This window comes from Neovison vison, chromosome 6 (genome assembly GCF_020171115.1).
Source record: "Neovison vison isolate M4711 chromosome 6, ASM_NN_V1, whole genome shotgun sequence".
Taxonomy (NCBI): Eukaryota; Metazoa; Chordata; class Mammalia; order Carnivora; family Mustelidae; genus Neogale; species Neogale vison.
The window spans coordinates 1,797,281-1,933,777 of NC_058096.1; the positions used below are offsets into that span (position 1 = coordinate 1,797,281).

Consider the following 136,497-nt stretch of genomic DNA (forward strand, 5'->3'; position numbering starts at 1 on the left):
GCAGGGTGCTAGCCTGTGGGCGGTACTGGGGGCATCACTGGAAAAATCAGGACCTTGTGTGGATGGGCCTTCTGGGCGTCGGCTGTGCGGTCTGGATCTCCGAATCAAGGCACGATGGAATCCGCGTTCAAGGCCCACTTGAGGTCACGGGACGCCCTCCAGGGGCAAACCACCCTCTGTTGTAATTCCTTCTAAGCATCTGCTTCCTGAGGCTTGGAACCTGCACATACCTTCAGTTCACAGGCAATCTATCCCTACTTGCGCTCCCCCCCACATACCTGAAGCAATTTAAAAATAAGTACTCTTACAAAAGACATCAAAAAATAAAACTAGAAAGACGGCTCGCGTTACGTAAGTGCAGGTAACGTGCACCCTGAACGACAAGGGGCACGGCTGGGGGAGTGTGAGTTCGCTCTGAGGTTCCGGGGGGCCGAGGTGAAGACGGGCGGAGGCGGGGAGGCGGGCAGGGAGCTAGGCAGAGACTTCCCGTTGCTGGAGGAAAGGCAGCGTCCCGCTGACCGGCCCGGACACGCCGAACAGCTGTCCTCCTGTCCTGGAGAAGAAGCAGCTTTCAGAGTCCGTGAGTAGAGGGACGAGGCAGGCTCCAGACCCAGGGCGACAGGCCTCCCCCCAGACCAGGTGCAGACAGTGGCGGCATTCGGGGCAGGGACACACCGCCCCCCGCCCCCGCCCCCCACCCCCCGGAGATCCACTCTGGACCCTTCTCAGGCCTCTATCCGCGGTTTTCTTGGTTGGGAGCCCCCTCTCCCCGGGCTGGAACCTTGGCACACGTGTTCCTCTTGGCAACACTCTGAGAATAAACAAAGTTGTTCAAAGGTTAGTTTGAACTACACTTCGCACTTACCTCTCTAGAAAAACCTGGTCTCTGCTACTTTGCTCTGGAAAGAGTTCTGCGGTCACCCGCGTTCCGGAAGTACTACCCGGGGGACAAGCTGAGTCCGTTCTGCCTTCTGCAGAGGAGTCTACACCCCGCCGTCTGCGGGCTGACCTCACGCGCGTGGACCGGAGCCTTGCTTCTCGGAGTGCAACTCACACCCTCCAGGCGCCACACGGATGAGGCCGGCAGAGCGCAAGGGACATGGAATGTCATTGACAGACGGCCTGGTTTTAAGTCCCTACGGGGTCACTGCCTGACTGTGGCTGTGGGCAACGCCACTTCTCCGAGCTCTGGCTTCCTGGCCCATGCAAGGGCCCGATGGTCACGTTCTGGACTTGATGTGGGGCGTAGTGACTTCAGTGCAACGCAGGGGAGGGCTCTGTGGGGTGGGGGGCTGTGAGGACCCACCGCTTGGGGCCCAAAAAGCGCGGGTCAGCCGTCACCTGCTACGGAAGTGACGCAGGACAGGTGGGTGCTGCTCTGCTTTGTCCAGCGGGCACTAGGGCACAGGGCCGGTGGGGTCCTTGGAGACGGGGGCGCTGGGCAGGGACTTCAGGTACTCCAGGTGCCGCCTGGCGTCCTCCTGGTTCTGGCGCACGTAGTACACGACGTAGGTGATCACCATGGCGAACCAGCCGAACATGGTGACCAGCATGGCCACGTCCGTCGTCTTGTGGTGGGTGCCGCAGAAGCTGACCCCGGAGTCCAGAGCCTGGATCAGCGGCTTCCCCACGAACTCCTCCTGTGCGGCCGTGTGGCAGGCGATCTCGTCCACGGACTCGGGGTCCAGCTTGAGCTCCCACAGGGCCTCCTGCAGCGCACACTCACAGTGCAGGGGGTTGTGGGAAAGGCGGACCTTGGCGCTGAGCTTGCCCAGGGCGTCCTTGGGAATCCTGCGGATGCGGTTACGGGACAGGTCCAGCAGACGCAGGCCCCCGGCCAGGCCCGAGAAGGCAGCGGGGCCGATGGTCTCGATGATGTTCTGGGACAAGTCCAGCTCCTTCAGCTGGTGCAGGTGCTGGAAGGCCCCGTTAGGGATGTGGCTGAGCTGGTTGGCATCAAGCTTCAGAAGCACAGCGTTGGCGGGGATGTCCTTGGGGATCTCCTGCAGGCCCCTCGAGCTGCAGTGGACCGCCACAGCCCCTGCGTGCTCAGGGCACTGGCAGCTCTGAGGGCAGGACGCGCCCAGGCGCAGGCAGAAGAAGAGGATGAGGCAGGACCCTCCCGCGGGGACTGGCAGAGATGAGGGGCTCTGTTTGCCCACGGGGCCCATGCTGACCACACCTGGGGACAGAGGGCAGTCTCCTCCCTCGGGGGCCGCAGACCTGCGTTCTCCCTCACGCCCGCAGCCGCGGCTGTGCAGGTGACCGTGGCGCAGGCATCAACACTTCCTCCGTCGGCACAAGGGACAGCCGTGTTCTCCGGCTCTAAAAGAGAGCGGCCATCAGCGTCGCGGGCCACGGTCCACAGGGAGCCCCAGGGCACACTCTGACTTTGGGGGGTGATGTCACGGGCACCCTGAGGCGTCTGACCAGCGGGTTGGGGTGTCTCTAACTTATTTCCAGAGACTCCCAAGGCCACCCAGAAGAGCAAGTGTCGTTCGCGCTGACCGCTGGCCGGGTCCAGGAACTCCGGACACACCCAGGACACGCCTAGGCGATCAGGGGCCGGCTCGGCCGGGCCAGGGGCCGCCGCTCGAACCCCCGCGGCTGGAAACGGAAGAGAGGCCGCAGGGTTCTCCGGGGTGCGGGCAGCGGGACCCGCAAACCCTCGGGGCGCGCTCGGGGCCGGGCGGGCGGCGGTGGCCGGGGCGGCGGCTGTCGGGGACCGGCGCTTGCCCCGCCCCGGCACCCCGCGCGGGGCCGCCCGCACCCGGAGCCCTTCTTTGTCACCCGCGGGGGCGAGCACGCGGCCGGGGGCGGCGCCCAGCCTCTCGGTTGTGCCGGAGCAGGAAGGGAAGGGAGAAAAGCCAAGCCGTGGCGCGCGGCCGCGCTGGGGAGTGGAGTGGCGGGGCCACGCGCGGGGCCTCCAGGGCGGGGCCGAGACCCCAGACCCGCGACCCCGCGACCCCGCGACCCCGCAACCCCGGGCGGCGGGAGCTTTACCTGCGCGGTCGCGTCTGGAGGCCGCTCCCGGCGCGGGGAGTGCGCGGGGCTCCCGGCACTCGAAGCCCGACCCGGAGCCACACCCCGGCGCGGAGGCGACCCCGGGCCTGAGCCCACCGCTGCGGCCGCTAGCACACACGCGGCCCCGCCTGCGGCTCCGCGGGGCGGGGGCGGGGGCGGGGCCCGGGCCCGGGGGCGGGGCTGCGAGGGCGGGGTGGGGCTTGAGGCGGAGCTTTGAGGCGGGACTGGACGGGGCCTGGAGGCGGGGTCTGAGGCAGCAGAGAGGTTGGGCGGGGCTTGAAGCGGAATCTGGGACTGGGCGGGGCTTGAGGCGGAGCTGTGAGGCAAGATGGGGCGGGGCCTGAGGCGGGGGAGGGGGGATTGGGCGGGTCTGGGACGGGCGTGGCCAGAACGGTGCAGGAAGACCAGGGGCCGGGCCTGGGACGGGGCCTGGGTGAAGTGTGGGGTCTGTGGGACGGAGCCGGGTGGGACGGGGTGGAGATCACAGGGGCTGGGGGAGGGGCTGGGGGCGGGCCGTGCGACCGCAGACCCCGCCCCTGCCCGTGCTGCTCCGGCTGGGGCTGGGGGCAGAGTCTCACCGCGGTCCGCTGCCCCCCTGCCCAGCCCCGGCTGGTGGGTGCGGTTGGGCCTTCGCAGAGCTGCGTCCGGCCGCGGACCTGGGCTACGGGGCGGGAGTGAGCGGGCGTCTCGCGTTTCAGCGGGGCCGGAGCCGTCTTCGGGGTTTCAGGGAGCCACGTGGTGTGGTGACCCCAAAGCCCGGCTGACGGTGGCCGCGTCCGACATCCGCGCGCCCGCCCGAAGGCCGGCACCGCAGTCAGCCGCCGGCCGGGGCCCCTTCCCCGCCGCCCCGCACCAGGCGAGCTCGGCCTGCGGGTCACTGCGGGTCACTGTGGGTCACTGTGCCACGGCTAGCAGGTGCGGAGTCCGGTCGCCGCCCGCTTCGCGCTCCTTCCCCTTGCCCGGCTGTCCGCACCTGCCCCCAGGGGCGCGACGCGGCGGTGACGCGCTGTGCGAACGTCCGTGCCTGCGCGTCTGGGCTGACCACGCATCTGGGGTCGGTCTGGGCTGACCACGCATCTGGGGTCGGTTTGGGATCCGACGTGAGATCCCGCTAACCGCGACTCGTTTCTACCTCCGGTTACCCTGTTTCCGGCTGTTTCTTCCAGCACTGACCCCTCCCTGCTGGGCGGCCTTTGTGCCTCTGTTAAAATGCCGGGTCCTGCATGTGCGCATGCAGTCTGTTTCATCGGTCTGTTTGCTTGTCGTGTAAAGGATTTTATTCATTTATTTAGAGAGTGGGGGGAGGGAGAGGGAGGGAAAGAATCCTATGCAGACCGCCACTGAGCGCGGAGCTGGACCAGGGCCTCCGTCTCCCCAGCCTGAGACCATGACCTGAGCAGAAATCAACAGTCAGGCGCTCAGTCGACTGAGCCACCCGGGCGCCCTCTTATCCGCTCCTTTTTATGCCAATTTTCCAAGCGGTCTTCCTTGCTGTAGCTTTGTGGTTCTTGAGTCAGGTAGTATAGGACGCTCCACTTTTTGTTCCTTCATAAAGTTCTTTTTCATTATCCTAGATGCTGTGCACTTCCTCGTGAGCATTAGAACAGCTTGTCAGCTTCCAGCAAAAAAGCCTGGTGCATTTTGTTTGGGATCCCACTGAATCCCTACATCAGTTTGAAAAAGTTGATACCTTGACAATCCGGAGTCCTTCAGTCCATGAACATGGTATACCTTCCCATTCACTTAGAACTGCTTTCGTTTCTTTCAGCCCTGTCTTGTGTTCTTGGGTCTCCCGTCATATTTATTTCTCATAATTTCATGTTATGTTAATGGTATTTTTATTTCAGTTTCCGCTTCCTAAATGCTAATGTATAGAGATAAAATTGATTTTTGTATACTGATCTTAACTTTGCTAAAATCGCTTATCTGTTCTAGTAAATTTTTTATAGATACCTGAGGATTTTCTGCGTATACAATCATGCTATCTGTAAATAAAAAGAGTATTCTTTTTTTCCCAGACTGGATGACTTTTACTTCAATCTCTATCTAATTTCTTTGGCTAGGGCCTCTAGTTCAATACTGAATGGGAAGACTGAGAGCATATCTCCTTGTTCATCCCAATCTTGGAGAGCTCCAGTCTTTTAAAAATAATGTTAGTGGTAGATTTTTTTTTTTTTTTTGTAGCTGTTCTTATCAGTAAGAGGACATTTCCTTGTGAAAATAGAGGAAACCTCTTGAAAATGGAGTCAGGAAGCCCCAAAGAAGCACTGTCACGCACGTCCCACTCCTGGCCGTCTGCGTCACCACCAGGGAGGAGAAGATAAGAGTTATCTCGAAGAAGGAGGACATTTTTCCCATAGGCATTTAATCTCCTGCTCTTAAAAAAAAGGAAGGAAGACCCCTCCCTGCCCTAGCAATGACACACTAACTAACCACCACTTACCGCCAATGAGGAAATGCCACAAACGTGAACTCTTATTTCTCCAATAAACTCTTCAAAACAGCCCTTCTCAACTTTCTCCTGAAACCAAGTAAGACTGACTTTCCCTTTGTCTCTTTGGAACTTCCTGTGGCTCACCTTAATTTGCCTCACTCCAGACTGCAATTCCTCTGCTATTCCTGAATAAACTCAGTTTGCTAGTAAAATAGCTGGTCGTTTTATTTTTAAGGTTGATATCTTCTATTTCTAGTTTGCTAAGAGTTTTTTTAAATCAGGAAGTGTTTTGTATTTTGTCAAATGTTTTTTCACCCATTGAGAACTTTTTAAAAATCAGTATATCCTTATGGAAGATTATATTAACTGATTGGCAAGTTTTAAATTAACCTTGTGTCCTTGGAATAAATCCCACTTGGTTATGCTCTGTCATCATTTTTATATGTTGTTACACTGTTTAAAGAGATAGAGCTACTGAGGTTATATTTTTTCCTTGACTGAATGTTGATAGTTCATCTCTCTCAAGGAATTGTCTGTTTCTACGTAGATCAATGGAACAGAATAGAGAACCCAGAAATGGACCCTCCATTCTATGATCAACTAATCTTAGACAAAATAGGAAAGAATAGCCAATGGGAAAAAAGACAGTCTCTGAACAAATGATGTTGGAAAGTTGGACAGTCACATACAGAAGAATGAAATAACATTTTCTTACACCACACACAAAAATAAGCTCAAAATGGATGAAAGACCTAAATGTGAGACAGGAATCCATCAAAATCCTAGAGGAGAACACAGGCAGCAACCTCTGTGACCTCAGCCGCAGCAACTTCTTGCTGGACATGCCTTCAAAGGCAAGGGAAGCAAAGGCAAAAATGAACTATTGGGGCTTCATCAAGATCAAAAGCTTCTGCACAGCAAAGGAAACAGTTGACAAAGCCAAAGACAACCAACAGAGTGGGAGAAGATATTTGCAAACGACATATCAGATAAAGGGCTAGTATCCAAGATCTATAAAGAAGTTATCAAACTCAAGACCAGTAATCCAGTGAAGAAATCAGCAGAATACATGAATAGAATTTTCTCCAAAGAAGACATACAAATGGCCAACAGACACATGAAAAAGTGCTCCACATCACTTGGCATTAGGGAAATACAAATCAAAACCACAGTGAGATACCACCTCACACCACTCAGAATGGCTACAATTAACAAGTCTGGAAATAACCGGTGTTGGTGAGGATGTGGAGAAAGGGGAGACCTTGTGCACTGTTGGTGGGAGTGCCAGCTGGTGTGGCCACTCTGGAAATCAGTGTGGAGGGTCCTCAAAAAGTTACAAATAGAGCTGTGCTGCGACCCAGCAATCACACTACTGGGTTTTTACCCTAAAGATACAAATGTAGTGATCTGAAGGGGCACGTGCACCCGAATGTTTATAGCAGCAAAGTCCACAATAGCCAGACTGTGTACGTACACACACACACACACACACACACACACACACACTGGAATGTTTCTCAACCATCAGAAAGGATGAAATCTTGACATTTGCAACAATGCAGATGGAACTGGAGGGCATTATGCCGAGTGAAATAAGTCAATCAGAGAAAGAAAATTATCATGTTATCATTCGTACACGGCATTAAAAAAAACAAAGCAGAGGAGCATAGGGGAAGGGAGGGAAACATAAAACAGGATGAAATCAGAGAGCGGGACAAACCATAAGAGACTCTTAATCATATGAAATGAACTGAGGGTTGCTGGAGGGAAGGGGGGTGGGAGATGGAACTGGGGGACGGGCATTCAGGAGGGCACGTGGCGGGACTAACACTGAGTGTCGCGTGCAGCTGGTGAATCCCTGACCTCCCCCTCTGAGACTAACAGTACACGGTGTGTTAGTGAACTGAATTTAAATAAATCAAAAAATAAATTGTCCATCTCATTTAAATTGTTGAATTTATCAGTATAAAGTTGTCCATAATGTCTGCCAGTTATGTTTTCAATATGGAATGGGGAGTGATGTCGGCTCACTCCCGATGTGGGTAAACTGCACGTCCTTTCTTCTGCTACTGATGAGTCACGATCGAAGTCTACCAGTTTTACTCACATTATCAAACAGCCAGTTTTTAGTTCCATTGATTTCTTTATTGCCTTTCTTTTTTTATGACCCAACTGATCTTTCGCTTACTTTGGGTTTAATTTTCTCCTCATTGTTTTGTTTTCTTAAGGTGAAAGCTGAGCTCACTGGTTTGACACTTTCCTTCTCTCGTACAGGCATTTTTGTGCTATAACTTTCCCTCCAGGTCCTGCTTTAACTGCATCCCAGACATGCTTGATGAAATTCATCAAGTTTGCAATGCTTTCTTATTTACCTTCTGATTTCTTTTTCGAATCATGGGTTTAGTAGTGTTTTGTGTTGTTTCCAGATATTGGGGATTTTCCAGAGCTCTTCCTGGTTTTGATGATTGATTTAAATTCCTTGTCAGAGAACATACTCTGTATGCTTTGGGTCCTTTTAAACTTACGAACTCATTTCATGGCCCACAAAGTGACCTGTGTGAATAATTGTTGTATGTGTACTTAAATGTGTTGTACGGTTGCTCCGTGGACTGTTCTAGAAGCGCTGATGAGATCCAGACCGCTGATAGTCTGAGTTTAGAATTTTACATTATTGCTGATCTTCTTGCTGCTGTATTGATTACTGAGAGAGGGTGTCGACGTCTCTGACTGCGATTGTAGACTTGTCTGCTGCTCCTGGCAATTCTACCAGCTTTTGCTTCCTGTATTTTGAAGTCCTTTATTCAGATTAATATGTCTTCTTTATAAATTGGCCCTTTACGTTACGAGATAATCCTCTTTACCCCCAGAGAATTTGCTTTGATCTCAGTTTTGTCTGATGCTAGCTTGGCCGCGGCAGCCTCCTTGCGATTACGTCAGCGTGGGTGTGCCATTCCTTCCTCACACGTGTGTCTTTATCAGGCATCCGTAGCACCAGAGTATCTTCCTCCATATATTTATTAGCCACAAAGGGAAAAATAATAATTCTTTAGTGGAGGGACGCCTGGGGGATTCAGTCAGTGAAACATCTGTCTTCAGCTCAGGTTGTGATCTCAGGCTCCTGGGATCGAGTCCCGCATCGGGCTCCCTGCTCCGTGGAGAGTCTGCTTCTCCCTCTGCCTGCTGCTCCCCCTGCTTGTGCCCTCTCTCTGTCTCTCTGACAAATAAATAAATAAAATATATAAGAAAAATAATAATTTTGCAGTGGAGGAGCAAGCAGAAGCCACCCTCCCTACGGGACAAAGGCAAATATCATCCGTAATAAGCAGTGAGTGTCCTTACCCCCGATGCCACGGGCCGAGACACACCCAGCAGCATTTCTGTGCCGTTCTTGCTGGAAATGCATAATCTCACCCCAGTGGTGAGAGCTCTTCAGACCTACCCAAGCTGAGAGACGTGTTACAAGGGACTGATGGGGGCAGTTCAGAGAAGGCTGGGTCGGTGCTGCAGGCTGGAGCCGACCGGGGGGAGAGCAGAGTTCACTGCGGGGGGGGTCCCAGACAGACAAAGCCCGGGCACGGGGGCGGGCGGGGGGTGGTTGCGGGATGAGACCCAGGCCATATCGTTTGCTGGTGGTGCGGTCCTGGCTGTGAGAACCCCCACTCCGGTCTTGGGCTGCAGTCCGCCTTCCTCTGCTCTGGCCCCCTCCCCCTGTCCCTGCCTTCTTTTGGAGCAAGCGGTTTTTTGTGTGATTGCACCTTCTGTCCTGAGTGGCCCCCCAGCGGTGACTCTTTACCGTGTGATTTTGGCGTCTGTCCCGCTGTGGCTGCTGACTGCAGTGGTCCTTGAGGCACCCGGTGCCGGGGTGTACATCCTCGGGTGTAGGGATCGCACCCCCCGACTGCTTTCGACAGCCAGCTCTCTCTTTACAGATTAAAGTAATGCGCGCCTCGAAGCTGCGGGCACATCAGCCTGTGACAAATCAAACAGAGGCCCAGAGGGAGCCCCTGGACCGAGGAATAATTCAGTGTTCAAAGTGACCAGACCCGGTGGGGTTGCTACCCCGAAGCACAGCGCCCGTGCAGGGCAACCACGGACAGCACCGAGCGGGAGGGGCGGACGCGCCAAGCTCCTGCCGAGCGGTTCTGCGTCTGGAAAGCTCCGCAAGGCAGTGACGGGCTGGGGCGGGGGCGCTGCGGGCGGCGGGCTGCGGAGCTGGTCTGAGCGCCGGCGGCTCGCAGGTCCCATGTGCCTGGGTGACCGAGTGTGCTCTGCCTCGACAACAGGAAATTGGAATGTGCCGCAAGGTTTGCCATTCTCGGGCGATTCCACGTTGGTGGCTGGACAGACAGATCGATTCCCAGCGCTCGCGGAAAGCTGTGTGGTGAGCCGCCTCCCCGGTCACATGGCCAGTCTCACGGGGCCGCTGGCCGCCGGCCAGGCCCAGGCCCAGGCCACAGAGCCCTGCGAGAGTCTGGCTGTCCGTCCGCTCCAGATGATGGGACCTGTGCACACAGAAACACCAGAAACCTTCCATGGCCCTTCTGGCCACATGGTCTGCCCGCTGTAGCTGCCCTTCCGACTGTAATTGGGCTCTGGGCAGATTACCTCACCCGTTTATCTGCCAGAACCCAGGCTCGGGGGCCCCAGGGGTGCAAGACGAGGGCTCAGGCCGGCTAATTGCTTCCCCACCAGGAAGGTGGTTTTGCGAGGCGAGGTCCGAGCGCATCTCTCTGGGGACCAGCACAGAGGAGCCGAGCCTGAGGCATCCACAGGGGCAGGATGAAACGAGGCCTGTGAATAAAACAGCTCGGTGAAGCCGGCATGCTGCCCTCCCCCCGGAAGACCGCCCCTCCTCGGGGTGTCTGGGCGGCCATCGACGCTCTGCCGTCCCGCCCCGCCTTCCTGGTGCGCGGTCCGCCCTCTCTGCTCTGGCCTCCACACCGGCCCCAGGGGCCCCCAGCTCCCGCCCAACCATGGGGACCCCCAGACGGAGCCCCACGCCCGCCCAGGAGGGGCTGGAGCAGCACAGAGGGAGAGGACGGAGGCCGCTAATGGGAGCCGGAGGGGCAGGGCCGGGGACCCCACGGAAGAGGAGCCGCGGCAGAGGACGGATTGCCGCGTGCCGACTGCTTTGTTGTCTTTTCCAAGAACCAACTGTTTAATGCAATCATCGTGGTGACTCTATTTTCCCTCCTCCGTACATCCTGACTCCCCCGCCCTGCATTTATGCCGTAGCTGCTCTCCAGCTTCTTCAGTTAGAGGCTCGGATAATTCACTTTCGGTCTTTGATCTCCGAATAAGGGCATCTAAGGTCGAAAGGCTTCTGGAGACTCTGCAGCCGCTCCCACAGGCCGTGATGTCACCCCCCGCCCCCGCCCGCTGTCTTGCGTTGGTTCGCTCCCCACTTAAGGGGCAGGTCGCAGGCAGGGAGGTGGCCGACACGGTGGCCCCCTGGGCTTTCCCTGGACAATGCCCAGCTCACAGTCCTTGCTTGTCCTTCCTCAAGCAGCTCGGGTGGCCCCGGGACCGAGCGCTGACCAGAGCCTGAAGGACAGCGTCTCCTCTCGCGACAGGGACACTGCCTTCCTCGCTGTGCTCTTGCCGGGAAACGGGACAGAAGCCCCTCCAGGGAGGACAGAGGGCAAAGGGCAGCGTCCCCCAGCAGTGCCCTGCTCTCGATGTCACCTCCTGTCCCTCCGAGCTGGTCAGGGGACCGGTCACTCACCGTCCCAAGCGCAGGCCCCGGGAACCACTGAATATAGCTTTTGTCCCTTCTGCTGTATGTTCTTATTCTAATGTTACTGTTTTGTTTTAAAATTGTATTTATTTATTTAGAGAGAGATCATGAATGGGAGGAGGGGGCAGAGGGAGAGGGAGAAGCAGGCTTCCGGCTGAGCAGGGAGCCCAGTGTGGGACTCGATCCCAGGACCCCGAGATCACGGCCTGAGCCAAAGGCAGATGCTTCACCGACGGAGCCCCCTGGCGCCCCCTCGCGTCACTGTCCCCATGCTATGGCTGGGGGTGTGGCTCGGTCCTGGGGTGGCCTTTGCAGAGCTGCTGAGATGTCCTCAATGCGGTGACACACGCTTGGTGTTTATGCCTGTCCCGTGTGTCTCCTCGGGGCCTCCGGTTCCCACTGCGGGGCAGGTGCAGAATCAGACACACACGTGCATGAACAGTGCGTGTTTATGCGTGTGCTGTGTCTGTATGCATATGCCCCACGGAATCAATACACACTATAGATACATATTTCATTTTCTGTGCACAGATACGTGGCACCTCACGTCTATAATTCACATGTAATGTCTGCATATGTTGTGTATGTGTGTGAACGTCACGTGATGTGTGCACGTGTATTTCTACATAAACACACGCGTGTGTGAGGGCGCACACACAGAAGGACCTCGGTCTTACCGATTGTGTTATTCAAATTCTGCCCTGTTTTCCTTTTGCTCTTGATTCCCTGATTTCTGAGAAAATCTCTCAAATATTACTGTGGATTTGCCAATTTCTCCTTGAATTTCTATCAAGTTTGCTTTACATATTTAAAAAGCTGCGGGGTTGGGTGGGGGACAGTTCCCGAACGGGACGCCTTCTGAATGCATGAAGCCGTTTGCTGCGCGAACGCTGCTCCCGGCTGCTCACGGGAGGCCCCGAAGGGAGCAGGCGCCCGTGCGTCCAGCAGGACTCGCCCCACGCCTTTCTGCGGGAGAGCCTTTGGCCAGGGCGACCTGAGTCATTAGCTCTCAGACGTCTGTCTTAGGTGATACAGAAAAACACACAGAAAACAAGACAAAGGAGTTGCATTTTTTTAATCTGATATGAAAATCACGATCTAAACGTGTCGCAGTTGCTGCCGTTTCGAGTGTTTCCTACCCCGTTTCACAGTAAACGTTCTCTGTGGGTCCTGGTGCTTCTCTGGACCTTGTCGTTCGGCCACGAGCCTCACAGCCGTCCTGTGGCCCCACGTCTGTGAGCCCTGCCGGCCGCGTGGCAGGACCGTGGGTGGCATTTCCTGCCTCCTCACGCGGGAGAGGAGACCCGGGCACTGGGACCGCCGCCTGTCTCCTCCGCCGGCTCCGGGGAGGCCAGCTAAGCCACACGATTTAACCGTGTCTTTTCTCAGCACAGACCTTGGTCTGTGCGCCCGCGCAGGTGTGTGTGCGTGTGTGTTACGGACCGAACGTTTGTCCCCCACCAAGGCCCCGTGTCGGAGGCCTAACTCCCAGTGTGGCTGTATCTGGAGCCTGTAAGGGAGTCATGAAGTCGGACGGGGCGAAGGCGTGCAGTCCTGAGGTGACAGGGACAGGGACCTCGTAAGACGGGACGCGGGAGCCCGAGGCCCTCTCTGTGCAAACGCCGAGCCCGGCAGGCGAGCCGGGCGTGCAAGCCAGGAGGAGAGCCCGCGCCGCAGCCAGCCCCACCCGCCCCTTCGGTCTGGGTCCTCGGCCTCCCGGACCGACTGGACGCGAACGCCCGCGGCTCAGCCAGGCTAAGTCAGGGCCTGCTCTTAGAGAGTCTTAGAGTCTTTCGGAAAGGGCGCGTGGGTAACGCGTTTTTTGAGCCTTTACAATTCTAAAGTGTCTTTATTTGGTGCCACCAAGGTCCCCACACCTGAGCACCTGCGTGGGGGGAGCCACAGAAAGGGCGCCGGGCAGCGGTGGGTCTGAGAGGGACGCCAGTTCGGGCCTCAGGGGCCTGCAGGATGTCCCGGGGACGAGCCGGAAGGAGATGCCGCCGGAGATGCCCTCGGGCCCCGGGGGGGCTTGGCTATGGCTTGGAAGAGGTGTCAGTGGCCCAAACTCAGCCCCCTGACCGCTGTCTGTCGAACCCGGTGTGCGGGACGCACAGGAGACGCTGGCCCAGCCGGTTTGGGCAGCACGTTTAATGTTGGTTTTACAGTATTCCAGCCCTGGCCACTCTGGGCGGTTCACGCACACCACTGACACGGAGCAGGGGCATCCCCGCCACCGAGGCCCACCGCTTGCCCTCCCTGGGCTCATGGGACGGGGGTACTGTGCCTGGAGACCCCCTGCCTGAGTCCCTGGCCTTGGATCTCCAGAGAAGCGTGTGCTCGTGTGGGCCCCGTCCCCTCACGCACGGGCCCAGCCCCGACTGCTCGGGCAGTGAACTGCGGCTGCGGGTGCCCCCGACCCCAGAGCGGGCGAGGGTCCACGTAAGGTCATGGTGGACACCATCTCCGGGGTGTGGACCCAAGGAGAAGACCACGGGGAGCACCGGCCGTCCAGGAAACGCAGACCTTGGGCCCACACACGTCGGTCGTGGACGAGCTGCCCACGACGTGGACAGGAGGGATCTTGCTGGCCGAGGGCCGAGGCCGCAGGGGCAGGGATGGCTGTGGGGTCCCAGGGGCCATGTCAACCCTGGGGAATGGCCCTCTGACCCGAGCCAGCTGTCCCTTGCCTGGGCTCTCCTCTGGGGCACGCTGACGCCCTCCACGTCACAGGCTCATCTGCCCGGCAGCTCAAGGTGGCCGTGAGAGGCGGCGGAGCCCACGCCACACCACACGGTGCCTGGAAGCAGCCCCCCGCCCGCCCAGGGCCCGGGAGCGACTGGCTCCGGCAGCTGGTAGTAGCCTGTGTCCGGGGCAGCGCACGTCTCCACGGGGACCGCAGGAGGACAAGCCTCGCCCTCCCCTGGCGGCGGGGCCTGGCCGGACTGCACGGGTCAGTAGAAAGCCCCGAACCGAGCGGCCACCTTCTGGAGCACGGTCTTGTGGTTGGCGTACAGCGGGATGCGCTTGTCCACGACCTGCCACTGGACGGACATCCCGGGCTCGCAGGTGTGCAGGTGCTGCAAGGGCGAACAGAGATCCTGACCCCTGCTGAGCCGGCCCAGACACCCCAAACTCCAGCTGCAGGAGGACTGCGGGGGCGCCGTGGCCCTGGGCCTGGCCCCGCTCTGGCCTGGCCATCGGCTGGCTCACGGTGTTCTCGCAGCAAAGCGGAGTGACAACAGAGCATGTGGCCTTGTTCCCGGGGGTTCCGTCCTGCAGATGCAGCCAGGGCCTGCTCCCTGGGCCTCCGGTTCCAGCCCGGACTGACCTAGATACGGGGGACCCCATCCCCCTGAAGGCCGAGAATCCCGCCCCCTCTCAGGAGGTCCGGCTCTGACTCCGTCCTGCCCTCTCCTCTTGGAGCCCCTGCTCTCTGCAGCTCCCCCTCTCTGGTCTTAGCCAGCTCTGGGCACCTGGGAACCGGCGGGACCCCCAGAGCATGCTCACCCCCCCCCTCCGCCCCACTTCTTGGGAGCCCGTGCCCGAGCCTCCTACAGAGTTCAGCCTCTTCAGATCCATGTCGCTCTGGTCCGGGAAGTGGATGCTGACGGCCACTGTCTCTATCCAGGCGTTGTCTGTGTTCCTTGGGTCGTCCACGTACCCCTTGTACACCTGGGGGGCAGCACGGGGGTGAGCCGGCCCACCCAAAGGAGCCCTGAGCCCCACCCCAGCTTTTTCCCAGAGGGACCCGCGTGGGCCCTGGGCTCCGTCCAGGCCCTGGGACACCCTGGGCACCGCTCTCCGCTGCCCCAGCCACCCCCCTCCCCCTGCCAGCTCTCTCCCTGCTCCCCAGCAAGGCCCCAGCGTGCCCGGCCCACGGTGCGGCGTCTCCCTCCCGGTGTCTGGCCTGACATCCGGACCGTCCTCTACTGTCCTTGGAGGGACTGAAACGAGACGGCCGACCTCAAAATCATGACGCTAAGTGAGAGAAGCCAGGCGCGGAAGGCCGAAGGCCGCACACTGGGTGATTCCACCAACCGCCAGGGCCCTGCGCGGGCCGACGGGCGCCAGGAGTGGGGGAGGGGCAGGCGGTGAGCGCGGGGGTGGGGCGGGCACTTGGGCCGATGGGAATGTTCTGGAACAGGCGGAGGTGGTGGTCACACACACACAGGGCACTCAAGGCCACTGACCTGCTCCCTTTGAAACGGTCCATTTTATGTTACGTGGATTTCAGCTCAATCAATAAGCGAGTTGATCCTTCTTACAAAGTACAGAAAAGAGGTGGCGGGGTGGCCCGGGACGGCCCTCGTGACAGGACTGGCTCCAGAGTCAAAGCTCTAAACCCCAGCTCTTGCCTGTTTTGCCCTGAATGGGCCAGAAACAGGGCCGGGGACAGCTGGGAGGCCCACTGAGGACGCTTGAGGAACCGCAGCGTAAAGCCTCCGGGGCCATGGGAAAGGGGGGGTGAGTTTTAAATCAGGGCCTAAAAACAGGACCGTCGTGCATTAAGCAAAAATGTTACGGGGAAATGTGTGCGGTGTGGCTGCCTTTCTGTCACGCACGTGTGGGGTTCACGCAGAGACCGTGGGCCCGGAGCCCACGCGGGCGGCCACAGAGGCCAACAGAGAGAGGGCCTGGCACGGGGCTCTCCGGCCCCATGGCAGGAGTGAACGTGGGAGCGCGGACTGCTCTCGGAGTGACGGAAAGGTTCAGTGAGGAATGCGGGCCTGAGCAAGTTGCCTCCCGGGCCACGGTCTGGGGAGCCTGCGGGGGTGTCCCAGCACCCCCCTGCCCAGGGAGGCACAGACCCTGCGGTGTCTCAGGGCAACAGTGAGTGTGGGAGGGAGGGGCCGCCCCTGATTCAGAGAGAACAGGGACAGAGAAGGAAAGCAGGTGCCCAAGGCCCAGAGCCACGGCCAGCCCCGCCTGCTGCTCCCGGCCTTCCTCCAGGAGCTGCGGGGAGTGGGTCGGAGCAGGGTCCCCGGTGGGTCCTGCTCTCCCTGCCGGTCTCACCACCAGCACACCGTGGGAGCCCAGGACACATGACGGGGTCGAAGCAGAGAGGCCGCCTACCTCGGTGCCCTGAATCAGCAAGTTCTGGAAGGACGACCAGAACTCCCTTCGGAGGACCTGCTTCAGCTTCCGGGGCAGCATCTCCCCCGGCTCCCGGGAGCCCTGCGCAGAGGAGGCACAGGCAGGTCTGCGAGGCTGTCCAGAGACCCATAACCACGGGCCACCTGCCCGGCGTGGGCCGCCAGCCAGCCCCCCAGGGCCACCGGCAGGGGAGTGTCTGTCAGCTCAGCTGTCTCGGGGCTGACGTGACATTGCCCAGAGCCCACTGCCTGCGCCAGCCTGTGACGGAGCAGGGGTGGGTCAGGCCAAAGCCACAGCCTCTGAGGGCACTGGGGCCTCTCTCTGGCCCCCATAAGGTAACCAGCACCCTGTCCTCCGCCACAGGGGGCTGCAGGCACACGGCCTGGGGGACTGCAGGCGGGCCATGGAGGGCTACGGCAAGCTGCTCGGAAGATGCTAGTTGGTAGGAACCACATTGGGGCTGGGCCAGTGTCTTGCCCAGAGAGACCAAAATGCCCAGGAGGGAGCCTGAATCATGCTAGAGAAGCCCCAGGGTGAGAGGGCCGGCCGTAAGCCACCCCCGATTCGGCACGGTGCTCCCTCTGTCGGGGGCACGGGGCTTCTTGCTGCAGAGCCCAGAGCTGCCCAGACTCCTCATCGCAGCCCAAGGACCGGCCATCCCCAGCAGAGGAGCAACGGCCACGGACAGGTAGATCATGGATGCTCCGGGAACAGGCTCAGAGGAGAGGCCCCTGAACGGGGCCGCACCCCAGATGCTGTGCACCAGCTCAGAGCCCGGCCTGGTCCTCCTGCTAGGACCCCAGAACAGGGCCGGGGGCCGGGGAGGGCAGCCTGATTTGGGAGTAAAACCCAAGCTGTTCAGCCCATGGTCTTCTGCACCCCAATTAGTTTTGTCCCCACAAGGTCTTGGGGTGCCCTCCAGCCTTCACCCCTACGACCTGCCACTCCCCGCCTCCCCACAGCCCTGCAACTGGCCTGTCCCTAGGGCTCAGCTCAGCGCTGCACAGGACGCAGGGGCCCGTGGAGACACCTACGGGAGGAGCCGCGTCTGCCCCCGCGGCTGTGAGCGCCGCGAGCCGGCCCGGCCCCGGCGTGGACGCAGCCCCAGCCTGGAGCTCCTGCTCAGACCCAACGGGCTCCAGAACCTCTGAACCCATTTTCCCAACTACAGAAGGAGCCGACAGGAAGGGGACCTCCTCCCAGTGCCCAGTCCCAGACTGTCCTTCAGGACCAGGGACAGAGTCTAGAACAGTGGGGCGGTGACCGCGGGGGGAGGGGCGGTGACCGCGGGGGGAGGGGCGGGTCTGCGGGTGGAAAGGGCCCACCGGACGCCGGCTCACCCCTGGCAGGGCCCAGGACTCCGAGCGCGGGGGCCTCACGACCAGCACTTCCAGCATTTTCTTGATGCCCTTCCTGCAGATGGCTCCGTCCTGGTTCCGCCTCCACCTGCAGACCGGCCGCTCGTGGGGATCCTCTGACGTCAGCACACCCCCCGCACCGGGGAGGGAGGCCACGGGGTCCCGGCCCTGCCCCCTGCCTCCCCGGGGGCCGACCCTGTCTCCTTCCCCAGCAGCTGCTCCAGGCGAAGAACCCGGCTGGGGACCGCTGGGGAGTGTCTCCCGCTTCACTGATCCCGGGAGGACTAGAACGGCCCCGGCTCTCAGGAAAATAGTTTTTTATCAAAAGCCTCCAAGAAACACGCGCCCTGGGCTCTGCTGTTCCGCTGCTCGCCTGGAAATGCTGGGTGGGGTCATACGTGTTTCCAGCCTGTCTGTGGGCCTGGGCCTTGGTGTTGCCCCTCCTCCCAGAGGCACGCCAAGGGGCAGGGACCTGAAGGGAGACAGCCTCCGGGAGTGGGGACAGGCCTGGGTTTTCCCCAGGGACAGGGACATTCCCACCCCATGTCTCGGGTGTGCACGAGGGTCAGTGGCTGGGGCGGACATGATGGGGCCCACGGGGGGACAGGGAGGCCTCGTCGGTGGCACTCACCGCGTGATCACGGGCTGCAGCGTGTGGTTGGGTCCAAAGCGACAAAGGCTCCCTCGCCCGCGCAGTCCTGTGCGGCCCATGGGGTTCCTGGGGTGGACGGGGGTCGGTTAGATGGCCGCTCGCCTCTGGGAGGACCAGGACGGGGCAGTGGGCAGAGGCCACTCGGTGGGGCATGCGGCTCCTCCAGGATCCTCCCCAGTCCAGGATTTTCAGAGCCTCAGCAGCTCACCTCGGCGGGAGGCAGGGAAGGAGCCCATGTGTGGAGGCACTGATGGGACCCCAGATCTGCCAGCCCCTCCCCCAGCCTCCCTACCTAGGGCTGTCCACCTGGGGACAGATGTCCCTGAGGGACCCCGAGGGATGAAGCAGGAGCTTCAGGTCACCTTGGAGTTGGCTGGAAGAGGAGCATCCAGCCCGGCCGTGGACAGTGGTGTCCAAGCGGCCGTCCCACCCGCCATGCCCAGCCCACCACGCCACGCCACACGCGTCTGCACCCGGAGGCCTCACATACGTCGGTCCCGCTGTGACACACCAGCCTGCTCTCTTCCCGCGCCACAGCCCCGTGTGGCCTCCTGTCACCGCGGGGGGGGGGCGTCTCCCACCACCTCCCGACACGCGGCCCGCTCCTGTTCCAGGACGTTCCTGAAAGCCCCGCCCGGCCACCTCTCTCCAGCCACCCGGGCCCTGTCTGCTCCACGGGACTCACGCATCCCAGCCACTGCTGCCCTCCACTAATTCTGACGGCTCCTTCCTCAACCCCGGGCCCTGGAGCGTCTCCTCCCCAGAGACCCTGCCCACTGGAGGCTCCTTCATCTCCAGGAGCCCAGGCTGACACAGGAGGTGACCCCCAAGGACTGCCGGGCAGGAGGTCACCGGTCACTCGACGGCTGGACGTGGGGCATACTTTGCACAGTGGGACACTGTGCCCGTCCCCACAGACACGGGCAAACACAGCCACCCCGGACGCGAACCCACTGCCCTCAACGGCTTGTCTGTGACCAGAACCCTCTCAGGGGAGCATGCTCTGCCCCAGAAATCCATGGAGATGGCAGGACGGTCACCCCGCTTTACAGGGAAGAACGGAAGTCCCCAAGGTTACTCAGGGATGAAGGCAAAGTACCCAAGGCCAGCGGGGTAAGTCCCACGAGGGGCGGGGGGGGGGCTCGTCGAGGTCAGTGTGACCTTTCTTCTGCATTCTGTTCATTTTTATCAGGAAAATGGCTAGTGTGCCAAGACACGGCAGCCGAGAAGCAAGCCCCCAAAGGCCCCCACAAGGGTCGGCGTGATGTGGGATGGTGGCGGCTGCACTCACAGAGGGAGCCCGTCCTGCACCACGTAGAGCCCGTGGAAGCTCCGCCGGTCTGTGGGCCCGTCCACGGCGTTGTAGCTGATGCCGGCCAAGGCTTCCGGGGCGCTGGGAGCAAGCGGAGAAGTCACGGCCCCGGGGAGACAGGGTGGCACCAGACGGGGCCATCAGAGAGCCCACGGCCCCAGGTGCCCCCAGCCACGCGCCTCCCTGCGTGTCCCAGCCCTTGAGGAGATCAGGGCACCCCGTCCAGGCCAGAAGCAGACCCTGCCCTGAGCCAGCTCTGGCGGCCACCTGGGAGCCCCAGGGGGTCCCTCACCGGCCCTCCTGCCCTGGGACGAGGACTTGCACACTTACTTTCCCACGGGGTCCACCAAGCCCTTGTCCTTCCTGTCGTCCGTGTAAAAGGGTGGGTCGTAGATGAGAAACTCCGTCTGCACAGACATGGGGGTGCCCCCCTCAGACTGTCACCCAGACCACGGCTAGGGCCCAGGCACCCGGATGACCAAGGGCCATCAGAGTGCTCGTAGCCAAGGCCGCCGAGACTGTCCCCAAAGTGCACATGGTAGCTCCGAGCTCAGGCAGGCTGGGGGGGGGGCGCGGCACCCCCCAGTGGGGACGAGGCCGAGGGGGCAGCAAAAGCACTGCTGGTCTAGGGGAGCCCCCAGGATGGGGAGGGGTTCAGGCTGGGCCCCAGGAATGAGGAGGACTCCAGCTGGCAGGGACTCGGGAGGAGGAATGGAAGCCACTGTCTGGAATGTTCTGGAAAGACCAGAGGGAAACCTGTGGGCCAGGGAGGGCACGCAGAGGCTGCCTCCCCTTCCTCTCCCTTCGGTGCTTTTGCTCAGCTGTGGCACTCACAAAAGGGGCAGTGACCGCTCCCGGGAATGCTGGGGTCCAGGACGAGCGAGGTGGCTGGAGGCGGGGGCAAGGGGCTCCCTGTGTGGGTTAGGTCCCGGCTCCAGCACCTCTAGCCGCCTGCACCTACGGGACTCAGTCTCCTCCGTCCAGCACGTCCCAGGGGCTGGAGTGGGCGAGGGCAGCCAGTGCCCGGCTGTGTCGGGGGGCTCGGGGCAGAACTGCTGCCCAGAACCCCGGGCGTCTCCTGCCAGGGCTCACTTACCTCCCAGGGCACCTTCTCGTTGGGCACGGGGAAACGTGTGACGTGGGAGTGAGGGTAAAGGAGGTGCCGGGCGTTCACGTGGTGGCTGTCGCCCACATCCTCTGCCTTCTGCCTGCCGTCCAGCTCATGGTCCTGCCCCTCTGAGGCCTTCTGGGGTGCTGGGAACAGCCACAGGGAGCCGTGGGCAAAGCCGGACCCCGGCTCAGGCACCTGGCCCACAGGACAGGGGCGTCCTCTATGACCCTTTCCCCAAAACTGGGCCTCCTCCACCTCTCCGAGCCCAGAGTGACCACCACCAGCCCAGGGGCCCAGGACCGTGGCTCTGGGAGGACTGAGATCTGGGGTCAGGCACTGTCCCCGCAAACCCCCAACCAGCACCTGCCTCCTTGTGTGGCTGCCCCAGAGCCCGTCCAGGGAAGGAGGACCAGCCATGCCCCAGGAGAGCTAGTCATGCCCATTTCTAGAAACACAGACTTTGCTTTCTGTACCCCAGCACCTCCTGGAGCTGCCCCTCCTCTGTGTTATGAGGCACACAGGAGGAGGTCAGGGACACGGGCCAGGCCTTCCCTCCGAGTCCCCCATCTGGTCATGTCAGAAGCTCATCTGTGCTGGGCCCCTGCTTGCCCGGGGCAGGCTATGCTCCTGCTACGTCCTTAGGTCTCGGGGATGGCTCCGTCAGCTGACCCCCAAGGCCCATGAGAGCCCTGCCTGCTGCCTCTCCTCCCCACAGACCCCCAGACTCAAAAGAACATAGCCCAGTAGAGACCAGCTGCTGGCGTGGTGCCCCACTCACCCAGTGTGGGGAGGGCCTCCTCTGAGCCAAAGCCACTGTCCCTCAGTGCCTTCATGACCCAGTGCAATGCTCTGGACGTCTGGGCCACCTGGAAGGCAAACCCCAAGCGAGATGTGGTCAGCGCCTGCCCCGTCAGCATACCTGCCCCTACCCTCCCCCGAAACCTCGAAGGCACTGCTGGAATTGCCCCTCCTGTTGCAGTGACCTCACCAGCACCCAAGCCCACCCCGCTTCCCTTGGTCCCCAGCAGTGCCCAGCAGGGAGACACAGAGGCCACTGGACCTGGACACACCAGAGGCCACCGAACCATGCTGAAGCCCCAGGAAGAGCTCTGAGCTGTCTTCTCAGGGGGAAGGTGGGGCACGATGACCCACGGAAGCTTCCCAGGGCTCCTGTTCCTCCCAGAGAAAAGAAACTTCTGGAAGCCAAACATACTCAACTACAGGCAAAGTAGGAGCCACGTGATGAACAGGGGCCGGGAGAATAACAGCGCGGCGGGCGGCAGCCGCACGCACGTTAGAGGGCGGCAGCAAGGCGAGGCCCCACAGGGGAGAAGGCAGTTTGCACAGACCCCTGCAGGCCGTGGTCCCCGGGTGGGGGCTGGCTGACGGCGGACACCCTGCCAGCACACGGGCCCAGGGGCTTGCCCCCCGCCCCGACACAGCGGAGCTGAGAATGCGTGAGACTCCGGTGACAGCACAGGGGCGCGGGTCCTGCCTGCTGGGAGGCTGCTGTGGGCCGCAGGGGCTCTCGTAAGAAAGCACAGGTCCTCTGTGCCACCAGCAAGAGGTGCACAGAAAGGCAGGGACCCAACCCCCACCAGCCCACCCCTCCTTATCCTGGAGGCTGGAGGCCTCCCCTGCCACCAGCCCCCAGGCCTCCCTTCGTTGCTGTGCTTATGAAACTCCACCGTGACAGTGGACATTATGTCTGTGCCCCCAAGACTGGAAACCTCTAAGCAGGAGACAATGCCTGTTCACCTGACATTCCTCGGGCCAGCCCTGGATGTGGCACAGAGGAGGAACACGGAAACATGAAATGATGGACGGATGGATGAAAGGAAGGAAGGATGGATGAATGAATAAACGAATGAAGAGACGGATGCATGGGTGAGTGAACGTTCAGGGACCTGAGCCCAGCTTGCCTGCAAGGCTGCTCAGGGCTTCCTGTCTCAGGCCCAGGGCTGGGAGCCCAGCTGTGTGGCCCATCCTGTGGGGGGACATCAGTGCTCACTGATGGGGGATCAGAGGGGCTGCTCACCTGGAGCTAACTGCCTATTGACAATGTCCTTCAAGCTGCCTCTTACAAAGGAACGCGCTCCTGTGTGTAGAAGTGTCAAAACCTTGGCCCCTCATTGCCACCATCTGGGGCGTTCTGAGACGTCCACACGCTGCTTTCTGATGTCGTTCCTCATTCAAACGCACCCTGCACCTCCCTCCCAGCATCCCCTGGTGGCCTGGGAGTCTGGACGTGGAGTCCTGCGCAGCGGTCATCTCAGAGGACAGCTCTGAGGGGCCAGAGAAGGGGACCAGAGCAGCTCCCTCTGACCAGCCTGCGGTGTGGACACCCCCAGTGCAGTGGGGCCAAGCTCGGCGGGGAAGTGTTTGACAGCATTTTCTGGAGGACAGAGAAGGTGCTGCTTCCAGCTGGGAACGGATGCCCAAACATTCCCCAAGTCCGTCTCAGGGTCATTGCCCCAGAGTGTTCCCTCTCAGAGAGCGGGGGCCAGGCCTGCCGGAGGCCTGGTCCAGACGTGGGGCCCTGGCCCGGAACTCACCTGCGCCTCCAGGGAGGCGAGCCTCTGCTCCAGGGAGCTGGACCGCTTGCGACCCTCCATTTCCAGCAGGTCCACTGCGGTGTTGACCCTGGAAGAGCCCAGAGCTGAGCCCAGCCGGGCTGAATGTGGGGAAATAGAGTCCCGGGCTGCAGGGGGAGGTCCCTGCCAGACCCAGTGGCCCAGCCCCTCCCGCCCTTCACTCCAGGCCTCCTCTCCTCTGCCTGAAAGTATCTACAACATGCGTTTCTGTGCAGCATGAACACGGCCTCCCGCCCCAGAGAGGGAGGTCTCGTAGCGAGCTGCTGCCCCCGGTGCCCACGGCCACTCGACACCTGTAGGGCCTCCCTGGGGGCGAGATGCAGGTATGCGCGACGCTCCTCGCCGTGACTGGCCCACAGGACGCCAGAAGGCGAAGCACCAAGTTCAGAGCCGCTTCTGGGCCGCAAGGGTTGGGGAGGGGCAGTGCGCGGTTCAGAGCATCTGTCTGGTTTGTGCAGCTTGGCTACAGCACGGCAGCGTCCCCAGCCTTGGTCTGGCCCGTTTATAGTAATTAATTCCACGGCCAGACGTGGCCCAGGCTCTGCCTCCGGCTGTGCCCGCTGCCACCTGCCGGGGACGCTCTTCCACAATAAACTCAGCCCCCACTTCGGTGACCGCTTCGAGTGGTTCTCTAGGGAAAGGGGAGGAAGGTATCCCGAGGGTCCGGGTGTCACTCCTCCCCTCAACTCCGTGCTCCCTAATCCCACAGGAGCCATGAAACCCGTGGACCGCCGTGTGGGCACTGACGCAGCGTCTTCAGACCCCATGGCTCGTGTCACCAGGAGAAGCTCGCCAGAGACCCCGCCTCATCGACACCCCCCACCCCCGCTTTGTGGCTGGAGAGGGGTGGGCTCAGCTCAGCCACAGGACTGTGGGGCCAGGGTGCGCCTCGCGGCCTCCCCGGACCTCGGATCCCTCCCCTGAGCCAGGGAGGGAAGGTGGCCAGCGCAGAGCTGGCCCGTGTCCCCAGCCAGAATGTACTCCTGCCATACACGTGCACTCCCTCCCGTGTGTTCTGGAAACCGCGCCAAGCGATGGCTGCCATCCTGGCTCCGTTCACGGAGGAGCCAAGAGAGGCCCAGCCGGGCAGGTGCACGGCTCTAAGGACAGGTGCGCTCGGCCTGGCTGCAAGGCGCCCACCCCCAGATGGCCCCCCAAGGCCCCACAGCGCCCCTCTCCATGCACAGCTCAGGAATGGCCCCAGGGGTGGGAGCCGGCATCGCTGCGGGGCCCGTGTCCCCTGCCTCCTCCTGGCCCACGACAAGGCACATGCTGACCGCACACCCATCAGGGCCGAGGGGTGACGCGGACAGCCGGGAGCAGCACCAATTTCACGCCAGAATGAAGAAGGGAGGGAGGACCTCGGGGCAGGAGGACGACACCCAGCGAGCCTGAGCTCCAGGCGGGCCGCCCAGTCCCACAGAAGTGGCAGCAAGGCCGTGTGCCCACAAGGTCACTGAGCTCACCCCCCAGGCCAAGGGGGCCTTCCCTGGCCCACACCCCTCCTTCAGCTCTGTCCACAGGGGTCAGCCCTGCCCGCAGCGCGGGTGACCTTCTCCCTCCTCCCCACCGCGCGGGGTCCAGTCTTCCCAAGGACCCAGAGAAGAGGCCGTGGGACAGCCGGAGGACACAGGTTTCCCCGCCCCAGGGACCAGGCCCAGGTGGGCTGTGGCCCACAAGCACGACTTGGAGCTGTAGGGGTTTCCCGCCCCGTGGCCACAGGGGCTACCCTACTTCTCGCCGATGTCTTGAATCTGCTGCTCTGGCCTCTGCTTCTGCTGGTACCGCTGGTTCTGCAGGTAATTCTCCTTCAGGTAGACCTCCCAGGACAGGAGCGCGGCCTCCTCATTCTTCTCCAGCTTGCTCTCTGCAGGGCCAGGGGCACATGGAGGGACCCGGCCGCCCCATGGGGGGCATTGGGAGGGGCCCCGGCCGGGAGGAAGGCAGGGGGAGCCCACCCCAAGTCCACTGAGGGGCTGGGGGAGGTCAGAGGCCCGCGGAGTCTCCCAGGTTCTAGAAGGAGCCACCACACCCTCTACAGGCCCCCCACTGCGCCCCGAGACCCGAGACAGCGGAGGACGTGCTCGGGACATCAGAGGGAGGGGACTCACTGAGCCGCTTGTGCCTCTTGGCGGGCACCTTCAGGACGACCCTCTTGATGAACAGGTGCAGGTGGCTGAGGAGGATGAAGGGGGGCGGCGCGGGGGGCCTGCCGTGGTACTCCTCTATCAGGTCGTGGCGCTGGAACTTCCAGATCTGGTCCGTGTGCTCCTGGACCTGCTGGAACGTGTAGCTGGCAGGAGGCAAGGGGCGTGGGTCACGGGAGAGCCGGGGGGACCCTCAGATTTGCCCACAGCATTGCCTGGGGGGTTCTGGGGGACCCAGGGGGGCGGCCCATGAAAAGCAAACACACGGCACCCCGGAGGGCAATTCCTGAAGCAAAGATACGCCAGCTGGGTCCCACGCCCCCAGGAGGCTCCCTTCCCCGTGGCCCCCAGCGCCCCGCGGGGGGCCCTCACTTGAACATGGCAATGAGGAGGTTCAGCAGCAAGATGTTGGTGAACAGCAGGTAGAGACACAGCAGGGTGACCGTCAGCCACTCGGGGAAGGCAGGCTCGTGCCGGACGGTGTCGCTCTCGGGACACTTGGGCTTGTAGGGGTCCGTGCCGTTGGGGCTGCACTGGTCCAGGCTGAAATTCACACCTGAGGGTCGGGGGCACAGAGTCACGAGTGTCCCTTGGGCAGTGAGCATCCCTGGGGCCTGGACACCCCCACAGCGGGCTGTCCTCAGCTGTCTGCTCTGGCCCAGAGAGAGGTGCCTGTCCACACCCAAGCATCCTCCATGGGCAGGAAGCGTGGCTGCCAAGGAGAGAGGAAGGCCCTGGAGCCAGACCCACACTCCAGCCTGGCGGAGGCCCCTGCCTGGCACACGGCTGACCCCTCTGGGGCACGTCCTGGGCTCCTGGGCAGAAGCCAGCCCCAGGAGGGGTGATGCAGGCTCCAACCACAGAGAGCCCAGGGACATGGGACAGAATTTGGACCGAGAAAATGAACAGTCACCGCAATGAGGAGGGAGGCGGGGGAGGGAACTGTGTGGCACAGGCCACGTGCTGACCTACGCAACGGGGGACCAACCGAAGTGTAGTGCCCCATCCGTAGCCAAGGGAAGGGTATGGGAGACCATAAAACATAAATATGTGTCCAGCTTGTACACCTAAAAACACTCCCGAGAGGGCATCTCTAGCGGCAGTCCTTAAGGGCAGTTACCCCGGGGAAATGCGCTTACAGACAACTTTATTCTTTATATTTACTTTGGATTTAACATTTTTGCAACAATGAGCATGCGCTCGTTTTTAGAGCCTGGAAGTCTGTACCTCCCACCAGCCCGTGTCTGTTTTGCTGATCTCCCCCAGCCCCAGCAAACAGGCGCTGCTAAGGAGAACAAGACCACACCACAACACACCCTTCCCCTTTCAGGAAACTTAAAAACGGAAGGTAAACCAGACCCAAAGCCAGCAGAAAGAAGGAAATAAGAAAGATCAGATGACCAGAAGGCCAACAAATAAAAGACAGAATAAGAAAACAACAAAGAAAATCCATAAAACCAAGATCTGGCTCCTGGAAAAGATTGAGAAGATTACAGCCCTTTACCTAGACGGTCCGCGGGGAGGGGGTTGAATCGCTCAACGTACAAGGAAGAGAGAACAGCACTACCAACCCCACACAAGTCAGAAGAAGTCTAAGGAAACGCCGCAGAGCTGGGTGCTCACAAAGTAGACAGCTTAGAAACGGGCAGACTCCCGGCGCGAGACGGAGCACCGGGAGCGACTGAAGAGGAGACGAGAGGTACAAGCGGACCTGAAACAGGTAAAAAGACGGACGTTATAACTCAAACCTTCGCGCAAAGCATCATTCCGGCCCAGAGGGCTTCACTCGTGAATTCTACTGAATGTCTGAAGAATTAAAACCAGCCCTTCACAAACTTTTCCCAAATAGGACGGACAAGGGAACACAGATAACGCGTTCTGAGGGCAGTATCCCCGTGATACCGCAACCACACAAAACAAAACTGAACATAGATGCAAAAACCCTCCCCAAAATGCCGGCAAACTGAATCCAGCAACACATAAAAAGAATTATACTCCATGACCGAGTGAGATAGATCCCAGGAGGGCAGAGTTGGCGTTACGTCTGGAAATCAATGACTACAACACACCACACGAATAGCGCAAAGAACTAAATCATGTGAACATTTCAACGGATGCAGAAAAAGTGTTTGACAAAATTGTATACGCGTTTATAATAAAAGCACTCCAGAAACTAGGGACAGAAGGTCTTCCTCACTCTGATGAAGGACATTTACAAAAAACCCCACAGTGAACATCGTACTTAGCAGTGAAAGATTGAAAGCTTTTCCCTCTAAGATCAGGAACAACATAAAGATGTTTGTTCTGGACGCTTCTATTCAATGTTGTATCAGGAGATCTAATCAGGATAATTAAGTAAGAAAAAGAAATAAAGGTTGGATGGAAAAGGAACAAGTAAAAAGCATCACTATTTGCAGAGGGCAAGATCTCGTATGTAGTAAATCCCGAGGAATCCACTTAAAAACTATGAGAGCTATAAAGAAGTTCGGCACGGCTTCAGATCAACATGCAAATATAGTGTATTTCTGTACACTACCAACAAAAAATCCAAAAATGAAATTAATAAAATAATTCTATTTACAAAAACATGAAAAAGAATCAAAATCTTAAGAATAAACTTCAAATGAGTGTAACTCTCACACTGAAAATTATAAAATATTGTTAAAATAAATTAAAGATCTAAATAAGCAGAAAGGTAACCCACGCTCACAGTCAAAATCCTAGACGCCTTTTGGGGAAAGTGAGAAGCTGATCCAAAAATTCATGTGGATCCAAGGGACCCGGCGGCCAAAGCAATCTTGAAACAGAACAAAGTTGAAGGACTCACATGTCCTGATTGTGGAACTTACTATGAAGTTACAGTCGCCAAGACCCAGTGGTGTTGGCACGAGAACACAGTGATCAACAGAGCAGAGCTGAGAGTCTATAGATAAAACTTTCACTAATGGTCAGCTGATTTTTGACAAGGGAGCAAAGACAATTCAATGGGGAGAAATGGTTTTTTCAGTATGTGGTGCTTGAACAACTAGAAATTTCCATACAAAAGAATGGCCCTTACCTCACACTGGATAGAAAACTAGTTTAAACAGCTCAAAGGCCAAAAGTAAGAACAAAAGCTGTTACTTCTGGAATAACAACACAGACATTAACTCTTCAGGACCTTGGACCAGGCATGGGGTTCTGAGATAAACACAAATGATAAAAAGCAATTGATAAGGTGGACAGCATCAAAATCAAAAACGTTTGTGCTTTGAAGGACACCATCAAGAAAGTGGCAAGATGACCCGAGAATATACTGGTAAATCATACACATGAGAAGGGACTGGTGTGCATATGTAAAGAATTCTTGTAACTCAGTAAGAAAGAAAAAGAATCCACTTGAGACATGGGCCAATGAGGGGAGTAGACATTTCTCCAGAGAAGACGCCCCCGAATGGCTCAGGGAGCACGTGAAGAGATGCTCCACATCGTTTAGCATAAGGGAGATGCAAATCAGAGCCACAATGAAATGCACCTCACACCCACGGCTAGAAGAAAACAAAAACAATGACAAACCAGAGGGAATGTGGAAATGGGGGCCCTTGGGTGCATTGCTGGTGAGGACATAAGATACAGGGCAGCTGCCAGAGAAAATAGTTTGGCCAGTTCTCAAAAAGCTAAACACAGACTTAGCATACAACACAGCGGGTATACATTCCAGTCCGAGATATACGCCCGAGAAAGAGGAAAACATACGCCCGCACAAAAACTTATAAGTAACTGTTCACAGCAATGTTATTCATAACAGCTAAAAAGTAGAAACAACACGTGTTCACCGACGTACAAATGCATAAACAAAATGTGGTCTGTGCATACAACGGAATATTACTTAGCAGCAAACGGGAATTAAATACCGATGCAGGCTACAAGTTGGGCGAGTCCTGAAAACGTTACGCTAAGAAAAAGCAAGATACGAAGATAACATATTGCGTTCTCCGGTTCCTATGAAACGTGCAGCAAAGACAGACTGTGCAGACGGAAAGTAGATCAAAGGTCGCTAACAGTCCGAGGGTGGGGAGTGATGCTAACGGGGGTCTTTCGTGGGTGATGCACGTGCTCTGCACTAGAACCGCTAAAGCACACTTTATACAGCGGAGCCTTGCGGCGAATTCTATCTCGGCGAAGCTGCTGAAAAGAAGGAGCTCAGTAGGCAAAAAGGCTTGACCCCGTCCAGAGAAGGAGGAGGGACAGGGTGGCATGTGGTGTGGGGGAGGGGTGTCGGCTGGTGTCCCAGCACCCCAGGCCACACCCTTGGCCCGTCTGGGATCTCAGCACAGCTTCGGGGTTCAGCTCAGACGCCCCCCGCCCCACTGATGCCATCACACGGGGCCCCTGGGGAGCTGCCACCCGCCGCCCCCTGCCCCCCATCCTTCTGTGAGCTTTGCACGGTGCTCTCCGTGCCCCACGCCCTACCGTCGATGTAAGCCGGCATCTGCCCGAAGATGGTGAGGTACGACTGGTAGACCACCCCCCGGAAGATCCAGTCCACTCGGCTCTCGTTGTGGATGAGGATGGCCTGCTTGGCCACCCCAAAAGACACCACCCACACCGCCAACAGGAAGAGGAAGAAGAAGACGTCCTTCATCTGCAGAGACACAGTGGCCCCAGCTGCAGCCACACGCGCCCACGTGTCCCCTCCCTGCACACCTGGGCCGGGGCCCTGCAGCACCGGGAGGCGTCTCTGACACCCACTGCAGGGACACGGGGGCCCCCCATCCTGGGCCAGCCCCCATATCCTCACAGGGTGCCGGGCGCCACACAAGGGGCTGGATGGGACTGTGACCCACGGAGGAGAGTGACCGGGACTGTAACAGGGACAAGGAACGAGCTGTGGCGATCAGGGAAGGCTTCCTGGAAGAGGAGATGGACACGCAAGGACCTGAGACAGGTGTGCTAGGGCTGGGAGCCCGAGGGCGAAGCAGGGACGTGGGAACCTGGCAGCGGTCTCAGCCCGGGAGCCTCTCCCCGGCCGCTGGCGTCAGGACCCACTCGTCCCCTTACCATCCGCTTCACGATGATGATCTTGGGCCCCAGCGTCTTACTGACGGTGAAAATGTGCATCAGCCGGAGGCAGAACATGATGAAGTCCAGGGAGAGGATGATGCGTCCCGGGTACAGCAGCCCAGGGATGAGCCTGCCCAGGGCAGAACCGAGGCCCTCAGCTCGCCACGCCGGAGCCTGCCCACCTGCCCGCTCACCGGCCCAAGCCCACGGTGGCTCTGGAGGCCTCTGGAGCCCAAAGTACCACGCATGGGGTAGAGCTCAGAGGCAGAGCCTCCGGGGGCTCTCCAGAAAAGTCCAGAAACCTAGCCAGGGGCACGGCAGGCGGGCCCTGCTTTGGCCTCTTGCCTCATGGAGAACGGGATGGTGGCAGGGACGCACGGGGCCCTGAGGGACAGCAGAGTGGCCAGAGCCACAGCAGGAGGTGCCAGGGAGGGCCCCTGGGCCCCAGGAGCTCCGGCCCCTTCTCTGCTCCTCCGCCGGCCCCGGGGAGCGTCTGCCCACCAGACAGATGACAAACACGCCCCAGGGGACCGGAGCCCTCGGGGCTGCCGTCGAGGACGGGAGGCCCAGGGGAGACCGAGCCGCTCACCTGCAGGTCAGTCCTGCTACGAAGAGCAAGATGGCGCCGACGTCCAGTTTGTTCCAGAAGTCGCTGAAGTACAGAAGCGCCACCTTCGTCAGCCCAAGCTCGTCGGGGTCGTAGAAGAGCTGAGAGAGGGCGCGGTTAGGGGCCTGATGTCGTCACCATCGGCACCAGGACGGTAAGAACACTTGCTCCTTCCCAGACAGCGAGGCCAGCCAGGGAGGGGACAGATTTCCCCTGTTCCCGTGTCCCCCGGGTGGAGGAGGAGGGGGGAGGAGCTCCAGGCAGAGGTGTTGCCCGGCACCCTGAGCCCGTCCTGCAACCGATCCCAGCCCTGCTCAGCCCACAAATGTCCGTGTTCTTGGGGGCCGTCCGTCCTCTCTGTCGGGAGCCAGCTAGCTCCCAACGGACCCCAGGACCCCGGGAAGGGTGGGACCCTGGCGGCGGGGTGGGCCAGGGAGAGGTCCCGGAGATGGTCAGACTCAGAGCAGAGGGCACGTGAGACCCCCACTCTGGAGCTGCCACCTGTGACACTGGAGCTTTGTCCCTGGGAGGGGATCTGGCTTCAGGAATGGTGCAGCCGGAGGCAAGCTGGGAAGAGCCCAGTGGGACAGTGCTGCTTCCTGCACCTGCCTCCGCCCCTGTCTCTGCACCTGCCTCCCCGCACCTCCCTCCGCACCTGCCTTCCTCACCTCCCTCTGCACCTGCCTCCCAGGAGCTCTGAGGCTGCCCCAGGCCCCGGCAGCAGCGTCTGGGTGCCTGGTGAGCCTACCGTGAGCCCACCCACAAAAGTGACCCAGCTGCGGGTCCCGGGGCCAGGCGCTCCCAGCTGGGGGTGGGGACCAGAGGACAGTCCCTGTGGGTTGGGGATGTGGGGAAGTGGAGAAGGGGCCGGCAGGGCACACCTGTCGCAGCTCCTCACACACCAGAGAGAAGAGCCAGAAGTAGATGAGGCACTCGCACCACGAGGGCGCGGGCTGGAAGTCCACCATGAGCACGTAGGCGAAGAGGCACAGGAAGGCGAAGTAGGACAGGATGTTGAGGTGGAAGATGACCACGGGGGCGCTGAAGAAGGCGCGGACCCGGAGCAGGCCCCTCCCGGCCTGCAGCTTCTTCTCCCTGCAGGGCAGAGGCCGGGGGCAGACGGCAAGGCTGCGGGGGCCTGAGAGCCCCAAGGACCTCTGCCTCCCCCGAGGAGTGGGGCCAGAGTGCTCCTGTGCTCCCGTCACACGGCAGGGACAGCAGCTCGGGGACACAGCCTGCGTCCAGGCAGCCCACTGACCCTGCCTATGCAGCACGTAGACGGCTCCCCCAGACGGCGCCACGGAAGGGAGGGCCCTGAAAGAGCCCTTTGGCTCTGGGGTCGCTAGGATGGAAATGAAACGCTGGGCTCCGGTGGGAGCTCAGCGCAGGGCAGGGCAGGGCGGGCGCTCAGGGCACGTGGGCGCTCCCACAGCGGGGGACCCTCCCTCGGCCTCCCGCCCGCACGCCCGGACCCGGGGGCAGCCATGGGGACAGACGCGACTTGCCCCCTGCCAGCACATCAGGAAGGAAGGTCTGCGGGCCCTGCGGCCGCCCAGCAGCCAGGCTGTACCTGAAGGAGACGAAGCTGGTGCAGAGCAGCGGGAAGGCCAGCATGCACAGGATCACCCGCCAGAGCCCGTTGTCCACACAGAGCTGGCCCCACCACACCTTGGTTAGAAAAGCCTGGGGACAGTGGAGGCAGCTTCAGAAGAGCGGGCGCTGCCTGTGCGCACCCCTGCGGGCCGTGCCGCGTCTGCTCCGTGCGGAGTGCCCGCGTGGTCCCCAGTGCTCTGAGCCCCGCCGCACGTGGTGGGCAGCGCAGGCAGAGCCTGTCTTCCGCGGCTGAGGAAGAGGCTCCAGGCCCGGCCAGCCTTTCCCCGGGGTATGGGCTGGGGCCACCCGGAGGTCTGCGGGCTCCCAGGTGGGAACAGCCCCGTGGGGCTGAGCCTTCACCACCCACCACCCCCTCTCTTAGCATCAGTTTCCTCACGGGCAAAACAGGAGGGGAGCACACGATCAAGGGCCAGGCCTTGTCCCCAGGCCCCCAGGGGGCCACAGCACTGGGACCCGAGCGCCGGGAGGTGAATAGGAGGATGCGTCAGCGCCCACAGCTCCTCCCGGAAGTGAGCCTCAGAGGGTCACCTGGATGCCTCCGTGAGACACGAACTTCATGTCTTTGGCCTCCAGGGCCAGCTGCAGGCAGGTGGTCCTCCCCCAGGCCTCCGACACACGGGTGAGCAGTTTCTGTGCCCTTTCCTCGTCCTTCCGGTGGCACTCGGTGAACACCCCTGGCAGAAGGAAGATCCGTGTCTGAGCCGGGGATGGCGTCGGGGACTGGCTCCTCCAGATGCCACGGTCTGGGCAGGACCGAGAACGAGGACCCCAGGGCAGCGTGTGAAGGGCCGGGCCGCGGTCCCCGGCCGGCCCCATAAGCTCACCGACGGCTCTGTGTTCAAACTCGCTGGCCAGCGCCAGCATCTCCTCCAGGCTGTCCGTGTCCTCCTCCTCCTTGGACAGCTCCTTCAGCATCTTGCTGCAGGCCAAGGCCGCCGCAATGCAGTCCTGGCTCTGGGCACCGGGGAAGCCACCCTGAGAACCCAGACAGTCCAGCCCCGGAGCCCCAGACACACTGCCTGGGGGTGAGGAGGCGATGTGGGCCACTAGGTGATTACGTGCCGGGCCCCGTCCATATAAACCACTTGGGCCCCCCCAAATCAGTAGGTGAGCCTGAGCCGGAGATCCAGTCTCCCGCACTGGCCAGGCGGAAGGGTCTGCTTGCCCACCCAGAGCACGGCCCTGATGGCACAAGTCCCAGCACGGCCTGGGCATCAGGTAAACCCCAGGCCCAGGGCTAAAGGGCAGAAACAGGACCAGGTCCACGCAGGTCTCCTTCAGGCTCTGGGCGCCCAGCCTCAGTGGCTCTGCCGGTCCCAGACAGGGATGCCGAGAACATCTCAAGGGAGGCTCTCCAAGCATAGCCCAGAAGCACTGTCTGGTCTAGGACAAGGGGCTGGTGGCGGATCCTGGAAATCCCCCCGCGCACTGAGACCCACAGAGCACACCCGAGGCCACAGGCAGGATCAGCTCTGCCACTGACACACCAAGGGCCTTGGGAGAGGATAAGCCTCCCAAGACCACCGAGAGGGTAGACACTGGTGACACTGGGGAAGGGCCAGTTCCACAAAAGCAACTTGGAAATGCCAATGCTGAGATGTAGGGATCTCTCGGAGAAAAAACTACACTTGAATTTCCCTGTAAGAAGAGAATCTGCAGAAGTAAAGGAGGGCCATATGTGGGGGCCTTGGGCCTGGCCGTCCCCCATCATGACCATGAAGCTGCCCATGGCCTAGTGATAACAGCCCAGAAGGCTGAGGGCCGATGTCCCAGGCAGCCCACAGAGGGGCTCAGGGCAGGCTCACTCGGGGCTCGCTCCCCATCTGAGTCACAGACTCTGTCGACACCCCTCACGGTCAGTGGAAGGACGCAGGCCCCAGGGATATCACCTTCTGCAGGGTCGCCACGGAGCAGGCTGGCCACGGCACGGGTGACCACCAACCCCCATCCCCCGTGTGGGCCATGGCAGGTGGCTGCTCCGAACTGTGCCCGCACACACAGCCTCCGCCCTGGACAGAAGGACAGGAGGCAGCACACCTCCCTAAATTTCTTTTCCTGCCTGAGCCCGGCTCTCTGTCCTCCAACACTGTGCACCCTGGGTCCCCTCTGTGGTCATGGGCAGCCCCGCCCCGCTCCAAAGCCGCACACTCCTCTACTTGCTGTTGGCCCTGGGCTTTCCGGACACACTGCCTGGCCGGAGCCCTGTTGCCGGTCCACACGCAGCCGTGCTTCTTGAGAAACGGGCCTAGTTACCTGGGCCCAGATGATTTCCGCCAGCTCCCGACGACTCTGGACGATGGCCCAAATGAGAAGATCGCGGACTGGGTCCATGGTGAAGGCCACATGTCCTGAGGAACGCTTGTGGAGGGACCGGAGGCTCACTCCCTGCATCTAGAGAGCAGCGAACATTCAGAACCTCTCCTAGGCCCCCAGTACTGTCGGTCACCCCAGTGGGCCTGCTGAGGGTGCAGCCCTGAGCCCAGGTCGGCACCTTCCCAGAACCACCGTCCCTGGAGGCTGAGCTCAGCAACCTGCAGTTTCAACACCAACTTAGACTGATTTCATGCACACCAGAGATTTAAAACCGTCCCTCCGGAGACACATGGAAACATTCAGAAAGTGGAAAGCCCAGCTAACTCCTGGCCTAGCCTCTTCCTTACACACCAGGCACCTCGAGTTTCCTGAGTCTTTTCTGATGGCATCAAAGCCTTTCTGGGTAGTCAACTTCTAGCACAGAGTCTGTTAGAGATTCATGGCTGTGAGTTCCTCAAGGGAATCTACACAGTGTCTCCTGCAGAGAAGGCCACCAAGAAAAAGCCGAACAGACAAGGGTCACATGTGAGCAGGTGGGCACTTCCCCCCAGACTCAGTTTATGCAGTGACATGGGAATCCAGCTTCCTAGCCCATCCAACCATAAACACCTACTTAGATGGTCCGGAAAACATTTCCAGAAGTGAGAACACATTCCCCATGTGACACACAAAATTCCGCTTTTTTAAAGAAATTTTAGAAATTTCCCGAAGGCTTGTCTTTATGTTAAACTAATAAATTACCGACATGTCTAACTATGAGCTTCCAGCTTGGACCTCATAAAGGGCATCTTAAATACTCTAGAATCTCAAAGAGCGAGTGGTGAGTATATAAAACCCAGGCACAACCCCCTCTCTCCCAGAGTTCAGACAGAGCCCACCTGAACAACAGATGAATCTGAAAACCTGAACGAAGTGGCTAATTTTCTGCTAGATATAAAAACCAAATCTGGCCATAGAACACACAGAAAATCTAAACTGAGAAATTATCAGAAAAGAAACTGGAAATTCTCAGAACTACTACCCAAAAAGGCCCCGAGCCCTGATGGACTCATAGGCGAGCCTGTCGAGCTTGTAAGAACAGTGAATTCCAGCCACATAAACGGCTCCAGAGCAAAGAAATAAGGAAGGTTTCCCAGTGGTTTTCACAAGGATCACATAAAGCTGGTACCAGAACCTAACAAAGATGCCTCCAAAATAAAACAAAGGCTCAGACATTCTGGTGCAAAAAAAACATGAAAATATTGGCAATATAATTCAGCATCATACTAAACACATGTCACACAGCAATCAAGTTAAGATCAAAACAAGAATAAGTTTGTTTTGTCATCAGGAAATCTGTTGAAATAATTCAGCAAATTCATAATTTAACGAAGAAGAACCATTCCAGTTCAAAAAAGGCACCGGATAAAACTCAGCACTTGGGCTTCATTTGTAAAAGCCTAAATAACCGGGGAGGAGGATACTCGGTAATGTGAATGCAAACCCAGCCTCCCACTTAGCACTGAGATGCTGCAGGATTCCCATCAAATATGGACAGAGACTAGAAAACGACTTTTCCTGTGCTGCAGTGCACGTGCTGGGCATCCTTACAGTGCTGTGGTGGAATCATGTTGACCTGACCACATGGTGGCCAGGACGGGGGGTCTGAGGCATGAGGGGGACCACTTCCCCCACATTACCATTTGTACTGTTTGAGATTTCTAGAAAGGGAGAAGCATGGACTGAGACGTGTCCCCAAAATTTGTATGTTGAAGCCCCGCCTCCTAGAGTGACTGTGTTTGGAGACGGGGCATCTCAGGAGGTGACTGTGGCCCTGATTTCATAGGACTGGTGTCCCTGGAAGAAGAGAAGATGGTGTCCTCCATTGCTCTCTATTTCTCCGCCCGCCCACCGAATGAAGACCACACGCAGGCGTGGCAAGAAGGCGGCCGTCCTCAAGCCCGGGAGGGAGGCCCCACCAGGCCCCAAGCCTGCTGACGCCTCGACCGTGGGCTTCAGCCTCTGGACTGTGGGAGACCAGATGCTGTCTAAGCCCCCAGTCTACGGTATTTGGGGATGGCGGCCCTGACAGACCAAGATGAGGAGCACGTTTCCTTTCCAATGGAAATAAGAGATCATTTCTTTAAGCAGAAGCACTAAGGACTAGCGGCAGCCCAGCACCCAGGCCCAGCGGTGGAGGGGGGCAGCAGGAGGGGGTCACCAGCACGCACGTTGAGCTTCATGTTGGGCACGGGGAGCAGGAGCCGGGGCCGATCGCCAGTCCGAGGCCGGGGGTACAGCGGCTGCGTGAAGTCCCCCAGAAGCTCCCGGAGCACCTGGGCCACATGGTGCATCTGCACGTGGGGGACGGTGGGCCCGCCGGCCGGCCGCTCGGGCTCCTCGGCCAGCACCTTCTGCAGCTTGCTGTGGAACAGGCAGGAGGGGTCCAGGTGCTGGTACAGGGAGAGCAGGGTGTCCCACGTGACGAACTCCTTCAGCCGCACGCCGTTCTCCAGGAAGAGCTTCACGAACTCGGGCTTGTTGGAGATGAGGGCCGCCATCATCACGGGGTGCAGCTCTGAAGGCTGGGAGAGAGCACCGTGGGGCACAGCCCGCACACACCCCATCGCGGGGCCGCTGGAACCGGAGCGCTGCGGTCCCTGGCTCGGGAAGGGAGGAAGCGGCCCGGAGCGCTCTCCACCAGGACCGGGGCTGGGGTGGACAGAGGCCCCCTCCAGGGCCTGTCCTCGCTCTTGCCGGCCAATAAGGCCCACCACAGGGCCGCGCAGGGGCCTTACCTTCCACTGCCGCTCACCGGAGAAGATCTCACTCCGGGCGATGTCCACGCGGTTCCACGCCACGGCCAACTTCAGCTGGTGGTCCCAGTTCTCGTGGCCAAAGTAGTCGTGGCTCCGAGAGGCTGCAGGTAAAACGTGGTCATGTCGGGGGGCTTCGGTCTGGGCCTCGAAGCCCCTTCCCCGCCATTTGCCAAAGTCAGACAGGGAGGCACCTGTCGCCAAGCCCCGTCTCTCCGTGACTCTGACTGAGGCGTGCGTCCAGCGGCCAGACCCCTCACGCCCCCGCCACCTTCCTGGAGGCTCACTTCCCGTCAGTGCTGGAGCTGGAGAATCTCTGGGTTTGGGGCATCGCCCTGGCTCACCCCCGCCCCCACCTGGTCAAGCCCGTCGGCCCCCAGAAGAAGGCACCGCGTCAGACAGGCAGGCGTTTCCGCAGGAACGTTTGCGGTGCCCCTGCCCATGCGTCAGCTCCCTTTCCGCCTTGGGTGCAAAACCAGAGCTTGGCCGGGCTCTCGCCGTGGACATTCTGCCAGTGAGTTCCTGCTCCCCTCGCTGGCTTTATACCCTAGAGCCTGGGTGGTGATTTGGGGAAGGAAACAGGAACTTGACCCTTTCTGCACAGCAGACACAGAAGCCAGTGCGAGACGCAGCGTGAGACGGGACAGGAAGGCGGAGCCCACGGAGCTGCCGCGTGGAGCAGCTGCGCGGGTGTGGACAGCATGAGCCAGACGGGACAGAACGGACCGACGGGGCTCCGGTAAGACTCGAGCCTTCCGCTCGCCGAAGACACCGTGAAGGAACTAGGGAAGGGGGCCTGGACCCAACACACCCCAGGGCGAGTATCGACGCAGGATCTGTACCCGAGTACGCCAAGAACTCCCGCGGCTCACGATGAGACGACCCATAACCAAACAAAGCGGACAGAAGACCTGAGACGCCTGTCGCCAGGATGACACGTGCGCGGCCAGCGAGCCCGGACGCCGCCGGCCGTGGGGAGAAGCAAACTCAAACCACGCCGAGCTGTCGCGTGCCCCCAGACCGCGGGCTGCGTCGAGGGGCGGTGAGGACGCCCAGCTGCTGGCCCCGCGGGCACCCGGGCGAGGGGAGAAGTGCGGCGATCTTGTTGGAAAACAGTTTGGTGGTTTCTTATCAAGTTCGACATCCGCTTACCATAAACAACCAGAAATCCCACTCCTGGACGCGGTCCCCAGAGAAACGAGGGCAAACAGCGGCTTTACTAACAACAGCCTCATGCTGGAGGCGGCCTGCGAGCCCCGCGGCCCCCGAACGGGACACCTGGTGGCAAGGACCACTCACGGCAGAAAGGAACCGAGTTCCGAGACAGGCGACAACGCGGAGGGAGCTCCAGAACGTCGCCCTGAGCCGCAGAAGGGAGCCCCGGGGGAGTGGTGTGCATGGTTCCGTTTACGTGAGGCTCTGGCACTGGGAGGGCCGTCTAGAAGGACAGACGCAGAGAAAGGGTTGCCCCAGGCCCACGGAGGCACAGGGAGCTTTCGGGGGGTGGGGGGATGTGCCCCGTGCCGGACTGGGTGGGTGCGCAGGAAGCAGACCTGTCCAAGTGCACATCGCGGTCACCCAGGATGGGGGACAGTGACCGTGTACAAGCCGCACTTCAAGGAAGGAGATTTTTAAAGGGTTGTCACTGGAAAACCGTGTATGTGTGTCCACGTGTTTCTATTTCTCGTACGTGCTCCCGTGACAGAGAGAGTCCCTTCCCCCACCGTCCCGCGGCCTTTCTCCCGAGCAACCAGCCACAGCCTGTTGCTTCCAGAACAAATACCCTCCCAGGACCCGCTCTCCCCGGGATGGGACATGGGAGGCACCGTCCACGGCGGCTGGACCGCACGGCACGGATGCCAACAAGCTCTCCCTGACGCCCACGGAGGCCGGCGCACCTCAGCTTCACAGCCTGAAGTGTGCCGCTCAGTGACTCTGGCTGACGTCTACACCCGCGTGTAACCACCACCAGGATCAAGAAATAGAACTTCCAATGCCCCTGAGGCTCCAGGCCGCCCTTCCCACTTGGCGCGCACCCCAGAAAAACCACGATTCGCAGCGTTGGACGCCCCGGGAGCACCCTCGGGGAGCAGACGTTGGGGTCCACCTCCCCCGTGGGCGGGGGTCCGTCCCTCTCCAGCGCTGCGCACAATGGCCACACTCAGGGCCCCGGGAACCCCTGTCCCCGCCTTCGAGGGGGTTTGACCCGACGCGGGCAGCCCGGTGCCCGTCTTCTTGCTCCTTGGGCCACTTCACAGAAGGCTAGGAGGGGCAGCCGCCCTCGCGGCCCCGTCTGTGAACAGAGGGAAGGGTCGGGCGGCACGAGGTGAGACCGCCAAGCCCATGTGGTCATGCGGACGTTCGCACCGGCTCCCCGGCAGCCCATGTCCTTGCCGGCGGGGCCCGCGGGGCCCACCGCGGCGTCCCAGCTCCTGCTCTGCCGCACGGCCGTCCTCACGGGGCTGACCTACTCCACCAGCTCCTCCCCCTCCCCTGTCTCCCTGGCCGGAGGTCGTCCAACGGGAGCCCCGGTCCTGGTTTTAACCATCTCGCTGGTTCCGTGAGGTTTCAGGTCAGGAGGAGGGTGCGGAGCAAATCCCGGGTCGGAGACAGTCCCCCCAGAGCTTCCGGCCCTGCCACCCGGCTCGCGTCCCTCGAGGGTGACCAGCGGCCCGCGGGCAGAACAGCCGGACGCCTGCAGCCCCATCGGAGCCCGCGGGAGGGACGGGGGCATCTGTGCTCCTCCAGGAGGGGAGGGGGGGACGCTTGGCTGCCGTGGGCGGAGCTTTGTCGGGGTGGGGCGTCCCTCCCGCATGCGAGGACGCGTGGGGGCAGGCGCAGGCCTCCCGACACCCGGAATCGTGTGTGCAGCTGGGACGACCGGGGGGCACCTCAGTGTGGCCGCCCTCGGGTCCCAGTGAAGCAGAGAAGCTGCAGAAAGGGGCCCGGACCCCCAACACCGGAGGCGGGCACCCCTCCCCCCACCAGGCAGGAGAGTGAGGTGGGCCGCAGCGCCGTCCACCACAGCTGCCCTCGGACCAGCACGTCTGACCAGGGCTCGGTTCCTCGGCTCGTGCAAACTCGGGGTCCCGAGCCCCCCCTTCCGCTTCCCCCTCTTGCCCCACTTGCCTGACCCTCACCTTTCAGCAAGGCCTGCAGGATGGCCACGTCCACGTCCTGCTGGCCGTCCTTGCCTTCCCGGAAGATGGTCAGCAGCTGCCGTCTCCGGACGATGTCCTGAATCTGCAACAAACATGGCCCGAGTGGGCTCTGGGGTGACAAGCGGGCCCCCCGCCTCCTCACAAGTCACCTGCAGAATCGAGACCCCAGACAGCGGCCGAGCCCCGGCCCGAGTCTGGCCTGCGGGGACGGCCTGAGCACAGCGCCTCGCCTCCCCGCGGCCCAGACGGTGAAGGTGAAGACACGTACAGGCACCGTTCCCGAGCAGTCACCAGTGGCAACACCCCCAGGGCTCAGGAGTTTCACCCCGACCGGAGACTGTCTGCTGAAGGCCCAATATCACTGACCCTGAGACCGCCCCCCCCTCCTCCTGCCGGGGCCCCGCCCTCCCCACCTGCCTACCTGCCTGCCCACCCGCCCAGCCACCCAGTCAGCCCCCACCCACCTACCGGCCTGTCCACATACCCACCCGTCTGTCCGTCCTACTACCTACCCATCTGTATGTCCAGCCGCCTACTACATCCCTCCGTCCCTCCATCTGTCACCTCTGAGCCTGCCGCCCCGCCCTGTGCACCCGGAGGCCAGGGCCAGCCTTTCACGAGCACATCTAGCCCAGCTGCCCACCTCTCTCCCCGGCCCCCCAGCCGGCCTCGCCCAGCCTCCCCTCCCCCCACCGCTGCCTCTGCCCCCAGCCTGGCCCCACCTCCCACCTTCAGGTTGGCCTCCCTCCTCCCTCCACCTCCTCTAAGACCCCAACCTTCCCCATCCCTCGGGCCACCTTTCTCATCGACTCCAAAATACTTCCCCCTGCCGTCCCCCTCCCCAAGACCCCACCCCCGCCCGCTGAAATAACGTCTCCTGAGTCACCCCAGCCCCGGGTGAGAGTGCGAGTACTCCCAGCTTTGGCGCTCACGTGTGTGGACACAGCACCAACCACTTTGTCCTCTGGGCTTAAGCAATAATTGTGCATTTTTTCAGGACAAGAAAAGCAGCGCTCAGAGGGAGCCAACAATTTCCTGTTGACACACAGCTCTCTGGCGTCGGCGGCAAGCCCCCCGCACGAGCCCCAGCCCCCGCGGCAGATGTCCGCGCCCGCCAGCGGCAGCATCGGGGGGAGCAAGACCCTCGTATTCGCTCCCGCCGCCACCCACAGCATAGACCAACGCTCTGAGGTTTGTTGAATGAATATCGGATCGTGACTCTGTAGCTGGGGGCCCCCGTCCCCCAGAACAAGAATGACAGTGAACGGCGAGGCTTGAGACGGATTCGTACGAGACCGTTTTAGGGCTTTGAGTCGGCAATGGAGAGCGGATGGAAGCAGGCCTGTTGACAGCAGTGGGTTAGGATCAGTTCTAAGAATTGCCTGAATAATCTATAAACTGACTCGGGAGAGGCCCCAGGGCGCACCTGCCCAGGCCCACCGGCGCGTCTGGAGCTGAGCCCTTGCTCACCGCGGGACCTCCGCCCGTCTTTGCAGGCGGAGCTGCGCTCAGGGCAAAGCGTCTCAGGCAACATCGGAATCGGTCGCGGTAGCTCAGAGACCACAGGTCACGCCCACGAGAACGAGGTCACTGTGCCGCCCACAGAAACCCCGAAAAACCATGTCTGCCCCCCTCGAGAGCGAGCCTGCTGCCCCTGCCAGGGCCCAAGGCCTCCCCAGGCTCGCGTGCCCCTCCACTTGGCCGACCACGGCGTCCCTGGGTCCCTGCAGGGCACGCAATGCGCGTGGCTTGCGATCGCACGCCGTGGGACGAGCTAAGCTGGTCTACAGACTTGCCCTGAGAAAGGCCCATCGGGCATGTGACACCTCCGACGTACAGGTGTTTTCACCCGCCGGCTGCCTGTTCACAGAGCTGCTGGTTGGGGACCAAGGGTCTGAGAGCCCCCACCCCCAACCAAGAACCGGCTGTGAAACAGAGGTCGGGGGGCCTCGCAGGTGGGCCCGGAGCCCCAGGTCCAGAGAGCAGCAGGGACGGCGGGGGCAACGGGACCACGGGAGCCAGAGGAGTCCCCTGGGCTGGCCGGGGCTGCGGGCGTCCGCGAGGGCCGATCCGGCCACACCCCTCCGTGCCGACCCCCACCCCACCCCGGCCGCCTGAGAGGACCCCCCCTCTGAGGGGCCCTTGCAGAGTCGCCCCCATCTGGGAACAATTCACCTGCCACCTTGGGCATAAAAGGACAAAGTCCCTGCATTTAAGGACAAAACTGCTGAAATGCAGGAGAGTCATGTCACCGTCACTGCTGTGACCCCCTGGTCCTAGAGACCGGACGGGGTGGCCTGGAAGGCTCCCTGCTCTCTGCACCTGCAGGTTCCCCAGGAGGGGCCCCTCCTGCCGATGCCTCTAGCCGGGGGTGCCCATGAAGCCCCGTCCAGGGGCCGCGCGGTACCCCAGAGCCCCTCACCCGCCTCCCTGCCCTGCGGGCCCTCGAATGCCTCCGTTCATCTGCCCCGGGTTGGGGGAGGCGGGAACTCCCCAGGCTCGCAGGCTGTGCCAGACCCTTGTGCCCGTGGCTGTCAGCTGGCAGCGCCCCTGTGGCCTGGATCTCGACTCCCTACTCCTCTGCCCCCGCCCTGCCTAAAGCAGCGGCCTCCCGCCCCCGAACCCAGCAGGCCTCTCTTCCAGAACAACTGCACTGCCCCCGCCGCTCCCCAGCCCGGCCTGAACCTCCAGGGCCAAGAGGCTCAGGCCAGCCCTCCCCCGGCAGGACTGCTGACCTTTTTGGTCCACTCGACAATCCTGCTCTCACTGAGGGTCTCAAACGTCTCCTGGAAGAACAGGCTGAGCTTCTCCTGAACCCTGGAGATGGTGATCTCGGATATGGGCAGGCCGGCCACCTGGGCGATGACGTCGGCCACGCGGCCCGAGCCCTCCACGACCACACAGGGGGTGCCGTTGGTGATGGCGTTGTAGATGGTCTGCAAGGCAGGCCTCCGTGAGCCCCGTGCAGACGCTCCCTGAACCAGAGACTTCTCTAGTGCTGTGGCTCAAGATCAGGGCTAAGGGGCTCACGAGAAGTGTACCGAAACACGGGGTCTGGGAGCGTTCCTCTGCCCGGAGGGGCAAAGCCGCTCGTCCTGACAGACCAGATAGGCCCGCTGCTCGGGTGGATCGTGACCCCCAAAACAGAACCCCCACGACGTTTCGACCCATCGATCTGTGTTGTGGGAGAGTGTGCCACCTGACCTGTGCCTCGGACAGGCCCAGCATGAGACCAGGACCCCCCTGGCAGACCCCAGACACCCACAGCGAGATCGGCTTCAGGAAGGGCCCCCGACCCCCCACAGGAAAGACATCCCCCAGGCCGACGAGGCAGGTCTAGGTGCTGTCTGTGAAGTCCGCCAGGCAGACACCGTGGTCTGTGTTCTCCCTGGGAGCCTGCCTTACACTTGGCTGTGGTCCCATGGGGCCAGGGCAGAGCCTGAGGGCAGCCCCTTCGAGAAAACTTCCGGGGCTCTTAGAAGCCAGGGGCCATCCCGCTCCCTCCTGGGTGTCCAGCCGGGCCCCTCTTCCTGGCTGGACATCCAAGGCCGGAGCCAGAACGCCCTCCCCGGCAGGGCTCCTCCTCGAAGCCGACCTTCCCACCACGCCAGGAAGGGCCCTGCCACGCGGCCCTCCCTTTCTCCTGGCCTGCCCTTCCTAGGACCCTGCGGGATGCTGGCCGGACCCCGGCCAGCTGTGAGCTTGACCTCCAGAGCCCCACCCGCCAGCCGGTACTCACATGCAGGGTGCCGGGCCCCCCTTCCAGCACCACACAGACGACAGGGATCTTGATGGCCACACCTAGGACAGAGCCAGGAACCCCGATTTAGGGGACATGGGGACTCGGCCCCCCACCTGGGCACCCTCGCCTGCCTCCCGCCGGCCCCAGCCTAATCCCGGCCGGTGCACAGGATGGGAGATGGCGGAAGGCTCTCGGGAGCTTCCAAAGGCTGATGCTCTGCCCTCAGCGCCTGGCCCGGCCCGCGTGCTCCGTGTCAGGAGAGCAGATCCAGGGCCCGAGTCGCCCCTACCCCGCCCCGTCGCCTACCACGTGTCCCTTCTGGGGCCGGAGGGGAGGAGGGCTGTCTGCTGGGGCGGAGGGGAGGAGGGCTGTGTGCCTGGGCAGCCACCACGGCCAGCCTGCTTCTCTCACGGCCCTTTATGGGGCCTCAAATCTAGGCCCGCCGTGGGGACATGGGGGCGCACTGAGCCAGGGGGCAGAAGGCACCGTCCAGGCGGGGGAACGTGGCGTGGGACCTCTGTCCTCTGGCCCACCCTCCGCCCTGCCCTGAACCTTCCCTCCCTTGGGGCCAGCAGAGGACTTTGGAAATCTCTCCTGGGCAGCAGACTGTGCATCCAGGTGCCCTGCGGCGGCTCTGCCCACCCCCACCCCTTGCCCTCCTAGCGCCAGCCTCACCCGAGGACAGAGAAGGGCGAGGTGTCCCAGCCGCCGCACTCAGGGCCCTGCAAGCCAGGCTGCCGAGTCCTCGGGGGGCACCACTGCTCGCTGCTCGAAGGCCCCCACCCCCCCGCCGTGGAGCCAGGAACCTGCCGCTCCGGGTCCCCTCTCCTCCCCCCAAATCCTGCACGAATCCCTGCACCTGGAACTCCCCGTCTCACGGGACCGACGTCAGGGCCGTGTCCTGTGCGTTGTCGCTTCTGAACGGAGCCGTGCAGGGGCGTCGCGTGACTGTAGGTGGTCGACGGCCCACGAGAGAGCGGGAGAGCTGGGGGCCGGCCCCACCTCCCTCCGGCGGTCAAACCGGGTGACAGACACGTCCCCGCTGAGCGGGTGTGGAGAGACGGTGGGACCAAGTCCAGCGGCGGCTCAGGGCGCCCCTGACCCCCACCTGCTGGCCGTCCTGCTCTCGGCCCGCCATGCCCCAGGCCCCTGGACCAGCCGGCGCCCCCGCCCCGGAGAGCCTCGAAGCGACGCGCCACTCGCCTCCTCTTTCCTTTGTCTGCTCCGACACGAACTTCTCCAGCTTCGTCCTCAGGGGGATCTCGACCCCGTAGCGGCCGTGGGTCCCGTCGTCCACAAGGATGAAGTGGGAGTGGTTACTGTCCAGGCAGCTCAGGCACCCCTGGCCTTCCTCGTCCACGATGTACTCCGCAGGGAAGCCGCCCTGGGGACGGCAGAGACGCGTCAGGCACAGACAGATGGGGAGTTCTGCGTCTGCGCATAGGACCGGGGGGGGGGGTCTGCGAGGCTGGATACTGACCCCCAAAGACAGGAAGCCCTCAACCCTGGAAACTACGAATGTTACCTAATTTGGAAAAAGAACCACTGCAGATTGGATGAAATAAAGGATGGTGACACGCAGGGTTATCCTGAAGGATCCGGGCAGGTCCTCAACGCCACCTCCCGGGGTGGCAGAGGGAGACGGACTACCCGGGCGGGCCCGCGGCTGTGAACGCCAGACCAGGCGCGGCTCCCCGACAGCTGCCGACGCCAGCATGGGGTCGAGCCGCAGGGGTTCCGAGCTCCGGCCTCCAGGAGAGGGAGAGACCCCCGTCGTGCGGCCTCCAGCTGGACCCGGGGGTGTCGCTGCCGCAGGCGCGGGAGGGTTCCGGAGCGCGGTGACGGCGGAGGCTGGCAGAACATGGCACGTGGCAGGAGAGCCTGGATCGGACCCGGTGGGAGTGCGGCGGCCGAGGCCCCGGTGCCGGCGGAGGGCGGGGTGAGCGGGCGGAGCGAGCGGCTCCGGTCTTCCAGCCGTGTGGACGGAGGCCGAGGGGCTGCTGGGGCGGCCCAGAGGGCACGAGGACCACGGCATTGGAGACGGGAGGATGACGGTTGCTCCCGGAGCTGCAGGCGGCCACGGTGCGGAGGGCACGAGTGTAAGCGACAGGCGTGGACGTGGACGTGGACGTGGACGGGCAGTGGGCAGGTGCCCCGGCTTCTTCTTGCTGAGGAAGGGGGCACGTTGAGGGAACCGGGACTTGAGGACCTGGGACGCGCTCAGCCTGTGCAGCTTGGGAAGGCGGCCTGCACGCTCCCGGCTCGCCGACAGGAGGCCCGCTCCCGGGCGGGGCTGGACGTTCGCTGCGGATGGCTCGGGAGGCGTGTGGCTCTGGGCTCCACCACCTCGGGGGGCCTGGACAGAGGCGGCATCACTCACGAGGGCGCCGAGGGCCGGCTCCGTGTCTGCGGCACGGGACGCACGCCGGGAAGACAGAGCACCAGCGGAAGCCCGGCTAACCAGGACCGAAGGGACATAGGATGTCAGACTCCCAGACCACGGCAGGCGGGAAACCGGCAGATGACCTTCAAGAAAACGATCATCCCCGAGGCACGGTCACGGATGAGGCGGAAGCTGGGCCTCAAGTCACAGAGACTGCAGAATTCAGCGAGCAGGACCCCTTTATTCTCGGCACGTTCCCCTTTAGGGAAGAGAATGGGCAGCTGCTCTAGGCTGCCCGTCTCATTACTGTGTTCCAGAAGAAGGTAGCTTGTTTCCCGGCGTTGAGGGTCCACGCACGACGGGGGTGCTGTCCCGGGATGGGTCACACGCAAAGCGTCGCTCCTGCCGGACTTGGAGGATCCAGAGGCTGGGGTCGGGGACTTTCTGGCTGAGCAGGTGCTGTAACGGGCTGATATGTGGGGAGCCTGGGGATGGGGTGAATACAGTTTGCACGTGGGACGGACGTGAATCTCTGGGGGTTGAGGGCCGCCTGCAGCGGGCTGAGCCCCTGTCGTCCAAAGACATCAGGACCCCAGTCAGGGCAGGCCCAGGGGGCAGCAGAGTCTGGAGGCAGAAGCAGCCTCCCCAGAACCTCTGGAGGGAGGACGGCCGTCCGCACTTTGACCTCATTCCTGACCTCTCACGTCCGGAAGGGGGAGGAGGCATTTCTGCGGCTTTCAGCAGCCACATCTGCGATCACTGGTTCCAGCGGCCCCAGGACACTGACCCAGGAGGGACGGGGCCAGCGCACGCACTCCTGTCGTCCGCAGAGGATGGCACAGAGGTGTCACGGGGAGAAAGTCAAGAGTGGTCTCCGAGGCGACCCCATCTCTCGGCCTCGGTTTCCCCAGAAGGAGCGCGCAAGGTGGAACCAGTCAGTTCCGCCGCAGAAGGACGAAGACCGGGGGCAGGCTGGCCAAATCACCAGTAACCGTGAGGGAGCAGTCCCCGTTCCAGAAGGTTCTTCCTGGGAAAGAGCACTCGGTGGCCCGGAAGGTGGGAGGCCCCCACTCGTAAGTCCGCGCCCACGGCCCGTCAGGCCAGCGTGTTCCCGGAACGTCCCCGACGGTGCGAATCCAGTGCACGCGCCCTCGTCCGGCCACACCCGCTGCGCCCTTTAAGACTCTCGCTGAGGGACCCGTGGTCTTCTCCAACGCGAGTCTCCAAGTTCACGGACTGGTCTCCCACCACCGCCCCCTCCTGCACACGCCCGGTGGCCGTGACTGCCACACCCCGCTCTGGCTGGGGCCACCGCAGAGGCTCAGAGTTCAGGCTTTGGAGCCTCAGTGCACCCCAATCCGGACACGTCCTGCCGTCTGCGAAATCCGTGTCTCATCGGAACGGCTGTGGGGATGACCCGTGGTAGCCCTGAGGCTCCTGCTTGGAGCCGTCTCGTGGCCATAAGGGCGCCCAGCCCAGTTAGCTGCTGGCCCCGGCCATCAGGGGCTGCAGTGCGGCCGGGCATGAGCCCCGGTCTCTTGGGCCCCTGGCCAGGCCCTTCCTTCCCCACTGCAGTTAGCCCGGGGTCCAGACGGCAGCCTGTTCCCTGCTGTACCTAGTGGGATTCCGCACCTGACCTCCTCTGACCTGCATCCCCGGGCGGTGGGCCGCCGAGCTCCGCAAGGGATGGATCAGGTCCTGACCATGACCCGCACCCCAGGGGGGCTGCTGAGCTCACCGAGGGATGGATCAGGCCCTCTCGGTTGTGCACGGTGCCCCACGTGGCGATTCCAACAGTGACGATGTCTCCCTCATCGCGGCAGCTGCTCAGGGTGAAGTCCCGCACTGCCTCGCCCACCTGCTTCATGACGCCCGCGTGGGACCCGCCGGTGATAATCCAGGCCCCTGGGGAGAGGAGCAGAGGTGGGCACCTGCGACGCGCCGGCCTGACCCGGGGCCCTGTTGCTTCCTCCCGTGCATCTGCGGGGCCTCCACTGGGCTCTCCGACTCCTCGCCAGGAGCGTCTCAGGGCCGGGACCACGGAGGAAGCCGCACTGTGATCCTGCGTTTGCCGTGCAGCTCCAGGGGCTGAGGCTTCCCACTGCCCAGGCCGGGGGCAGGGGACAGGGACGGGGCTGCAGGCCTCTCTCCCCACCTGCCCGCTGCCTCTCTCTGTCCTGCACTCGGGAACACGTCTGCCTGAATTCTTGTACTCCAAGACATGAATGTCCCCTCTTCCCCGTGGTTCCTGGGGCCTGAGTGTGGCGATCTGCGCCCCAGCTCCCGACCTCTTCACCTCACCGCGCTGCCCACTGGCACGCGGCTCGCAGTGGCCCCCACAGGGCACCCCCTTCCCTGACATGGTCCAGCCTGACCCAGGGGACCTGCTCTGGTCATCCCGCACAGGCGAGGGGAAGGGACGCCAGGCCTGGGTGTCGCGAGATTCTGTCACAGCAGCTTCTGCCGCGCCCCTGTCTGTCTTCGGTCTGGAGGGAGACTCCCGGGCCGTGTCTGTCTTCTGCCCGGAGGGAGACCCTCCGGCCGTCTGCTCCCCTGACCTGGAAGCCAGTTCTGTGCGGCGATGCGGTGAGGAACCCGCTCCAACACGTGGCGGGGACGTTGCTACTGAACGCTAACGAGATAACCATCAAGGCGCGTCACCTGAGACACGGTGAGCCCCTAATCACAGTCCCCATCTGGAGCCTGGGTGACGGCCGCGTGTAGCCTGGTCCCGCAAGTGAGGAGGCTCCAGGAGGACTCAGACCGAGCCTCTGTTTCGGGGCCAGGACCTAACAGAGGGCGCGGCCCTCCTGCGTGGCTAAAGCCAGAGCCTAGAAGGAGGGTCGGCCTTCCTGGGGTCGCCCCAGTTGCCCGGACCAGAGTCCTTGCTCTCCTGCCATGAACCCACCCCGCGTAGCCCCCTCGGAGGCCGTGGGCACCGTGGCTACGGCTCCAGCGTCACTCTGACACAGCACCAAGGGCCACACCCCGTGGCCCTGCCCTGGGCTCCCTGGAAGTGTGGCCTTGGGGGACACGGAACCCCGAGGCCGTCCCCTCACACGGCAGCTCCTCCCTCTCAGACGTGGACGGATGGATCAGGCGACAGTGCTTTGGTTAACGGAGACCGTCGCGGACATCCCCATGATGAGGACAAACCCTGCAGCCTCCTCCACCGGCCACCACCCTGGCTCACAGTTGCCTCAGGCCTCCTGATGATGCAGAGCCAGGCGGGGCCGCCAGGAGCCGGCGCTGTGTCCACCCCACGAGCAACTGAGCCGCAGCCCCTGTGAGCCAGCAAGGAAGGGCTGGGCGAGTCTGACCCAGCAGGGCGTGGCCTTGGGGACTCCCCAGGGCTGCTCTGGTCCCCACACCCCAGTGCTGTCTGCTCAGCCCACCCATGGCTCCCAGGCCCAAGGGCTACCTGTGGTCTGGGCCACCTTGACCAGGCCTCTTCGGAACACACTCTTCAGCCTAGGCTTCATGTTGAAGTCCTTGGCCCCACCTGTCACCGAGATGAGGAGGTTGGGGACATCCAGGCCCCAGTACTGGGTCATGAGGTGGTAGATCACACTGGGGGGCGTGTCCTGGGAGAGGCGGACGTACTGCAGGGAAGTCAAAGGACAGCAGAGGACGCGCTGGGTCAGCGGTGGACAGCTGAGCCCCAGAGAGAGCCGCGGCCGTGTCTGAGAGCCCCGCCAGGGGGGTGGGCACCTCCCCCCCGGGTCTACACCGGTGAGTCAAAGTGTCCACGCCCAAGCAGGATGCAGACTGAGAGGAGGAAGAAGGGGCAAAGGCCCAGAAGCAAGGCCCAGCGGGAGGACAGGCCACCCTGGGGAGACCGGCTGCACCTTCCCGGCCCTCCTAGCCCAGCCCTGCGCCCACAGCACCCTCCCCACCCTGCTTCTCCGCTGCACAACACACCCAGCCCAAGGCCCAGCCTGCCCCGTGGTGACCCAGAACTCAGAGAGCCCCGTGGGTCTCCTGGGAGCCTTGTGGAGCCCCCACCAATCCCTCCCCCAGTGCTGGCAGGCTGGATGCTTCGGGTTTCAGCCCGCCTCTCTCCCACACAGGGACGTCCTGGCCACCTCGGATCACAGAAGGTTGACACGAGTCCACAGTGAGAACAACGGAGGGAGGAAGACCAACCTTTCCCACCTTCTGGCCCAGGCCCTTGAAAACAATGTCACCAAAGGCGTCCGTTGGCATCTCCTGGACATGTTTTTTGGGGTCCCAATCCTTGCCCTGCAAAGTGTGGGGCCTGGTGGCCTCCTCCAAGTGTTGCTGGCGTGTGTGTCCGCACTCACACACCACCTTCCTGCGAAGACCGCACAGTCACTGGAGGAAGCAAGCTGCCTCTGTGCTCCCCTCTGGGGCGTCAACAGGGGCCCAATGGAGGTCAGGACTTTCACCCCCCAGCAGTGAGGAGGCACCCCCAGCAACAGTATCAGTGGAGGCCCAGTGGGGAGCTGAGCATCCCTCCCACGCCCACAGGAACAAGAAGCCCCTCCCTGCCATGTATCAGCTCAAGCTGAAAAAGCTTGGACTTTGATTCCCAGAGGGCACAGATATGTCAGAGGGGACCTGCTAAAACACAGGATGCAGAATCTTACATTTGACACCCAAAATATCACAGTTTCAGATGGAAAATCACTAGTCAACCCAGGAACCAGGAAATCTCCACCAGAATGAGAAAATACAGCAGCCCCCAATGTCAAGGTGATACACATGTTAGAATTATCTGACAATGATTTTATGGCAGCTATCACAAAAATGCTTTACCAAGGAATCATGAACACACTTGAAAAAGATGAAAAAAACATAAAGTCTCAGCAAAGAAATAGAAGGTACATCAAATGGAAATTTAGAAGTAAAAAATGCACTAACTAACCAAAATTTTTTTGAAAATCAGTAGGTGAACTCACCAGTGAATGAAGGTGGCAGAGGAAAGAATCCACGAACTTGAAGATAGAACACAGAAATAACCCAACACAAACACCAGAGAGAAAACAGACCCAAATAAACAGGCTCTGGGACCTGCAGAACTATAACAAAACACCAAACGTGCGTGTCATCAGAGTCCCAGAGGGAAGAGAGAAAGGAGGCAGGGCTGGAAAAGCATGTAAAGAAATTATGACCAATCACAACAATCACTGAGTTATGTATGTAAGTGCTGAATCACGGTATCATTCAGCTGAAACCACTGTACATTACACTTGAATTAGCATTGAAAAGTTTATTTAAAAAATTATGACCAAGTGGGAGCTTTCTCAGGAATGCAAGGTTGCATTATCATATTAACAGAATAAGGAAGAAAGGTCTAATGATAATTTGATGGGTGCATAAAGTGTTTTACCAAATTCAACATCTGTTTATAATAGCAACTTTCAATGAAGTAAGAAGAGAGGAACTTCCTCAACCTGGTGAAAAAGCATCTGTGGAAGTCCTACTGCTAACATCATGCTCAAGGATGAAAGGATGAGCACTTTGTCTTGAAGACTGGCGACAAGACAGTGGTGTCCTCCCCTCAGCTCTGCTGGGCAGCATGGCTGGAGATCCTAGCTAAAAGAATGGCGGAAAGGAAAGAAAGGAAAGGAAAGGAAAGAAAAGAAAAGGAAAGGAAAGGGAAGGGAAGGGAAGGGAAGGGAAGGGAAGGAAGAAGGAAGGGAAAGAGGGAAAGAAAAGGCACACATATGGGAAAAGAAGTAAAACTATCTTTATTCACACATGAATAATTTTGAGTGTAGAAAATCCTAAGGAATCTAGAAAAAGCTGTAAGACATGATAAGTCTAACACATTTATGGGGTACAATATCAACAGAAATGAATCAAATTCATGTCTATATAGCAGTAACAAACAATTAGAAACTAAATTAGAAATTAAATACTACCTATTACAGCAAAGAAAAATAACAAATGTCCAAAATCTCCCACATTTGGAAAGAAGATATAAATCTACAGATTCAAGAATCTGAGGGAACACCAAACACTATGAACCCAAAGAGAGGCATACCAGGATATGAAATCAAACTTCTATAAACTGAAGACAAAAGAAAAAATCTTGAACACAGCAAGACCAACATGACAACTTATGTATTGGGGGAAATCATTCAAATAACAAGCAACTTCTCATCAGAAACCAAAAAGAAGTGCAAGGAGGAAGTGGCATACAAAACCAGAACCTGCCAGCCCAGAATTCTCTACTCAGCAAATACATGATTCACACAGGAAACGGAAGTTGGACATCCTCCTGCAGAAAAACTAAGGGAATCAACCGCAGAGCTACTCAAAAAGGAGGGATAAAGGACATTCTCTAAACAGAAGTGGAGTGATAGCAGGTGCAACGGCTGAATATCACAAAGGGAGAAAGAACAATAGGAAGGGTAAGTGGGACTCCAAAGACATGTTCAAGTCCCCCGGAAGCACAGAAAAAGAAAAACAAAAAAACAAACTGAAAACAGAAAAATGCAGCAGCAGACTCAAATCCTAACATATCCATCATTACATTAAATATAATATCCTAAATATGCCAATTTAAAAAAACACAGATCAGCAGAGCGGGCTAAAAAAATAAGACCCAATTATTTCTTTTCTTCAAAAATCTGGTATAGTGTTGGAGACAAACTGGACATGACCGGACCACTTGGCAATGAAGAAGAGCAGACTGGACACAGGCAACAACCCGAACGGATCTCGAAGGCCTTGTGCTGAGCGAAACACTGAAAAGATCGTGAGGGTAGGATTCCTTATGTAACAGTCTCGCGGTGAGAGAGTTAAAGGGATGAAGAACAGGTTCATGGTTGCCAGGGGTTAGGGTGACGGGGGCAGAGAACATGAGTGCAGAACTGGCGGTGGAAACAGGGATGCTATCTGTTGTATCTCGGCAACTTGCAAACATCTACAATTATTCCAAAATAAAAGGTTAAAAAAAACCCTAGACACAGGCCAACAAGGTGCATGATGCCCAGCGTCGCAGCCAGACCTGGGGCCCAGCTGGCCTAATGTGGGTGCTGCTACAGGAGAACCCCACCTCGGGGACTCCCCGCTCTGGTTTCTGCTTTCCCCGCAAGAGTGCGCCCACGCCTCCCATCGGCATGACCTCCTCTCTTATCCCCTTCGTGTTCATGGGTCGAGATTTCTTGTTCCTATACTGCTATGCATTGGGGCTTCAGGAGAAAGAGGAGATGAATGTGCTCTTTATACCTCGTTTAATTGGAAACTATGAATTTTTAGGTTCTGATTTTTTGCTAGCTATCTAGTGACCTGAAAGACAAGATCCAGATGAGACAGAACAACCAGTCCAACGCCAGGTGAGACTAGGGCCAGGTGAGACCAGGGCCAGGTGAGACCAGGGCCAGGTGGCACAGGGGAAGGATGGCTGGGCTGCCTGCCAATTACCTAGTGTAGAGCGTTGCTCTGACTCTCCATTTCTCTGCTGGTCGATGGGGAAAACAGTACACTCCCCGACCCCCACCTAACAAATGCTTTGAGGGTCAAAAAAGGTTCTAGAAATAATTTTTTTAAGATTTTACTTATTTCTTTGAGAGAGAGAGAGATCACGTGCATGTGAGCCAGGAGAGGGGCACAGCGACAAGCACACTCCCCACTGAGCACAGAGCCCAACCCAGGGCTCGATCCCAGGACCCTGCGGTCATGACCTGAGCCCAAGTCAGATACCTAACTGAGCCTCCAGGTGCCCCTAGAAATAACTCATAAAACTAGTGCAAAACAATGGCGCATACAGAGCACCAAGGACGAGTTGGTTAGGAGACCCGCAGCCTCTTACGCCGCTCACAGAAGTAGACTCAACATGGCTGGAAGACCTGAAGATGAGGAGGAGGACACGGGCCGCGACCTCTGTGACCTCAGCCATAGCAACTTCTCCCAAGACTCAGCTCCAAAGGCAAGGGCAGCACTGGCAGAAATGAGCTATTGGGACGTCATCAAGATCGAAATCTTCTGCACAGCAAAGGCAACAGTTGACAAAATCAAACACAACTGACAGAATGAGAGAAAGTATTTGCAAATGTCTTATCAGATAGAGGGCTAGTATCCAAGATCTATAAAGAACTTATGAACTCCAAAGAACAAATAATCCAATTAAGAAAAGGGCAGAGGACATGAACAGACATTTCTTCAAAGAAGACATCCACATGGCCAACAGACACATGAGAAAGGGCTCCACGTCCCTCGGCATCAGGGAAATACACGTCAGAACCGCAGTGAGATCCCACCTCACACGGGTCAGAACGGCTAAAATCAACACGTCAGGAAACGACAGGTGCTGGCGAGGTGCGGAGAAAGGGGGGCCTCCTGCACGGCTGGCGGGAACACAAGCTGGCGCCGCCGCTCTGGAAAACAGCACGGAGCGTCCTCGGAAAGTTGGAAATAGAGCTGCCCTACGACCAGCCATCGCAGTAACGGGTATTTACCCCAAAGATGCAGATGGAGTGACCCGAAGGGGCCCCTGCCCCCAGAGTTCACAGCAGCGACGCCCACGACAGCCGGACTGCGGGAAGAGCCCGGACGTCCGTCGGCAGATGCACGGACAGAGAGGACGGGCTTCGTCGACACAACGGAATGTGACTCGGCCATCAGAAAGGGAGACGTCCTGCCCTTGGCCTCGGCGTGGATGGAACTGGGGGGACTGTGCGGAGCGACGTCAGTCCGTCAGAGAAAGACAATTATACGATCTCACTCGTACGTGGGATTGAAGAAACAAAGCAGATGGACATAGAAGAAGGGAAGGAAAAATAAAACAAGACGAAATCAGGAGGGAGACCAACCGTAAGCGATGCTGGACTCTAGGAAGCAAACAGGGTCGCTGGAGGTGGGCGGGGGTGGGGGAGCGGGGGGACGGGCATCCAGGAGGGCACGTGCTGGGACGAGCCGTGGGTGCTGCATGCAGCGGGACGCCCCGACCTCCACCCCGAGACCAATGATGCACAGTGCGTTAACTACGCTGCATTTAAATGAGAAATAGAGACCCACAGCCTGGCCTGTGCCCCGGGCTCTTACAGGGATGCCCCTCCTGGGGTGTGTCGTGGCCACGGGGCCCTCCCAGTGCTCTGAGCACAAGCGCCCGCCCACGGTGAGCTCAGGGCATGCCCACTGACCTCCTCCATGGACCCCCTAAGGGAGACTAAGTTCTCCTGCAGTGACCCCAGGGTACACGCCGCATGCTGTGTGACCTCCTCGACCTGTGGTCCACGGCAGGGAAGGGAACCGCCGGGGTGAGGACCCAGCTCTTGTACCTTGGCCCAGGGCTGCCCCTGACTTTCTAAGACTCTAGCGGCCTCTGACGGGCCACCTCCCTAGCTCGTCCCTGAGCCAGCCCTCTCGGCAGAACCTGGGTCTGAAACCCAAGTGGCCCGCTACGCTGACTCAAGGCAGGAGACGGCACCCAGGCCACTGGCCCAGAAATGAAATAGTCAGCCTGTCTGCGGAGCTCTTGGCCCAGACGGGCATGAAGGGGGACACCAGCACTAGTCCCGGTGAAAGCGCGGACCCCGCAGACCCACGGTCTCTCCGTCTGGGCCCCTCCCCGCGGCCTGGAGAGGTGCCTGGACTCCCTGAGCGTGCTCGTCTGGTCCTCAAGATCGTTTCCGAAGCACCCGCTTCAGCCTCTGTGCCGGACAGCGGAGGATGCGGTGTTCCAGGGAGAGAACCAGCACAGCAGGGCCGCGAGGTCAGGATACGGGGGCGGGCGGGGGGGCGGGCGCGGGAAGGGAGAGCAGAGGAGGGCCCTCCGGACGGGGAACCAGTTAGAGATGCCGGGAGAGGCGGGGGTTAGGGTCTGGAAGAAGGTGGGGGACACCCTCGGGCACTTGATGGAAATGGTTCGAGTGTAGAAATGCACCTTTTCCGAAGCTTCGTGTGTGAGGGGAGGACCTTCCCCACCCCCGTGCCGTCCGCTGGAGGGACCCGTCTGATGGGCCCCATGAGAAGGGCCCGGAGCTGAGCACGGCCGGCTCCTGAGATGAGAGCTGGGTGACCCCGCTCACACGGCCCCTGCCGGCCCCGGCTGCCCGGCTTTCACGGTGCTATGCAGTCCCCAACCTGTGGGCTCTGCCATGGGCCCAAACCATGCAAACGCTGGGATTTACGCAGAGCACCTGCTCTCCCTCGGGGCCTGGAATTTGGGGATGCTAGACAGAGGGGCCTACAGGATGCGCCCACAGGGCTAACCCCGGGCACTGAGTCCCCAACGGCTTTGCAGGAAGAGACACGGCCAACGGCTTTCTGTCCTTTTCCCGGCCGGTGTGCCCCTCGGGAGGGGGAGGGTGTGGCAAGCCCCCCTTTGGGGGTCTCCGGACCCTGCCTGTGTTTTCCCTCGCTGAGCCTGGTGTGAGCCTGGTGCTGTGTCAGCCTGTCACCGGGTCCTAGAAATCACTGAACTCAGGGTGGCCTTGAGGACCCCCAGAAACCAGCCTCCACCACCCACCGCAGCCTGGAATCAGCCCCCTTTCTCCCGGGGGCCCACCCGCCCTTGGACAGCACCTTCCTCGTGGGAAGCACGGTGACTGGCAGCAGGCTGGACAGACTGCCCTCCCCCAGGCTTGCCAGGGCACCGGGCCGTGGGGACGGCCCCAACCCCCAGGCACCCGACCACTCCGCAGACCCCACTGTGCCGCCTAAGACGGGAAATCAGAGGTCATAACGACACGCTCTTTGTCAACCACAGGCTCTCGGACATCCTCTGTGGGTCACCGGTGCTTCCGGGCAATGACCCAGCCCCAGCCGCACCTGCTGAGCTCCCAGTTAACGGAGGACGGAAAGCCCCTCGCCGAGCCCTCCCTGCGGCTCCTGGCGCCCTGGGCCCCAGAGCTCTCCCCAGGACCTCGGGGGACCTGCTTCCCCTCTCCAGCTGTAAATCCTGTCCTCCAGGGCCCATTCATTTAAAGCTTCTGAAACACAATTAGGGACCTGCATTAATTAAGCAGACACAGCCAGCCAGGAAACAGTGGACGCCATTCATTCCAGTCGCCGCTAACCGATTACACGGACACAGACTCACAGCGAAACTCCTCTGGTGTCCCCATGTCCCTGGCCCTCGCTGGGTCCCCTGGTCCCCAGACACACCCCCCTGCTCTCTCCCTGGGACAGGCTCCCGCATTAACCTGATGCTAATAAAAGAGCTTCTAGAAATTTCCAGAACCAAACACATCCAGAGCACTTTCTTCAACGTGGGGAAAGGGGTACTAAGGGAGTACCTCAAACCCAAGCTCTACCCCAGGCCTCGCTGACCCCCACCAACATTCCCCACTGGTCGCAACTCAGAGCAAAGAAGGGGCCTGGGGGCTGCTGGTGGGGCCCCCACCCCCGCAGGCTGGAAGCCCGACGTGGTCCATCCCAGAATGAGTCTGCAGCCCCTGGGTCCTGGCTGGGGACGTGGGGGCTCTAGGGCTCTCTGAGGCTATGTCCGTGAGCCTGTTTTGAAGGAACTAAAAGCGGAAACCTCGACACAAATTTCTCTCCGCACATCGTCAGACTGCGCGGTGTGGCCTGGGAACTGCCCGCCGCCTGTGTCGGAGGTCACTGGGCGCCGGTGAGCAACCATGTGACCCGGGGTCTGCTGCCTGCACTGGGAGGTGAGAACTGTCCTCTGAGGCCAAGCCGGGGCGCGACCCCAACGCGTGTGCAGGGCGTGACGTCACAGGGACAGATGCCGCAGGACCCCAGGTACAGCCTCATCGTTGGGGACCACTCCCGCCTGACTCTGCCGTCATCTCTCCACCGTCCCCGCACAGGGCTCCCCCCGCACAGGGCTCCCCCCGCACAGGCCGCTCCTGCCACACCGTGTGACACACGTGAGCTGGGTGCTGTCTGTCCGCAACAGGAGGTGAGAAAGTGACTCTGCCACCACAAAGGCACACAGTCATGGTGCCGTGGACGCTCCCGTGTCCGGAGCGTGGGGCAGGGGGCGTTACTTCCAGTGCAGTCAGGGAGGGCTGCTCAGCAGAAGCCACAAGAGTACAGTCGGTGACAAGGAAGCCTTGGACGAACTAAGAGAGAACGTGGCCTGTCCGTGGCCCAGCACGGACTCAGGTGTGGCTGCGGGGGAAGCAGGGACTCACACGTGCTCCATGCACCCTCAAGGACTGCCAAGGACAGCCACACCAAGGACAGCCACGCCTCCCACGAGGTCCCTGCAAAGCTGTCCGCAGGCTTCTCCCCGACTCATGGGGAGCCCCACGGGAAGCCAGTGTCCCAGGAGTGAGATGTCCCGCGGCGTGGAGGCAGCGTGGCCACGAATGCCCATGGAAGGAAACGTGGTGGCTGCACCAGAGCCACGGGCTCCGTGGGGAGGAGCGGCCACGGTGGTATCGGGGGCTCTGGGGTAAGGGGGCCCTGTCTGGATTTGGCACCCTGCGCAGAGAGGGGCCTGGGCTGCGGGCTTTCCCTGAGGCCCCTTATGGTTCCCGAACCTTCTCTACTCCGCTCTCGACTCCAGAGGGAAGGAACATTCGAGCGGCGTGCCCCGTCGCACCCAAACACCGGGGTTCGAGTCCAAACACCACGCGGAGTGGTCCCATCACGACCCCGCACAGTCAGTCCGTCCTTGGCACCTCCCCCACACACAGGACAGGGAAGTTGCTCCCCCCTCCCACCGGAGCCTGCTGTGGGGAGCGGAAATGCGTCCAGCGCCCAAGGTCACTCAGACAGCCACGCCCGTGGGCAGGGGGAGGGGCGGCCACCCTGTCAGGCCACTCACCCGGCATCCGACAGCTTGGGGCTCTCCACGAAGTACACACACTCCTTCTTCTTGATATTTTGCGGGACCCACGAGCTGAGATTTTCTTGCTGAGGGCAAAAGGGGCACTTTGAGACTCCGGGGGGGATCACAGCCCTATTTGGGGGACACGCCCTATGCGGCTCCTAGATATGGCCGAAAGCCCTGTCCAGCTTCGGGGGCCCCTTCCTTGGGGGCTGGGGGAGAAGGGAGGGGACCCTCGCTGAGGCCCTCAGGTGTGGGTTCGGCAGGAGGATCGCGTCCTCCTGGGCCCGACTCTACTACCCCAGAACTTGCAGTTTCTGTCACCTCTGCCTACCTCGAGAACAGAGCCGTGCAGCGGATAAGGGTCTGGACACCTGCCTCGGTCCTGGAGAGACAGTGAGCTGAGACCCCTCCCACCCGCCCGACCAGGGGCCCTGTGAGTTAAATGCGCCCTTCCCACAGTCTTGTCCCGGGCCCCCGGGCATCCGGGACGTGGGTGGTGCCCAGGGCCCTCTGTCACATCATGGACATCAGGGGTGACGGCCTCCCGTGAGTCTGGCCCTGGACAGGACCAATGGGCTTCCCCAGCGCTCTCCCACCAGACCAAGAACATGAAGGGGTCGTGTGGTCCGTGGGAGGGGACAGGCCTGGCCGCTTACCATTCCCTCCAGGCCCCTTGGCCCCCAATTCCGTGGAGCCTCTGCCCTGGGCAGGAAACACAGCCCTCCCTGGTGGTCCCTGTGCCCCACAGGACTGTGGTGCAGCCGGCCGAGGGGGCCTGCTGAGCCCCCGGAAGGCTACCTTTGTGCTGTTTCCAAACAGGTGCTGCAGCCTCCGGGCCTTGCAGACGCTGCTGTTGCTGCGCCGGAGATGGGGGGCCATGCCCAGCTCAGCCATCGTCCTGGCTGCACCCCAAAGCCTTCCTCCTGCCTGGAGCCGGCTTTCCTCAGGGTCGGGGGCTCCGTCCTACAGGCCACTCGAACTCCAGCTTCTGCAGTCTCCCGTCCTGCTCAGGACAGCCTTTCCTGTGCTCATGAGGCTGAAGGTTCTGGAAGGACACCGTGGAGGGCTGGCGGAATAGGTCAGAGAGGGAGATGAGGCAGGTATCTGAGAGCGCCAGCGGTGTGTCTCCGTGCATGGTCCGCACGCCGTCCCCGCTGCCCGCACTCTGTCCCCCAGCAGGGCCCCGGGGCAGTCTGGAAGCCCTGGCCGGTGCCCAGGGCCTGGAGGCCCACCTGGAACACAGAGGGCCCAAGAAGAAGCTGCGTCCCCACCCCAGCTGCTCCTGGCTTTTGGAGATCCCTGGGCTGCCCTCCCAGCACAGGCCCAGAGTGCGAGGATGTGGGGGAGCCGCAGCCGCCCGGGCCCCTCCCCTCTCGGGCTCGGCTCTCGGATTCCAGCAGCGAGCCAGATGGCAGCCCTGGGTGCCGCCCTGGGGCCCCCGGGGCCTGGGTGGGAGGGTCTGCCCCATGCCGCCATCTCCACTGTTTCAAAAAGTCCACAAGCCTGGAGGCGTGGCCACCCAGACTTTCCTTGCAGTGCTCTCCTTCGGGATGGGCGTGTCTGTCCCGTGCCCTCCCTTGCATTCGGGACAGCTTCACAGCTGGAGTGGCGCTGCCTCAGCAGGACCATCCCTGGGGTCTCCCCAACCTCCGACTTAGAGGAAATTTTTTTTAAATTTTTTTTTAAATGTATGTATTTGATAGACAGAGATCACAAGTAGGCAGAGAGGCAGGCAGGGGGAGAGGGGAAGCAGGCTCCCTGCTGAGCCGAGAGCCCGATGTGGGACTCGATCCCAGGACCCTGAGATCATGACCTGAGCTGAAGGCAGAGGCCTCAACCCACTGAACCCCCCAGGCGGCCCTAGAGGAAATTTAGATCGGACTTCGGACCCCGACTTGGGAGTTGATGCCTGAATGAGTTCAAACTCGGGCTGTTGGGGCGGAGCGAATGTCCTGCGGGAAGACTTCTAGGGTCCAGGAGGAGAAGGCTGGGGTCTGAAGGTGCTCCCCTGACATTCACAGGCTGAAACTGCCCCCCCCAAAGGTGATGGCCGTAGGCAGCGGGGCCTCTGGGAGGTGATCGGGGAGGAGGGAGCCCCCATGACTGGGGTCAGTGCCCTCAGGACCCCCGGGAGCCCTCTTGCTCCTTCCCCGCTGTGAGGACACAGAGAGGCCCTCAGGTTCAGCAGCCCGAGCCTGAGATGCCGGCCTGAGCCTCTCTCTCCCTCCCTCCCCTCCTCCCCCCTTCCCCACCCCACAGTCTGGGTCCTGGAAGAGACTGGAAACCCAGGGCTGACCATGACCTTACAAAGCCCCCCCTTCAACCTTCTCTGAGGTTTTCCCCCAAATCTGACCATGCATTTCCCCCCGAAAGCGGTTGTGGTCACCCTGGTTCTCCACATGCAGCGGCACAGGTGTGTGTCAAGAACCTCTTGAAGGGAAGTGAGCCAGAAACACTCAGAAGGCGTCAGCGCACCCGCCTGCACGTGCTGCCCCACAAAGTACTCGTCTAGGGGTCACCGTAAAACTTCCACTTTGCTGCATGTTTTGAAATTTTTACTTAAGAGGTAGAGGAAAAAACCAAAACACAACCAGTGGACTCAAAAAGTAGAACAGAACGGTATAAGCACTAATTATAATAAGTACATGAAATCAGGGCAGCCGCATAAATGTGCCTGAAAGACCAAAAAAAAACAAAGCTCATCTACAGACCTTGTTTGGCACAGGACCCCTGAGGGCGACGTGGAGCTTTTGCCACAGAGCGAGCGGGCCTGGACGCGCAGGGCCGAGCCGGGTGGACGTCCCAGTCTGAGCTGTGCTCCGAGCTATCCTCCGGAGAGAGCTCGGAGGGGCGCCGGCCGTGAACACAGGTGGGTGGGGAGAGGGCCACCCATGTCATGGGTGAGAGGGCCCATGGCCAGCCCTGGGTTTCCAGACTCTTCCCGGACCCAGACTGCGGGGTGGACCAGGCGGCACCCCTCGTCCCCAGGCTCCCGCAGTCCAGGGGGAAAGGCCATGCCCCTGGCTGCATTGGGACTAGACCCCAAGTCCAAACAGAGTGGCAGTACTGGGGCGGAGCTCATAGCAGCCACCTGGGGCCAGGACCATGGGAACCCCCAGGCAGGGCCCCTCCTTCACCCCACCCACCCTAGCCAGAAAGGCCACACAGCAGACTTGTATGTGAGGCTCCGGGAAGGCAGGCTGGCCAGGGGGCCCCCACCCACCTCTCTGCTACTCCTAAGCAGTGCACTGCACCTGCTCCCTGCTGCTTCCCAGGTCCTGTCCTCTGAAATCCGGCTGCGGAAACACTCTGAAGACAGAATGGCAATACCCAATACCCGGCTGAGGCAGGAAGAAAGCGCCGCCAACAGCCCCGGCCTGGGGTCGTGGGGGTGGGGGTGGGGAAGTTGCAGTCGGAGCTTAAGTCCCAAATGGGCCAAGTTCAGGGTCTCCCCAGGTCTGACTGCGCCAGGGGCCTTGCCGCACCCCATCTGCAGCCTGGATCCCTGCACCCCACGCTCCCGCCTGCGCCCAGGCCCAGTCCCGACGCCAGAGCTCGCCCCCCACCCTGCCCCCGCGGCACCGGCTTGTGCCCCGCGCTTAGGTCCCCGCACCCCTCCAGCCTGGAGTTGCCCCTGGGCCTGCCCTCGCAGCGCCCCGGCTAGTGCCCCGCGCCCCCACCAGCCCTGCGGCGAGCACCTAGGTCCCCGCACCCAGCAGCGCGCGCACCCTAGCCCGCGCTCCGTGTGTGCCTGCAGCCCTGCCCGTGCCCTTGGATCCCGGGACACTCTCCTCCCACCCCGCGCATCCCCCCGCCCCCAGCTGTCCTGCTACCCGTCTCCGGACCTCGGTGTCTTCCGTCCGGCGGGGCGGGCGTACCTGCTCGGAGCGGCCCGCGTTCCCGCGTCACTCGCGCCGCTGCGGAGGACCGCCCGCCGGCCCCGCGGAGCCGCCCGCATCCCGGGCTGAGCGTGCGTCCCGCGCAGTACCCGCAGCCCGCAGCGCGCTCTGCGTCACTGGCCCAGAGCGCTCTGCCTGCGGAGTTCCCCGCTCTGGAACCAAGGACGCGGGCTCGGTCGGAGACGCCCTGTCCGCGGGAGCCCGCCTTCCCAGGGACCCCAAGGCCGGGCTCTCCGCAGCTTCTTGCCTCCCAAACCGCTAGGCTAGCGGCCAGCTTCTCTTTGAAAGGCTGAGCGACGGTGGTCCTCCCCAAGCCCTGAACCGCGCTGCACTATGAGCGGGGTGGGGGCGGGGGTCTCCAGGGATAGGCAGGGCAGGAGACCAAGGATGAGCCACCTTCCCTCCAGGCCTCAGAACCTCATCCCCCTGGAAACCCCAGCGACCCCCACCCCTGTCTTCCAGGCAGGGCCAAAGCGAAGAGACCATCCCCAAGAAGGCAGGATTGGAGGGGTCATGAGGGGCTCCAAGGCTCTAACCACAGAGCAGCCATGTGGCAGGTGCTGGCCACGGGGCCCCACAGATGTCTAAACTCCACCCTGGTGGCCCTGGCCCTTCTCGGTCCTCCTGACTGGAAGAACAACGAGGAATTCTGACCCCCCCCCCAAGAGAGCTGACCACAGCTTTCCTAAAGGGCCAAACCACCCCCACGGGCTCTCACCTCACAAAGACCACTGCCCTCTCCTTCCCAGCCACCAGCCCAAAGTGTCCCGCAGCTGCTCCTGGGCCCTGGGCCTCTCTGACCAGGGGGCGGGGGACTGCCGGCTGACTCCTGGCTGACAGGCCACCCCCCTCACTTCCTTCCCTGGCTGTGCTGACCTAGCATCCAGATTCCTGCCCACAGCATCCTCCACGGGAAGGCCCCCTGCCTCACCACAGAGGAGCCAGCCACGGGGCCATGGGTCCACAGGACCCCCGTCTCACGGTCCCATGCTCTGGAGATCTCTGTGCGGCCCAGGGAAGGTGTCAGAACCCATCAGAGCCCCTTGTATAGGGCAGTCCTTGATGGATTTCCTAAGACACTCTAATGGGCCCAGAGGCGGTTGGCGGCCTCCTCTGAAGCAGCTGGCACCACGGAGAGAGTGGGCAGCAGGGAGCGTGGCGCCGCAGACACGAGATTCCCACCTGCCGGAGGCCAGCCCACCTGTCCCTGCCACGTTCTGAGTCCGCCAGCCGGGCATGCGACAGGCGCCTGCTGCAGGAGTAAGCTCACCGCCTCTGTTGCCGCCCTGGAGGGGGGCCGAGGCCCCAGGAAGCTGGCGCAGGAAGCAGAAACCCACCAGAGCCTGCAGCTCCGGCCAGAACCCCAGCCAGCGCTCCTTCCCTGGGCTGCTGTGGGCCCGAGGGCCACCTCATTGACGAAACGCACGCGGTGTGCGTGCGTGTGTGCGTGTGTGCGTGTGTGCGTGTGAATATTTCATGACACAGTAACAATCGCAGCGTCCTGGTGGGTGGCACGGACGGAGGACCGTTTCTTCCCAGTATTCCAGGGCCTCTGTGGGAACATTGGCCGAGGGCAAGTTGTGCTCGAGACGGGCCGCTGACCTGACGTCAAGATCACGCTGTCCCCCCGCGGCTCTTTCCCCTCGAAAGAGAAACCACACATTTCACAAGAAGGCCGATTCCGCCTGCCAGGGAGCCGTTGCAAGAGCACTTACGAAACATCCTTCCCATAAACATAAAAAGGCCTTTGCCCGTGCAGCAGGCCCCCCGCGAGCACGGATGCTGACTGCCCATCGTCTCAAGTCCAGGGAGAGGAGACGCGACGCAGGGGGCTTTCTCCCCCAGGGACGACGCGCCGGAGAGAGGCAGCTCCCGCGGCGGGAAGAAAACCACAGGCCGCGAGGAAGGGAGCGCTCTGACCGCCTGGCACGCTCTGACCGCCTGGCACGGCCGCGCTCGGGTCACGAATAACACGCAGGAGCCACGGCGGGGCAGCGGGCTCCTGGGGGGCGGGGTCCACAGGCTGGGGAGGCCACGCGGCCAGGGTCTAGGGCAGGGGCTGCACACTTCTGTCCGGCCACCTGGTAAATACTTCAGGCCCTTCAGGCCCTTCAGGCCCAGGATCTCCCCTGAACTGCTCAGCGGAGCCCCTGCAGCCGGGGTGGGGGATGGGCAGCCACAGGCCAAAGGCCAAAGGATGGGCATGGCTGCGTGCCAATAAAACTTTATTTACAAAGACGGGCGGCGGCTGCGTTTGCGGAGCCCTGGTCCTGAGCAGGGCCTGAGAGAGGAGGGCTTCAGGCTGGGGACACCGTGGTCTCCCTTCATGTCTTCCTGTCGGAGGCCAACAGGTCAGCCGCCTCCCCACACGCTCACGGAAAAGGACTCACCGTGAGATGCGAAGGTGACGTGCGAGCGACAGGGCGAGCGGCCGAGTAGCCTGTGGCTCCGGAGCGCGGCTGCTGCCCGCCGGGTGTGGGCAGACGTGCCCCGAGCGCCAGAGCAGGCCGCGCGTTTCCAAGCAAACAGTGATGGGGACGGAGCTGGAAGCGACCCCGGGGCCCGCAGGACCTCTCAGGTCCCTGCGCAGGATGGACGCAGGCAGGCCTCTCCCCCTCACCGCCGGCGTGTCCGGATTTGCCGCAGCCCGTCCTTCCGTCTCTCTGGGCGCCGGCCGGGGACACCTCCAGCAGAGTGGTCGGCGAGGTTTCTTTGCTCGCGGGCACCCTCCTTGCCAAGCACCACACCGCGCTCCCCACGCCCGTTCGCAGCCCCCACGATGTGACGTGCCCCCACAACGCAACGTGCCAGGGAACCTTCTCGTCCCCAATCCCTGATGAGGGGCCTGTGACTCAGGGAGACTGAGCACCATTCCAGGGACCCCTGGCAGTGTCCAAAGGCACCTGCAGACCCAGCGTTCACTGTGTTCGGGCCAACCCCAGGCATTTACTGAAGCCTTACCGTGTCCAGAACCTGTTTAGGGGCGAGGCTCCAGGAGAACGGGAGCCCAGGTCTCCACGGGGAGAATGGCATCGACAACCTTAGGTTGTGTGTCATAAACACTGAGGAACTCAGCAGGGCAGGAGCTGGAGAATAAGGGGGGGTCAACATCAGTGGAGAGCAGGTGCAAAGGCCCTGTGGTGAACTCAAGTCTGTGTGCTTGAGGAACAACAGGAAGGCCACCAAGGCCTGCAGAGTGTGCCAGGGGAGTGTGGCAAGAGATGAGGGGAGGCAGAGGCAGGGGCCAGACCGTGAAGGGCCTTCTGGCAGGGAAACAGTTCCCTTGGGCTGACGCAGTGTTGTTTGGGACCCTGTGCTGGTGGGTCAGAGCACTATGGGTCCTCAGACCACAGCACTGGCTAAGGTCCCCACGGGCAGGACAAGCCCAGACCCAGAACGTGTGGGTTCTGTGGGAAGGCAGTGTTGTGCCATGTGGCCTCTGTGGCCACACCCCTCACGATCTACCTGTGGCCCCGAGCTGCCCAGGACGGATGCCGACTGGTTGACGACTTTCCCTCCCAAGCTGTCCAGTACCTTCTCCGTGGTGGGTGCCCCTGGTGGGCCTTAACAGGGGGCGTTAGGATCTCCACCCTGCTGCGCCCTTCCAGTGCCTTTTCCAGATCTCGCTCTCCCTGGTTTTCTGGTCTTCCTCCCCTCAGACGCCCTCCACAGCGTCCAGCCGTTCTAGCCTGGATTCCGCGCAGGCTCTAATGTCAGCGTTGGTCCTTTCCCACCAGAGCAGAGAGGCAGGGGCTCCCTCCATGGGGGAGGCTGTTCCCCCTCGGGCCTCATGTACCCCCAGGCATGTTGGGGCTGGCCACCTGGTCACGTGGTGTCCACCAGGGCTTCCAAAGCATGGAGAGCCCCCCCCCCTCGGGTGGCCCAGCCTTGCTCCAGAGCAGTGGGGTCCACACAGTGATTTTCCTGTTTAGGTTTATACCCTCCTCACCCAGACGTCCAACCCCGTGTTTGGCTGGTCGTATGGTCCACACAGCAGGCTGCCTGCACCCCAGAGGCCCCCAAATCGAGTGAGGGGCTGGGCCTTTAGGTCCCATTGGTCAGTCCGTCATGGGATGGGGCTGGGGTAGGCAGCTCCCCCGCAGAGGGCTGGTTCCTGGGAGGGTCTCCGCTGAGAGCCCTCTGGAGGCAGAGTGGCTGAAACACCGAGGGCGGGGAGTCCCCAGAGGGGAACCAGACAGGGAGAAGGGCAGGCAGGTCTGGGGACTGTCCACCCCGGGGTCACCTTGATAGCTAACGACAGTTTCTGCTGCCATTGGAGAACCAGAGCTCACACCCTCCCCACCCCAGGACCTTCCTCTCTGCCCCACCACCCAGTCCCAGCACCCCCCCACTTTCCTCAGCACCTCGGTCCCCGCCGCCCCCCCCACTGTGGGGCAGGCCCTGGGCTGAGAGCTGAGCCCTCAGGCTGTGGGGAAGAGAGCAGACCCCTGCCGGAGGAACGCCTTCCCCAAAACCGCGCAGGGGGCCAGGACCCAGACAGAGGGCGGACCGCACTTCCCAGCCCCTGGGTGCCCCTCCCCGCCCCCCTCCAGTCCGAGGGCTTCAAAGAGCCCTGAGGGGGAGACACTGCCTGTCGGTGTCTGTCGGTACCAGAAAGGCAGCCTGTGGGATTCTGGGGGAGCCACGCGGGTCTGGCACCCGGGATGGAGGAAAGGAAGTGTGGGACTCATCTTGGCTAGAACTAGAGGGAAGGAGACTGTCCTCCTGTAGCCGGGGCCACCATGACAACGCCAGGGCCCCAACCACGTGGCCATCCTGTGAGCAGAGCCCCAGACAGACGGCTGAGGCGGGGAGCGCCCCCGGAATCCGGAACTGTGCACCGGGACACGAGGAAGGATGTGGCGGCCAGCCAAAGCCAAGGTACATTCCGGCGGTGTCCTTCCCGCAGCAACCGCCAGCCTAAAGCTGCGGGTTCTCTTTTTCTCGGATGTTCCTCTGGGTCACCTCCCCTCCTCTCCCCTCTCCTCCCCTCCCCCCCCCATCACCCACCTTGGGCAAGCGGCTCCGGTCAGCAGGCCCATCCTTGCCAAGCCGGCCAAGGGTGCTGCCAAGGCCAATCCCCAATCGGCACCCGAGTTACTGGGAAAAGCTTTCTTGCTGCTGCGCTCGAGCAGACAGTAGACTGCGTCCCATGAGGGCAACAGAAGGCTCGGAGGGTGAGTAGCTGCTGAAGCCACCTGACGCCACTTCCCTGGGCTTCTTGGTCCCATGAACCAACGTTTCGTTTTTGGTTTAAGCCAAGTTTGTGCCGAATTTCTGCCTGTGTCAGGGTTCACTCCAAGAAGCAAAAGTCCTGTGAGCGTGGCGAAAGACTCGACACAACTGTGGAAGGGAGCTAGGGAGCTGGAGAATTGCGGGGGGGGGGGCACTAAGCAGCCCTCCCCAGGCAGGGGGGCGGGTGCTGAGGCAAGAGCTTACAGGGGAGCAGGGGAGCTGGGCAGGCCCAGCTCTGCAAGCAGGACCACAAGGAGGGGGCGGAGGGAGAGGTCTGGGGAAGGCAGTGGCCCCTTCAGAGCTTGGCCACTGTGAGCTTCCCATAAGGGATGCTGGTGGCGGGGAGGGCCTCTGTCGGGAAGAGGGGGACACACTTGGGAGACGGCCCCGTCCCTCCAACCCGACCCTTCTACATCTGTCCGTTTCTGCCCAGGATGGCCTTCACCCCTCCTCCTCCCCCATTCCAAAGTGAGTGCCCGGGAGTCCAGTCCTGCCCAGAGCTATCCCCAGAAGGGAATTCTGGGAATGTACAGCGACACCCCAAACACCGCACTTAACTTACCGAAAATCCTGACTTCACAAGTGTCACCTGAGTCACCAGGACCTTCCATGGGTTCCCACCTGGGCTACCCTCGTGAACACCCAGAGGTGGCGGGGGCTGGGGAGGGCCCAGAGGCCAGAGAGCTGTAAGCACAGCTGCACCCTTGCCCTCCGTGTGGGGGCCCCAACAGCTGCTGCCCCTGCCCCTGCCCCCTAGCTGAGAGGTTTCCTGCCAGAGCCGCCTGGACTCAGGGACCAGCGATTCCTGTTCCCCAGTGACTGGTGCCGGGAATCCCACACACGCTGGAGCTGAGGGCCTTGATCTACTCCGGCAGACCTGCAGGGAGTCTCCACCCCCTCCCGCCGCAGCGCCTCCAGCAAGCCCTCCGCTGCAGCCCCGTCCGGAGAGCCGCAGTCTGTCCCACAGCCCTACCGGGCGTGGCTCACAGCCCACCTGGACTTGTCCCTTTGCCGGGACAATAAGGGTCCAGGCAGGAGGAGGAGGGGCCATCTCAGCCAGGTGGGGGCCAGCAGGGCCAGCAACTCCCATGCCCCGTTCGGTCAGCCCCTGCCCCACAGCTGCCACCTACAATACCCTGTCACAAGCCTGCTCAGTCCCCCAGAACCACTTTCTGCAGACGCTGGCTTCTGTCTGCCCGCCACTCCGCCACCCCCGGCTTGGCAGGCTCTCTGGACGGGGGCTCTCTGGGACTGTAGGACTCCCGCAGGACACAAGCTCCCGGCTGCCCTGAGTCCCGGAGGGGTGCCCGGGACAGCTCGTAAGGCCCGTGCCCGCTTGAGAGCATCTCACGCCTGTGTCGTCTTCTCCTGGGGCCCGAGGAGCCTCCCGCACCACTGTGGGGCACCTCGCCCGCCCCGTGGGAGAGCGCAGGGCAGGAATCGGACCGCCGTGGCCGGCCAGGCCCGCACAAGGACACCCGGGGCCACAGCGGCCGGGGGAAGCCCCCGACCGGCGGGACCCCACGTCGTCTCTGCGCCACCAGCGCCAGGGCCGGCGGGCGGGAGACCTGCCGTGGGTTCTGCTCCCCCGAGTCTCCTCTCTCGTCGCGCCGCGGGGACTTCGTGGAGCCCCGGCGCCCGTCTGTGTCACTGCGGCCGAGAACTCGCTCTCGGACAGTGAGGACAGCGAGGCGGGCTCTGGCCGGACCGCTGGCCCCAGGGGCAGCGGGGTCCGCGGCGAGGGGCAGAGGCGGGGCCCGCGGACGGACAGCGGGGACGTGCCGCGGGGGCCTGGCTCGGCGCGGGCGGGGGGGACCGGACCCTACTCGCGGGCCGAGCGCTTCGCCGGACGCGGGGCGCGGGGACCCGGCAGGCTCGGCGGGGCGGCGCGGGGCGTCCGCGGAGGGCACTCGGCGGGCACGGGCGCCGGCGCGGAGGCCCAGACCGGGTCCGCACGCCGCAGCCCGGTCACCCGGTTCTGAACCGCTTCGTCCTCGCGAGCCGCGTCCCTACACGCCCGCGGGGAGCAGGAAGCCCGCGGCCCCGGGGCCGCCCCCGACCACCGGGTCCGACAGCGACGCGGGGTCAAGAACGTCCCCGCGGTCCTCGAGGGCTCGGGGGCTCCAGGGCCCGGGGCTGGGGCTCGGTCAGGAACGCGGTCCTCACGCGGGCGCGACAGAATCGCGTCACACGCCCGCACCCCACGCCGCACATGCGCAGCCCTGGGCGTCCGGCCCGAGGGGCGGGGCGGGGCGGAGCCAACGTTCTGAGCCAAGCTTCGGTGGTCTCACTGCGCTCGCGCCGCTCCGCCCCCTCGCGGGGTGACCAATGGGCTCGCTGTCCCCGCCCCTGACGACGCGGGCCGCGCCCCCTGGAGACAGGCCGCGGCGGAGCGGAGACCGTCCGGGTTAGCGGGCTGTGTCGGGCCGGCGGGGCCGCGGTGTGGGTCCCCGGGCGCTCGGCCATGAAGCTGACTCGGAAGATGGTCCTGTCTCGCGCCAAGGCCTCGGAGCTGCACAGCGTGCGGAAGCTCAACTGCTGGTGAGGGCCCAGAGGCCGGGGCGGTCCCCGCGCGTCCTGCCCGCGGCCCGGGACCCGCGGCTGGGCTCTGGGCCTCGGGCGGGACGGGCCGGCGAGGAGCCGCAGGGCGGTCGGGGTGGAAGGACGCGGGTGCCGGGGCCGCTCCGCCTGCGGGAGGTGCTGCCGCAAACCGGGGCCACGGCCGGGGTCGACCCGGAGCTTGCACCAACCCCCAGCCCCCCGGGCTGTGGCCGCGGACGTGCTCTGCCTGCCCGGGGCGGCTGGGATGGCCCGGAGGCTCCTCGCCGGCCTTCGGACAGCGCCAGTGCGGCCCACGGTGCCTTCGGGAGGCCGTTTTCTGACATCCGCGCGCGGGAGCCGGGTCTCCTGCCGGTGGGGGATGCAGGGGTGAGCCGTTCCCTCGCCGGGAAGGTGGCGACACCCAGTAACCCAGTCCTTAGTCCCCGGTGCCTGGCTGCCTGGGAGGGGCGGGACGGGATGCAGGAGCTGGGGTCAGTGCAGGCTCCAGGCTGGGCTGGCCAGGCCTGGGGGTCAGTGCAGACCCTTCGCTGGGCTGGCCAGGTCTGGGGGTCAGTGCGGGCCCTATGCTGGGCTGACCGGGTCTGGGGGTCAGTGCAGGCCCTACGCTGGGCTGGCCAGGTCTGGGGGTCAGTGCAGACCCTACGCTGGGCTGGCCAAGACTGGGGGTCAGTGCAGGCCCTACGCTGGGCTGGCCAGGTGTGGGGTCAGTGCGGGCTCCAGGCTGTGCTGGCCAGGTCTGGCTGGGCCAGGGAAGGACAGATGCGCTTCAGGAACCCCTGAAGGATCTACAGGTGTTCACCGGGGACTCAAGGCAAGGCTCCACGAGCCCCTGTATGCTGGGCAGTGGAGGGGGACATGGGGAGCTTAGCCCAGAGCCCAGCCTTCCTCTGAGGAAGTGTCAACAGATTGACTGCAGTGAGCTCGTCACTTGTTCCCAATAACGCCCCTCTTTGTTTTCCAAGAGGTGGCCGGGCCTTGTCTGAGCAGTGGAGACAAGGGCCCTGATTCATGCGGGCCGGCGTCTGTGTTCATGAGCTGCGCGCTCAGCCTTTGCACTCGGCCTCACAAGGGCTCGCTTGTTTACTTCATCAGTGAGGGACATTGTGTGGCCTTGCCACCGCCTGCAGAGTGAGCGGATCTCTGTCCCCGAGTGCAGCGGCTCTCCTGCTCCTTGGCCGCAGAGGCAGCCCTCAAGCAGGGTCAGAGACTTGGGTCGCAAACAGCCTGTCCCAAGGTTTGACCCTTTGCCGCTCGTCTGGACAGGCCGTCCCTGACTTTGTCACCGATGTTGTGGAATTTTAGCCTGTGGACATTTGTCGTTCATTTTTGGAATTTGTGTTTCTAATACTATTTTACTCAACTTTAATCAAATTAAAGTACACATGTCTTTTCTTTCTCTAGGGGCAGCCGCCTCACAGACGTAAGTATTCCGGCGAGCCTCTCCCGGTGCTCTCTGGTCCCGAGAGTTGTATCCTGCGCCCCAGGAGGACCGCGGAATTTACAGAACTGCACGCGTTCTGTTCAGCCCCTAAGCTGCTACTCTGTCCACGTAGCGGTTTGCATAGCGTGGAACGACTAAGGAAAAAGCTTTGCCCAGTGCCCAGCTTTATTCGGAAGCTCCTGCATGTCCCCGGTCTCACGGAGGAGGGAGCAGTTGGTCCCTTCAGCTCCTGCTCTCGCTGGGATCCAGTGTTGTGCTCCGGCCCCCAGGCCGTGGCAGGGGAGTGGGGCGCAGGGTGGGGGTCCGGGGGCAGCACCCTGAGCGGAGCTGTGGGTCTGTGAACAGATTTCTTCCCTTCCTCTGTCTCCTGGACTGGAAGTCCCGACCCACACAGGGACCACGTGCCTGTCTTTTCTTTCTTCCTTACCCTTGTCGCTTGAACCGTGCCTTTCCTTGAAAACAGAGTCGAAAATGCTGCCGACGCGGGGCTCTCCAGAAGAGCTGATTCTAGCTCACGCTGTCACCGAAACGCAGCATGTTCAAGCAGCCAAAAACTATCCTAAAAAAACAAAAATAACACCAGAGCAGAAAACCAGTCCACTGCACACGTGAAGTGTTCTGAGCAGACTGCGAGCCTGTTGAGGTCAAGGGCCCCGTCTGGCTCCGTGCCTGGCATGTGGCAGGTGCAGAGACATCTGGGGACTGCCCCGCCCTTTGGCCTCAGAGGTTAGGGACCCGTTGTGGACCCAGCCAGGCACCTTGTTGCTCTTCACCCTTGAACTGACAGTATTAGATGGTACAAGATCCAGCTGCAATCCTGTCTCCCTTTTGGCCCAGTCTGATGGCCAAGCCCTCTCCTTGTGCCTCAGGGACCATGAGACAAAGGTTCTCTGTCCAGCGTAGGGACCGCAGAGGTCCCCTTATCTGATGCCTTCTGAGGCCTTCAAAGGGTAGGGATCCTGGCTGCGTTTGGTGGCAGCGAGAGAGAGACCGTGCATGTTCCTCCTTCAGGCTGAGGGGTCCCAAGGACAGTGCGGAGGACTGAGTGTGATGCAGAGCCCGCGGGCTCTCTGTGTGCTGTGCCAGCCCTGCCTCGGCGGTGGCGGTGGGGCTGCGTATGGCCGTGTCCACGCTGGGCTGGCCGGTGGTGCCCGGCGGTATGTGCGCCACCAGCTTCCTTTACTTCCTAGGTCTCCATCTGCCGGGAGATGCCCAGCCTGGAAGTGATCACACTCAGGTACCTACACGCTCCTGTGCTCTGAGTCCCCGGGCAGGAAGGAAGACGAGAACCTTCAGAAGCCCGAGATAACCTGAGAAGTCCCAACGGGAGTGTGTCTGGGAGGGCCGCCTCTGTGGGCGGGGCAGCCCGGGTGCACAGGGCCCCTCTGATGCTCTCCCTGGCCATCCCCCTCCAGCTGTGTCCCTGCCCGCCCTCACCACAACCGTGGGAACACACCCACCCGATGAGCAGCCGCCGTGGAGGCCACAGTGTCTGCCCCCAGAGCTCCCACCGGCTCTGCCCCGTCTCTGGCACAGCGAGGAGCTCTGTCACACGCTGCATGACTGTAGCCATCTCTCCCGGGGGCACTGGCATCTTAACAGACTAGGGAAACCGTGCATGAGCCAAACGCAGCTGTCGGCATTTCTGGCAGCCGGGCAGTTGGGAGGGCCGGGGGAGGGGGCCTGGGAGTCGCCGCTGCTTGCCAGTTGCTGGTCTCCCCCTTGGGCAAGGCTCAGACCTCTGGGCCTCAGTTTTCCTGCCCTGTAATACGGACATGTTACCAGCACCTGCCCGCGTGGGGGCAGTGAGGGGCGGGCGCAGGCGGGGAAACAGAGCTTGGCTAGCCTGCTGGCCCGCCGTCTGTGTCGTGGAGTTCTTGTTACCAGTGAGGCCGGGACTGGAGCTCGGGAGCGTCCCTGATGAGTCAGTGGGTCGCCTTTCTTTCCTGAAAGTGGGCGCAGCTTCTGCCCGTCTCTGCCCTGCGTGGGGGGCTCCCTGAGCTGTAGGATCTGTCGCATTCACGGCCCAGAGAAAGGACAGGAGGCCCAGGTAGTGGACTGAGCTCAGGTACCCAGTGCCCGTGTGGCCAGCTGTGTTGGAACCCGAGTGAGTCACAGTGTGAACACAGGGCGCCAAGTCCTTTCCTGGGATGCGGTCATTTCCCTTTGGTCTCAGAGCCTCCCGCAGGCGGGCCGTCTGTCCTGGCTGCTCTAAGAATCCCGTAGACCGGGCGGCTTGCGGACTGTAGACAGCGTGTCTCGTGCCTCTGGAGCTGTGAGTCCAAGGGGAAGGTGCTGGTGTTTTCAGTGTCTGGGGCGGCCCCTTCTCCCTGGGTCCCTGTGTGGGGGAGGGGCGAGGGAGCTCAGGGGAGCTCTTCCTGAGGGCACCCTGACCCCGTCCCCTCTGAACCCTGTCACCCTGGGGCTTGGGTTTCAGCATAGGAGTTTGGGGGGGACACAACACCGTGCAGCCACAGCTAGCCCAGGGCTCCTGCAGGAGGACGGCAGGCGGGTGTGGCTCGGAGCTTCACGGCCCGCCCCAGCCCAGGCCTCGGCCGGCTTCTCAGACTCGGAGATGGTGGAACCTCGCCCTGCTCTGGGCGCGTGGCATCTGCTGCCACTGGGCTGTCGCGTGCAGCTCCCCTGTGCTAGGCACAGGCCTCCACACCAGCAGCTCCATCAGTAACCGGGGCCCCTGCTGCGGTGCTGTCCCCACCAGTGCAGCCTCCGGCAGAGAATGTTCTAGATCATCTGGCCCTTCGGGCAGGGTCGCTCCGAGTGGCCCCACTCATGCCCCCCAAGCTGTGCAGGAAGCCGCAGCATCCCCAGGACTGCGCGGGGGTTGGGGGGGGACTATCCTGGCCTGCACAGTGCTCTCACTGGGCACCAGTCCTGGCCACCTGCCCGCCCACTGAGCACGCCTTTGCCGTCCGTCTGGCTTTGCGGAGGTGGGAAACTTTCTGCTTGTGTCCCCGTGAGCCTGTAGGCTCTCTACCTAGAGCCTGACGATTTTCCATCTGTGGTGTGTTCACAAGTTTGAGGGACAAAACGTAAACCCACCTACTTTGTTTCCTCCTGCAGCACGGGATTTGGGAGGTCAGGTGTTCAGTTCTGCAGAAGGCTGAGCTCACTTGCGCTTGCTGTGTTGCTGTGGGGTTTTCTGGCCGCTGCCCCCTTAGGGGCACAGAGACATTCTTTGGTGGCCTGTTCCCTGTCCTGTGAGGGAAAGTGAGACCTCAGACCTCCCAGCTGCATGCCCCCCCCACCCCCCGAGGCCTGCACCAAGCCAGAGGCCAGGGCATGGCTCCCTGCTCCTCCTGTTCCAGCCGGAGAGACTTTCCGTCCTGCCCGAGGTCTTTGTTGAACTTGACTCACAGGGTCCAGTGTTGACCTCTTTCCACGGAGAGGGTAGATGGGCCTGACCCCACGGGGGCCTTTTCTGGAGTTTGCAGTGGGCCCGAGAGGGGTGGAGGGGGGCTGCCCTCCGCAAGCGGGGTGCTCGCCGTCCTGAGCCCCTACTGTCCCCGTGCTGTCCCCGCGCTGTCCCCGTGCAGCGTCAACAGCGTCTCCACCCTGGAGCCCGTGAGCCAGTGCCGGCAGCTGAGCGAGCTCTACCTGCGGAAGAACCGCATCCCCAGCCTGGCCGAGCTCTTCCACCTGAAGGGCCTGCCGCGCCTGCGCGTGCTCTGGCTGGCGGAGAACCCGTGCTGCGGCCCCGACCCGCACCTCTACCGCATGACCGTCCTGCGCAACCTGCCGCACCTGCAGAAGCTGGACAACCAGCGTACGTGTCCGCCTCAGCGGCGCCCCGCACAGCCCTGACCCCTCCACATGGGCAGCTGCCCCTCCCGGTGCTCTCCTGGGGGGGGGGGCTCCTGTGGGGGCCAGTCCGCTCTGATGCCCTTGCTCCCCGCCCCCGCTCTGAAGCCGTGACCGAGGAGGAGCTGTCCCGTGCGCTGCTGGAGGGAGAGGAGGTCACGGCCCCTGGCGTTGAGGGCGCAGGGAACGGTGGGTCTGAGCTGTCCTATGCCCTGAGTGCCATGGACAGCAGCGCCGAGACCCGGCAGGACACGCTGAGCTGTGGCGAGGAGGTGGCGAGGTGAGCCTGGCGGAGGCCGCGGGCCTGCCCTTACGGTCCTCCTGGGGACTCAGTGGGCCCTTCTGGGAAGGAGGGAAGGAGCTGCCCGGCGCGGTTCCTACCATCTGCGGCTCTCAGTGACCCCCAGCCTGCTTCCAGCTCTGCGTCCGGGAGGCTCCGGGCCCAGGCATGTGTGTTTGTGTGACCACGCCCGCAGCTGGAGTGCCCTGCAGCTGGGGCAGGTGACAGGGGCCGGCGGGCCTGAGGGCACCCCTGGGCCCAGCTCTGCAGCCTCCCATGGCTGTGACCGTGGCCAGCCGAGCTGCTGGTCGGGGGAGGGGAATACGGCCCCAAGGATGGCACGTCTGACCACAGCACTGCCGACGTGGCTGAAGCAGTCTCTGGGGACAGGCTGCAGACTGTCCTGGGCGTTTCTGAGCAGCCACGGAGCACAGGAAACGTGGTAGGAACAGCCGAGCCCAGTGAGGTGGTAGGGCTGTGGCCGCTCGGCAGCCAAGCCGGCTGTTCTGTTGGCCGCCAGTGCGGGAAGCCGTCTGGGTGCCGCCCACGGCTCTGCGTTCCCGTTTGTGTTCGGTGTCCCCCACGCTGGGAGCCCAGGTGCAGCAGGGGGCCCCCCGGGGGCCAGAGAGATACGTGCTTCCCGCACGGCAGGGGGCCCATCCTTCGTGCCCTGCCCGTGCGGCGCTCCGTCCCTCCAGAAGCAGCGTCACCAAGCGGCGGGTCGCTTTCCTCACTGTGATCGGCGGTTCCGGGGTTGGAAATGGGGCCCCGAGCAGGGCAGGCCTCACGCACCCTGTGCTCCCCCTCCTACCTGCAGCGTCCAGAGCCAGCTAGGCCTGAAGCCGCCTTCCCGGGAGCGGTTCCCTTCCTTCTCGCAGAGGGACGCCGTGAGCGGTCACAAGAACAGGGTGAGTGTGACCCGGGGACAGCCCGGCCTGGAGGCGGCCACCTCTCCTGCCGCCCGGCATGTGGACGGTGGGGCCGGACAGGCTGTAGACACCCAAGGACCCAGGTTTGAGAAGCCGCCTCTGGGCCGGACCAGAGGGGGTGTCCAGGCCAGTAGAGAAGGAGCAGCCCCGGAGCGAGAGGGGATCCCCGAAGCAGCCTGCGGGCTGCTCCGTGCCGCACACGGGACCCGGGTCCACCCCGCGTCTGGCCTGGGGGCGGGAAGGCGGCTCGAGCAGTTGACGCTGCAGGGGTGCTGCTCACGGGGAGGCCTCCGTGTCCCGGCAGGGCGGCTTCTGTCGCATCATGGCTCCTGACGGTCCGTAAGGAGTAACAGGTTCAAGGAGTGGGTTATGTGGGCAGCTCCGTCCAACATGCGGGACCTTTCCAAGCCTCTGCCTCCTTGGTATTCTGGCCGGTCCTGGGGCTTGTTCCCTTCCTGGTCACCGGGTCGGCCGTCTGATCCAGGCGCACACCCAAGAGGAGAGGGGCCGTGTCTTCCCACGTGTGTCCTGATGGGCCGGAAGGGGCAGCTTCCCTATGGACCCACACTAGCAGGACGGGCATCCTCAGCCACAGTATGGCCGGCAGAACGGGGTCACCAGCGTTAGCTTGACCCAGTGGGGACGTTGCCTCTGTCCCGTGGGAGGAGCTGCTCGAGCAGAGCCGGGGCCTGAGGGAGGCCCGTGACCCGCTGCGCCCGGCTCCCGGCGGCAGGGTCTGACCGGAGCTGTGGGACCAGCGCGCACATGGGAAGGGCTCTGCGGGCGGGGCTGGGGGCTGCCAGCACCCCCTCGAGGAACTGGAAAAGCTTGTGGGCGGTGCAGAAGGGGATGGACAGAGGCCCTGTCCTTGGGAGGGGCCAGCCCACCCTTCAGGAAAAGCGTCCCCCAGAGCCACTGACAAAAGTGACTGTGGACTGCAGGCCAGTGTAGGAGGCTGTCCCTGGCCTGAGGCCCAGCCCTGCACAGGTCACCGTCCTCCACGAGGTCCGTGCACGTGCTCCCCAGCACCTTCAGGGAGGAGCCCCCCGACAGCCCCCAGGGCCGGTCGGCCTCTGCCGATGAGGCAAGTCCCAAAGGACCCGCCTCCCCACCTGCAGGCGTCTGCAGAGCATCCGGGGGTTTGGGGTGAGGGGGTAGCCTCGAGATTGAATCACTGATCGGAAAATCATGGAATCCCCTGGAGCAGACAGAGCCGCTTCTGGGGACAGAAGGGAAGGCTGCGGCTCTGCTCCAAGCAGGGTGCATGGCTCGGTCCTCCCACGGAGGTCCTGCAAGCCCGAGTGGGAGGACGCAGGCGGCCAGGGAGGCCACACCAGTGTAGGGGTGCGGGGGGAACAGGACCCTCGAGGGTTGCTGAGGCCAAGGGTTAGCACCGTGGGGCGAGTGGGGGCTCTGGTGCTGAGCCCCACCATGACCCTCTGAGCTGACATCACGTTGCTGCCGTGCGCTGCGGCTCACAGCTCTACCCGCAGGACGAGCCAGCTCGAGTAGCCCTGTGAAAATCCCCTCTCGCTCAGGTGCAGGTAGAGACCACATGCACACGCATGACACACACGAGCGTGTGTGTGTGAGATCGCACAGTCCCGAGCACTGATCCCTACTGTGTGGCCGAGGGCCAGTGGCTTAACCTCTCTGGGCAGTCCCTGCAGGCTCCGTCCACCTGAGTCTCTGTCCGTGTCTGTCCGGGTTGCCTGGAAGGTGACTTGCCCACGGTGTCCATGTCAGGGTGGGGCCCTCAGCCGGTGACTCTGTGCCCCCAGAACAACGTGCTGAGCGCCGTCCTGCTGCTGCTGCGGGAGCTGGACGCCGAGGGGCTGGAGGCCGTGCGGCAGACCGTGGTCGGCCGGCTCCAGGCCCTGCACAAGCTGGAGCTGCAGGAGGATGTGGAGTGACCGAGCGGCCAAGCCTTCCTCCCACGACCCCGTGCCCAAGCACCTGGGAGATGTGGGGTCCCTGCCACAGCCACGGCCTCCACGGGACCCCAGCTGAGTCCCAGCATGCGGGCCGTGTCTCAGGAAGCTCTGGCCCGCCTGGGGGCGCCAGGCCCTCGGTGTGGATGGCTCCGCCGCGAGAGCCGGCAGGGCGTCGGGCTCTGTGCTGGGTACCCTCCCTGCGTGGGGCCCAGTGCACACCGGCCTGCACAGGGGGCCCCCCCGGACTTGTCTCTTCCCGAGGCGGGCAGGGCCCCCATTGTCCCTAATAAATATCTTACCAAAGTCCGATCTGGAAGCAGGCGTTTCCTAGGGGACAGACGTGACCTTGACAGCGTTTCAAAGGTGAGGGCCATTGCTCACACACGTTTCCCCTGTTGGTTCTCTGACCCAGTTGTGGGATAGGCTCTGTCCACTGTGGCCACCGAGGCATTGCGTGTGACCGGCAGGGCTGGGGAGGGCTGGAGAACTCACCTTCCCTCTTTCTCTGCCTTCTTAAGAGCCTGCAGGGTGCAGAGGTTTGTGCGGGACGGGCAGGATCCGGGTGCAGTCACGGGAGAGGCAGCTGGTGGGGAGGACACCGTGGGGAGAGCCGCGGGCCTTGCTCTGAGGCGCAGGCCCTAAGCGGTCATGCTGCAGGCCGGGGCGGGTCCCTTCCCAGCCCCCCACCCCCACCCCCAGCGCCTGGGGACGCCTCCCCGGGCTGGGCAGCGGCAGGCTTTCTGAGCTGGTAGCCAGCCTTAGGGGAGCTACTGCGGCCCGGACGGGAGCAGGGGTGCCCTGCACCCCCACTCCGGTTGGGGGGCCCAGATCTCTGTAATGTGTCCGTCGCCGTGTGAACAGAAGGGTGACCTGTGTGCCGTGTGCAAGAATCCCGATGGGGCGACTGTGCCCAGGAGGTGCCGCTCTCTTAACGGGAAGGCTGCTCTCCGGCCGGCGGGTTTCAAACTGCCCCGGGCCCAGGGCTGCGGTGGGGCGCTGGGTGCCGGGCGGGGGGTTTCTCTCCCGGGCGTCTGTAGTTCTCCAGGAGCTGAGCGGCGGAAGCAAGGCATCGCTGCAGGGGGTCTGGGGAGGTGGCTGCAGGGACACGCGTGTGCTCTCCGCTGTACGTGTGGACGGTGGTCGGACTCTCAATAAAGCGTCTCAAAGCAAGTTGGGGTGTTTGTGTTAAACTGAGGACAGCCTCCCCCTTCCCCACCCAGCTGGCCGGGCGCACACCAACTTCCTGCCTGCGCCGTCTGGTGCGCCCCAGGTGGGGACCTGGGATTGGCCGCGGGGCTGGTCCTCTGCTCCCCCAGGGCAGCCGGGGAGGTCTGAGTTCAGGGGAAGACGCCCTGCGAGGTGCCCTTTGATCTTGGCTGGGGGAGCTGTGCTGGAGGACCAGGCGGGGGAAGGGGTCCCCCAGATGGCGGGGCACTTGCTCACCTTGTTCCCGAGCCCGGGGCTGCCCCGTGTGGAGGGAGGACACCGATGATGCTCCGGTGGTTGTGCTCCCGGGAGGCCTCCGTCCCCCCAGCAAGGGGCTGATAAATGCTCACGGGTCCCCCGTGTTGGTTCTGGAGTCAGATCAGTTGGGGAAATTCGAGAAGAACCCAGGGGTCTTTGCTGCCGGGGTTCTCCGCAAACAGACACATGGGCTCTAGGGCTGCCCTGGGGGCCCGGAGTTCTGGGGGGACCCGCTGGGGCCTGGGGGCCACCCGGGCTCGCCTGGTGGGCTGCCAGCGCACATCTGGGGAGTTCTGTCCAGCCAAGGGAGCACTGGCCGCGCTGGGAGTGGACGTCCCCAGTGGGCTCGCGGGGTGCGGGCGGAGCTGGGCATCCACGTCCCGCGGTGGAGCTGGTTTGCTGGCCCGCGGCGCCCACACCCCTGCATTCCTAGTGTGCGTTCGGCCAGGCTGTGACCAGCGTGGGCACATGGGACCCCACGCTTGCTGGGTGCTGTGCCCCCACATCCCGTAGCCGGACCTGGACGTCCCCCGGGAATCGAGCCGTTGGAGTCCCGCAGGGCTGCCTGGTCTCACGCGGAGGAAATGCTGCTCGCGTGTAAGGGCCGAGCTGCCCATCGTGGTGCCACGATGGGAAGGCTGGTGGCCACGGCCCTCGCCCAGGAGCCCCACCTGCGCCCTCCCCTCCGCAGGGGCTGACGGGGGCTGTGGGGGTGGGGCAGGGTGAGAGAAACCTGGGAATACGTCCACCTCACCCCTGCCTTCGAGACATCAGGCAGGAAAACCAGGGCACCTGCCTCCATGCGCAGCAGCTGGGGGTCCCCGTGGTGAGTGTCCTCACTGTGCCCGCGGACCGAGCGTGCCGGGCGGGGGGCCGTGTTGGGGGCTGGGATAGGGCCGATGCTGCTGCTGCGCGCCCCTGCCCCACACGCAGGCCCTGGGGAGGTGTTGCCCTGAGGCCGTGCCGCGAGCGGGAGCGCACCCGTGTGCAGGAGCCTCTGGGCCGTTTCCCAGCAGCACCTCCAGCGCCCCGCGAGCCCTGCCCACAGCGGAAGTGTCAGAAAGTGTGCAAGCCGCCGGACGCGGGGCCTCCTGCTTCAGCAGGTGCTTCTCAGGGCCTGGAAACCCTGGTAAGATTTACTCGTGAGCTTCATTCCCTGCAAAGCTTGCAGAAGCACCCGTGTCCCTAGGGCCTGAGACAGTCCGCGCAGAGCGGCAGGACGCGCAGGGATGAAGGGACAGGACGACGCACTGTGGCCACCTGTGTCCCAGAGCCATCGGCAGCCAGCTTGCCCTGGGGACACAGCCGCCTTCACACAAGGGACAGTGGCTTCAGGGGAGCTGCCCTCCAGGGCCGCCCTGCGCTGTGGGTACAGCCCTCTGGGCGAGAGCAAGCCAGCCTCAGTCCACGGGGCTGAACAGGGGCTGGGGGGCTGGGGGGCAGGGCTGCCTCCCGAGGCAGGTGGAGTGCCAGCTCTGTGCTCCGGTCTGTGTAGACACCTCCCCTGTGCCGCACCCTGCAGCAGACCGCCCCCAAGCCCCTCCCAGGACCCTGCCCCAGTCTCAGGCGACCAGCGGGTGATGCCTGCTACCTAGTTCACCACATTCCTGGGGCCTCCAGCACCCCTTCCCCAGCCACGCTCCCGAGGCCTGACTCTGGCCTCAGACCCCCAGCTCAGCACATGCTTTCCTGCATGTGAGGGCGGGGCTTGCTGTCTGTGGGCTTCTCAAGTGGCCCCTAGGTCCCAGACCCCATATGACCTCCACCCCCAAGTGGGGGGTGCTGGGAACGTGATGGATACTCTGCACATATGGCCGAAGTGAAGGAGCTTCACAGATGTTCACAGATGTCACTCAAAGTCCCTAACCAGCTGCCTCAGTGAATCAGAAGGGAGATTTGCCTGGGTGGGCCTAGTCTAATCAGGGAGCACCCTCAGCCCGCAGCCCACTCCTGGCCCAGCCAGCTGCCTGCCCCAGCTGCCCCCCCAATCTCCGCACAGCAGGGACCCACCGTGGGTGCCCTCCCTTCCACATTGTGTGAGTTTGGGTTCACAGGCAGACTCGTCAAGGCCTTGGCCGTGTCTTTGGGCCACTGGCCCCACAGCAGACTCCACACGGTGTCCATACGGTGGGACAGGAAGTCTCCAGCGTCTGTCCAGAGCCTCCCCGGGTCATGTTCAGAGGCCCACGTGCGCACACACTCTGGAAACGTGGACGCCACTTCCTGGGATCTTGCATCCGCCAGAGCAGCCCTGCCCTGGGCTGAGGCCTCCCACATGGTGAGCCTCTGACCCATGGGCGCAGTGCAGAGGACACACTCGGTGCTCTATGGCCACGTGACTGGTACCACCCCAGCTTTTGGCACCTTCGGGGGCCCCATACAGTGTCCTCGAAGACCAGCTGGAGGGCAGAGCCCACTGAGCCTGGGGTCCAGCGCCGGCTCCACAATCTGCGATGGCCCCAGGACAGCCAGGCCTCCGGGGCCTCCTCCAGGACGGGGAGCCCCCCCTTTGCTTGGGGAGCAGGGCCTGGCTGCAGGGAGGGGGTGTCGGGACAGTGGGGGCCCAGCCCAGACGAACAGCTCTGAGCTGCAGCCTCTCCACGCACACGCGTAGGTACGCACGTGTGCACTCACCTGTGCGGACATGGCCCACGTGCACACGTGCGTCCAGACACACACACACGCAGTTACACATGCACACTCACATGCCTACGTACGCACGCAGGCACACACGTGCTCACACTCACACGTGCTCATGTGTGCGGCCACAGAGGTGCACACACGCACTCATGCAGGGGCACACTCAAGTTTCTGGGACCCAGGAACTGGTCCCTGGTCTCTCGAGGGTCAGACACTTGGAACCCTTCCTTGGGGAACTGTCCCCTCCTCGGCCTGCCCCAGGAGCACCCATGCTCATCAGAGGCAGAGTAGACCTGAAGGCTTTTAGGCTCAGGGCCCCCCCCGCACAACAAGGAGGGCATGGTCCCCTGGCATGGCCCCCACCAAGCCTGCTGCTCCCGGAGTGACCAAGGCATCCTGCCAAAGTCTTGGGGACGTGAAGACAGCTGGAGGGACAGAGGGCCCCAGTCTGGTCCCTAGGCTCAACCAGGAGACCCCCCCCCCAGCCAGGAGCCCCTGATCTGGCCTGTGACCCCCTAAGGCCAAGGGCTCCCCCACAAAACCTCATGGGTACCAGCACCCCCTCCCCGAGACTCTGCAGGTGCTGAGGGCAGGAGTGCGGACCAGGAGCAGCCCGACACTGTGTCCCCGTAACCGTGGTGAACAGAAGTGGGTTGTGCAGCAAGCTCAGGAGGGACGGGAGTGCCCCCGAGAGACAGTGTTGGGGTTCAGCTCATCCTCCTGGGGACCCTGATGCCGGCACCACATTGGACAACAAGCTCCGTGCTGTTCCCCGAGCTCGTGGTGGATGGGCCCTCGGCTCCCCGTGACATTTCTGACAGCCTCCCCTGTCCCCCAGGCCCCAGGGTCTCCCTGTGGGGCTCTCTCAGATCAGCCGCTCGCCCCAGGATCTCGGGCTCTGTTTCTGAGACCCCAGTCTAGGCAGTGGGGGCGACTGTCCCAGGTCAGACTCAGGGCCCGGACCCAGGCTCAGAAACCATTCCCGGACTGGGGGAGGCCAGGCCTGTGTGCACAGGCTGGGGACTCCCACCAGACGCCCACCCTCCCGGAAGGTTCCACAGGGCCCGCTCCCCAGAGACCGGCCGCACTACACAGTCAGGGGGATTTTATTTCTAGAAAAAGTGGCAAGCTCTGCGCTGACGGTGCCCAGCGCACACAGCTGGCCCAGTGAGGCCCACGGGGAGCGGTGACCCCGCACGGGTGCCCCCACGCCCCCCTAGACCAGAAGGTGGGCATCCAGGGGCCTCAGTGCTGTCAGAGAGCCTGGCGGACAGCAGGGGCACAGCCAGGGCCAAGAAGGCCGCAGCCCCCACCCGCCCGCCGCCCGCAGGCTCCGGGAGAGAGGTCAGGCGGCCTCAGAAGCCCTTGTCGATGCTGAGGCTGCGGCGGGTGACGTGCTCCAGCTCCCCGGACACGTAGTCGGCCATGCTGATGCGGTAGTGGGCCAGCATCTTCAGCATCAGCCGCAGGTTCAGCCACCACTGCTCCCGGGGCATGCGGTGCCTGCGGGGGGCGGGGCCGGGGCTCAGGGGCCACAGCAGGACGGCAGCCCCGCGGGACCCGGCCCCAGAGCACGGCCGCCCCCATCCCTCCCGCATCGGCTCCCGGGACAGGCCGGCTGGGCGAGGGGGGCACAGGGGTGGTCCCGGGCACGGGGACGGGGCCACCTGCGGGGTCAGGGCCGCCCCCCGCGGTCTCTGAGGTGCTCACTCGAAGTCCGTGTCCTTCTTGAGCTCGGTGACGGGGCTGAAGGCCACCGCCTTCTTCCGCAGGCCGATGACGCAGGCCGAGTCCGGGGCGTTGGCAAACACCCGCCCTGGGGACACAGGCTCTGGTTGGTGGCCCTGAACCCTGGGTCCCGGCAGAGGGCAAGGTCGGGCCCAGGGCCGCCACCCCGTCCCGCCACGTACCATTGCGGTAGACGGCCCGCAGCTTCTCCGACATCCAGAGCATGGCCTTCACCCCAAGCTTGGTCCCATAGTTCCGGTCAAAGGGGGTCGGGGCCCCGCCCTGGAAACGCAGCGGGAACGAGACAGGTGGGCACTGCCAGCCCGGCCCTACCGGGACGCCAGGGGAGCCCCACCACGCCCCACCCCATTTCCCATCTGCTCCTCGTTCTCCACCCCGAATCCGGCCTGAGAACCACCTCCAGGGGCTGGCGGGCTCCCCCCGCTGGGCGGCCTTCAGGGGCCCACCCCCGGCGAGTGCGTCGCCCCCCGGAGAGGGGGTCCCCCACGTGGGCTGGCAGCCCACAGCTCGGGCTGCTGGCAGGCCCCCAGGAGGCCTAGGAGGGAGGGGACCGGGCCGGCCCCTTCTCAGCACTAAGGACTCGGGGGACGGGCGCCTCGCCCTCCTCACTGCAGCGAGGGATGCCGGGCACGCGCGGGAAGCGGCCGGTGGCCTGTGACCAGGGCGCCGCGTGAGGCAGTGAACAAGGAAGGGCCCGCACCCTGCCATGCCCCCCGGGGGGAGGCCGAGCCCGGAGCCGCGCCCCTGGCCCGTACCTGCTGCAGGTGGCCCAGGACGTTGGTCCTACAGTCAAACACGCCCTTGCCCTCCGAGGAGTACAGGTTGTACAGAAACTCCGTGGTGTAGTGTTCGTGGCACTTCTCGTTTCTGGAAGGAGGGGCCCGGCCCGAGTTACGCGGGAGGCGCCCGGGGTCTTGTCCCAGACACTGACCCCCTGCCAGGCCACAGACCAGTTCTGGGAGAGGGCACGGCGCCCCCGGCGAGGCCCGTCCGGCTCGGCTCTGCCCAGCGGCCCCTCCGCAGCCCCGTCGCGAGGCCCACCGTGGCGCGGGCAGACCCCCTCCCGCCCGGACCCCCGCCCCCGGCAGCCTCACCGCAGCACGAGGCCCCGCTGGATATCGGTCTTCATCTTCTCCGTCATGTGCTCCACGTTGGCCTGAGGGGGCAGGGGACGTGAAGGGTGAGCAGGGAGTCGGCCGCCGTGTGGCCGGGGAGCGTCCTGGAGCTTGTGTGACCGGGGCCGTGGGGAGGCCTGCAGCTGCTGGCAGGGACCCAGGGACAGGGCTGGGCCAGGAGGCCACGGCGGCCACAGGGCAGACACAGGGTGAGGGGGGCTGCGTGGGTCTGCAGACCCCCACCCAGCCCCACTGTGGGGTCCGCTGCGGGAGACGGGCTGGGGGCTCAGCTCACTTTCAAGTCTTGGATGTTGAAAGGGTCCTCGAAGACGTAGGCAGCGTCGGCGCCCACCGCGATGCCCGTCACCGTGGCCAGGTAGCCGCAGTAGCCGCCCATGGTCTCCACGATGAACACGCGGCGCTTGGTCCCCGAGGCCGACTGCTTGATGCGGTCACAGCTCTGGGGGACGGGGGCGGTCAGGGCCTTCCCCGGGGCCCCACGGCGCTCCCCAGAGTGCACAGTGGAGGGGCGGAAGCCAGGATGGCCCCGTGCCCCGCCGTGCCCGGGGGTCACAGCCCTCCCACACACTCCACAGGGCCGTCTGAAGCAGGGTCCTCAGCCAGGGCCACTGTGCCCGCAGGGAGACAGGAGAGTCAGCAGCACCTGCTGGGTGCAGGCCGGGGTGCAGCTAAAAGGCTCTGACGTTGGGCCTGGGAAACACTCGGACTTCGCTTTCTTAGCGGTCAGCGGAACCATGGGGTCACAGGAATAGGGGACCCGCACCCCAGCCGCCACAGGGTTGCGGGAACAGGGGACCAGGTGCCACGATGCCCACATTCTGTAGGTGCCAACAACGATGTGACATAGGATAATTCTTACCCAAAAGTTTCAGAATTTGAAAAGGAAATTGTAACATTAAAACACTGAGAAAAGAGAAACGAGACCAGTAGGCGACTGGGGTCTGAACCATGAGTTTAAACCCCAAGTAAGAGACAACCAGCAAAGTGGAGGAAAATGCTCTCATGTTTGCCAAAGAATCGATAGCCTACATATGTAAAGAGCATTTATAAATAAAAAACTCAGCAAGAGAAAAACGGGCAAAAACAGGAAAAGGTTATTTTTCCATAAAATCCTCAAACGGGTAATAAACAGAAAAAAGTTCACCTTCACCCAAAATCAGAGCTATAAATTAAACAGAATGCCATTCTTGCCGTCATCAAGGCAAAGAAAACAGGAACGTGTCTGGTGCTGGTAAGGAGCCGCGGGCAGCCCACGGCAGTGAGACGGCAGGGTCTGAGGTGGAAGATCGTGGGGTCCCTGGGTCAGCGGACCCTGTCGTCTCGTTTGTTCTCTTTTCTCCTGACTGTAGGATCACACAGGAGCTGCTCGGCTCAGCCCAAGATGCCCCCACATACAGGTGCTGACCCCAGCGGGCTCATGGAGGGTCATGGATGGGGTGAGAGTCCTGGGGAGGCCCCTACGGAGCTCCAGGCGGGCACACACCCTCCCACATCCCAACCAGGGGCCTGGGCTCTCCCACATCCACGTGTGGCTGTTCACGGGACAGGACCACGGCCCCCTCCACACGGGCATCAGCCCCACCCGGGGGGTCTGGCCCTGACCCCCCAGGGCCTCGAGCCACAGACCTGCGGGCCCCCCACAAGGCCTTCCTTCCTGCCGCCCCTCCCTCCCAGGGCCACGCCGTGTCTTCCTGCGTCGCACCCATGCGGGGGGTAGGGGGGAGGCAGCGTCCTACCTCCATGGCAGCGTTGACCGCGGTGTCGGAGCCCAGGCTGAAGTCGGTGCCAGGGACGTTGTTGCTGATGGTGGCAGGGACCACGCACATGACAATGCACAGCTCCTCGTAGCGCCCGCGGGCCTCCACCAGCTGCAGCACGCCCTCGTAGGCCTGGGGGTGCACGGGCGGGCGCCAGGGGCTCAGGGATGCCCGTGAGGCTGGGCTGCGGCCGCAAGGGGCAGGTGGGCTCCCAGGCCAGGCATTCCTGGCCCTCCCACCCAGCTGACCCACCGTGTGCCTGGGATGGGGGAGCGGGACCCACCTGCTCCCATCCCCAGGGCCGCGACCAGGGGCACCCCATCCACAGCTCACAGGCGGGGCAAGGCCAGAGCGGGGAGGGGGAACGGGCGAGGGAGCCATGGGGCTCGGCACCCCGGGCTGCCCTCCGACCAGGAGCTGCTGCGCCTCCCTTGCCGCTCCCCTCCATCCCCTGCCCACCGCCCCCAACCAGCACCCGGTGCCCGCATCAATCTGCACATCGTGAAGCCGACACTGAACCCCGTGCCCGTGGCCCCGTGCGTGCGGCTGGCCCGTGGACTTCCCCGCACACGGGGCTTCCAGCAGGGATGATCCTCCGGCGTCCGTGCCCCGAGCTGGTGTCCCGCCACGGCCCTCACCTCGAAGCCGCCGATGACCAGCAGGGCGTGGATGTTGTGGGCGCGGATGTTCTCCACGATCTTCTCCAGGTAGCTCTTGGGCAGCGTCCTGCGGCGCACGAAAACCAGACGAACATGGCACCACACGCGGGCTACGAGGACCCGTCAACGCGGCAGCCGACCGCGGGCGACATGCTGTGTCCCCACTTGGAGGTGGACGAGACTCGGCACCGGGGGACGTGTGGGGCCCACAGTGGGACAAAGAGGCCTGAGCACCTGCTTGTGGGGAGGGGCGGCCCTCGTCTCCCGCAACCCAGGAGCCCACTTCCTGCCCGACGGGATGTCCTCCACGGGCACAGGGCCACCCGGGAAGCTCTCCCTGCACAGGTGACCTCGGTCAGCTCTCAGCCACGAAGGGGCAGGCAGGAGGTCCACCAGCCAGAAGTCGGGACTCAGTTCCCGGCCACGGGACAAGTGTCCCCTTGCACCCACCTCCCCCAACCGAGCCTGCTGTGTGCGTTTCCCTCCCCCAGCTGCCCACGGTGGCCAGGGAGCCCGGGCCCTCAGCCAGCAGCTCACCTCTTGGTCCCCAGCATGGAGCCGCCCCGGCCCAGCCAGCCGGCCACGTCATGCCAACTCACTTCTTGCACCTGCGGGGAAGCGGGGGAGGTGCAGCCTCGGGGGACAGGCCGGGCACCCTTCCTCCTCCGGCGACGGGCCCACGCTCAGTGCGAGCCCATCCACGCGGGACCAGCGGGCTGTGCCGGGCACGGAGTAGGGCACTGCGGGCCAGACGTGGTCTGGGGCCCCCACAGGCGGAGCGAACCCTCTCCCGTGGACCTTCCCGCCGCCTTCTTCGGGGACCCGACCGGGGCCATCGCCCTGACTTTGTGCCGTGAGCCCCCAGTCCTTGTTCACCGTGCAGCAGCTGGGGGCGGTCACGCGACTCACACATGCCACCGCGCCCCGCGGCCACACCGACCTGACCCTTGGCCAGTCCCTCGAAGCCGTCATGCACGACGTACACCGTGTGGCCCTGGGAGATGCCGGACCGCACGGCCGAGCGCACCGCCGCGTTCATGCCGGCCGCCGGGGCGCCCACATTCAGGATGGCCAGAGAGAAGTTGGTCTTTGAGAAGGAGAGGGGACAGGAAGGTGAGCACAGGGCTGGGGGGGGACCGGCGGAGCCAGACAGAGGTCGGCGACGGTGCGGCTCCCGGCACCGGGCCCGGGTCTCGCAAGCCTCAGGGCCAGACCCAGCGTGGTGAGGGGACCCGCCGGACCGCAGCTACCAGCCTCCGTGGGACCGTGGGGGCTCCCAGCCAAGCGCGGCGGCGGGGGACAGCGGTGCAGGCGCCGGCCAGCATCAGAGCGCACCTGGAGGCTTCCAGCCATCACCCCCCACTCCGGGCTCAGGGCAGCCGGTGCCCCATGCGCCCGGCGAGCAGCACAGATGCATGGCAAAGGCGGCCGCGGATGTCACGGAAGTTTTCCAGGAGCCACGTTAAAAGTGCAAAGAAGCAGGTGACACTAGTTTTAGGAGCGCGGCTGGCTTAACCTGACAAACCACTGTCACCTCAACCAACTCCCAGCCGCCAGCTTCCTGACCGTGTGCCCGGAGTCTGGCACATGCCGGGCACACACAGCCCACCCTGCCGGGCACCGCATCCCCAGTGCTCCACGGCCACATGCGGCTGGCCAGCGGCTCTCCAGGCAGCGTGGCTGTCGTGGGTCCTGGAACACAGCCCTGCCGCCCCAGACTCCGCCCCCTGCAGCGGTTCCAGGCGGGGACACCACTCGGCTGCCGCGCAGGTGCGGCCGATCCCTCCCTGACCAGCCCCGGGACGAACGGGGGCCGGGATCCCATGGTCTAGGATGGTCTCCACAGGACCCCTTCCTCGTCCCCAGGGCATCAGAACAAGTTTTGGAGAAAGCCCACGCCATGAGGCTATTAGCTATTTTAGAACGTAAGTGCTAGATCCCTTCTGTCCTGACTTAAACCCCCAGACCTGGCTAAGCAAGCGGCCGAGGTCACCTCCAGGCCCAGACACCGGCTGTCTGGGACCTGCTGGTCAAGCCTCTCGGCTCACAGCTCAGAACCCAGACAGGAGTGGGCACACAGGCCCCCAGGGTGGACCCCAACCCACAGGCAGAGCCGGGGAAGACCCCAGCAGCGGGCCAGGCTCGCGGAAGCGGCGGTGAGTGACCTCACCTTCTCTTTGGAGAGTTTCTGGTGCGCAAGCAGCTTGTAAATGTTCCAGTTGTTCTCAAAGCTCCTGCAAAGGAAGCCAGTCTGCGCCGTGCCGCCCGCAGCCCTCCGCCTCACCCCTCAGCCAAGCAAGCGCCCTGCACCCAGCCGGGCGGGGTGGGTGGCTCAGAGCCAGCAGGAGGCGCGGCCAAGGACGTCAGAGCTGAAGGTCCAGTCCCCCCCCCCCCCCCCGCCAAGGACGTCAGAGCTGAAGGTCCAGTTCCCCCCGGCCCCTCCAGGCCTGCCCCCAGGGCCTCCTTCTACGGACAGCCCCCGCCAGACCCCACCCGGGCCGCCTTCTCTCCTCTGCCCTGCAGGCAGCTCCCGTCCACCCCACAGCCTGCCAGCTTCCCAGTCGCGGGAACCGCTGAGCCCCCGTTCCTGCTGTTCCACTCCACACTGCTTGGCCACACGCTCAGCAGAAAGAGTCTCGGGAGAGACGCAAAGCTTCACCTCTGCGGGCACAGCCGTGTGCGAGCCATGCAGGGGTGTGCGGTGGGCCCGGCCACCAGACAGCCACTCCGGCTCCAGGCCCGCGAGGCCCTCACCTGCCGCGGAGCTGGATGGCCTCGTCGAACCTCTTCTCGTCCATGGCCTTTTGCACCTCCTTTGTCTTAACGGGGACGAGAAGCACAAGCTGGAGGAGGCTGGCACACGCGCACACACACGCACACGCACACGCACACGCACGGTGCCCGCCCCACTCGGCGGCCTGTCCTGCACCTGCCAGGCCACAGTCACTGCCAAGGCCGCAGTCTGGAGAGCCGGCTGAGACCGGGTGGTCCCCAGGTCTTCCCCGTCCCTCAGCTCCCTGGGGCCCCACCAGGCCCCCGGGACTCTCCTGCCACCTGCAGACCAGGGCCAGCATCCCCACTCCCTCCGCCCGCCCCTGAGCCTCGCCAAGTGTCCCTCCAACGTCTGCCGAGTTCACACAGTGGCTCTGGCCACCCACTGCCCCCACTGCCAGCCTACCCCAACCCCCTCCCCTGCCCAGCCCAGGTCAGGCCAGGGACGAAGCTCCAGGAGACTCGCAACCCCGGCCATCCCTGCTCTCTGCAGCTCCCATTCCTCTCGGGCTCATCCCACCTCGGGGACGTGCTCCCGCCCCCCGCCCCCGACCCGAGGACTGCGGCCAGGACAGGAGGGGGCCGCAGGTAACACAGAAGCAGCAGGACCCCGAGGGCGACGGGGTGGGGAGGAGCCTGGGCCTGGGCCCGCTGGGTGGGGGCCCCTCAGAGGCCCCAGGGAGGGCCAGGGGGGCTGTGGGCAAGGGGGCCGGCAGCGCAGAGCAGGGCATCTCCCTGGGTCGCCCCGCCTGGCCCGCCCCGGGCAGACCAGTACTTACCACCTGCACACACTCCATGAGGGGCAGCCGCACGGACTGGTTCCCCGACAGGCTGACCACGCAGGCCTGCGTGTCCGGCGTGGCCTCCAGCAGCGCCATGACGGCCTCCATGCCCATCTTGCTGCTCTGAGCGGGGACAGGGGTGGGCGGCTCTCAAGCAGGGGCTCCCCCCCCACGAGCCATGTGCACATGACCGTTCTCGGCTCTGGGCCCACACCATGCACCCCAGGTCTCTGCGCCCTCAGCCTCAGGGCCCTGCCCCCGACACACACACACACACACACACACACACACACGGTCGAAGCTTCTAGAACAGGTGGTACCGGAACTGACCTCACGCAACCACCACTCACAAGAGCCCCTCCGGGGGCTCGGACAGCCCTACGAGGAAGGCTCGGCCCCACCACAGGCACAGCCTGACGGGAGCTGGGGCAGCTCACTAGGGGGAATCGGGGTCCCCGAGCTCAGGCTCTTCGCCGCCGGTGCGGCCCACTGTGTGCAGGGGTGGCCCTGGGGGCAGGGGCTCGGAGCAGCACAAAATGCTGCTGCTCGACCTGCCCCAGTCTGACCCGGACGTCTCGTGTCTGCCACCGGCCCCTACACTCCGGCAGCCCCACCCGTTCTCTTGCGGGGTGGAGGGGAGACCCGGAGCCGTCCCCACATCTCTGCCCCCCAGGCTCGGTGGAAGGACAGCCCTGCCGTCCGGAAACCCTCAGGGGGCTCTCCTGACCTCACCGCTGCAGTCTCACATGGTCGGGGGGGCGGGGGCGGAAAGCGCCCAGCCGGGTGGGTCAGTGTCCCCGCTGTTCCGTGTGGGACTGACTGGGGGGGGGGCGGGGGGGGGAGACACCACACCGGGGCCTCCCGGGGAAGGCAGGGGCAGCTCGCCGCGGGCCCCAGGCCCAGGGTGACCAGCCCCCATAGGTGGGCACTTTACCATCCATGGGGCCTTTCTGGGCCCCTGACTCTGTCCCCATTTGGTGGCACAGGATCCCCACTTGGCAGAGGACCGGGGAACCCAGCAGGGATCAGGACAGTGACAGTGTTCAGGCCACAGTCCAGGCCTCTGCACCCCCAGGGCCTCCCCCAGACCCTAGGAGCTATGGTGCCAGGCTTAGACCACCCGACATCAGACCCTAGCAGGGCTGAGCCGTGTGCCTTGCCCCTGTGCACCCCCCTTCCTAGAGACCTGCCAAGTGCCACTGTGGGGGGGGCTGGCACCAAGGTTGCTGAGGTGTGGGGTGGGGATGGAACCCCAGGCCACATTGCCCACCACAGAGAGAAACGGAGGGGCCACGCCTCGGTCCAAGACCAGCAGCGGCAAGGACGTGCCCACCACGCTCGCCCACCGCGCACACCCAGGGCCAGAGCCCAGCCCCACCTACCAGGATGCGGTCGAACGCCGAAGGGGTCCCTCCCCTCTGCACGTGGCCCAGCACAGTCACACGCGTGTCAAAGCCCAGCCTCTGGACCACCAGCTGCTCATCGGGAGAGAGGAGGGGGTCCTCGGGGTCAGTGCCCACCTCACAGGCCCCCAGCCCAGGTCCTCGCTGCTCCTCAGGGATGTCGGGGTGTCCGTGCCCCCGGGGTCCCCGCAGTGCCAGCTCCGTTCCCACAGTGTGAGTTTGTGTGTACAGCCGCCGTGTGAGCGTCGGCGTTTCCCTTGTGGGTGTGCGTGGCCGTGTCCCCGTAGCCTGTGGCCATGGTCTAGCCCCTCGGGTCAGGCTCCCCCAGGGTATGGCTCTGGGCCCTGAGCACAGACTCGGTGGGGACACAGAAGCTGGACGGCCCATGAAAGGGAGCAGAGAGGCTCCTGGGGCCTGTGCCCACTCAGGAGGCCGGGGACCAGGGCCCTGGGGCGGGATGTAGCAGGTGGCTGGAGGTCATACGGAAGCCCCTCCCTCCTCCAGAGTCAGTTTTTTGGCTGTTGAGTCCTGCACTCGGTGGGGGTCACGGTCACCAAAGGGCCAGCAGGGGCAAGGGCCCTGTCACGGGGATGTTGCTGGGGGCTAGGACTTGGCCTCCGGGATGGGGGTGGACCTGCCCTGCAGGGAACACGTTCTGATCGGAGACGAGAAGCCGGGGGGGGGCTCCCAGCAGATGTAGGGCCCCTCAGCCTCAGGGGCCAGCCGACTCAGGGAGCCCCCGGCTTGCCCGCCCCACATCTGGCTATCGTCGGGAATGAGGAAGCACCCTCTGTCCGCGGGCCCCAGCTAGAGCCCTTGGGGACTGGAGATAAGGGGGGCCGCCCCCACCGAGGCCTCACCCAGCCCACGTCACCCAACCCCCCCCAAAACTCACGTCCTTCACGTAGCGGGAGGAGATGGGCTTCCCGTGGCGGTCGATGGCGCCCTCAGCGATGATGATGATGTTGAGTCGGGACCCCCGGCTCCGCGTCTGCGGCAGAGAGGCCCCGGGGCCCGGCCGTCACCCGCAGACGCCGGCCCCCGACCCGCAGCAACCCACGCCATCCCTGGGGTCCACGCTCCGGGGCCTGCAGTCCACACCAGCAGGGGTGGGGGGCCTCCTGGGGGCGAGGAAAGGCTGGGGAGCGGGGGTTGGGGACAGCAGGGGAGGGTGGCGTCCTCAGAGCCGGGAGCCGGAAAGGCCCGGCCCCGCGTTGAGGGAGCCGAGGCCAAGGTCAGCCAGGGACCATGCTACTGAGCCCCACTCCACAGGGTCAAGGCCACAGGTCCCGCTGAAGGAAAGGACTCCACGCATGGACAGAACATGGGCCTTTGGCCAGGCCCTGCCCTGGGCCTCACTGGGACTGGGCAGAAATGCAGCACAGTGGCCGGCGGGCAGCGTGGGCAGTGAACAGGACGGACGCCGCCCCCATCCGTGGGGAAGGGACACGGAGCACCACCCCGGGCCCACCTGTCTCTCCGAGGGCGTCGGAACTAAAGACAGGGCCACGCCCCCAGGCAGCCTCGGTGCTCACCCTGGGGCACAGCCCCAGCCCGAGTGTGAACTTCACGGCTCTACTTCAGGGGTCCCCCTGCCTCAAGTCCAGACCACAGCCCCTTGATCTGAAGGCGCCCTCCCCACTTTGGGGCCCTCCTGGGCACCACTGAGCCCCGGGCTGGCTGAGGGGCCAACCTAGGTTGGACACCTTGGGGGTGTGCAGGGCAAGGGTCTACCCGCTCCGCATCGGCACCCCGACTCCATCCCGAGGGGCCCAGATACTCCCAAATACTCCGATTGTTCCCCAGACAAGGCCTCAGCCCCCAGCCGCCTCTCCGTCCTCTCCTGCCCTGACAGCCTGCTTGGGGCCTCACCCGCTGGGGTCACTGCCCGTGTCCCGTCCACCCGTCTTCAGAAGGCCACCTCCCCTGGCCCAGGCTCAGTGGCCACGGCCCCCAGGAAGCCAGCGTGACCGTGACTCGCTCCCTCCCCATGTCAGCACTGACCCCAAGGAGCGGAGCCTGGGGCAGTGTCCCAAGCTTTATCCTCCTCTGCCTTCTCTACCTGGGGACGCGCCTTGGGGACACCAGCCCCTGTGCTGACACAGGCTCGTGCCGGGACCCTCCGGGACAGGACAGCCCCGCTCACCTCCCCCAGCCGCTCACACATGAAGTTCTCCCAGCCGTCCTCGGGCGGAGCCTCGGGGATGAACAGCCAGTCGGCCCCCGAGGCCAGGGCAGACACCAGGGCCAGGTACCTGGGAGAGCGGAGGGTTGGGTGCTGCCGTGGGTGGTGGGTGTAGCCCAGCAGCACGGTCCAAACCCCGGGGCCCGGGGAGGTACAGCTCGGAGCCTCCTCCAGCCCCAGACCGGGACCCATCACGCCTCGAACTGTCGCCCCTCGGGCAGGAAGCCAGCACCTGCTACGCGCCTCACCCGACTCCTGCTCCCCAGCAGCCCCCCGCGAACCGCGGCAGCCCCTCACCCGCCCCCGCGAACCGCGGCAGCCCCTTACCCGCAGTGCCGTCCCATCACCTCCAGCACAAAGGTCCTCTGGTGGCTGTGGACACGGAACAGGGTGGAAGGCGTCCGTACGCGCCACGGTGAGCTGCGTGCACGGCCCGGCCCCGCAGAAACGGCCGCAGGGCACGGGAGCAGGGCCACGCTGCCCACGGCCACGCTGCCCACCGCCCCAGCCCTCCCCTAGAAATGCCCCAGCAGACTCAGAAACAGCCCAAGGACAGATGGCCCCTCCCACACCCAGGGCGGCCGGGTCTCTTCCTAAAGGCCACCCATGCCTGGGTTCGCCCGCCTCTGGGCTGGTTTCCACAGATCTGCCCTCACTGCGCTGGGCCCCTCACCGTCCCTGGGCCTGACCATCCCTGGCCAGGAGTCTGCACGCCCCCGAGGGGTGCACCCCACCTCAGGGTCCCAGGCAGCCTGACGGAGACCGCGTGCAAGGCTGGGGCCCCCGCGGACCCTGCAGAGCTGCGGCCTCAGCGCTGGAGCAGCCTGCCCCCAGGGGAGGGGGTGCGCGGCCTCGCTCACCTCTGGGCCGTGGTGGTGATGGCGTCGATGACCTCCATGATGCGGTGCAGGGCCGAGTCTGTGCCAATGGTCATGTCGGTGCCGCAGAAGTCGTTGTCGATGGAGCCCACCAGCCCCGCGATGCTCAGATGCGAGTACGTCTGCGCCGTGCTCTCCGAGATCTTGCCTGGACGAGCGGCCAGCATGAGGCCCCGGCCCCGGGGCACCCACACCCAGCTCCCCAGCCGCAGGGCCCCCATCCCGCGCAGGTCCCCCGCCTAGTCCCCGGGTCCTGCAGCAGGGGTGTGGCGGTGAACAGCAGAGGCTGGGCCTGAGAGGCCTCCCGGGGAGGCTAGGAGACGGCATCCCTGCTCTCCAGGTCCCAGAAGGGCTGAACACGACCCCACGAAGTCAACATCGGACCGGCAATCTTGGGGCTCCACGTCCTCAAGCTGACAAGGTCCGGAACCCACATCCGGGCATCAGTTATGGACAGGCCGTGTACACACAGCCCAGGGTGTCACCGGGGAAGGGCTGTCCATGCCCAGAAGCACAGGCGCTGCCTGCAGATCCCCAGCGCCACGTCCCCAGAGGCCTTGGGCTCACACACGGACGTCCTCACTAGTGGCCAGAAGGCCCGCAGTGCCCTGACCGTGAGCTGCGCCGGGCCCCCCGCTCCCCGCCAGCGGCGAGACACCTCCCGCATCTTCACGGCCTCATGGCCTTGTCCCGCCTGTTCCCGCAAGCCCGGCCACTCCGAGCCGGGCCCCAGACCCACCTGCGGCCACCAGCTCCTCCAGCAGGCTGCCCCACTCGTTGCGGAAGATGTTGGCGCCCGTGAGGCTACCGTCGCCGCCGATGACGCACAGGTTGGTGATGCCGCGCTGCACCAGGTTGTAAGCCGCCGCCCGCCGGCCCTCCCGAGTGGTGAAGGCCTTGCAGCGCGCACTGCCGATGATGGTGCCGCCCTGCACAGACGACACAGCCCTTGGGGTGCGCGGGGACACCGGGGGACCCCAGGACAGGCAGCGAGGGGTTGCTGGATCTCGCAGAACCAGGAGAGACGGACGGACGAGTCCAAGGGCTTCCCTGGAAGGCAGAGGCCCCACCTCCCAGGGTCCTCCCCACTCTCACGACCAGGAGAAGCAAGCTACGCGCCAGGCTCTGCACATTCAAGGTGGTGGGGAGGGAAGGCTCCGAAATCTGACACACGCACATGCATGCACAGACGCACACAGAGACACAGGTGTGCACACACAACCACACACACACGTGCACAGACACGCAGAGAGCAGGTGTGCACACAGACACACATGTGCACAGAGACGCAGACAGACGCACACACACACGTGCACACGCACAGACGCAGACACACAGACGCAAGGAGCTCCGTCAGCTGCAAAAGCATGTCTTCACCAGCGCAACCCCGGCCGGCTTGGGTCAGGGGCACCCCCGGGATGTGGCTCAGGGCACGCACCTGCGAGCCCACTGACTTCCGGCCAGATCCGGACAGCAAGGTGCCCCGTGTCCTACCACGGGCTTGTGAGACCCACCAGGCCGGCCTGGGCCCCAGACTTACAGGGCTGGCGGAGCAGCACTGCCCTGGAGGCAAAGACCACATCCTTCCTCTGCCCCCTCGGTGCCTCCGGCCGAGACCGGGATGGCAAAGCGCCTCCCAGCCGCCCCTGCAAATGCTCAGCTTTCCTCCCAGGAGCCCCTCTGGCCCCCTCCTGTCCCTCCTTCTCTGTCCTGCCCCTCTGTCCCCTCCTCCCTCGACCCCCCTGCCCCCCTCTCTGTGCTCTGGGCTTCCCCCGCCCCGCCTTATCTTCGACGCTGCTCCACAGCCCAGCTTAGTGATCGGCCTAAAGCCCCGTCCCCAGGCCACTCGCTCAGAACAGAGGCCGTGGGCGTCCTCACACACAGCGTTAGGGCAGAGTAAATGGCCCCATCGGGGTCTAAGGCCTACGGGACGCCCTCCCTAGACCCCTGGGGTGGAGGACAAGGTCTAGGACCAAGCCACAGCCCCAGCCCAGGACACGGCCGGGCTGGCAGAGGGGCGGTGTCTGGTGAAGCCCCAGAAGGAGGCTCATCCACGTCCCCACGGACTGATCACAACAGGGACGACAAAGTGGCCCCCACAGGCACTTGGGGGAGCGAGCTCCATCGGAACACCCGCCCTGGGCAGGAGGGGTGGGCCGTGCTCGGCACCAGAGTCTGGCTCTTGGCCCCCCACCGCCCTTGCTGACCGCCTGGTGGCTCACGGCGATGACCGGCCACCTGCCCCCTGAGCACAGAGGCATCTGCCGCTGGCGGGATAAACAGGTAACGAGTGCCCACACAGCCCGGCTCTGGGGGCGGACAAGGTCCCAAGACCACCTCTGCTCAGGACCCCCGGCCCAAGCGGGGCGCTCTGTCCGTGTCATTGTAGACGCCGGCTTGCCTGCTGCCTCGGTGCCCGGGAAGCCTGGCATGATGACCCAGGGGAGGAGCCGGAGCTGGAGGGTGGCAGAGGCCACTCGGGGGCCGTGGCACACGTTTCCCAGCGGGGCCTGTCCTCCCTCCCCACCCTTCGCTGAAGACCGAGAGCGATCTCGGAGCAGGGACATTCCAGAGCCATCGTGTCCCCAGCACCCCGGAGCAGCCGCTGGCCAGGTCAGCCTGGAGCCCGCCCGCTGCGGGACGGTGTTTGTGTGCGTTTCTGCAGGTGTGCACATGTGGGTGTGCAAACAGCACACGCCCCTGGGCACGACGGGGCCGCCCCGCGCAAGCCTTACCAGCTGAATGATGTTGGAGACGCTGAGCCAGTTGGCCTGCCTGATGTTCTCGCCGCCTTCCACGAGGCCCTCATAGCCCTGGAACCGGGGGACAGGCATGAGCCCAGCGCGCACAGCACCGCCGGCCGGGAGCAGGGCCCGGAACATCCTCCCCAGACCCCATCTGACTGGAAGGTCCTGGCTGCCGAGGCTCCCCAAGCCCCCCACTGGCCCTTCCAGAAGACCTTCTGCAGGGTTGGCGAGCCTATTTCCTACAGAGCGGACACGCGACAGAGGCTGGCAGGTGGCCGGCTTGAGGAGCTCCGGGGCCACGCGCGCCGAGTCACCGAGACCAGAAATGTAACCGGCCCGGCGCCCAGCGTCCCTCTGCCCAGGAGCCTCCCACGGAGGACGCTGCTGTCCTGCCTCCTAGGACTTCCGACGGGCCGCACGAAAGACAGCCCGAGGATCTGCTCCTTGTGTCTGGCTCAGCCCGGGGTCTGAGAGGCCCACAAGCCACGTGCAGGGGTGTGTGGCCGCTGCTGTGCCCCGGTCAGCCCACAGTCCCATGGGCTTGTGACCTGTCCACGGCGGGGGCCATGCGGGCGGCCTCCAGCTCGAGGTTTACAAATGCTGCTGCTAGGGACACACACAGGTCGTAGCTGTGCCCGAGTGATGCTCCGAGGTCGCTGCACCGCCCTGTGCGCTCGCGGCCACCGCCCCGCCAAGCGGCGAAGAGGCCGGGGGTCGGGCACTTGCCCCCGCAGCACTGGGCCATGCCAGGCTCCATTCCGATGGTGTGGCAGTGCCTGCGGTGGCTGTACTGGGATTCCCGGGGACGTCAGCTACCTGGACGGCCTCTGGGAGGAGGTGGGTTCCAGCTTCTTGCCCATTTATTTCCCCGCCACACGGCCCAGCCCTTCCCGAACTGCAGGGTTTTTTCGCAGGGTCTGGACACAGGTCATGAGCGTTTATGAACAGTGGAAAGACACGGCACCACCACGCTGAGAGGAGCAGGGCCGCCTCCTCCCTGCAGCCCTCTGGGCCCCACCAGGGACACAGGGAATGAGCCACTGTCCTGCCTGGGGCGGGAGCCCAGTTTGGCTCTGCAGATCTGCTCCCCACTCTGCCTCCTCCCCTCGGGCCAGTTCACCCTTGCTGTCCATTGCCTGGGCCTGCAGGGGCCTCCCACTCCTGGCGCTGGGGGTGGGGTCAGGATCCCACCGCCAAGAACCAGAACTGGACAAGGGCTCTCAGGACCACAAGGGGACCTGAGGGACCACCAGGCTGCTTTCTTCCACTTAGGTTAGGTCAGGACCCTCCCCCTTCCCCCTCCCTCCCCTCCCCCCATCTCCCTCAGGAATTTTCTGCCACTAGGACGGAAGCCAGCCCCTCCCCCAACTCAGGTACCAAAAAAAGCAAGAAAATGACCTGAAAACCCACAGCTGGCACTGCCCGGGGCAGGCAGCCGCAAACGGGCAGCTCTCCGCCCGCAGAAGCCCAGAACTGGGCGCAGAGCCCAAGCTCGGTGCCGGCCCCTGCCCCACTGTGTACCCTACGTCCCCAGAGACACAGCTGTGGCTGGGCCGCTCGGCTGGAGTCAGTCTAGCCTTGAAAACTTCTAGAATGTCTCTGCATACCTCTACCCACTGGGTGTCACCCTGCCCCTCTGCCCCCAACCCTCCACCCTCTCCAGCCCTCACGCAGGCCCAGCCCTGCGCAGCTCCCTGTGTCACCTCTGAACCCCGAGGTCCGGTGTTGGCTCCTGGGCCAATTCCAACCTGCCGGGTTTCAGGACTGTGAAACGTGCCATCACTCACCATATTGCAAGGGCTATGTGCCCAAACATCCCCGCTTAGCCAAAGAAACAGAGGTCACACTCACAGAAGGGAAGGACGTACCTGTCCCACGTACACAGGCTCGGGGAGCCCGGACAGGACCCAGCCCTCCCTGTCCATGGAAACTGCCAGCCCCTGGAGACTCTTCCCTGTCCCCTAGAAGGTTCTAGACCATTACTGGTGTGGGCCCCCCACCGCCCAGCTCCTGAGACTCTGCCAGCCTGGTCTGCAGAGGGAGGCCTGCCCACCTGCTCGCTGGTTCTCGTACTCAGACACCCCCAGACATCTGCACCAGCAGCCCAAAGGCAGGGGAGGGAGGCCGGGAAACTCATTACAGTTTACGTAAAAAGTGAAAACAAAGTAACACAACAGCCAAAAACCACAAGGCAACATTCCGTGTGCGAGCCGGTACGTGTGTCCGTGGGCACCGCAGGCTGGAGGGTGAGCCTCAAACGGAAACAGGGGTGGGGTGGGGTGGGGGCAAGGCAAAGGGCAGCGCTCAGCCGGAACACGACAGAGCGAGAGCGCCGGCACGCTCCTCTGTCCTTACGGGTACTCGGGACACGGTTTGCCCCGTGCGTGCTGAAGGGGGCGGGAGGGCCGGGTCCGAGGACGGGGCTGGAAAGACGAGGGGGGATGAGGTCCCGGGCCTCCGAGGCCCCAGCCTACCCCAGCCTCCCCCCATCCTGCACCTCAAGGGCCATGGCCCTCCCCACAAGCACCCAGGGTGGGCCCGACACCTGCACCCCAGAGCCGGGGCCCAGCCCCTCCCCACCCATCATGTCGTGACTGGCCTCCACGGCCCCATCCCTGCTCTGAACCGTGAGCCATGGTCAGGGGCCCGTCCTCCCCCCGACGTGCTGGCGCCGGCGCACAGCTGACCCAGACCTCGTGGGGGTCCGAGACCCACCCCACGCCTTACCTCGTAGATGAGGAAGACTTTGGCTCCCACGTAAATGCCCATGCGTGTCACAGCTCTGACAGCCGCGTTCATACCTGCGAGGGGTCGGGGCAACACCCGTCAGCGGAGGCACACACAGGTCGGGACCCGGGACCCGGGACCCCCCTGCGTCTCGGGGGACACCGAGCTGGGAGTTCGAGGTCCCACCGCGGGGGGGCCGGCCAGGCGCAGGTGAACCACCAGCGGGCTCTGAGCTCCCGGGCATCAGAAAGAAGGGGCCCCTGGGGTTAAAGCAGGAGAACCCAAGCCAGGGACCAGGTGAGTGTGAACGTTCTGGACCCTTCATGGCCGCATCCACTCCCCCACAGGCCGCTCGACAGACCCCCCCACCCCCACCCCTGAGCCCCTGCCCTCTGCCCCCCCTGAGCTGGGGTAGGCAGGCAGGGCCTCTTGCTCCGGCGTCCTGCAGGAGCACGTGGCTTCCAGGGTCCCTCACCACATGTGCACTCCACCTGGGGCCCGGATGCGAGGACTCTAGGCCCCTGTCCTGGTTACACAAGTCTCTCAGGTATGCAGCCTAGAAGGCAGGGCCCGGGGGGACAGGGCAGGTAACAGGGCTGCACGGAGCACCTGAGCAGGAGCCCAGCACACAGCCCTGCCCACGGGCAGGCTCCTGGCCGGGGCTCCCAGGAGAGCAGACCGGACGCTGCCCACTATCTCTGTTCTACAGAGGAGAAGCCCGAGTCCCAGAGGGAGGGCAGGGGGCCTGCAGGCGCCCCTCAGGTAAGGCAGTGGCAGCCCGACCCCTCCTCATCCCCACCCAGCAGCCGAGAGTCCTACAGCTGAGGTCCGATGCCAGGGGTTCTAGGGGCAGGGGCACCCGAGACATCGGGGGTCAGGACAGAGCACAGAGGCCACCCAGGACCTAAGCTGGCCACACTTGCCACTTACACTCTTGACTTTAGCAAGAGAATCTCATTTCTGCAGGAATCATCGTGTCTCACGATCCCCCAAGGGGGAGAAGCAGAGAATGACACTGAGGCAGGAGCCCAGCTCCCAGCCGGAGGTGGGGGTGGAAAGGGAGAGGAGATGACAGGAAATCTCCCCCCTGCCCCACCGCAGCCCCCAGACCCACGCCAGCCCAGGCTTTCCACTCTCTCCTAACTCAGGGTGAGGTCCTTTTGGGCCCACTGTGAGCTCAAGGTCCAAGCCCCAGCTGTGGCCCGGGAGGTGAGGACAGAGGGCACGGGACGGGGCGGGGGGGGGGCGGCTGTGGGGTGGGAGGGCAGTGGCCAGGGACCGACGCCCACCGTGGGACTGGAGGTCTCTCTGGTGGCCCCCAGCTGTGTGTGCGACCGGGCAGGCCACCCCTGAAGTCATGATCATCTCCCGAGCCTGCGGTGCGCTTGTCTGGGGCCCTGGAGAGTGGCGGCCCCAAGCTCCTGCTCCCGGTTCAGACCACGTTACGGGCCGGTGTGATTTTCAGAGCAGGACTGAACGGCACTGGGCCAGCTGCTGTGGGCACACGGCCCGAGGCCTGGCTTCCCTTGTACACAACCTCACTGTAAGCTGCTTCTTAAAAGATCCTTTTGACTTCCCTTTAATCTGCTTTTCTTTCTCAAAATAAACCCTAGGCGGCAGCCACAGGCCCCAGGCCCCGGGCGGGGTCAGGAGAGCGAGCACGAGCCGCAGCTGCCAGACCACCCCCGGACCCGCGACCCTCGACCCTGCAATGGGCGCAGAGACGGCAACCACACCTCTGCCTGAAGTCCACGTCCTCACGTGATCTTTCCTCCTCGCTCCCAGAAAACGAATGTGTGAGAAAGTGGCGGCCACACGGTGACACTGGGCTCAGGGAACAACTTTAATTGTGGGCTGAGAGGATGCGCGGTGGGGGGCAGTGGGGTGGGCGAGCGAGCTAAGTCCCGCCTGCGGGGGCCTGGGGGAGAAGTGGAGGGCAGGTCCCACTCTTTCTTAGTCTTCTCGTGACTTTGGCACCAAGTCCTCCCCCGCTGCCTTCCCTCCACCAGCCAAGGATGCTCTCGCCCCCTCCCGTTTCCAGAAGGGGAAACCATGGCCCGAAGGGACGCACTTGGGTCAAGTCAGCACGCAGGTCAGGGCCCAACCATGACCGGGCCTGGCCCTCCCTGCACTCCAACAACTGTAGAATGTAGCATCCGGGAAGTGCACCCCAAAGTCCCCACTCCCCGTAGTGCTGTCAGCCCGGCATGCGTCACCAGGTCCCTGTGAGCTCGGTCCCGAGAACCCACCATCTGGGCCAGATCGTGGGGGCGGAGCTAGCAAGAGAGCAAGCCGGCCCAGGGCCTGCACCCACGGACTGGGTTCAGGAATTACACTCCGCAAGGCTCCGTTGTCCCCAAGACCCCGGCTAGGCCCTGCAGCTTCCCTCCAAGGCCACGGCTCCCCTGGCTCCGCATCAGACAGCTCCCGCCGCTCACACGGGCTCTGCTCTCACGTGGCCCACCTGTCCGGGCCGGCAGCACCCTTGCGGGCCAGAGCCCTTCCTCCAGGACCCTCCACCCACCGCCAGCCGTGCCAGGCCCAGAGGGCTGGGGGCAAATTGCAAGAGGGCCCCTGTGCAGGGCAGCACCGGACAGCGGCTAACTCCGCCCTTCTGGGCTCCCGAAGGCCTTCTCCTCCCACCTCTTCCCTGCTTCCCAAGGAGGAATGGGGAGCCGGGGGCCTGAGAAAGAAGCAGAGAGATGTGTCTGCGCTTCCTGATCTGGAAGGAGGCAGGCCCCGCCCATCCCTGCAGGGGTCTCCCTTCTGGTCTACCTGAGGTCACCCCGGGGTGCAGGGTGCAGGGGTCAGGGTGTGCAGTGGCGCTGTGCGGGCTGAGCAAGTCCGGTGCCGCAGCGGCCCCCCCAGGCCAGAGGCACTGGAGAGCAGCACTCAGGACCAGACCAGGCCCCTGCGTGGGGAACCCCCCCACCCCACGGAGCAGGCCACCAGGACCGCTGGCTTCCCCTGTACAAAGGAGTGAGCACACGTCTGAGCCCGGGAAAATTCCCCAAACCCCAGCCAGCGCACCTCCCCCGATCCAGCCCGCGTCCCCACCGAGGCCCCAGACAGAAGGGCTGTTCTGGGTCCGCCTGCCAGCCCCAGCCCTGCCAGCCGGGGTGGAGGAGGAGAGGGAAGGGGTGCAGCGTCGGAGGTTCTGGGAACCATGACGGCGCCGGGTAGCGTGTGCGAACCAGGAAGAGCGGGGCTCCCGGGCCTGCGGGTGGGGGACCTGCCGAGTCCCGGGCATCTCCGCGCATCGGGAGCTCCAGGAAACGGGGTCCTGGCACGTGCGGCCCGGAAAGAGGGGCGGGGGGCGGGCGGCCGGCAGGGGGGGGGTGGGGCGAGGGCGCCGGTGTGACGCCGCCACCCGCGCGTGTCCCGGCCACCGCGGCCGCGCAGACACACCCCCGACGGCCGGAGGCGGGGCGCGGAGGTCGTGGCGCGCGGCACGTCCGCCGGCGGCTCGAGCGCGTCCGGCGGGGAGCCGGGAGGGCGCCGGCGCCGACAGGGGGACCCGCACGGGGCCAGGATGAGCGGCACCGGGGGCGCGGGCTGGAGCGCAGGCCGCCGCGCGCCCCCCGCATCGCGGCCGAGGGGGGCGGGGGCGCCTGGAGGGGCCGAGGGACAGGGAGACCCCCCCCCCGCAGTGTCCCCCGCCCGGCCAAGCGCCCGCGCCCCCGCCCACCTTGCGCATCTCCGCCGCTGGTCAGCACGCCGATGGCCTTGCCGGCCCCGGACATTCGCAGCTTCTCCAGGTCCACGGTGGCCATGGCGGCGCCGAGACGGGCCGCGCTCGCTCCTGCCGGGGCCGCGCACTGTCGCCGGGCCCGCCCCGCGCCGCTGTCCCCGCCCCGCGCCACGTGTGAGGTCACCGGCCGGGGGCGCGGGCAGGGGCGGAGAGGGCGGCCGCGAGGCGGTTCCGGGCCCCGCTTGGACGACACCGGGCGGCACCGCCACCGCGAGGGGTTCTGCGACCTCGGAGCGACCCGGCCGCATTGTTTCAATTTAGAAACGTGGCGGTGGACGCACAGGCGGCGCCGAGAGTCCGGGGGCTAACCCCACCTGCCGCCAAGCTTTCCAAGCGCGTTACAGACCGTCTGTCCCCTGCCAGGTCCTGCGAGGTATTTGCAGGTCTAGGCCCGGTCTGCGTTAACTTTGCTTTTCAAGAAGTTGGTGGCAGGCGCCCAAGTTCCCCTCCGTCCTGTTCAGGCAGCCAGGAAGGGCCTTCGGGCTTCAGCGGGGGCCGCGGAGAGCCGCAGTGCTCAGTTAGGGTGCCGGGAGGAAGGCTTCACGCGTTCATTCCTGCTTCAGTGAACATCCGTGGGACCCTTGGAAAACTTGCACACCGTCCTGTGGCGTCAGGACAATGGTCTCTACCTTACGTGGTCCCTGGGTCAGACAGGTGCTGTGGTGGAGCCTCTCTTGTGAGTAGGGACCCCCAAAGGGGGGACCCACCCTGCAGGAGCCCTAGCCCAGGACTGGCGATTGGGAAGGCTCAGTTAGCCAGGAGTCGTCTTGGGACACAGGGAACATTGCGTTTCCTGAGCGCAGTGGTGACAAGGGGTGTCTGCTCTGTGCGTGTTCCTTATCTGTGTTACGTTCTGATAAAAGATTGGCCTGTAAAGATTCCATCGTTGCAGTAGGAGAAATAGGGAGGTATTGGTCAATGGGGTCAGGATCAGGCAGGGGTCCCATCCGCAGGATGAGTCCTGGAGCGCTGCAGTCCTACAGGCACCTGCTCACAATTCTGCACCGTACCCTTGAAACCCACGCCCGGGTGCCTCGTGGCACAGTGGGCCCAGCATCCAACTCTTGGTTTTAGCTCGGGTCAAGATCTCAGCGGGGTAGGGCTGAGCCCCACGGCAGGCTCTGGGCTCAGCTTGGAGTCTGCTTGCGAGGCTTTCCCTCTACCTCCCCCTCTGCGCCTCTCCCCACCCCTGTGCATGCTTCCTCCCGATAAACAAATAAAATCTTAAAAAAAAAAAAAAAACTAATGCTAAAGCTTTTTATCACAAATGATAATGATAATAACAAATAAAGAAGGTAACTAACAACATTTAAAATGTTTTTTTTACCCAAGAAATAAAACAAAACAAAACAAAACAAAAAATCATTCCATTGTGTGGAATATTGAGAAAGAGCAGGTCTGGGGACTGGCAAGGGGCAGAGAGCCAGGGGAGTGGACAGCGTGGACAGACCGCACATCACGTTTACCTGCAGAAAGTTCGAACGCAACAGGCACAGTGTCCAGGGTAGAGAGTGTGAGTCGGACGCCGATGTGCCCTCCAGGATAACCAATATGATGATGTTTTCTTTCACCATTTTCTTGCTTTTCTTCTAGTTTTACATATGTGTCTGTGGGCTTGTGTATGAGCTTAAAAATGCATGGTTTCGCGGTGCAAAGCTAAAAGTGGCAAACACAAAGGTCACTGGGCAAGGAAAGGCCACTGGAGCCACTACTGGATTGAGGCTCTCCCAGAGCTGGAATGGTCCCTGGGCCACAGTCTGCCTGTCCCCTCGACAGCTGCCAGCTCTCGGGGAGACCTTCATAACCAAGTACCCTGAAACTTGGAGGAATGTAAAGTGATACCCCTTTACGATCTCATGGTTTCCGAGAGCCAGGGCTGGGAGAGCAGCTCCACAGGGTGGTTCTGGTTCAGGATCTCCCGTGCGGGTGGCTGCATCATCCGCGGGCCTGAATGGGGCGGGAGGGGCTGCTCCTGCGATGGCACTGCTCCGCTTCCATGTCCTCAAACATGGGGCTGGCTTCCCCCAGAGAACGCCATCCAAGGGGAACGCCACGGTGCTTTTCTTGACCCAACCTCAGGAGTCACCCATGGCTCTTCTAGCACATTCTACTCACTAGAAACAAGAAGCTCGGTTCAGCCTGCACTCAAGGGGAGAGGAATGAAGCTCCCCTTCTGGAACAAATGGGTATCAGAGAATGTGCCGACATGTTTTAAAGCCGCCACCAGTCCCTTTCCGGGAGGCAAGCCAGCCGGGCTATGGTGTGGGCAGGTCCTAGACATTAGGCAGGCATATAATTGGGGACTGGGCTGGTTTGTCCTGCTGCCAATCAAACTGAAGGCCCCCTCTGTCTCTCAGATGATCAAACTCCTGTCCCAACTACAGAGAAAACATTGAATGTTTTCTGATATCAAGTGCCCGGATGTGTTCCCCACACCAACCGATTCTCCAACACCAGCTGGGTGTGCAAAGATTTAATTCAATTCTGACTCTAATTATCCAGTCAGGGTCTGACTCCACAGGTTCAGGGCTCAGCCCCACAGGACCGCCTGGACCTCAGCTGCCAGTCACAGTAGTGGGGCTGCAGGTCCCCCACACTTCTGTCTGACTTGGCCACATTTGGGGGCGTTCCCACCACTCCCCCGCTCTGGATTGATAATGTGCTAGGACAGCTCGCAGAACTCAGAGAAACACTTTCCTTACTGATTTATTATAAAGGGTATGATAAAGGCTGCGGAGGGACAGCCAGGTGAAGAGGTCCAGGGGGCAAGGTCCGGAAGAGTCCCAAGTGCAGAAGCTCTCTGTCCTCGTGGTGGCAGATGGGTGTGTTCACCTACCTGGGAGCACGCCAACCCCCTGTGTTTAGGATTTTGACGGGGTTCCGTCCTGTTAGAACGATGGATTAAGTTGCCAGCCGTTTGTAACCAGCTCAGCCTCAGCCCCTTGACTCTCTCTGAGGTTGGGGGTGGCTCAGAGCTCCCACTCTCTGATCACTGGTTGGTTCTGGTGACCAGTCCCCCATCCCCCAAGAGTCATCTCGCTGACATACCCTCAGGTGTGGTTGAAAGGGGCTTGCTCTGAATAACACAAGGTGCTCCTCTCAGCCCTATGCAGCGGGAAATCCCCAGGGCTTGAGAAGCTCTTATGTCAGGAGTCTGGGAGACACAGGATAAATATATACGTCCTGTAATCACAGAGGAGAAAAGAAGGCTCATTGGTCACAGTGAAGCCAATTCGGGCCAGATAACAATCAGGGCCAGTCACCTGGCTGTCTGCCCTTGGACTATGAAGATGGAACAATGGCGGGAACAACGTCTTTCTGGGGACAGCCCTCAAACTGTGCCCTGAGCCCTGCTGCCCCAGTGTGGATACTGCCATCACCATCAGGTGTGCACCTGTCATCTTAGGACCTCTGTCCCCACCAGCGTCTTTTGTGCATCTCACGTGCACCAGTTCCCAAATCTGGGTGGGGCACGTGCTCTCGCATATTCCTGATGAAGCACTCATGGAGCCATTTTGGGAGGCTCTGCATGTGTTTGAATTGGCGTTGCTCTATCCTGATGCCTGCATGGACATCTGCTGCATATAGAATTTTAGTTAGAAAGCATCTTTCTATAGAATCGCAGAGGTCTGTTCATTCCATTGTTCTATGGCTTCCAGTGTTGCTATTGAGAAGTCAAAGTCACTCCCAATTCCTCACCATTTGCACACCACCCAATATCCTCTCTCCAGAAGCTTGTAGAATCTTCCTTTCCCAGCGGTTGCAGAATTCCACCAGGAGGTGTGTCAGTGGGTCTGCTTCCCGCAGCTGTGCTGGGCACACGTTGCACCCTCCCAGTGCCGTTGTGTGTGTTTTCCGCCTGGGCCAAGTTCTTGAATTGTTTCCCCAAGGACTTCTTCTTCTCTGCTCTCCCCTTCCCTCTTCTGGGAGCGCTTGTCCTTTGTAGTTTGGATCCTGGGCTGACCACCTCTGTGTATTGTCTGTACTTTCCTATTTTCCAGCTCATTTCCGCTCTACTTTCAGAGAGATTTCCTTCCCCTCATATCCCAACCTTGTGTGAAGTTCTCTCTGCAGACAAGGTTTTGATTCTCTGGATGTTCCTTTTGACAGAGTTCTGTTCTTGTTTCCTGAATAGAGGACCCGTCTCCCTAAGGATCTCAATAGTTTCATTTAATATCTAACCTTCTGTCCTCTGTTCCAAGTCACTTCTTTCATCCACTCATCTTTATTTCTTTCTGTTTGTCTGGCTCTTGGACATGTTGGAGGGATGTCTGGGGAATGTTGACCATTGTGGTTAAGCAGTGAAACCTCTGTGAGGTGACAGGTTATTGAGCCTCGCTGAGTGACCTTGCCGGGCCACTTGCTGGGGGAGTCCCCAGGACCATTGTCCTTTTACGTTGTTCAGACTCAAGGGAAGAGTCTTCCCATCTTTTGTCTGGAGCTGAACAAAGAGGGGGTGCCTGTGGTGACCTGGACATGTGCATTCAGGGAGGAGCCCCTGTCTCAACTGTTGGTGGTATTCTCAGGTCCAGACACACTGCCTGCCCCCTCCAGAGAACAGACCTCCTGACCTTTGCTGGGGTGGGGAAGGGACTGTGGGTCTCCACCTGCTTCTCAGCTGGCTTGCCCCCTCCCCTCCACCAAGGTCAGGTCCCCACCAGGTACATCTACCAAGGCCTCAGAACCACCCAACTCTTGCCTGGGGGTCTTCTGGAAGGCTGTGGCATGGAGGTTGGCTTGCAGACATCTTGGGAGACCCCTGTCTGCCTTCCCTGGCCCAGAACTTGCCCAATCTGGTTGTCTGCACCAGCTGCAGAAACATCCCAAACGCCTGCACATCAACCCCAAGGAAGATCCCTTCCAGGACTCCCACTACAAGCCTTGTCTGCCTGTCCCCTGCTCATGGTCTGTGGGCCAGAGGGACACAGGTGCTACAAGTGCAGTCCAGGGTCAGACAGAGGAGCAGGGCGGGGCCCTGCCTGGGGAGGTGGCCCAGGTCAACAGGGAGTGCTGGGATATCTCCTCTGGGAAGGTGTGCAGCTGGCTTGGCTGCAGGTTGACTTGGGGACTGTAATCGCCTTCGGGCAGCTTGGAAACAATCCGAGCATCTGTTGTGGGTGTTCTGTCTTTGCTCATGGGCCTGCTTTCCCATTGTGCTGTGTTGGGTTTCAGAGAGCAGTACGATGGTCCCGTATGCCCCTGACCCCATCCCCTCCTCTGAGAGTCTTCAGGAAGGCCTCTCTGGGTGGTGGACAGAGGGGACAGATGGTTCCGGGAGCAGAGGCAGTGGGGGCAGGTGGCTATCTCTGGGGTTCAAGCAGTGCCAGCTGTCTCTACAGTGGGACGACAGAGAAGGGGACAGATCTATGGGGTGTTTAAAACACCCAACCAGAAAGCCTGGGGACACAGGCTGGGACAGCGTTTGTGCCAACCGGGGCTGGACACTGCTTTCATGGAATCCACTTGGGAGGCCACCCCCTCCCATGCGGCCCTTCAGCTATGGCAGGGCAGCTGCTCAGCCTTGGCCTGGGGCTGCCCCTCATCTCTGTGTAAGGGCAGCTCCTGGGGTCATCACGAGGGATGTTCAGAGAACAAGCAGCAGGAGCCCCGCCTCCATGATAGGAAGCATGGGGAGGGCAAGGCGGTGCTCGTTCATTCTCACTCACACTGGCACAAGGCTCTGTCAAGATGGGCAGGCGCAGGCTCAGGGCAGCAGTGGGCGACCACCCACACACAGGGGCTCCCAGCTCTGGGCACGCATGTCCAGCATGAAGTACACGTGCCCTTCAGAAATCATACCCGTACGGTTATTTAAAAGCAATCTATGACAACTTGCAAAGGAAAATTATGCATAATCCCTGCTGTAACAACACGTACTCATTGTTCTGTGTTTCCTCCCAGAACTTCCCTCTGCCCGTGCGTGAACACACACTGTTATACACATACACATGCATGTATTCACATATGTATATTCTCTTTTTACATATATCCTGTACATGTACACTCTATATACCTTCTTTCTTTATACATACATGTAGTCTACATCCATGTGTATGCATAGATATATGTAAATAGAAATACATAAATAAATAAGTGAATACACTTAATTTAAATTAATACTCATCTGTTTCCCCACCAGGCTTGTACTCAGCATTTCTATTGTCTGGATAATACCCCCACTCTGGGCCTCTAATCCTATTTATCAAGATATGCCTTGAACACAGAATGTTTGATGCATTTTCAAAGTCATAGTCACTAATTCTGCCAGTATTTGCCAACCAGCTCTGTGCTGGCCCTTGTCAGCCTGGTCTCTGCGTGGTCTGTCACACAGACTGCCCCCAGTGCACACCATCAGGAGGGGGCAGGCAGCAAGTAACTAGACAAGAGACGGTCACAAAGGGAGTGGGGGTGGAGGGACAGAGACATGACTCCATGACTTCGCCTACTAGTGAGTGACATCCCTGACCCTGAGCCAGCCCAGCCCACTCAGTCCGCCAAACAGGACCGGGCACCTCAGGACAGGACTGGCCGCAGGGCCTGGCCTCAGATGAAACTCGGACCCCTTGCTCATAAACAGTGACAACAGAGCTTCCAAGCAAGTGCTGACCTGTCCACAGGCCTTGCCTGCCTCTTGGGACTAGAAGAGCTGATACTGGGATTCTGGCCCAGTCATGGCCCCTCTAAAGAAAAAGGTCTTCAGGGCGCTTGCTGACAATGGCAAGGGACTTAGCGAGGGGACCACCGCCGCAGGGCAGAGAGGTCGGGCTCACGTCTGAACACAGCCCCCGGACGCGGGATCCACAGCCAGGGAGCTGGTGCAGCCCCTGAGCAAGGACGGAGGACTGAGAAGAAACACCGAGGTGGGGACACCAGGGCTGGCTCCCGCTGGAGTCTTACAGAGGGCGACCTGGGTGACCGGCCAGCACTGGCGGCCCTCAGCATCTCAGAATGTGACGGTGTTTGGACACGGGCTCTTCCCGAGGTGCTTCCGGTAAAAGGAGGTCACGAGCAGGTCCTAACCCCGTCTGACCAGGGTCCCTCTGAGGCGAGGTGACGAGGACACACGCTGCCCAGGGAGCGGCAGCTGAGGACGCGGAGTGCCTAGGAGGGGCCGGTCTTGCCCGCACCCGCAGCCCCAGGACTGAGCGTCCGCGGCCCATGCCGCGCTGCGGGGAGCCAGGGTGGCGGGCGCTGGCTGTGAGGACCGGCTCGGCCCAGCGCGCACCCGCCACTCAGGCCGGTACAAGGGCAGACACTGTTCTCGAGCTGGACAAGGCAGACAAACTTCCACGCCCACGGCAAGACAGAGGAGAGCAAGCAGACGTGGGACGGCTGGCGGGGCGTCCGCTCTCGGTGCGCGGAGCTTGGCCGGGCCAGCGCAGGGCCGCAGGGCCCCGGGAAGGCAGCCGCTCTGCTCATTTCTGTCGTCCCGTCTGAGATGCTGAGGCACCCGACAGCCACGGGAAGGCAGGCTCATGGCCAGCAGAGAGCGACTGAAAATGTGGGCACACGGGCTGCCGCCCTCCCTGGCCTGGGGCTGGAGGTGGGGGCTGGGGGTCCTTCTGCGCCTCTGGCCACGCACACCAGACAGTTCTCGCTGTTTCTCAAGGATGGAAGTGCCACCTGGTAGAGGCGCCCACAAAGCCGTGTGGCCCACAGTGTGGCCGGATGAGGGGAGCTCAGGGTCTCAGGGCCTCAGACCCCCCCGGAGGAGAAGCCTGAGCTTAAGGAGATGAGCCGGGTGGGTCACCAGTGGGACCCCTGAGCCCCCGGGGGGCCTCCGTGGGCCGGTCTGTAGAGGGATTCGGATGGAGCTGGGGTACACAGGCTCCGGAACCCTCAGGGGAAGACCCAGTGGTGCCAGGGCTGCCCGGGGGCAGGCCAGCCCACGTCTGTGCACAGTGGCCGAGGGATTCCTGGTCAGGGTGCATTCCAGAAGAGGGGATGTGGACGCCGATGGGCAGGAGGGTCCAGCATGTGGGTTCTCCCTGTCAGCTCCCCAACACAGCCCCTCCCCCACCACATCCCCCAGCAGCTGCTCAAGGTCCAGCCCCACTCCGCCCCGTCAGCGAGGGGGTCGGGACAGGCTGGGCTCAGGGCCCGGCGGCGCTCCTCCATCAGGGAAGCGGGGCGCTGTGAGCTGGGACGCCCCGCCCCCCGTGCCCCTGCCCTGCTCTGGGCCACGGAGCCTGGGCCTGCCCGCGGGCCCTCCCTCCCCGTGCCCATCTCTATCCCAGTCCAGTATGGGATCACCCGCCTACACGTCAGAGACACCCCTCCTAGCCTTGTGGTCCCACTGGCTGTCTGTCCCACCACTGCCCACATGGCCTGGCAGGGCCAGCTGCCCGTTTGCTCTCAGAACGCCAATGTCCACCCAGGGGACGTCCTCGTTTGAACAAGCAGCTCAACTAAGGGCCACAGGGCACTTACCCCAGCCGCTGGGGGCTGGGCTGGCCTCCCAGCCCTGACCTGACCCTGAAGCACAGCCCCTCCCGCCCATTCCCAAGGGGCTGCCTAGGAAGGCCGTGTGTGGATCAGGGGCCTGGAGGGGCCCGGAAAAGTGGGGTGAGCCAGCCAGACCCCCCCGAGGGGCCAAGGCCACGAGTCCTATCCCGGATGTCACTCCCTGGCTGGGCTGCCCTGGGAGGGGACGCGAGCCGCCGTCCCAAGTCAGCACATGGGTCGCAGCTCAGCTGCCCACGCAGGGCAAGGCCCGTGGCCACTCCCTCCCTCCCCGTCGGGGCGATCCACCACGTGGCCCCTGCGGCTGGGGAGCTCTGATGGCCCCGATGTCTTCTTCCGTCACAACCGACCCAGGCGCTGTGTCCTAGGCAGGGTCCTGGCCCGGACCCTGGCCATGCGCCAGCGTCTGACCACAGCATGCGCTGTGAGGAGAGTAAGGGGAGGTGCTGGCCCCGTGGCCCCCTTCACCCCGACCCGCCGGCCCGGTGGTTGTCCCCCAACCTGCCCCCTCAGCCTCCACCCACAGCATCCTCCTGCCCCGGCCTGGACCTGCTTCATGCCTCACAGAGGTCACCTGCCTCCAATACGCGATCTGTCCCTCCAGCCGGATAGCCCCCTCGGACCGGCGTGCCTGGACAGACACAGACCATCTGCCACCAAGGTCTCCCGGGTAAACATCTGATGGAACATGGAGGCGGACGGGGAGCCCCGAGGGAAGGAGGCTGTCAGTCCCCGAGGCTCTGAGGGACGCAGGAGCTGGGGGCCCGTGGGGGCAGCAGACGATGGGGGGGCCTGGACCTCACTGCAGGTGGACGGCGGGGACAGGAGCCAGCAGAGAAAGGAGCGCGTTGTCCGCTTCTCGGGCCCGTCCCTTCCCACCAGCGCGGCCTACACCTGGGGCACAGGAAAGGCAGAGGGCCCACTCCCCACGGGAGAGCACGCCAAACCCCCCGGAGTGGTTTTGATTTGAGTCTGTGCGACGCTGGTGCGTGCACAAAGACCAGTCGCGGCTGCAAAACGAGTGTAGACAACACCTGGATTTTCCTTTTTTCTTGATCCTAACCCAGCTCCCAGGGCTGGGGCGTGAGTCCTGCTGCCCGCTCAGGGGAGGCCGCGTGAGCACAAGGGGACTCACAGGCACGTTGACTTGGAGTGGGCAGCGGGGAGCAGGGCTCCGCCCTCAGCTGAGGCTGCGTCGGCGGGGGGCCTCCCCTCCCCCAGGGCTGCCCCACAGACCCCAGCCGTCCCGGATCAAGAGGGGAAGGTGGGCGCCTCGGCCATCGGGCGGGCCATGCTCTGGATGGCCCACTGCAGGATTCCGTCGAAGGAATGCTGCAAGACAGCAGAGCGGGGACTCAGGGACCGAGCACGGCCCGCGGACAGCTGGGCACAGCCTGGCCCCCAGGGTCACCAGGCATTCTGAGCACCCTGACCCTCCCATTCAGAGGTAGTGAAACTGAGGCCCAAGGCACCACAAGACATGCCAGGCGGGGATGGACTCCTCATCTAGTGCTCTGTCATAGCATCCTGTAAGCACGGGGCGAGGCCACCGCGGCTGTTCTGCCCCTTCTTCCGAGGGCTCTCTCCCTCCCTGCGCTCAGGGGCCCGGTCTCCGGCAGCTGCCCCTGCCAGAGCTACAGGGCCTAGGGTCCCCCCCAAAGACACCTGAACTGTGTGGGACCCCCTGCACCCAGCCCACCGCACAGGGCAGGGCCCCATGGCCCGAGGAGGACACATGTTGGCCCCCTGGCTCTGGGGATGGCTGGAGGAGTCTGACCCGTCAAAAGAAGGTGGAACCCCTAGAAGCCCCATTTTCTTCCCAGTGACTGAAGCTGCTCATCCTTGGGGGCAGAGACCTGGGTTGGTGGGCCGTGAGAGGTCCACTGAGAGGTTCCGGGGCGCCCGACCCACCCCCGGAGGACAGCAGGGTTCAGCAGTGCTGGTGTGAGGTTCTGCAGTCCCCGGACCCCAGGGTCTAGGACCCCCGGACAGGGCTGGAGGTGGGAAGGGCTCAGGGCCCCCTGCGGGCTCCTGCATGTGCGGGGAGGGGCCTGCATGGGCCTGTTGTGATGCTTGGGAGCCCCAGAGACTGGCGCTGTCCCAGCCGCTAGGAAGGCTTGGGTGCTGGCTGCTTTAGGGACCAGCGGGTGACATGTTACCTCGCTTAGGAGGGATTCCAGGTCGTCCCTGTGCAGAACCGGCTCGTGACCAGCAGAACTGTCCCCCGCCTGCAGCCCAGGAAAGGAAGGTCAGCCCAGCTCCCGCACCCCTGCTAGGGACCGCCAGAATGAAGCAGGACTCCCTGCTGAGGCAATGGGGGGGGACGGAGGCTGCGGGGGTTGGGGGGGAGGCAGAGGCTCATGCCAGAGCAGGGGTCCGCTGCCCCAGGCAGGGCCCCGGGATCTGAATTCTGGCACCTGGCTCCTCCCAGGCTGCTGGGCACGGGCAAGGTGGGCATGAGCGAGCTCCCGGCTGCAGGCCAGCTCCCGGTCCCCCTGGAAGCTGGTTCCCAGAGGCCCCCAGGGCCTGCCTGCCTCTCCACCTGCTACGCGCAGCCTTCTGGGGAAAGCCAGGCACTTAAAGAACCAGCTAGCGGGGAACCCGTCATGGATGGGGAAACTGAGGCCCAGAGAGGAAAGTGCCTGGTGCTAAGCCAGCCATTCAACCATCCAACAAACACTGCCAGAGCCCATGGTGCCCCTGGCTAAGGGGCCAGGCCAGGGAACGAACCACACAGGAGACCGCCAGCTTCTGGCTCAAAATCGCCAAGTCAAAGCTCATCAACACGGGTCCTGGGAGGCAGCACCAGCCCGAGGGCGGGAGCGGGGAGCACCACCTCCAGGGGGCGTGTCTGGCGGGGGGTGCGGGGCTGGGGGAAAAGGTCCGGGGCCACACCCACATTCTTGGGACTGCGCCTGGGGAAGGTGGGGCTGGGGGGAGGGGCTAAGGGGGCGGGGACGGCTACTCTCCAAGGTCATTACACTTTACATCTCAAGGACGAGGTCTTTTAAAAGCAAAGATCCCAGGTGTCCAAGAGGAAGCATCTTCTTTCGGGGAAGGATCCCCTGGTTGGGGCGGGCACGGTGCCCCCCCCACACCCCGTGCGCTTGAGCGGGCGCGGTGCAGACGGGTGGGGACAAGCCTTTCAGGCCCACCCGCAAAGTGTGCGGGCAGGTGCGGGCCGGGCTGTGAGGCTGTGCGGGAGTCCCCTCGTGGGCACGGCCTCGGCCCCCCAGATCCTGGGCTGGCCTGTTACCCACACAGCGTGTCCGGGGAGTACGCGGTACTGTTGGGAAGGAGGATGGGCCACGGATGGGGGTGGGACTTCTCGTCTCCCCCAGGGCCCTCAGAGGTTGTCCTGGGGTCAGGGACACGTCAGGAAGCCCCTGCACACAGAACTCCCAGCCCTCGCGCTCCCGGGACCAGTGCGGCTCAGCAGGAAGGCAGACTGACCACGGAGAGCTCTCCAGGCTGGCGGCAGGAGGGGCTGCAGGGGGGCCCGGGGTGGGGGCGCCCAGAGGGGCGGGAGGACTAGGAGCCCTGCACAGCCAGGCCACACGGGGCAGCCCAGTGGGCTTGCTCTTCCCAGGTGTGGGGCCTCCATGCTGCTCCCGCCTCCCCGCACCCACCGGGGCTACGTGCGCCCCAGGTACCGGGAGAGGGGGACTTGGGGCTGGGCTTGGTCACCGTGAAACAGGCATCCAACCGCCAACTCATACCACTGTTGCTTAGTGGGTGTCTCTTTCAAACCGATGCTAAGTTACCCCAAAGGGACCCGTTTGAACAACTGTACGGTGTGGAAACAACCAACGAGGGGTCCATTGTGCACACCCGGGAAGGGGGCACCTGGGCAGTTCCTGGAGGTGTCCCGGCCACCCCAATCCCACCCCAGTCCCGCGGGGTCGGGGCCTCCCCGGGTAGCACTGACCTTGGCAGGCCCTAGCAAAGCGCGGGCGGGGTTCGGGGCAGTCGCCCCCTCCTCGGGGGCCGGGGCTGCGTCCCCGGAGCAGGATCGGCAGCGCGGGACGGCCCTGCGCACAGCGGACGAGGGTGTCGGGGGCGCCGCGGCCAGCGGTGTCCCTCCCCGGCCCGGCGCCCCAGCCATCGTCACACTCACCCTGGCCGCGCGACGGCCCCGGGGAAGTGGCAGCGCCAGTGGAAGGCGGCGGCGCAGTGCGCGCACCGCAGCGCGTCCGTGCCGTCCCCGCACACGCTGCACCGCGCGCCCGCGGGGCCCTGGAGGGGAGCAGCGCGGTGACGGGAGGACAGGGGTTCACGCACGGCCACGCCCTCTGCCCCGCCCCTGGGAGCTCGGGGACACCGGGCACCCTCGGACTGCAGTTGGGAGAGACCTCCTCTGCCATGGTGGGCCCGGACCCCCTTTTTAGGGCTGGTCAAGGGGACCCCAGGACTGCACCGCCAGAGGAGGCGGGAGGGTGTGGGGTTCTGGGACTCCCCAACATGAGGGGCCACCCCCCCTTATCGTGGTACCTGGGGGTAGGGGTCTCAGGATCAGGGACAGAATCTCACTCCCGCTGGGGTCCCTCCGGAAGCTTCCTTCCCGGCCCAGCTCTGGGGGCGCTTCTCCATCACCCAGCCCCCAGCCGCCCTCTCCACGGCCAGTCTGGAGGTTCTTGGCAAAGGCCTCCCTTAGCCCTGACCCTGACACACACACCCCGACGACAACCCCCTCTCCCCCAGCATATCAGAGCTCCATGTGGGGGCCTGCAGGCCCTGAGCCCCCGTCAGACAGCCACCCGACCCCAGCACCCCCTCACCTGCTGCCCCTCAGGGCCCACACACAGTAGGGGGCGCAGGGCTGAGGGTTCCAGCACCGTCAAGGGGGCCGCCGAAGGTGGGGCTGGCAGGTGCTTGTAGGGGACGGCAGTGTCGACCCCGACCAGGGTCTCCCTGGACAGTCCCTTCGCCTCTTCTCCTGTCAGCCTCAGTCCCAGAAGGACCTGGAACCGGAGGATCAGTGCTTGGAGAGGCCACAGGGGGACTGGCACAGGCCACCCAGGGAGTCAGTGATCCCCGGACCCTGGGAGCCCAGGGGAGCCCAGGGGAGCCCAGGGGAGCTGGAGTCGGGGAACCCCGCACTGGGTTGGAAAGTTTTGGGTCCAGTGGCTCAGCAAGGTCCTTGCACCCCCATCTGAGGCGGGGTGTCTGTGGCCCTCGCAGGCTACGTTCTATCACGCGCGTCTCAGCTGCAGCCGGATGCTCAGAACATTCTGAGATAATGTTCTCAGTAGCCAAAGGGCATCCCGGTGCTGGACCGACAGAGCTGAGGCCAGAGAAGTGGGGCACTGGAAGGGCCACTTCCCAGTGCGGAAAGCCGAGCCGGCAAGGCCAGGCCGGGGCGGGGAGCGCACAGCTGCATGACTGGGGCTGGCCCGACCTGCAGGGGTGGCCGGGAGGCTGGACAGAGGGCCCTGGAAGGGGCCTGCGCGTACCGGGGGCTCCGTGGGCGGCTCCGTGGGCGGGGGCTCCTCCGGCCGGGGCAGGTCCCGCGGGGCTCTTGCCTGCAGGCATCTGGAACACCTCCACGTCCCGCTGCTCCCGTGGCCAGCAGCCAGGGGCGTGCAAGGAGAGCAGAAGGGACAGTAGACTCCCAATGCGCAGGGCAGGGGAGGCCTGAAGTTCCCTCCAAGTACCCCTTTCCCTTTTCAGGTGGGGAAACGGAGGCCCAGGTAGGCCAGTGGGCACAGCCACGATGGAGGCGCTGGCCCGGCCAGTCTGCAGGAGAACCCAGGACACTGGGGAGGTTACCCCTGCTGGGGTGGCCCTCGCTAGCCTTGTCGCTGTCCTGTCTGAGAGTGTCTCTGCCGAGCCCCGAGAATCCGGGACTCCTGCTAACCTAGAGTGGCCGGGCGTGGCTCTCATGGGCCCCGCGTCAGTGGGACCTCTCTGAACCGCAGTGTATATAGCCCCCAGACCCACGTTTCCACAAGCGGGTGGTGCCCAGCAGAAGTGGACGTGGTCAAGGGCAAGAAGGAAGACAGCAGCCCCAACCCTCTCGTTCCAGTGACAAGCATCTGGGGCAGAGACAAGCCACCTGGTCAGGGTCACTCAGGGGGCTGGGCCAGGATAGAAGGGGGTCACTTGTCCCACCCCCGCTCTTCCCCTCCTGCTGTGGGAGCTGGTGGGAGAGGTTAGGGCTGGGAGGGGCAGGGAGAGCCAGGAAGCCGACTCCGGACGGGTACCCTGCCTGGGATGGGCAAACTCGGCCTGACTCTGAAGATGACCTTGCTAGGAGAGGGGGGCCCGGCGGCCTGGGGGAGTTTGGGCTGGAGTGAGATGACACAGGATAGCCGTTTGTCTTTCTTCTCTGCCCTCTGGGACCCCTCCTGGCCAGGCTTGGGGGGTGATGGGGGAGCCGTGTGGGCACACGGGGAGGTGGGGAGAGAGGACCCAGGCCCCAGCCTCACTGTCCAGTGATGTGAACGAAGTCCTCCCTCCCAGCCACGGAACGGAGAGGCTTCTGGGCAGCCTCCTGCCCAGGGTCGGGGTCCGCTGGGTAGAAGAGGCCATGGAGGCAGGCGGGGGCAGCCTGGGTGGCCAGCGTGCCGGGCTCACCTGGGAATGTCCCGGAGCGGCGGGGACAGGCAGGCCAGGTGGAAGGCCCGGGGGCAGCCGTCGCAGCAGATGAGCTCCCCCCCGTCGCGGCACACGGCACACTCGTCCTCGTTCTTCTGGCGCGGGCGAGACACACGCGGCCTCTGGGAGACCCCGGGGTGGGGGGCGCCCTCCGGGGGAGCCCCTCAGAGCAGCTCCACTGCTGCGTCCCCTGCCTGCTCCCTGCGGGCCGTGCCCCAGATTCTGCCCCTGCTCCCTGCCCTCCCTCAATGTCCCTACCTCGCAGCCCTGCCCAAATGGTGCCACAGTCCCCTCCGCGGGGTCACCTCCTCCAGAAGCCCACCAGACCAGGCAGCCTGGCCCAGTGAGGAGCACACTCGCCCCCGGTCGGGGAGCCCTGGGAGGCAGGCAGGGATCCCGCCCTTCCTGAGGCCTGAGGCCCAGCACCCCGCCCGGTGTGGGAGGGGGCTGCCAGAGCCGTGACCTTGCGCTGGGAGCCCAAGGACAGGAACTGATGCTCCGCTTCCTGGCCCCCACCCACTGGCCGGCTGGGAGACAAGGGACAGCGGGTGCCTAGACCAGACCGCGGTGGTCAAAGCCCGGTAGGACTCGCTTTCCCTGACTTACTTGGAATTTTACGGTTGTGTGTTACCAGAAAGCGTAGTGTTAAGGGAAAGCCAGGCCTCTGTCCTCACCCCCATGGGAGCGCCCAGGGCGCGGGGCAGAAGGCGATGGAGGCGCGTCCCACCCCCTCCCCCCGTGGGCGGCGCATTACCTGGTGGGGCTGGGGCTCGCTGGGGAGGGCGGGAGCCGCCTGTGCCCTGCCCTGCTGGCCGGCTCTCTGCTCACCTCCGCCCTGCTGGGGGAGGGGAGGGTCACCACCAGAGGACCCCCATCCGGCAGGCCTCGCCCCAGCTGAGCTCCGGGTGCAGAGGGCGGTGCTTACGGGGGCAGAAGCCTGGGGCCCCTTGGCCCGGACCAGTGTCTTCAGGCCACTGCCCCGCGTCTTGCTCTTCCCCCCGCTGGGGTCTTCGAACTTGCTGGGAGTGTAGAACTCCCCCCCGACCTGGATGCACTTCTTGCCTCCACCTGGGAGGAGAGTCCGGCTGGACCCTGCTCAGCGGGGCTCCCGCCACGCCCCCGCCCCGCTCAGTCCCGCTCCGCTCGGGACCAGGCTCCCGAGGGACACTGGGGACACTGGGTCTGATGATGGGTGCCCCCAAGAGCTGAGAGGACACAGACACAAGGAGGAGACCCTTGGCTTGGCGGCAGACAGCCAGGTGGAGGCCTGCCGGCATCCCCGGGGAGGGACCTGCAAGGCAGGAGGGAGCAACGCCCTGCAACACCTTGATCTGGGGAGTCTGTTGTTCGAAGCTGCCCGCTTTGTGGCTTTTGGTCATAACTGCCATGGGGAGCTCCTGCAGGGTCCTCGGGGCCCTCCCTGGGACCCTCCCTGGCTCCCAGGGGCCAGCTGGCCGTCACTGTCCTCAGCATCCCCACGGGCAGCTGCCGAGCTCAGAGGGAGGGAAGGGAGGTGGGGGGGGCGCACAGGTGTTCAGGCTGTCCTGTGGGAGAACCTCCTGGGGAGGGGTGAGTCCAAGACCCTGAGGGGCCCGTCTGAATGCACAGAGCTGACCCAGGCTGTGGCCCTGAACCGCCGGGCCCCCCAGAAGTCCAGGGCCCCGCACCCCCGAGGGGAGCCCTCGGTGCCCATCCCCCCTCCAGAGGTAGCAGAGTCATGGTCCCGCCAGCGCTGGGGCCGCGAGGTGCTCAGGGTGGTCGGGGGTCCGGGGGCCTCCGTCCCTCCGGCAGCCCGGTGAGCCATCTACCTGACTCGAACACCTGCTGGATGAGGATCCCCTCCACCGCCCCACAGGCTCCTGGGACGTCCCCCGACGACACCGTCACGGCCCTCTGGACCGAAGTGGACATGGTCTGAATTCCTGAGAAGAGGAGAGGCAGATGGGGGGTCACCCATGGCAAGGAGAGCCCCTGAACGCCGCCTTCCTGCAGGCGGCGGCGGGGAGGGGGCAAGAGGGACCTGGGCTGTGGAACCCTTCTTTCCTTCTGCCCAGGGCGGGGGTTGGAGGGGGCCCAGCCCCTGGACGCAGACAGACAGACAGCCCATGAGTAACTGTAGAGAGCACCCGTGGGGGTGTGCGCGTGTGTGTGTACGTGCTGCGTGTGTGTGTGCGAACTCACTCCGGGCAGGGATGAACACGGACCCCAGCACCTGGCCCTGGGTTGGGAGGGAGGCCAAATTCCGGGGCAGCCTGCAGGTCAGGTGACCACAGGAGGTCTCTGAGATCCCCCAGGCTGGGGGAAAGGAGGGGACAGAGAGGGGCCAGGCTTCATCCAGCAGACGGACAAGCAGGACACCCTGGAGGAAGCGTGGTTTGGGCTGACCCTGAAGGACGGGGACACGGGGCCAGCCACACGTGGGGTGATCTGAGACGCCAGGACAGGCCCTCCGAGGGCAGCACCCCACCTCGGTCCCTGGTCCCCTGACCGCGGCCGCAGGGCACAGGGCGGCAGGGCGCCTGGCTCACCGGTTCCCGGCGGGAGGCGCTGTGGCTCCGCGCTGCTCTCCGGCTTCCTGGACGGCTTGGCCTTCGCCTGGGAGCCTGCGGGGGGCGCAGCAGCCTGAGCCTCATCTCCCTGCGGGCGCCAAGGTGGGGCCTCCCCAACTCACTGGGGTCCCCTCGCTTTACTGAGCTCTGGTGTCCACATCCTGCCCACTTCCCAGGGTCCCGGGACAAGGGACAACTAGGCTCACCCTCTAGGTATCTGGAGGGGACCAATGCAGCCCCTGCCAGGCAGGCTCCAGGCCGGGCGGTGGGGAAGGGGGTGTGGTCGGGGGTGAGGCGCTCCCCAGGGCACTCTGTGCCCGACTAGCTCCTCAGCTAGGCACCTGGGCTGGAGGTCCCCCGTGGAGACGATGCCACAGGCAGGGCGACTCTTGGCTCCTCCAGGGCCTTCCTCTTGGTGGGGGGTCTGGGCAGCAGCACTGGGGCCTTGGGGCCCGTCGGGGGCTTCCTCGCCTTCCGGGGCTGGCTGAGGTCCACATCTGCAGGGTGCGAGGGGGGCCGAGCCTCAAGACCGGAGCCCCCACCGTGGCAAGGAGGGCAAGACCCCGGCCCTTCGGCATGCGGAGCCCAGGACGGTCCTGGGTGATGTCCAGGGGCTCCCTGACCACGCCCCGACCCTCCCTCCTCAGTCCAGCTGGAGTGACTCCAGCCGCCGCAGGCCCCCAGCGAGGGGGGCCGAGCCCCGTGGACCCCCGCCCCCCCACAGTGCCCTCCCCACCTTTGGGGAAGCCGTCTAAGATGGGCTGTAGCCGGGCATATCTCTCCAGGTTGTAGTCCTTAAAGAGAACCCTCCAGAAGTCCAGGATGGCAGCTGCGTCCTGGGTCAGGAGCCACGAGAGGAGCGCGTGGAAGGCCTGTGGGCAGCCTTCCTTCTCCTTCAGACGCAGAGTCTCCTGAAGCAAGGGCAGGGAGTGGGAGGCCCTGCCGCCTGCCTCCCCAGTACCCCTACCTTCTGCCACCCTCCCGGAGGGTTGAGGTGGGCGTGGGCATGCCCGAGGGTGCTGGGGGCAAGGGAGGCCGGCCTGGGACTCGGGGACCACACCCCTGGCTTGAAGGGAAGCTTCAGGAGGGCTGGGAGGGGGCATCGGGAGGACAGGAACTTGTCCTGGAGGCCAAGCCCCTGACCTGTGATCACACCAGCAGCCCCCGTCCCAACCTTCTGACCCCCACTTGTTGGGGGCCAGTAAGGCCCATCTGAAGCTCGCCCTCCCAGACATTGGCTTTGGCTCAACAGCAGGGCTTGGGGAGACTGGGAGGTGCCGGGAGTCCGGGTAGGGGCCCACCTGGAACTTGTCCTCGGGGACCACGTCGTGGTCGGCCAGTGCGTGCAGCAGCGGGAAGGCGCTGTCCACGGCCATGGCGATCTCTGTGCGGTGCAGCCTCAGGAGACGGCGCAGCACAGCGTCCCCACCTGCCCGGGCCTCGCCCGCCGTCGTGGGTTCTGGGGGCATGGGACTCAGGGCCCCCTCTCCCCGCCTGGGGTCCCGCGGCCTTGGGGCGCCACTGGACTTGGGGAGTGCCTGGGCCATCTCTGCCTCCTGGCCTTCGCGCGGCCCCTGTCCAGGGGCACAGCTGGGCGGGCACCTGTGGAGGGCAGAGCCCAGCCAGCACCCCGTCTCTATTATAGCAGACTCTCCCCAAAAAGAGCAAAGGCTGTTTCCCCAGAGCCAATCAGGGCCAGAGGGAGGGGCCAGAATGGAAAATTCCGTGTAATCCAGTGAGGACAAGGCCCCAGGCCCCCCCAATTCTGCACCTGCCAGAAGGCTGTTGGCATCCCTCCCCTTGGTAAAGGAGGCTTCGGGACTGCATCCGACCCCTCGGTGAGAGGGCTGGGAGGCAGCCAGGCCAGGCACCCTCCACCTCACCCAAGGTGCACGGGCCACTCCGCCCGGGACCACGGGGCTGACTGGGGCAGGGTCCCCCATGGGGAGCAGGCATTACCACCTCCATTGCTCAGGGCCCTGGGCCTGGGCTGTGGGAGGGTCAGATGGAGGAGTGCCTGTCTGATGGAGGACTCAGTGCCTGCCGGTGGGCACAGCAGTGGGCATTGCCTACAGGCTGTGTGGTGCTGGCCCCATCGCTTTCCCTCTCTGAGACCCATCTTCAACAGGAGCACACGCCCCCGGGGGACCAGCTGCAACCTACCCGCGCTTCCTGCAGGTGTGTTCCGAAAAAGCTCGGAGAAGGCAGCTAGCGCGGCGGACCGATGCCCTGAGCGGGGGCCCCTGTCCTTGTCCTGCTCACGGCCCAGTGGAGGGACGCCCCAGGAGCCTTTCCAGGGCCGGCGACAGAGGCTGGAGGATGGTGCCGGGAATGGGGGAGGCCGTCCTGGGGGGCTGTAGCAGGCGGGGGAGCCGCATCCCAGGCTATGATGGGTGAGTGTGGGGGACCAGGTGCTGCCAGATCACGGGCGGGACCCAGCGTGGCCTAGGGCAGAGGCACCAGGGCCACAGACGAAAGGCACGTCCAGGCAGCCGGGTTTCGGAGCCACGGGAGGTCTTTTGGAAGAAGAACCTGGACAGTCTTGGATGGGCTGGTGGTGAGTGTGGGGCAGGAGGACCCAGGAAGCCGGGGGTCAGGGCAGGACTGCGCTGGGAGGAGGGGCCGGCGGCAAGGGGAGAGGACCCAGGCAGATCCCGTGGGGGTGTCCAAGATTCACGAGTTTAGGTCGCTATGTTCTCTACTGTGGTGGGAGTTCTGGGGGCGCTGCTGAGGGCCTCCTCCTGCCGTGGGAGGCCTGTGGGGGTTTGTCCCCCTCCCTGGGCCTGGGTCCCTCGGATTGCTGCCCGATGGGTATTCTGGGTGTTCAGGAACAAGCCTGGGCTCGGGCTGTGGGGGTTGTCACCCAGAGAGCTGGGACCTGTGTGTGGACCTCGAGAGCAATGAGGATCAGAGCAGACAGGGCCGGCTGTGGAATGTTCTGGGGCCTCCCGCCTGGGAGTAGGGCCCTCACGCTGCCGGCCTCCGGCTGCGAGCCCAGCGGCTGCAGTGCTGTGGGCGATGGCCGCGGACGGTGGGCTTGGGGCGGTGCCAGCCTGTCCTGCCTTGTGCCATCACAGATGCCCAGAGGGGACACCCCCGGGCTCCCACCGACGCCGGCCCGGCCGCCCTCTCAGAGAAGCACATGCTCGCCCCTCCCCCGGCCGGGCCGCTCTGCCGCGGGATCACTGTGGCCCTGAAAGAAAACAGAAGTCGCAGTCACTGCTGACCGTAGCATCTGCCGGCGCAGCCGCGCCCCCACTCACGGGGGTCCGGTCTCAGGAGCCGAGCACTTCCTGTCCCATCTGAGGGCACCTGCTGGGCCGGCAAGCTGCAGGGACCCCACAGAGGGGCTCTCGGGGTGCGGAGGAGCCGTGCTGGTGGTGTTCGGGTGACCGCAGCCAGTCCCCGGGCAGCTTGGTGCCCCCCTCCTTCGGGCCAAGCTGCCCTGCAATGTCACTCCACAGCCGGCCGAGTTCTCCCCCAGCAGCCGACTCATCAAGGGACACTTTAACCACAAGACAACGGTCCAGGGGATAAAAATAGCCAAAAGGATTGAGTCTTCGCTTTTCTGGAGCTGCGAAAGCCTTGTGGGTGCACCTGGGTCAGCAGCCGGCCCGGCCTACAGGTGCCGCCCAGCTTCTCGCCAACCGATCTGCGAGGCTCCTTGGAGAATCTTGGACTTTCCACCCCTGGGGGTTTCCCTGGCAGCCCCCTCCTGCAGGGTCTGCTGGGGGCGGCCTACGAGACCCAGAGAGGAGCCAGGGCAAGGGGCCCACCCCGCCTTCAGCTGCCCCTGGCTGTCGGAGAGCTGGGCCTTACTCAGGTCCCCCTCGGGGCACAGGGTACAGAGACCCGCCTGCCGCTCGGCCGGCCGTCTCCAAGCCTCTGTCCCCCGACCTGCGCGGGATCTCTTCCTCAGGCGTGGTCATTTTATGCACCAGACACGTCTCGCCCACCGCGCCCCGGGCCCTGTTCTAAGCACTTTGCAATTACACTCCATCTCGCAGCTGGCCCGCTAGGCCGGCGTTGATGATCCCATTCTACAGATGAGGAGACTGAGGCCCAAGGAGGCTGTGAGTAAATGGCCTTGGATGGACGGTGTCCGGGTCCATGCACTCTGCACACAGGACAGTGCTCACAGGCCCAGGCCGTGTCAGCTCAAAGAGAGGGAAATGCTTCCTACGTGATGTGCCCAGAGATCAGGGCAGGGGAGGGCAGAGACTGGAGGGGGCTGCTCCTCGGCTGCTCGGCTTGGCTCCCTCAAAGAAGCCTGGACTAGGTGACCTTCTGTGTTGCCGCAGATGGAGGCTTCAGAATGTGTGGCTCCCGGGAGGGGCTGGGCTCCCAGTGGTAAGGAGGTAGAGACCGCTTCAGGGCACTTGGGCCTCCGCTCGGGGAACAGGGCAGGAGGGGACTTCCCACCTGGGAGGGCATCCGGGGAGGCTCAGTCTCCTGGTGACACTTTGCCAGGACCTTAACACCCTGTCGGTCACCAGCGAGCGGCGTGACCCTGTCTGAGCCTCCGTTGGCCCATGAAAGATGCTCAGCATTACTAATTCTTAGAGAAATGCAAAGGAAAACCAGATGAGAGGCCACCTTGCACCCACCAGGATGGCTCTTATCCAAAACTAGCAAGTAGTATGTTGGCGAAAATATGGAGAAATCGGAACACTCTTACGTTGTCGAGGGGATGCAAATGGTGCACCCCCTGAGAAAAATGGCGGCTCTCCAGTAATTTCCTTCGTAAGTTAAGGTCGTCATCTCCACACCCAACGTGGGGCTCAAACCCACAAACCCAGGATCAAGAGTCACAAGCTCCCCCGGCTGAGTCGGCCAGGTACCTCAATATGCTGAATTCCTCGATAAGAATTGCCGTAGTAGCCATTCCACCCCCACTGCACCCCCGAAGGAACTGAAAGGAGGTGTGCCAACAAAAGCCAGTGCAAAAATGTCCACGGCAGCACAAGTCAACAGCGGTTACGGGGCGGGAACAACCCGATTGTTCATCTGTGGAAGAATGGATACATCAAACGTAGCCTAGCCCCACGATGGAATTGTTCAACTGTGGAAAAGATGCGCTACAGACCCTGCTGCGGTGCGGATGCACCTCGAAAACGTGATGCTCACTGAAGTAAGCCAGACGTAAAAGGCCGCCTGTTACACGGCTCCATTTATATGAAATTCCCAGAAGAGGAAAATCTGTAGAGACAGAAAACAGATCAGTGGCTTGTGGAGCTGGGAGAAGGGGAGAGGGGGTGACAGAGAATGGGTATGGAATGCGCATGCGGGGTGACCAGACAGTTCTGGAAATGGACAGTGATGGTTGCACACCATTACAGTGGGCTAATCACTCCAGCATTTTGAACTTTCAAATGCTAAAACTTTTAAATTTTATGGTATGTTTATCTTACTATAAATAAAAACTCGTTCTAAAAATCAGGCTGATGTATTGGTGGGGATCTACCTGTGGGTTCTCTGCTCTGTTCCACTGATCTGTGTGTCTGTCTGTCCACCAGTACCACACAGTCTCGAATACCACAGCCATAAAATGAATTTTGAAATCCAGTAGGCCATCCCTATCTGCTCCCGTTTTACTTTTCTTTTTCAAAATTGTCTCTGTTACTCTAGTTCCTTTGATTTTCCATATAAATTTTAAAATATTCTATTTATAAAAAAATCTTGCTAGGATTTTGATAGGAATTACAGTGAACCTTTGTATCAATTTGAGGGAAATTAACATCTTTATTATGTTGAGTGTTGCAATCCATGAACATGGTATGTCTCTCCATTTATTTAGACCTTTACCGATTTCTTCCGTCAGTGTTTTGTGGTTTTCAGTATGCGAGGCCTACACATGCTTTATTAGACTTACACCCAAGCAGTTAATCTTTTGAGCAAGGGTAAATAGTTCTGTGATTCTACTTTTGATGTCCACGTGTTTGTGCATTGTTAGTGCATAGAAATACAAATGACTTTTTTTTTTTTTTTGCATGTTCCTCTTACATCCCACAGCATTGCTGAACTCCCTTTATTGGTTCTAGAAGTGCTTTAGAATCTTTGGGATTCTCTACAAACACAGTCATGTCATCTGTAAACAGAAACAGTTTCATCTGTTCCTTCCCAATCATACTGCCTGTTAATTTCCTTGCCTTGCTTTACTGCACTGTCTAGGACTTCCAGCACTGTGTTGAGTAGAAGAGATGAGAGTGGACATCCCTGCCTTGTTCCTGATCTCAGGGTGAAAACATCTTCTTGCATATTAAATATAATGTTAGCTGCAGGTTTTTGGTAAGTTTTCTTTATCAATTTTCAGAGGCCTTTCCATTCTTATATTTATGAGAGGTTTCTTGTATTTATGAGAGGTTTTATTATGAACAGATGTTGAAGTTGAAGTGATTTTTCTTCTTTAGTCTGTTGACACGGTAGATTACATAGATTGATTTTTGAATATTGAACCAGTCTTGCATCCCTTGAATAAACTCCACTTGGTCATGGTGTATAATTATTTTCATAAATTGTTGAATTTGATTTGCTAATATTTTCTTAAGGATTTTCATGAGATACATTGGCCTGTAGTTTTTTGTTGGTTTGTTTTTGTTGTTTTTACAATCTTTGTATGGTTTTGGTATCAGAATTATATTAGCTTTATAAAATGAAGGCAAATTCCCTCCTCTTTCATTTCCTGGAAGAGATTGTGTAGAAACGATGTTAATTATTTTTTAAATGTTTGATCGAATTCCCCAGTGAAATCATCTGAACCTGGAGAAATCTTTTTGGGGAGTTTTAAAATTAAGAATTCAATTTCCCTGGGGCCCCTGGGTGGCACAGTCTGTTAAGCATCCAACTCTTGGTTTCAGCTGAGGTCCTAATGTCAGGATCTTGAGATCAAGTCCCACATCTGGTTCTGAGCTCAGCAAGGAGTCTGCTAAAATTTCTTCTCCCTCTCCCCATCTCTATCTCTCTCTCTTTCTCTCAAATAAATAAATAAATCCTTTAATAAAATAAAATTAAGAATTCAATTCCCTAAATAGTCATAGGGTATTCAAATTACCTACTTTATAGGTTAATTATGCCACTTTGTGGTTTTCAAGGAATTGATCCATTTCAACTAAATCGTCAAATTTATGAGTGTAGAGTTGTTCATAGTTTTCCCTTATTATCCTTTTGATGTCCTCAAGATCTGTAGTGATATCCCCTGTATCAGTTTCAATATTGGTAATTTTTGTTTTCTCTCTTTTTTTTGTCAGTCTTGCTAGATAGGTATCGATTTTTCTTTTCTTTTTATTCTTTTTTTTTTTGAAGATTTATTTATTTAAATTGAGAGTAAGAGCAAGAGAGAGAGAAAGAGAGAGAGAGAGAGAGACCTGGGACAGGGGCAGAAGGAGAGGGGGAGAGAACGTCAAGCAGACTGCCTGCTGAACACAGAGCCTGGAACCCACCTCGGGTCTCAATCCCAGGACCTGGGATCATGACTTGATCTGAAACCAAGAGTTTGATATTCAACCAGCTGTGTAACCCGGTGCCCCGATATGTGTTGATTTTTCAAAAAATTTCTCAAAGAACCAGCTTGTATTGATATTCTCTATTATTTTTCTTTTCACTTGTGTTGATTTTTGCTCTTATTTTTATTATTCCTTTTCCCATACTTTTAGGAAAATACTTTTCCTTTTCCCAAAGCCCATTTTGGGATTATTTTGCTCTTTTTCTTCTAGGTTCTTTTTCTTAATTAAATTTTATTTTATTTAAGTGCAGTTACTTAGGGGGTGCCTGGGTGGTTCAGTTGGTTAGGTGACTGCCTTCGGCTCAGGTCATGACCCTGGAGTCCCAGGATTGAGTCCTGCATCAGGCTCCGTGCTTGGCAGGGAGTCTGCTTTTCCCTCTGAACCTCCCCCTTCTCAGGCTCTCTCTCTCATTCTCTCTTTCTCTCAGATAAATAAAATCTTTTAAAAAATAAATTCAGTTAATGATCATATAGTACGTTACTAGTCTCAGGGGAAAAGTTCAGTGATTCATCAGTAGCATACAACACCCAGTGCTAATTCCATCACGTGTCCTCCTTAATGCCCATCCCCCAGTTACCCCATCCCCCCACCCCCTCCAGCAACCCTCAGTTCATTTTTTATGATTAAGAGTCTCTTATGGTTTGTCTCTCTCTGCTTTCATCTTGTTTTATTTTTTCCCTCCCTCCCTCTATGATCCTCTGTTTTGTTTCTTAAATTTCACATATGAGTGAAATCATATGGTATTTGTCTTTCTCTGATTGACTTACTTCACTCAGCATAATACCCTCTAGTTCCAACCACATCAATGCAAATAGCAAGATTTCATCCTTTCTGATAACTGAGTAATATTCCGTTGTGTAGATGAACCACAACTTCTTTATCCATTCATCAGTGGATGGACATCTGGGCTCTTTCCAGAGTTTGGCTATTGTGGACATCGCTGCTATAAATATTGGGGTGCAGGTGCCCTTTTGGATCACCACATTTGTATCTTTGGAGTAAATATCTAGTAGTGTGATTGCTGGGTCATAGGGTAGCTCTATTTTCATCTTTTTGAGGAACCTCCGTGCTGTTTTCCAGAGTGGCTGCACCAGCTTGCCTTCCCATCAACAGTGCAGGAAGGTTCCCCTTTCTCCACATCCTCGCCAGCATCTGTCGTTTCCTGACTTGTTGATTTTAGCCATTCTGACTGGTGTGAGGTGGGATCTCACTGTGGTTTTCATTTGTATTTCTCTGATGCTGAGTGATGTGGAGCACTCTTGCATGTGTCTGTTGGCTGTTTGTATGTCTTCTCTGGAGAAGTGTCTGTTCACGTCTTTTGCCCATTTCTTGACTGGATTATTTGTTCTTTGGGTGTTGAGTTTGATACAAATTTTAGTATTATTTGTCCCATCTCTGTGAAAAGTTGTGATTTTTTTTTAAAGAATTTATTTATTTATTTAGAGAGAGATAACAAGTAGGCAAAGAGGCAGCAGAGAGAGAGAGAGAGAGGAGGAGGAAGCAGGCTCCCTGCCGAGCAGAGAGCCTGATGCAGGCTCCCAGGACCCTGAGATCATGACCTGAGCCGAAGGCAGAGGCTTAACCCACTGAGCCACCTAGGCGCCCCTGTGATGGTATTTTGATAGAAGTTGCATTGAATGTATAGATTGCTCTAGGTAGCATAGACATTTTAACAATATTTGGTCTTCTAATCCATGAGCAAGGAACTTTTTCCATTTTTTGTGTCTGCCTCAATGTTTCATGCATGTTCTATAGTTTTCTGAGTACAGATCATTTGCCTCTTTGGTTAGGTTTATTCCTAAGTATCTTAGGGGTTTTGGTACAATTGTAAATGGGATCAATTTGTTAATTGCTCTTTCTTCTGTCTCATTGACAGTATATAGAATTGCAACTGGTTTCTGGGCATTGGTTTTAAATTCTGCCACTTTGCTGAATTCCTGTATGGGTTCTAGCAATTTGGGGATGGAGTGTTTTGGGTTTTCCAGATAGAGTATCATGTCATCTGTGAAGAGCGAGAGTTTGACTTCTTCTTTGCTATTTGGATGACTTTTATTTCTTTTTGTTTTCTGATTGCTGAGGTTAGGACTTCCAGCACTGTGTTGAACAACAGTGGTGACAGTGGACATCCCTGCTGTGTTCCTGACCTTAGGGGGAAATCTCTCAGTTTTTCCCCATTGAGAATGATATTTGCTGTGGGCTTCTCATTTATGACTTTTATGATATTGAGACATGTTCCATCTACCCTACACTGTGAAGAGTTTTAAACAAGATAGGATGCTGTACTTTGACAAATGTTTTTTTCTGAATCTATTGAGAGTATCATATGGTTCTTGTCCTTTCTTTCCTTACTTTAGTGTATCACATTGATATGCAGATTTTGAACCACCCTTGCAGCCCAGGAATAAATCCCACTTGGTTGTAGTGAATAATCCTTTTAATCTACTGTTGGATCCTGTTGGCTAGTATCTTGGTAAGAATTTTTGCATCCATGTTCATCAGGGTTATTGGTCTGTAATTCTCCTTTTTGGTGGGGTCTTTGTCTGGTTTTGAGATCAAATAATGTAGGCCCCATAGAAAGAGTTTGGAAGTTTTCCTTCATTTTCTATTTTTTGAAACAGTTTCAGAAGAATAGGTATTAATTCTTCTTTAAATGTTTGCTAGAATTCCCCCCTGGGAAGGCTTTGGCCCTCAACTCTTGTTTGTTGGAAGATTTTTGATGACTGTTTCAATTTCCTTTTAGGTTACGGGTTTGTTCAGGTCTTCTATTTCTTCCTGTTTCAGTTTTGGTAGTTTATGTAGTTCTAGGGATCCATCCATTTCTTCCAAATTGCCTAATTTGTTGGGATATAATGGCTCATCACATTTACTTATAATTGCATTTCTTCAGTGTTGCTTGTGATCTCTCCTCTTTGATTCATGATTTTATTAATTTGGGTCCTGTCTCTTTCTCTTTCTCTCTTTTTAATAAGTCTGGCTAGGGGTTTGTCAATCTTATTAATTCTTTCCAAGAACCAGCTCCTAGTTCTGTTGATCTGTTATACTGTTCTTTTGGTTTCTATTTCATTCGTTTCTGCTCTAATCTTTATTACTCCTCTACTCCCGCGGGTTTAGGCTTTGTTGTTTGCTGTTCTTTCTCTAGCTCCTTTAGGTGTATAGTTAGGTTGTGTATTTGAGACTTCTCTTGTTTCTTGAGAAAGCCTTGTATTGTTATGTACTTCCCTCTTATGACCGACTTTGCTGCACCTCAAAAGGTTTGAACAGTTGTGCTTTCTTTTTCCTTTGTTTTCATGATTTTTTTCTAATTCTTCTTTAATTTTCTGGTTGACCCAGTCATTCTCTAATAGGATGCTCTTTAACCTCTTTCTATTTGTCTTCCTTCCAAATTTCCTCTTGTGATTAAGTTCAAGTTTTAAAGCATTATGGTCTGAAAATATGCAGGAAATAATTCCAATCTTTTGGTACCAGTTGAGACCAGATTTGCGACCCTCTCCTAGATTCTTGAGGGCACATAGATTGTTGCTTAGATGTTTCCTCTTTTCCGATGTCTGCATTAGCACTAGAGCATCCTCTTGGCTCTGCTGTAGCTACCACCCACAATGCTGGGTATGTTGCTTTATTCATTGTCATTCAATTCAATGTGTTTTTTGATATTTCTCTTTAACCCATGGATTATTTAGAAAAGTGATGATTATTTTTCATGTGGTTGGAGACTTCTCTGTTATCTTTCTGCTCTTAATTTCTAGTTGGACTCCAGTGTGATCAGAAGACACATGTTATATGACTTTACTTCTCTTAAGTTTGTTGGGGTTTGTTTATTGCCTGGGATGCGGTCTATCTTGGTGTACAACTATGCACACTTGAAACAAATGTGCATGTGTTGCTGTTGGGTGGGACACTCTGTAAATGTTGATGAGATGTTGGCTGTTGGCTGACGGTGATGTAGGGTCTCCCTACGTGTTTGCTGATTGTTTTGGCTATTGCTGGGTGGGGGATGGGATTTCTCCAGTTGCCTTGTGGATTCATCTGCTCCTCCTTTCAGTTCTATTAGGTTTGCTGCACATTGTTTTCAGTTTCATTGTTTATTGCATACTTGTGTAGGTTTTCATGTCTTCTTGGTGGATTAGCCATTTCGTCACTATGTAATGATAAAAGGGTCAGTTTTCATTGTTCTGGTCATTTGGTCACTTGCTTTGCTTTGAACTGTACTTTATTTGGTATTAAGATAGCCATGCTCTCTTTCTTTCCTTTTTTAAAGATTTTATTATTTATTTATTTATTTGGCAGAGACAGAGACAGCGAGAGAGGGAATGTAAGTAGGGGAGTAGGAGAGGGAGAAGCAGGCTTCACGCTGAGCAGGGAGCCCGATTCAGGGCTCAATCCCAGGACCCTGGTATCATGACCTGAGCCGAAGGCAGAGGCTTAACGACTGAGCCACCCAGGCACCCCACCATACTTTCTTTTGCTCCATGTTAGTGTACCGCATCTTTTCCCATCCACCCTATTACTTCCAATCTACCTAAATTGTTATAGTTGAAGTGAATTTCTTGTACACAGCCTATAGGCAGTTGTTTTTAAAAATCTACTGTGTGCAACCAGGCTTTTAACCGGTCTACTTAGAAAAAATCTACACTTAATGTGATTATTGATGTGTTATGGCTTAAATCCACCATTTAATTTTGTTCTTTTTGTTCATTCTGTTTCCTTTTTTCTACCTTCCTGTGGGTTACCTTAACATCTTACAGGATCCCATTGTGATTTGTCTACATTATCTTTTTGTATAGATTTGTGGTGGCTGCTC

General features: G+C 62.0%; 5 protein-coding genes and 1 non-coding gene across 11 annotated transcripts in view; 1 reads left to right on the forward strand and 5 right to left on the reverse strand.

The window, feature by feature from the left end:
* The window catches only part of LRRC3 (leucine rich repeat containing 3), a 4,005-nt gene extending 898 nt beyond the window's left edge, over positions 1 to 3,107 (reverse strand). The window contains exons 1-4 of one of the 3 annotated variants that reach the window (XM_044250826.1): positions 3,004 to 3,107; positions 1,342 to 2,325; positions 721 to 811; positions 1 to 553 (exon numbers count right to left, since the gene is read on the reverse strand). The exon at positions 1 to 553 is cut by the window's left edge and continues 898 nt beyond it. In XM_044250826.1, coding sequence (XP_044106761.1) covers positions 1,398 to 2,171 — 774 coding nt within the window. In that variant the 5' untranslated portion in view covers positions 2,172 to 2,325; positions 3,004 to 3,107 and the 3' untranslated portion in view covers positions 1 to 553; positions 721 to 811; positions 1,342 to 1,397. Of the gene's footprint in view, positions 554 to 720; positions 812 to 865; positions 2,326 to 3,003 lie in introns of all 3 variants that reach the window. The other 2 variants (XM_044250825.1, XM_044250824.1) reach the window with 2 other exon arrangements.
* A 9,165-nt stretch (positions 3,108 to 12,272) lies between these two features.
* On the reverse strand, positions 12,273 to 71,111 carry TRPM2 (transient receptor potential cation channel subfamily M member 2). 4 transcript variants are annotated; one of them, XM_044250783.1, is made up of 35 exons: positions 68,749 to 71,111; positions 66,700 to 66,824; positions 60,638 to 60,905; positions 60,171 to 60,221; positions 59,834 to 59,922; positions 51,268 to 51,436; positions 50,543 to 50,723; positions 48,860 to 49,026; positions 45,942 to 46,122; positions 44,736 to 44,797; positions 43,732 to 43,932; positions 40,976 to 41,078; positions 37,818 to 37,939; positions 37,251 to 37,604; positions 34,981 to 35,118; positions 33,552 to 33,681; positions 33,256 to 33,401; positions 32,684 to 32,796; positions 31,995 to 32,208; positions 31,096 to 31,214; positions 30,504 to 30,636; positions 29,916 to 30,087; positions 25,836 to 26,019; positions 25,428 to 25,609; positions 25,051 to 25,183; positions 23,278 to 23,365; positions 21,501 to 21,588; positions 20,708 to 20,865; positions 19,942 to 20,018; positions 19,591 to 19,692; positions 18,279 to 18,365; positions 17,630 to 17,735; positions 16,269 to 16,370; positions 14,751 to 14,867; positions 12,273 to 14,272 (listed from the first exon to the last, which is right to left on the reverse strand). In XM_044250783.1, exons 3-35 carry the CDS (start codon positions 60,731 to 60,733, stop codon positions 14,147 to 14,149), a joined length of 4,491 nt encoding a protein of 1,496 aa, XP_044106718.1. In that variant the 5' UTR covers positions 60,734 to 60,905; positions 66,700 to 66,824; positions 68,749 to 71,111; the 3' UTR covers positions 12,273 to 14,146. The 4 variants fall into 4 exon arrangements, with proteins under 4 accessions (XP_044106718.1, XP_044106716.1, XP_044106719.1 ...); XM_044250781.1 differs by having other exon boundaries at positions 64,457 to 66,824; XM_044250784.1 differs by lacking the exon at positions 66,700 to 66,824.
* LOC122911060 lies at positions 16,327 to 16,392 on the reverse strand. The gene has a single exon (XR_006385385.1). It is a non-coding gene; the product is annotated as a Z6 small nucleolar RNA (small nucleolar RNA).
* Positions 71,112 to 71,367: 256 nt separating the features above from the next.
* On the forward strand, positions 71,368 to 81,108 carry CFAP410 (cilia and flagella associated protein 410). The gene is made up of 7 exons (XM_044250827.1): positions 71,368 to 71,514; positions 72,937 to 72,955; positions 74,167 to 74,213; positions 76,531 to 76,760; positions 76,904 to 77,075; positions 77,893 to 77,983; positions 79,786 to 81,108. Exons 1-7 carry the CDS (start codon positions 71,438 to 71,440, stop codon positions 79,915 to 79,917), a joined length of 768 nt encoding a protein of 255 aa, XP_044106762.1. The 5' UTR covers positions 71,368 to 71,437; the 3' UTR covers positions 79,918 to 81,108.
* A 4,024-nt stretch (positions 81,109 to 85,132) lies between these two features.
* PFKL (phosphofructokinase, liver type) lies at positions 85,133 to 106,660 on the reverse strand. The gene is made up of 22 exons (XM_044250793.1): positions 106,526 to 106,660; positions 102,838 to 102,911; positions 100,099 to 100,176; positions 98,103 to 98,292; positions 97,346 to 97,511; positions 96,813 to 96,857; positions 96,447 to 96,555; positions 95,196 to 95,291; positions 94,280 to 94,372; positions 92,895 to 93,020; positions 92,098 to 92,162; positions 91,514 to 91,577; positions 90,284 to 90,430; positions 89,881 to 89,951; positions 89,323 to 89,410; positions 88,664 to 88,816; positions 87,202 to 87,366; positions 86,886 to 86,947; positions 86,547 to 86,658; positions 85,953 to 86,052; positions 85,753 to 85,858; positions 85,133 to 85,545 (listed from the first exon to the last, which is right to left on the reverse strand). Exons 1-22 carry the CDS (start codon positions 106,608 to 106,610, stop codon positions 85,398 to 85,400), a joined length of 2,343 nt encoding a protein of 780 aa, XP_044106728.1. The 5' UTR covers positions 106,611 to 106,660; the 3' UTR covers positions 85,133 to 85,397.
* Positions 106,661 to 116,302: 9,642 nt separating this feature from the next.
* Positions 116,303 to 125,744, reverse strand: AIRE (autoimmune regulator). The gene is made up of 14 exons (XM_044251751.1): positions 125,499 to 125,744; positions 124,934 to 125,108; positions 124,539 to 124,694; positions 124,177 to 124,251; positions 123,457 to 123,570; positions 122,574 to 122,716; positions 122,403 to 122,483; positions 121,628 to 121,743; positions 120,505 to 120,604; positions 119,830 to 120,012; positions 119,169 to 119,287; positions 118,980 to 119,082; positions 117,211 to 117,279; positions 116,303 to 116,383 (listed from the first exon to the last, which is right to left on the reverse strand). The coding sequence occupies exons 1-14, from the start codon at positions 125,742 to 125,744 to the stop codon at positions 116,303 to 116,305; spliced, it is 1,761 nt and encodes a 586-aa protein (XP_044107686.1).
* Positions 125,745 to 136,497: the final 10,753 nt, after the last annotated feature.

Excerpts from the sequence above, each read along its gene's own strand:
- TRPM2 (XM_044250784.1), bottom strand. The coding sequence starts at position 60,733 with ATGGCTGAGCTGGGCATGGCCCCCCATCTCCGGCGCAGCAACAGCAGC. Across the intron at positions 59,923-60,170 it reads TGCACGGCTCTGTTCTCGAG|CAAGAAAATCTCAGCTCGTG; the intron begins GTAGGCAGAGGT and ends TTTTGCCCTCAG. Across the intron at positions 33,682-34,980 it reads CGGAAATCATCTGGGCCCAG|AGCCAGGACTGCATTGCGGC; the intron begins GTAACTAGGCCC and ends CCCGGTGCCCAG.
- CFAP410 (XM_044250827.1), top strand. The coding sequence starts at position 71,438 with ATGAAGCTGACTCGGAAGATGGTCCTGTCTCGCGCCAAGGCCTCGGAG. Across the intron at positions 76,761-76,903 it reads GCAGAAGCTGGACAACCAGC|CCGTGACCGAGGAGGAGCTG; the intron begins GTACGTGTCCGC and ends CCCGCTCTGAAG. Across the intron at positions 77,076-77,892 it reads TGTGGCGAGGAGGTGGCGAG|CGTCCAGAGCCAGCTAGGCC; the intron begins GTGAGCCTGGCG and ends TCCTACCTGCAG.
- PFKL (XM_044250793.1), bottom strand. The coding sequence starts at position 106,610 with ATGGCCACCGTGGACCTGGAGAAGCTGCGAATGTCCGGGGCCGGCAAG. Across the intron at positions 95,292-96,446 it reads TGTGTGAGCGGCTGGGGGAG|ACGCGGAGCCGGGGGTCCCG; the intron begins GTGAGCGGGGCT and ends TCTCTGCCGCAG. Across the intron at positions 92,163-92,894 it reads TCATGGAGTGTGTGCAGGTG|ACAAAGGAGGTGCAAAAGGC; the intron begins GTAAGTACTGGT and ends GTCCCCGTTAAG.
- AIRE (XM_044251751.1), bottom strand. The coding sequence starts at position 125,744 with ATGGCCCAGGCACTCCCCAAGTCCAGTGGCGCCCCAAGGCCGCGGGAC. Across the intron at positions 125,109-125,498 it reads TCCCCGAGGACAAGTTCCAG|GAGACTCTGCGTCTGAAGGA; the intron begins GTGGGCCCCTAC and ends CCCTTGCTTCAG. Across the intron at positions 117,280-118,979 it reads CTTTGCTAGGGCCTGCCAAG|GCGGGGGACAGTTCTGCTGG; the intron begins GTCAGTGCTACC and ends CCTGGGCTGCAG.